The sequence below is a fragment of the Oncorhynchus mykiss genome, chromosome 21, assembly GCF_013265735.2.
Source record: "Oncorhynchus mykiss isolate Arlee chromosome 21, USDA_OmykA_1.1, whole genome shotgun sequence".
NCBI classification, from domain to species: Eukaryota; Metazoa; Chordata; class Actinopteri; order Salmoniformes; family Salmonidae; genus Oncorhynchus; species Oncorhynchus mykiss.
In genome coordinates this window covers 27,572,062-27,716,240 of record NC_048585.1, presented here as the reverse complement: position 1 = coordinate 27,716,240, position 144,179 = coordinate 27,572,062, and the positions used below count along the sequence as shown (strand labels likewise).

Below are 144,179 nucleotides of genomic sequence, written 5' to 3'. Positions count from 1 at the left end.
TGTGGTTATCATAACATGACAACATCCCTGTTTGTTCTCTCTCTGCTCTCATTAGACATTATATATCAACATCCCCTCTGGCTACATTTTATTCCCAGGGTCACTGGGCTTTCACTGCTGTTCTGCACATTGTGCTAGCTGGGCTATGTCTTAATGGGGCAGATTAGTGGGCTGTTGTAGGAATAGGTTAGAGTGTTTACAGATAAGTGCGTGTGAATACTGTATGTGGGTGTGTACCTGTGTGCGATTGTGTGCGTGTGGATAGAGCCAGGGGTAAGCATCCTGGGAACATGCTTAAGCGGGGGGGGGGGGGGTCAATGTCTGTATCATCGTACTTTCTTTTAAAGATTTCTGCGGGGGGAAATGTCTGTTTGTTTTTCGCCATTTCTTACTATTCTCTTTCAACCATAACTTTGAAATGTCTCACTTTTTATGCACTGTGCCTCAATAGCTGTATTCTGTATTTCCTGTTTTCTTTGAAAACTCTAAATTTTTGCCGTTGTATTTCTCGTTCGTTCCTTGGGGCATGCTGTTCTGAATCCAATAACTTCTGATGACAATCTGCTTGTATTGTATATCGTTGTTACCATTGTTTGGGATGTACTAACTATTGGGATTTTTTATTGCTTTAATGATGTACAATATTTTTTCATGTGAAAAGAAGAAAAAAGTCCAACCATTTTAGAATGGTATTGTATAATGTGTTGCCCCTGGAGACAACTCTGTAAATGTAAAATACCTTTCTTAAAACTACCTGCTTCTGGTTTTCTGAGAGATTATCTACACAAATTTAATTAAACCCTATCTGTGACCAATGGATCATCCCTCCTTTTCTTCCCCAAACTCTTTCTTTATGTAAGTTTTCCTTTTTCCTGGTCATTATTATATATTTTTTTCAACTTGGCTCTTTTGCACCAATCAAACGTATCTGTGTCTCATATCAATTATGTGGGCTGGGACCAGAGGTAATTTCCAGTGTCTCAACCTGGGTTCTTCATGTCTCATTTGATAGCTTGGTTCTTACACACCTCTGCACATTCTAATGAGAACCCTCGTTCAAATAATTACAGCAGTAATCCCGGAGGAGATGGGGTAATTTATTTGCGGATGGTTTTTCGCTTTACACCATTAATACAGTACCTTTCATATGGACTCCCATCTCCTCTCTCTCTTTATTTTCCTTCTATCCATCCCTCCCTCTCTCTCTTTGTCTATCTTTCCATGGTCTTACACTCCATCTCCATTGCCCCCTTCCGTTTCTCGCTCTCTCTCCATCTTTCTGTAGATTATTTAAATAATGATCTCTCTCTTTCTCTCTCTCTGGGTTCTGTCTTGCAACAGTGATGCCGTCTATCTCATGAATGACAAATGCCCTCTCCTTCTCCTTGTCATCCATTTCGTTTCCCGTTAGATGAGAACAAAGACAGTCCCCTGCGTGTAGCAGCATCCGTACATCATCCAAAAGCACTTTATTTGGTTGGGTTTGGTTTGGAAAGCAATCGGTATCATAAAGTCATACAGCAGAGATAAATCTGTATGCTAGAGGGAGAAAAAGCTGTAGACATGCCAGGGGAAGATTTTGGGAGAAAACCCTCAACAATATATATTTTTGGTAATACATCACTTTATATGTTTTAATTTATATGACATGATTTTGTAATAATTCTGTGTATCCCTACTTCACTCAGTGGTGCAGTAACATTATAGCGATCAATATGGACGGATTTATCAGTGATCACTAGCTAAATCTTCACAGGAGCCTACAGTAGGGCCATAGTTAGAGGGCAGAGGTTTAGGAAGCCCCGTAGGAAGTCATTGTAGGAGAACTTCCCTGTAGTGTTTTTGTCAAAGAAAGAGGTGAGGTGGAAGAATTCCTCCTCGGATAGGTTCATTCTGATAAGCACCTGTAGAAATACACAATCAGGATTATCTGCTGTGTGTGTGTCTGTGATTGTGTGACATGTTATTAGTCAACAGCTTTTTAAATAACAGTAGATTGTTGGACTATACCTTTCTGAATTCCTTCATGGAGATTTTGCCACTGCGGGTGTGGTCGAAGGTAACAAAGTTTTGCCTCATGGAGCGCCAGAACTCCTGGACCGGGTCATAGAGCCTCAGCATGGCTTCCACACACTGTCTACTGAAAACACCCACACTCATCTGGACCGCAAGGGAACCTCAACCAGACCGCATCAGGACCAGAGAATACAGAGCAGAGTTAACAAACACCCAAAGACCATTGCATGGAGGTAATCATTCCAATCATCCCTATTTTGTACACCTTACATGATGAGTTTAACTCAGCAAAGTAGCAGTCTTTATGAACTTGTTCTGAAGGACCGTTCCAGCATTAAGAACACAAGGGGTATTTGGTTGCCTGGCTACCCAGACTCCTTGCTCTGGCCAAACACTACACCACGCCCATGGACGTTAGTTTCCTCTCCGCAATGAGTCTGGATCTGAGTACCTCCCCGACTATTCACCGAATGCAAACACATTCTGGGCTTTCTGATTGGAACGCACATGGGTAGAGTTTGATTGGTTAGAGAAGATCCACAAACGACTTGAATGATGGCAGTCTCAGAGTAAAGTATGTGGCGGACGACAGAGCAGCAGCAGAATCATTCAGCAGAGTCGTCAGGCTAGGTCTCTGATTTATCACACAGATGGTTGGTTTGGTTAGTAGATAATGAGGGTTATAATTGTGAACCAAAGCCAGTACGAGAGGGGGTTTGGATGGTTTGCAGCTCGCAGGTTGCCAGACAAGCTCTCACTCTGGTGAGGCTTGGGGCCCTGCTTAATGCTAATGTTTAGTAGCCCATTGGGCGGGGATCTTCTCCAACCTGGCCACCCGCGTGTCATTTTTATAAGCTTTTATTAACATACCTCATTGTGCCAAAAGCACACAAATCACCAAACTTGACAAATATGGTTGTCAAGGAGACAGCAGAGAGCCCGAGGGTGGGAGAGGTCCCCACTGAGCGTACACAATCTGGAAACCCACCACCACCGCCCCCTCGTTTTACTTTACATAGCCACTCCCCGGACACCGTCCCCAGAAAAAGTGACAGTTAATGAGCCAACAACGAACCAGAGAGAGAGAAAAGAGTAGTATGACAAAAGAGGTATATAAAATATCTGTTTTCTCTCTCTCCCCAAATACTAATTTACCACAGTTCCTGCAGTAAAAACATGTATGTTCATACAGCACCGTGTTGACAGTAAGTTAAACTGGGGTGTACAATACCGGTGTAGTGGGGAGAGGTAGTTAAACAGGGGTGTACAATACCGGTGTAGTAGGGAGAGGTAGTTAAACAGGGGTGTACAATACCGGTGTAGTGGGGAGAGGTAGTTAAACAGGGGTGTACAATACCGGTGTAGTGGGGAGAGGTAGTTAAACAGGGGTGTACAATACCGGTGTAGTAGGGAGAGGTAGTTAAACAGGGGTGTACAATACCGGTGTAGTAGGGAGAGGTAGTTAAGCAGGGGTAAACAGTATCGGTGTAGTAGGGAGAGGTAGTTAAGCAGGGGTAAACAGTATCGGTGTAGTAGGGAGAGGTAGTTAAACAGGGGTGTACAGTACCGGTGTAGTGGGGAGAGGTAGTTAAACAGGGGTGTACAGTACCGGTGTAGTAGGGAGAGGTAGTTAAACAGGGGTGTACAGTACCGGTGTAGTAGGGAGAGGTAGTTAAACAGGGGTGTACAGTACCGGTGTAGTGGGGAGAGGTAGTTAAACAGGGGTGTACAGTACCGGTGTAGTGGGGAGAGGTAGTTAAACAGGGGTGTACAATACCGGTGTAGTAGGGAGAGGTAGTTAAACAGGGGTGTACAGTACCGGTGTAGTGGGGAGAGGTAGTTAAACAGGGGTGTACAGTACCGGTGTAGTAGGGAGAGGTAGTTAAACAGGGGTGTACAATACCGGTGTAGTAGGGAGAGGTGGTTAAACAGGGGTAAACAGTACCGGTGTAGTGGGGAGAGGTAGTTAAACAGGGATAAACAGTACCGGTGTAGTAGGGAGAGGTAGTTAAACAGGGGTGTACAGTACCGGTGTAGTAGGGAGAGGTAGTTAAACAGGGGTAAACAGTACCGGTGTAGTAGGGAGAGGTAGTTAAACAGGGGTGTACAGTACCGGTGTAGTGGGGAGAGGTAGTTAAACAGGGGTGTACAGTACCGGCGTAGTGGGGAGAGGTAGTTAAACAGGGGTGTACAATACCGGTGTAGTAGGGAGAGGTAGTTAAACAGGGGTGTACAGTACCGGTGTAGTGGGGAGAGGTAGTTAAACAGGGGTGTACAGTACCGGTGTAGTAGGGAGAGGTAGTTAAACAGGGGTGTACAATACCGGTGTAGTGGGGAGAGGTAGTTAAACAGGGGTGTACAATACCGGTGTAGTAGGGAGAGGTAGTTAAACAGGGGTGTACAATACCGGTGTAGTAGGGAGAGGTAGTTAAACAGGGGTAAACAGTACCGGTGTAGTGGGGAGAGGTAGTTAAACAGGGATAAACAGTACCGGTGTAGTAGGGAGAGGTAGTTAAACAGGGGTGTACAGTACCGGTGTAGTAGGGAGAGGTAGTTAAACAGGGGTAAACAGTACCGGTGTAGTGGGGAGAGGTAGTTAAACAGGGATAAACAGTACCGGTGTAGTAGGGAGAGGTAGTTAAACAGGGGTGTACAGTACCGGTGTAGTGGGGAGAGGTAGTTAAACAGGGGTGTACAATACCGGTGTAGTAGGGAGAGGTAGTTAAACAGGGGTGTACAGTACCGGTGTAGTGGGGAGAGGTAGTTAAACAGGGATAAACAGTACCGGTGTAGTAGGGAGAGGTAGTTAAACAGGGGTGTACAGTACCGGGGTAGTGGGGAGAGGTAGTTAAACAGGGGTGTACAATACCGGTGTAGTAGGGAGAGGTAGTTAAACAGGGGTGTACAATACCGGTGTAGTAGGGAGAGGTAGTTAAACGGGGGTGTACAGTACCGGTCTAGTAGGGAGAGGTAGTTAAACAGGGGTGTACAGTACCGGTGTAGTGGGGAGAGGTAGTTAAACAGGGGTAAACAGTACCGGTGTAGTAGGGAGAGGTAGTTAAACAGGGGTGTACAGTACCGGTGTAGTAGGGAGAGGTAGTTAAACAGGGGTGTACAGTACCGGTCTAGTAGGGAGAGGTAGTTAAACAGGGGTGTACAGTACCGGTGTAGTGGGGAGAGGTAGTTAAACAGGGGTGTACAGTACCGGTGTAGTAGGGAGAGGTAGTTAAACAGGGGTGTACAGTACCGGTGTAGTAGGGAGAGGTAGTTAAACAGGGGTGTACAGTACCGGTGTAGTAGGGAGAGGTAGTTAAACAGGGGTGTACAGTACCGGTGTAGTAGGGAGAGGTAGTTAAACAGGGGTGTACAGTACCGGTGTAGTAGGGAGAGGTAGTTTGGGCCGCTCAAAGGGCTGTCTGACCGCTGGCGGTTCGGCTACCTGCCTAGTGGACTATCAAATACAAAGATGGTGATAGATATGTAAACTGATAAGCATCATGTATTGAGAGATTCTGTACCTTTGAGCGTTGGAGGTTGCTGCCTGTAGTCTTTGGCCTCTGTAGAGCTAGTGGGGAAGATGACATATCTATGGGGCCAGGGGATGGTGGTGATGGTGACATCATATCTATGAGCCCAGGGGATGGTGGTGATGCGGATTTCAGGGGACAGATGACCTCTGGGTCTGTGGTCTTGTCCCTTATTTTAACAGCTCCCCTGGCGTGCTTCAGGAACTCCCTGTACTCCAGATCCCCCAGCACATTCACTGGCAGCTTCTCCCACACCCTCTCGAACTGTGGCGCGAGAAGAATTACACGTTTAGTACACACACACACACACATCATACCCCACATTTTCAAACTGATATTCACACATACACACACCCTCTCATTTACACACAAGCTTAATGAACTTCACGGATGGCTAACGTTCTCAATAAGTAGTCAATAATTATCAACACATACAAATTTGTTTTTGATTGCAATAATTAAAAACTAAGGAGAACTTGGCAAATGCATCAAAAGTGTAAAAAGCTCATTTACACACAGGCACGTATGCCTATTCCTGTTGTTTATGCATGACAACCCATTGATAGAGTAGAATTTAATTGTGCCAAGTTCTTTTTTTTTGTAAGAGCTTAAATAAATAAAACAATTAAGAAGCTATACTGTATGAGCCTACTGAGACCAAACCCTGTCAGTTTACCTGGTCACAGGTGAGCCTCATGAAATGGCGGTCCCACATCATTCTGAAGTCCTCTTTGGAGATGGTGTCGTGACCAGCTCCTTGGTGATGGAGTACAGGCGGGCGGAGACAACTTTCTCACTGACCCACTCTGTCTAACCAATCCTCAGGGGTCTGCACACACACACACACACACACACACATAAAAACAGATGCATAATGCACATGCTAAGGCCTACGTATAAACAGAGTACGGACCCCCCTCACACACACACACAGACCCAAACACACCACCAAAGGACCAAGCAGCGTGGAGAAGAGGACTGGACATGGGAACAGGCGGAGGCAGCAGGAGAAGGGAACCGGAGATACGAGGGAACACGGCTGGCAAGGAAGCCCGAGAGGCAACCCCCCAAAAATGTGGGAGGAGCACACGGGGAGGGGAGTATGGCAGAGTCAGGTTGGAGACCTGAGCCCATTCCCCGTGCTTACCGTGGCGATCATGGGACTGGTCAGGCCCCGGGCTATGGGGTGAAATTGGAGGTGAGCAAAGGAAGCGAAGCCGAGACTGTGAAGGAGTTGATGGGGAGATTGGAGGAGAGAGCAATGAGATAGCAGCTGTGTTGGTGCATGAGGCACGACATCTGCCCGACGGAGCGTGTCGGCGATTTGATGTCACCTGAGTCAGCTCTCCATACTCGTCCTGAGGTGCGTGCTAGCCATCTGGTGAAGACTGTGCCAGCCCCACGCACAGCCCAGCATTCTATGTTTTTCATTCTATGTTTTGTTCCGTGTGTTGTATTTCTATGTGTTTGGCCTGGTATGCTTCCCAATCAGAGGCAGCTGTCAATCGTTGATTGAGAACCATACTTAGGTAGCCTGTTCCCACCTGTGTTTGTGGGTAGTTGTTTTCTGTCTTTGTATTCTGTACCAGACAGAACTGTTTCGTTCATTCTCTTTTGTTGTTTTTTGTCATTCAGTGTTCAGTTTATTTAATTAAGATGAACACGTACCACTCTGCACCTTGGTCATCACCTTCACATAACAATTTGTGTGCTATTATTTTGTTAAAATAACATTGGCAAAAAATGAGATACAAGATTTTTCCAGGACGACGACGAAGATAGATTTATTATAACCCAGTCTGACCATTATTAAGGTGTGTTAGCTATATGAAGGAAGGGAGAAGTCTTTACAATGAGTGAGTTATTTATGTATGTAGGTGGTGGGTGAGCCGGTGTCTGTGTAGGGCACAGTTGTATCTCTGGAGCAGACTCTGTAGGTCCTCCACCCTGACTAGGCCCTCTCTCTTCTTATCCAGATGGTTCAGAGCACTGCTCAACCCCTCACAGTTACCCTGCCCTACACGCCTAGATGGTCAAATAAACAGCACACACAGAGTTATCATTGATCAGTTCTTTGGCCAAAGCTCAGACGGATGCTTAACTCTAGAAGCGTATTCCATTGAATTAAATTAGTAATTGCACTAATTAATTTAGTTAATCACTCTCCACTCACTCAACGTAGCCCCTGCAGGGAGACCATGTTTGGGGGTGGTGTCTGTATCCTTCCTCGCATGTCCCACCTCCTTTGGATCCACGCCCAGCTCTCTAGGAACGCAGCACAGGCGAGGTAGCCACGCCCTTTTCCATCATACCTGTCAGTGGAACAGTGTTTGGACAAATCACAGCTCCACATTGATATTGTTGAATGATTTACTGGCCCACAGTTCCTCTAACTCATCAGGACTGATGGGGAGGTCGTAGGTAAAGAAGAGACTCCTGAGGTCCTTCTTGAAGACCAAACCCTGACCATCTTCATCAAAGCGACAAATCACCCGGAGGAGGTAAGATTATCCATAATGGGGTTCCTCTCACATGTTGACAAACACACTATCCTCTTTGAGACTTGAGCTTCAGGGTAGAGGTACGAGTTAAACCAGATTGACCTTTGACATAGCAGTCCATCTTTGGCGGGGCGTTGGACACCAGGTGGTCATGCAGTTGGTCTGGCCTGTTTGAACCGCATCAAGAACACACACAGAAACATCTCCGCTACATTTACATATGAATCCCGTCTAACCTCACACACACACTTCCCACAAGACCCTACTCACCCATTGGCTGGCTTGAAATTCTGCCTGCGGATCTTGCCGCTGGATTGAATGAGGGTGAAGAACTCTGGGTAGTTGAGGTTGGCTCCAGGCTGCAGGCCCAGCAGCTGCAGCAGGCGCTGGTACTCCCTCTCCTTGGTGACCAGGCCCAGACTGTCATACAGCTCTCTGAAGTCATGCCTGTCCACCACGCTGTCACAGTTCTGATCCATCACACGGAACGCTGACAGGATGTCCTGATTGGACAGAGAAGATGATGATGGCATGGTGATTGGTTGTGTATATTGAGTACACTTAGGTTGGAGTCATTAAAACTAATATTTCAACCGCTCCACAAATTTCTTGTTAACAAACTATAGTTTTGGCAAGTCGGTTAGGACATCTACTTGGTGCATGACACAAGTAATTTTTCCAACAATTGTTTACAGACAGATTATTTAATGTATAATTCACTGTATCATTCACTCTTTACCTACACTAAGATGACTATGCCTTTAAACAGCTTGGAAAATTCCAGAAAATTATGTCATGGCTTTAGAAGTTTCTGATAGGCTAATTGACATCATCTGAGTCAAATGGAGGTGTACCTGTGGATGTATTTCAAGGCATACCTTCAAACTCAGTGCCTCTTTGCTTGACATCATGGGAAAATCTAAATAAATAATCCAAGACCTCTGAAAAACAATTGTAGACCTCCACAAATCTGGTTCATCCTTGGGAGCAATTTCCAAAGGCCTGAAGATACCATGTTCATCTGTACAAACAATAGTACGCAAGTAGAAACACCATGGGACCACGCAGCCATCATACCGCTCAGGAAGGAGATGCGTTCTGTCTCCTAGAGAAGAATGTACTTTGGTGCGAAAGGTGCAAATCAATCCCGGAACAACAGAAAAGGACCTTGTGAAGATGCTGGAGGAAACGGGTACAAAAGTATCTATATCCACAGTAAAACGAGTCCTATATCGACATAACCTGAAAGGCCGCTCAGCAAGGAAGAAGCCACTGCTCAAAATCCGCCATAAAAAGCCAGACTACGGTTTGCAACTGCACATGGGGACAAAGATCTTACTTTTTGGAGAAAAGTCCTCTGGTCTGATGAAACAAAAATAGAACTGTTTGGCCATAATGACCATCGTAATGTTTGGAGGAAAAAGGGGGAGGCTTGCAACCTGAAGAACACCATCCCAACCGTGAAGCACGGGGGTGGCAGCATAATGTTGTGGGGGTGCTTTGCTGCAGGAGGGACTGGTGCAAGTCACAAAATAGATGGCATCATGAGGTAGGAAAAGTATCTGGATATATTGAAGCAACATCTCAAGACATCTGTCAGGAAGTTAAAGCTTGGATGCAAATGGGTCTTCCGAATGGACAATGATCCCAAGCATACTTCCAAAGTTGTGTCAAAATTGCTTAAGGACAACAAAGTCAAGGTATTGGAGTGTCCATCACAAAGCCCTAACCTCAATCCTATAGAATATTTGTGGGCAGAACTGAAAAAGTGTGTGCGAGCAAGGAAGCCTACAAACCTGACTCAGTTACACCTGCTCTGTCAGGAGGAATGGGACAAAATTCACCCAACCTATTGTGGGCAGCTTGTGGAAGGCTACCTGAAAAGTTTGACCCAAGTTAAACAATTTAAAGGCAATGCTACCAAATACTAATTGAGTGTATGTAAACTTCTGACCCAATGGGAATGTGATGAAAGAAATAAAAGCTAAAATAAATAATTCTCCCCACTATTATTCTGACATTTCACATTCTTAAAATAAAGTGGTGACCCTAACTGACCTAAGACAGGTAATTTTTACTAGGTTTAAATGTCAGGAATTGTGAAAAACTGAGCTAAAATGTATTTGGCTGAGGTGTATGTAAACTTCTGACTTCATGTATATGTATTGAACATGTATATTATTTTGCTAAACATTTTCTTCTTTGGTATTGTATTATGCATTCTTCTTCAACTGACTTTGCAGCGCTGCAGATATAACATAGAAAGGAAAATCATCTGTGAGGGTTAGTAGCCCCACCCCTCGTCGTCTAGTATCCTGTCAGTACTAGGTGTTTGTGTGTGCAGTATAGAATGTGTATATTGATCAAAACAATTGATCCCAGAGGTAATGGAGTGTGGAGTTGTGCCGTGGGCGTGGGCGGTTCCTCTCCCCCTCCCCCGAGGCCTGGTCCCGCTCTCTGGCCTGGTTCTCTATTAAATAACACAATTAAACTGTGATTTGATTGGATGAAAGGGTTGGTGCAGTCAGACGTGATTTTCCTGTGATTTATATATATTTACACGCTATGAAGTTGGAATAATACTGTAATATTGTGAAAATTATGATAATGACCTTTAGTGTAAGGGCCTGTTTTGGTAAGATGGAGTTTTGGCCTGCCTGGTGATGGAGTTTGGCCTGCCTAGTAAATTAGTTAATAGGCCAATTAGAAATATAGTTTTCAGATTTCCCCTCCCCACTCCCAGACAATCATAGCAAAGTTTTTGCTTGAGAAATTGCTATTTGCTAAGAAACTGCACTGAAAAAAAGTATAAAGGCAGTTTTACTGAGTTACAGTTTAATACAAGGAAATCTGTCAATTTAAATCAATTCATTAGTGTCACGTGTGCTCACTCTCCGGCCTCGAGTTCACCAGGCTGCTCGTTATAGCGCACACCTGTCACCATCGTTACGCGCACCTGAATGTCGTCAGACTCACCTGGACTCCATCACTTCCCTGAATACCTTCCCAATATATGTCACTCCCTTTGGTTCCTTCCCCAGGTGTCATTGTTTCTGTTTCATGTCTGTGCATTGTTCGAGGTTCTTGTTTTGTGTTATGGTCTGTTTATTTTATTAAAACACTCACTCCAGGAACTTGCTTCCCGACTCTCAGCGCACATTGTTACATTTAGGCCCTAATCTATGAATTTCAGACACCTTTAAAAGATAAAAAGTAGCAGCGTGGATCAGAAAACCAGTCAGTTTCTTGTGTGACCACCATGTGTTTCATGCAGCGCGACACATCTCCTTTGCATAGAGTTGATTAGGCTGTTGATTGTGGCCTGTGGAATGCTGTCCCACTCCTCTTCAATGGCTGTGCGACGTTGCTGGATTTTGGTGGGTCCTGGAACATGCTGTCGCGTCGATCCAGAGCATCCCAAACATGATCAATGGGTGATATGTTTGGTGAGCATGCTGGCCAATCCATTTTCAGCTTCCAGGAATTGTGTACAGATCCTTGCGACATGGGTCATTATCATGCGGCTGATGAATGGCACAACAATGGGCCTCATGATCTCCTCACGGTATCTCTGTGCATTCAAATTGCCATTGATAAAATGCATTTCAGTTAGTTTGTTGTACGTAACTTATGCCTGTCCATACCATAACCCCACCGCCATCATGGGGCACTCTGTTCACAATGTTGACATTAGCAAACCTCTCGCCCGCATGATGCCATCTGCCCAGTGGCCATCAAAGGTGAGCATTTGCCCACTGAATTTGGTTACTGCAGTCAGGTCAAGACCCTGGTGAGGATGACAAGCATGCAGGTGAGCTTCCCTGACATGGTTTGTGCAGTTTGTGCAAAAATCCTTTGGTTGTGAAAACCCACAGTTTCATCAGCTGTCCGGGTGGCTGGTCTCAGATGATCCTGCAGGTGAAGAAGCCGGATGTGGAGGTCCTGGGCTGGCATGGTCACACGTGGTCTGCGGTTGTGAGGCCAGTTGAATATACTGCCAAATTCTCTAAAATCACATTAGTAGCGGCTTATGGTAGATAAATTAAGATCCAATTCTCTGGCAACATTTCTGGTGGACATTCCTCCAGTCAACATGACAAATGCACCCTCCCTCAAAACGTGTGATGTCTGTGGCATTGTGCTGTGTGACAAAACTGCACATTTTAGAGTGGCCTTTTATTGTCCCCAGAACAAGGTTTACCTGTGTAATGCTGTTTAATCAGCTTCTGATCAGCTTCTGTAATGCTGTTTAATCAGCTTCTATGCCACACCTGTCAGGTGGATGGATTATCATGGCAAAGGAGAAATGCTCACTAACAGGGACGTAAACAAATTTGTGCACTTTTTAGAGAAATGAGCTTTTTTGTGTGTATGGAACATTTCTGGGATCTTTTATTTCAGCTCATGGGACCAACACTTTACATGTTGCGATTTTATATTTTTGTTCAGTATATTTTTGTTTCTTTTTAACAATTTTAACTGAAAACAATCACAGTTAAGTACTTAATTGTTACCCAGAAATGATTTGATGTTGAGATAAAAAACAGCTGCATTGGATCTTTACATTTCCCACTTTAAAGGGGCGATCCGGAGTAGAAACAAAAGTTCCCTGCCACTGTTTCAGTCAAAAGCTGAGCGAAGGCGCTGAAGAAATGTAACCACTCTCAAATGTACAGACAAAGCTATGGATGCAAGGACTGACCCTAATGTACATGATGTAAAACTTAGAATTGTAACTATGTTTTGAAGCTATACAGTTTGTTTACATTTGCTATGTTTACTAACATTGGAGTAAAACAAGCTTAGATTTTGGGTTGTGATGGAATATGGCAGTTGACCTAAGCTCATGAGGCATTCATCTCTAAAAGTCTAAGCCGTTTTGGGGGTTACTCAAAATATGCAATTGTTTTAGGATGGTCATACCATGGATCCTTTAGCTATTTGATTTAGAATTTTAGGACCCCTTCAGGTATGAAAAAAAATGTACACAATTATTTTATGAAATATTAAGTTTGGCCTTTACTACTATACCCCATTAAAAACACAATAAATAACACATTCATAAATGGAAAAAAGAACAGTCAAATAAGAAATAAGGTTTTGAAGTGTCAGTCATATATCTTCGAGATATAAGAAAGTTTAGGACATTTTTGGACACATATTTAAACTCTTATTTTTGTTGGCACAAAACTACTTCCATACTTCTATTTGTTTGTATGGGTTACCTTCAGACAAGTCAAAACGGAGAACTCCTTCGTGTTCGTGAGAGTCTTCCCTTTCATGTAAAGTTGTCATAATAGATTTTTGGGATGTCTCATGGTCTGACAAACACCTCTGGAGCTTGGCCACCTTCCACCGTAGATGCGGAAGGCTGACATAGGCGGCTGCGGTGGATTGAGATCCAGCCCATGCGAAGAACCTGATATCTCTAGCTTAAATTTACGGATATTGATTGGGATTTTTTTATATTGTGTTACTTATATTAACGCACCCTTGAGTGTAATAAGTTATATTCTTCAATAATCAAGGGGTACATATCATTCATTTATAGGTTGGAAAATGGATGCATCAACAGCAGATTGCCCCTTTAATGTCATCCCTATCGTTAGTTTATTGATTTCCAAGAATTCAACTTGGCATGTCAAATGTTAATGTTCCCAGTTGCAAAAGGAAGAATGTCAGGCACAAAATTAATAACGGAGGCTATCCTCTTATATTTATTGATAAGGTTAAAGGATTCATTTCAGTTTTGTTGGCTTTTTGTGTAAAATATGCAATTGCATGTTATTTACTGGTTGTTGTAATGGAATCTCAGTGTCTGAAATTACATCAGCAAATTAGAATTTTGTTAGTTTCCACTCAGATAAGGCATTTGTGTTTTTTTCACACAGAAAAAGAACCCCTTGCAACTGCCAACGTCGGTAGGCCTTTAACTGCCTGACCCATTTTACATCTAAATAGGATCTGGGTACTTTTTTCTCTCCAAATCCTTTAAAACACAAATGTTGCACTTTGTAAACATGGCTAAGTTTAGGTCCTGATTCTGTTTAATGTAAAAAAAATAATATATATATATTAAATCAAATTAGAGTGGTGCCCTGCTGCTTCCATTCTGCTTCCAAAGCTCATAATTACCCCAAACAGTCAGCAATAAGAGGGATTCTGCTTCTCTCTCCTCTCCTCTACTAATGAGAGATGGAGAGCTTCTCTAAAACTCTATTTATAATCCCAATGAGCTCTCCAATGATGAATGTGCTAACAGAGACATCATTCTACAGGAGGCGGGGGGGGGGGGTAGCCTTTGATCGCCGTGGGTGGGGTGCTGGTTGGGGAGGGGCTGAGGATTTCTGAGGGGTTTTCAAGTGGAATGACCCTTTCTTTAACTCCCCTTGCTAGGACACAAATTTAGAGAACAGTCTAAGTCTCTTGACCATGGCAGGTTAAGAGTCACACTCGACTCGTACCACCATACCTAGCCAGGAAAGCCGAACAGGACATTTTTCCGTCTTTGAAACCAAGCGATAGGTTGAGCTTGCTTACTGTCACGACTTCCGTCGAAGTCAGTTCCTCTCCTTGTTCGGGCGGCGTTCGGCGGTCGAAGTCACCGGTCGTCCACCTTTCATTTTCCATTTGTTTTGTCTTGTTTTCCCACACACCTGGTTTACATTCCCTCATTACTTGATGTGTATATAACCCTCTGTTCCCCACCATGTCTGTGTGTGGAATTGTTTGTTGTAAAGTGTATGTGCACTTCAGACTGGTTTGTGACGGGTTATTTCAACCCATATTTTGTTGTTCTGGGTGCCGTTGGTTTTGCCTCATTAAACTGCTCCAGTTGTTACCCAGTTCTGCTGTCCTGCGCCTGACTTCCCTGCAGCCAGTTACACACCTCTTACAACTACATTTGGTCAAGGTGCATGTCTTATACAAAGGTGTCGGAAAATATACTGCACAGTGACTGTATGGTGATATAATCTTCATAAAAAGAAACTGTGGATCACATAAAGGACCACTAAGGTCAAGGCCCTGAGAGCTTGACAGTTGTCTACTTCTTATTTAGTTCCAAGCAGAGCTCAAGTACAGCAGGGGTCAAGTAGAGGTCCAGTATACATGACTGTCTTGACCTTCTGACCTTCTTTAGATCTCTCAACGACAGCATTCCGTCTGAGCTACTGGCCGTTGCCCGGATATGGTCGTCGAGGGTAACGTGTCTGTGGACCAGCCTCTCTTTGAGCGTCCTGAACATAATGTTCTCCACTGTGCGAACCCTTGGACTCCCCACAGTGGTGCTGGGGGAACGCACTGGCATGTTGTTCACCAAGGCATTCTGGGATTGGGAGTTCAGTCTGTTGGTGGCAGAAATGTAGTACATATTGCATTGGAACAAAAAACACTTCCTCTCTAACGCCTCTATTAGTTAACTTTACCCTTTGTTAGTATGGACCCCCTGTCTCTGTCTGATCACCTTTCTCTCCCTCTCTTTCTCTCCCTCTCTTTCTCTCCATCTGTCACTTTCTCCCTTCTATCTCTCTCTGCCTCTGTTCTCCGTACCTGTCAGAGCCCTTGTGGGGGTAGTGTATAGTTCCTGTCTGTGTCTCTCCTGTAGGCAGGCCCAGGGCCCTGAGGAACTGTCTGTACCTGATCCTGCATGACCCTGGGTCTAAACCGGCCTCACACAGCCAGGAGTACACAGGACACCAACACAACATAACACCTCTCGAGCCGGCTATGCTTTGAAAGAATAACAAGGTAATGAATTGTGTTTTTAAAAGGATGTTTCGATTTTTAATATGTCATCTTCAAAATGTATGGAATTTCAATTTTATATATATATTTTTAAATAAACCGATAGAGTTGTGGATCCATCAGTTCAAATTGTAATCAGTATTTTTTTTATGTTTTTATCATTTTTGGAGGACGTAAAGTCCTGTTGAAGTGTGTGTGTGAGAGGGGCAGGCCATAACATTGTATGATCCTTCTCAGGTCTTCATGGCGAACAGAGCCTGTCTGTCGAGGGTCACAGTCCCCTAAAACCTCCAGCATGGGACCTATCTGTTCACTCAGCTTATCAGGCAGCAAGCCCTTCACCTGCAGACATACACACATCAAAACACACCCCCAATACACACATCAACCCCCCCCCCCCAATACACACCATAATATGTAGTGTGTAGTGTGGTGTATATTACACACCATAATACACACCATAATATACACCACACTACACACCTCAACACAGCCCAATACACACCACAGTAGAGACCTCAATACACACAACACAACAGAGAGGAACTGTATATGTCTATGTTTCATTACTCAATATGCTAAAATGGGTGAAAACAGAGGGAAAAGAATTCTGTGCTATGTTGTGTTTTGCAGTTTTTTTTTTACGGTAGTCCATGTGTCTGCTGCCGTGGGTGCCTTTTCAATCCACTGTGGATACTGAGTCTCATTCAACTCCCTCTGCTCCTCCTTAGTCAACAGACACACACAAGAACATGTGCCAACACATCAACAAACACACACACACTGAACGTCCTGTACCTGAGCCACATCCTCCATGATCTCCTCCTTCCATCCTCCAGTAGGGGTGTGTAGTGTCTCCCTCCCCGGGGCAGAGTGCACCTTCCTGGGGTTGAGCAGCTTCAGGCTGGGCTGGGTGATGACCCCAGTGTGCTCTGGGTCCAGCAGGATCAGGAGCTCTCTGACCTGGGCTGGGCTCAGACGGGGCCTGGGGGCCCCTCAGGTTATATTGGGGGACTTCCAAAGCCTGACCAAGGTTTGCCGTGGTGATCCTCCCTATCCTACACGGTAAAGACATGAGCCCTTTTTGAGCTCTCTTCCTCATTTAGGATATAGGTGTAGGAGTTGCCTTTACATTTGTGCTTGAAGCCACAGTTTTGAATAGTGTAAAATAGTTAGGTAACATTAGTTGCTATTCGTTGGTGTTGAAAAGTGATCTTCATACATTAGCAGCCAGAGGCTTGTGTAAAAGTGTTGTTTTACCATTAGCCAGCCAGTCTGTTACCCTTGTGTCATTTTTAACAGTTTGCAGCTTTATATTGGTTGGTGAATCACACAGACACACTGTGCATCAGCGTACGTCCTCCCAGCCTAACACAACTTCTCCCCAGAGTCTGTCTAAAACACATGCAGGCTGGCTTCCAACCTGCCTGTCTGGAAAAGCAAATTATTGGCGGGCGGTGTGTGTTTGATCTAGTACCCACAGAATTGATTATTAAAACAGTTGATGGGGGAGGGATTTTGTTCTTTCTTTAGTGCCATAAAAGGAGGAGTTTCTGACGGATATGTTTTGATTTCATATCTGGGATAGGCTTCACACACGCTCAAACTTGGACACCAATGATTGTTTCCTGTATAGCTGTAGCCCATCAACATCAAACATCGCTGTGAATTAATCTAAGATATATTCTCCACTAAAGTTTAGTGTCACTATCACGTTTCATACGGCTGATGTGGACTGATTTGAACATCTCGAGATAGAACTTGAGGCATGATGATGTTGATGTCGGACATGGTTGTCAAGGGAACATATGGTGACTGAGTGAGTAACTAGTGGCCATATGTAACTCAGTTTCTGGACATCAATAGCGGCTGCTAATGGTCTGCCTATCTGTAATCTGCTGAAGTAATGTGTTTATCCAAATCTTTTACGCTGTGCTCCTGTCCCTTGTTTCCACTCCTTAGTGAGGACTTGTCTCTTACCCTGTCCAACTGTTTTGAAGGCTTTCTTCAGTATTATTTAGAACTATACTGAAAGCAGTGAAGGATTGGAACAAAGGAAGTGGAAGTGCATCCCTGCTAGACTCAGGCACCGCTCCTGGGGGATGGGGAGTGGAGTGGGAATTTGAAATACTCTCTCGTGGACAGACTACGTAAACACAATCGAGCATCTGACCAAATAATGTTCTGGGTTAACCGAGATTCAAATGTGAAAGTCACCAGCAGGGAATTGGTAACAGGCTCTGGAAGGCGCTGAGGCTCATGGGAAACAGGAAGCTGCTGAGCATGGCCCTCCGGTCTTCCTGTGACACCAGTCCAGAGTGGGTGACATCAAACGCTTGCAGTGCTCGTCACACTACGGTACAGCTCACACACAACAACCACACACACACACACTTTACGTTGGGGAGTAAACAGACACACAACACTAATGACAGGAAGTGACTCAACGCTGTGGTTGCCGTGGGGATCACCCCCATATGATGTGCAGTACTACACTGCTGCTGCCTTCCCACAAATTAGTCATGATTAACACACTAACTAAGGAGCAGATTTTTCTGGGCAAACATTTTAATGAGAAGTGTTCCCTCTGTCGCGACGCATACTAGCACGCCACTTAGAGCCAATTTCCCCTCTCTGTCTCATCTAAGAGGATAACGCACGGAACAGGGCCAGATGGTGACATACAAACAGAATCAATAAAACACACACAACTGCGCACACATACACAAGCAGGAGCGTACAAACACATGCATGCATGCACGCACACAAACGCACACACTGTCTTAGCTTAAACCAATCGGGATAGATGGTATCCTCCCAATCATATCATGTGATGCTTTCACTTTTCAACAGTGACCTTGATAAGATCTTTTAGCAGTTGGCCAAATGGTTAGCTAGTGGATAATCTCTGTTTGTTGGACAATTGTCTCCACTGAGTTGGCCACAATACATTATCATGGCGCCATCAAAGTTGACTATTCTACCTTTTTTTCAGGAAGAGCGTCTGCAGCTTGTCTTGGGTCAGGCCTTGGATCTCCTGTGTATCTCCTGTTGCATTCTGGGACGCTGCTCTGTTCCTTTGTTTTGTCATGTTTGGAGGACTAATTCCTTGCCAGCCCAACGCTGTAAAACACACAATGTTGTCAGTCATGTCCAAGACATATTGAAGTGTTCGGCTGTAGCTTAATGGTTGAAACTCTGTGTATATTTGTCTGCGGGTCTGTGTGTCTTAACAGCTATTTAAGTGCCTTATGAACTGATTGTAGTCATTTGAGTTATTATGCCCTCTTATCATACAATAAGACTCCTACGTTACCTAGCTTTGGAGGCTCCGGGACAAACTTCCTGTACTTGATAGATTCCAGGCCCAGCTTCTCCAGTAACACTTTGTAGGACATTGTTGCCATGTCGTTAGGGCTTTAGTGGGTCCACAGTCTGCAGTGGAGAGGAGATGAAATCATTGTCCGTTTTATTGGGAAAGTAAACTGAAGATCAGAATAGGAAATGAGAGATAGAGGGGCAACACTCACGTGAGATATGTGCTGAAAATAAACAGAGCGAGAGAGAGGGTGAGGAAAAGACGGAGATAGAGAGAGTGTGTGTGTGTGAGCGAGAGAGAGGGTGAGGAAAAGACGGAGATAGCGATAGTGTGAATGTGTGAGCGAGAGAGAGGGTGAGGAAAAGACGGAGATAGAGATAGTGTGTGTGTGTGTGTGTGTGTGTGTGAGCGAGAGAGAGAGAGAGAGGGTGAGGAAAAGACGGAGATAGAGATAGTGTGTGTGAGTGAGTGAGTGAGTGAGAGAGAGGGACAGAGAGAGGGTGAGGAAAAGATGGAGATAGAGATAGTGTGTGTGTGAGAGAGAGAGAGGGACAGAGAGAAAGCTGGAGGAATAATTTTTTTTTTAAAGGAGAGAGGGTGAGACAAAGTGAGAGAGAGCTTCCTGAGTACTGAAACCAATTAAAGCCATGTTAAATGAACCTGTCACACAGAATCCTCTAGAGCCACATCACTAAAAGCTGGGTGACGTTTCTGGAGTGGATTTGACTGCAGGGCCCAAAGTTTTTTAAAAGTCAATTAGCTCTCTCTCAATGAAAAGACAAAGGACTGACCACAAAGTTAGCATTAGTTATCATGTCCTATCCAAAAGATTACTTCTGACCGTAGGGAGTACAGGAAATAGTTGGATCCATCATCCATGATGGGTGTGTGTGCATGCTTGTATGTATTGGACCCTCTCTCCCACCTCTGGTAGTCTCTCTGTGTTAAGGGGAAGCAGTAGTTCTCCAGTATCCTGCGCAGCTCGTGTTGCTGGACATGTCCGTCTTGGGTTGTAGTCGAACAGACGAAAGGCCCGGATTACATTCTTCAGGTTGCTCCCAATCTGTAGAGTTTCAAAATCATAAAAACAACTGTTTGTGTGAACTCCTAAACTCTGTCAGCGGCTCTCTGACTTTCATCAGCACAAGCAGTGGTATTGACCCCTCTTATTCAGAAGATTTGATCTGCTGATGCAGAGCGGAGCAGAGTGTGCTCTGTTCCCCAAAGCACTGTGTTGGGGTGAGAGGGGAGGGTGTAAACACAAGTACTGCAGACTTCTGAGAGACAGTGAGGGAGCAGAGGGGAAGGGGAGGGATGTTAGAGGGATGAGGGCTGAGTCAGAGAGATTACAGAAGGTTTGGGTTTGGAGGCTAGATACAAACTGATTTAAGTCAGACTTATTTTGTGATTGTTAATGGGGGGTAGTTGGAGTGCTATTTTTGGGTAAATGGTTTCATGAGGGGTTTTGGCAGATAGCTGGGTTTGAGTTTGGGGTACTTCTAGAGGGGTTGAGGGGGTACATTTCTGTTTGTAGGTAGCTGTAGGTTACAGGTGGTAAGTGGTAACATTTGTGGGTTGTTATGCAGGTGATATATACATATATATTTTTTTTCTTTAAATTTAACCTTAACTAGGCAAGACAGTTAGGAACAAATTATTATTTACAATGACGGCCTAGGAACAGTCGGTTAACTGCCTTGTTCAGGGGCAGAATGACAGATTTTTAATAAGTACAGTATGCTGTACATATACTGTGTATATAGGATGACTAGCCATAAAGTATATGGTGTCGGGTTAGCTATGGGGAGTGTTCTTTAGAGCCACTGTGTGATCACTCCTTCCTCCATCTTTCCTCGTTCTCCTACACACCTCAGCCCGTAGCTCGGGGGCACCACGGCAACGATGGAGGAACAGGAACAGATAGATCCTAAATATACCCCCTTGACTCTTGGGTAATCAGAGTTTTTTTTCTGTCGCCCAAAGAGTTCTCTGTCTAATTGCACTCTGATTAGCAGCACTGCCAAACGTGTCCCTGAAAGACAAGCAGGGGAGCCTCCCTCTCCCCACTGGGCTATCACACTGACATTGTCTATACGGCAGTGACGGCAGCACATAATACTGTCCCTCCAAATGGAGAAGGTTAGACTGACAGAAAACAAGCTGATAGGACACCCTCAGGGTCGTATTCATTAGGCACCAAATGGAAGAAAATGGACTGAAATAAGGAGGGACTACGTGAGCTTGTCCAATAAAAAACACTTATTCGGTTTTAGTTACGAAACGTTTTTAAATGTTTTCTGTTGGATTCCCTAACAAACCCCAACCACCTTAACTGACCTATAACGATAGAATCATACAGTACTTTAGTGTCTCATCATTTTGTGGATCATAATGAACAATACTGATTCAAGACTCGATTCCAAAGTCGTTTGAGTCCGCCTTTTGATTCTCTATCCTCTGTTGTTAACTTCCGAAACAATCTCCCACTGTTTGTAGAATCTAATAACTTCGACAACTATGAAAGCTTTCAGACAAGCATACCAATTACCCCTTGCATTAGGACCAGCTTTCATTCTCTTCTGCTGGAGTCAGGGGAAAGGAAACGCTAGCTATACCGTCGTGTCGTGTTTAAAAAAAGATCAAATGAAAAGGAATTTAATAAAGACAGATATATATATATATATGATTCCCCCCTCCATCTCTCCATCCCTTCCCCCAAACAAAGTGGATTCTGTGCTAATTAGAAATGTGTTAAAATCACAAAGGAGAAAGAGAGAGGAGAGCTCACACTATTAATGAGCAGGGACACGGGGATATCATCATCCAATCTCCAGCGCTATCTCTCTATCGCTATCTCTCTATCTCCTCTCTCTGCACACATGGGCTACGGCTACTCCCCCTCTCCTCTCTCCTTTTATCTGTCTTTGTTTCTTCCGTTTCTATTCCCTCTCTCGCTTGCCCGCTCTCGCTAACTTTTTGCTTTCTTTCTCTGCTTTTCTCGGTCTCTCCTTCTCTTGCTCCGTCTCTGTGTCCCTTCCTCTCTCTTGTCTTTCTCGCCTCCCTTGCTTCCATCCCTTTCTTGCCCTCTCTCTCCCATCCCTCTACCTCCATATCTCTCCTCTGTCTAACTCTCCCTCCATCCCTTCACCCTCTTCCATCCAAACCTCTCCCTCTCTCCCATCCCTTCCTCCCTCTCTCCCTTGTCTCCCATCGCTGTCCCAGCCAGTGCCAGTTCTCCATTAGGCAGCTGTGTTCAGGTTGGCATGGCTCGGGGCCTGGCATGGTGCCACAGCGAGAGTGTCTTAGCGCCCCTCGCCACCCGCCCGCCCGGCCGGCCCTGAGCTCGTTAATTAATGAAAGCTCTGTTGTTTTTGTTTACCGGCCTGTTATATGTTAATCCACCAGGATATCTGTGTGTGTGTGTGTGTCCTTGTGAGCTGGTTAGAATGAGATGGATAACACAGCCACAGATCTAGTCACTGAAAGGGGCGTTTGGGGATGGGCTACTGACTGTGACTGGCTACATATCATCTCTCTCTCTCTCTTTCCTTGTCTCTGTTTCTCCCTCTCTTTCTCATTTTCTCACTCTTTTTTCCTCAATTCCCCGTTTCTTACTTTGTCTCACCTCTGGTTATAGTCTATATTTTATACATAAAAAGTGTGAACAAATATTCACACACTACTACTGTGAGTCACTCTGGATAAGAGCGTCTGCTAAATGACTAAAGTAAATGTATATTTCTCTATCTCAAACTGACAACGCCAGTGGAGCCACTGTAACTTGTCAATATTTACAGTGTCATAGGGTCAATTGTGTGGAGATGTGTGAGTCTAGGTCGGACTCTGAAGATGTCTTGTAAACAGTGTGTAGTGACAGGCCTAAATAGTGTTCCCTCTCCTCTTTCTGTCAACCAGAACTCCTCCACACGCAATCTAACCTTTCCTGTCACTATGAATTATGGGTAGGAGACAAGCAGAGGGATGCGGGTGGCTCTCTGAAGAGAGGGATGAAAGAGGAGACGGAGGGAGAGAGTCAGAAAGAAATGAAGGGAGATGGATCACAAATAGAAGTTAAGAGGAGAAATCAGAGTGACACAGAGGGGGGAAGAGAGAGAGAGGGAGAGAGAGAGAGAGAGAGAGAGAGGGGGGGGGATAAATAGAAGCAAAGAGAGAGAGTAGATCAGAGAGAAGAGTGCTGCTACCTTTATGTGTGTCTGTCAGTTAAGGGGGTAATTCTTCTCTGGTTAGAGCATGTCAGTAGAAGTGGGGGATAGAGGGGGATTTGGGAAGGTAGAGAAACTAAGACTCAAAGCATACACCTCTGCTCAAGGTGACATAGCTAAACCTCTTTTCGATGCATTTGAAGTTAAGCACGAGGAAAGTTGGACGTACAAAAGTATTATTGATTGAATTAGAGGAAGGGAATGTGTGAGAAGTTCTGGAACAGTGAAGGACAGAGAGAGCCCACTCAGATCGACAGCGAGGTAAGCACAGCGAGAGAACCCGATGATGCCCGAAAGAGAGTGTTCCTCATTCAAAGGTCCTTGGATGGTTCCTCCAGAGGTGAGCTAATTATCTCCCTCTGCACTTCTCCAAGGAGGTGGAGGTGGGAGATATCAGAGGAGGGAGGTAAGAGGGGGACTGCGGTCTACATGGAATATTGATAAGTTAGGCGCGTGTGCAGGGTAAACAGCTGTGAATGGTACTTCATCATATGTGTGTGTGTATCACTCATTACTAGCCACAGCTGTTCCTCTGAGACTCACCACGCTCTGCAGAGACGACTCATCAGAGAGTGACCAGACACACACACACACACACACACACACACACACACACACACACACACACACACGTGTGACTGACCTGAGCTGTGATGCACACTCTTAAAAACCTAAAAGGGTTCTTCGGCTGTCCCTTGACGAACCTTTGTTGGTTCCAGGTAGAACCCTTTTGATTCAGGACTCTCCAGAAATCTTTGATCGGGTTCAAGTCCGGGCTCTGGCTGGGCCACTCAAGGACATTCAGAGACTTGTAACGAAGCCACTCCTGCGTTGTCTTGGCTGTGTGCTTAGGGTCATTGTCCTGTTGGAAGGTGAACCTTCGCCCCAGTCTGAGGTCCTGAGTGCTCTAGAGCAGGTTTTCATCAAGAATCTGTCTGTACTTTGCTCCGTTCATCTTTACCTCGATCCTGACTAGTCTCCCTGTCCCTGCCGCTGAAAAACATCCCCACGGCATGATGCTACCACCACCATGATTTACCGAAGTGATAGTGCCAGGTTTCCTCCAGAAGTGACGCCTGGCAATCAGGCCAAAGAGTTCAATCTTGGTTTCATCAGACCAGAGAATCTTTAGATGCCTTTTGGCAAACTCCAAACGGGCTGTCATGTGCCTTTTACTGAGGAGTGGCTTTCGTCTGGCCACTCTACCATAAAGGCCTGATTGGTGAAGTTTTGCAGAGATGGTTTTCCTTCTGGAAGGTTCTACCATCTCCACAGAAGAACTTTAGAGCTCTGTCAGAGTGACCATCGGGTTCTTGGTCACCTCCCTGACCAAGGCCCTTCTGCCCCGATTGCTCGGTTTGGCTGGGCGGCCAGCTCTAGGAAGAGTCTTGGTGGTTCCAAACTTCTGTCATTTAATTGTGATGGAGGCCACTGTGTTCTTGGGGATCTTCAATGCTGCAGAGATGTTCTGGTACCCTTCCCCAGATATGTGAATGGCACGACAATGGCCCTCAGGATCTCATCACGGTATCTCTGTGCATTAAAATTGCCATCGACAAAATGTGTTTGTTCTTTGTAGCTTATGCCTGCTCATACCATAACCCCAACGCCATCATGGGACACTCTGTTCACAACATTGACATCAGCATGATGCCACGACACGATGCCATACGTACACGCCATACACGTGCCATACACGTGGTCTGCGGTTGTGAGGCCGGTTGGACGTACTGTCAAAATTGCTAAAACGACGTCACCCTGACATTCAATTTTCTGGCAACAGCTCTGATGGACATTCCTGCAGTCAGCATGCCAATTGCACGCTCACTCAACAGTTGTTGCATTGTGTTGTGTGACAAGACTGCACGTTTTAGAGTGGCCTTTTATTGCCCCCAGCACAAGGTCCACCTGTGTAATGATCATGCTGTTTAATTAGGAACATTTCGGGGATCTATTATTTCATCTCATGAAACATGGGACCAACACTTCACATGTTGCGTTTATATTTTTGTTCAGTGTAGTATGGCTCCTACATGCTGAACATTCTTCTGGATGCATTATTATATTGACATGACTGCCCCACAAAAACATCTAGATCTCAACTTCACAGATGAATCACTTCACCGCCCACATAGACATGTCATTTGGTCATGTTTGTCACCTCCCTTTAATATAGAACGGTGTCTATCTTCTCCAGGCTTGTGTTGAAACAACGAGAGAGACAGACAGACAGACAGACAGACAGACAGATAGATAGATGCAGGTGACAGTGTAATGGTGATCACGATCACATTCATCATAATCATGATAATAATGCTGACATTTAAATACGAACAGAAAGAAAAAAGTATATATTTTTCTCTAAAACTTTTTCAGACAATTCCAGACTTTAGCCCACAACAACCCAAGTGAAGAGTAATCAAGTCTCCATGGCGTCAGACGGTAAGAGCAGGGTTCTGCCTGTGTAGCGTCAGGTGGGTTGAGCTGTAATTCTGGGGCTGTGTGGTCGGGGAATAGGTGGTGTTCAGAACGGGTCACACCTGGGGAATCAGCACACTGCGTTTATCCTGACCCCAACAGTGGAACAGTATCTCTCTTAAGTAAGCCATAAAGCAGCACACACACACACACACACACACACACACACAGATAGCAAGGGAGATACGCACGCAAGCACACACACTCACACATACATGGATAGGTAGAGATACACACACACACACACACACACACACACACACCTATTTTGGTGGCTCATAATCAAAGTCTAGTCTCTGACGCCCTGCCCTACATCCTACCACGGTGTAATCCAGTGCTTCTGCTCCCTACAGAGCTCTATGGCATTGAGTCTTATTATAGATGCCACACTGTCTAATTATCACTGCCATCAGCAGGCACCGAGCGGAACGCCTAGCTAGAACCACAGGAGTACTGCACCGCTCTGCATGCTCTATATACCTGGGAATGGGGCTGGAAAGACTGCTGTGTAGGTAAAGTGTTCAGTGTGAAGGTCAGACCCAGGTCGTTATGTTGTAGTGAATGTGCGGAGGAGTAGAGATAGGGAGTATAGAGTGGCACTTTCACCTTTCAGACATGACAGACTCACTCTGTTTCTTTCTTTTCTCTCTCTGTCCACCATCCATCCGCCTCTTATCTTCCCCTCCGCTCCCCCTCTGTCCATCTCTTGTTTGTCTTTCTGCCAGTCTGTCTTATTTCTCTTTCTCTCCCTCTCTAGGACTTCCCTGTAGTTATTGGAGTAAGTGTTCTCTAACATGTGAGGCAACCACCGGCTGCTAAATAATTGATCATGATAAAAAATAAAAAATGAAGAGAAGGAAAACGCACCGAGCTCTCAATCTCTTCTCTGAAAGTGTTTGGGAAACAGATGAATGAGACAAAAAGGAAAGGAACGAGAACGAGGAGGGAGACAGAGGGAGAGAAAAAAGCCGCTTGTGGCATCTCCCTCCCTCAAGCACAAAGCGACTTCCACATCAAAATGTCAGCAGCACAACAGCTGCTGCTGCTGCAATATAGTCCTTTAAAGTAAACTTTCAACAACTCCCCTCGAAAAACACCGTCTTTTTAATGAATAAGGAACAGAAAGACTGAGAGAAGGGGAGGGAGGGAGGGAGGGAGGGACACAAAGTGCTGATATTATGGGTGGAAATCTGTGTGGGAAAGACAGGCAGTCAAACTGTCAGGCGTGAGCGCTGAGACGGAACAAAGAGGAACAGTGGAGACAATTACATTGGCGCTGTGGAGTGACGAGAGGCATCGCACAGCAACACACCACGGATGGAGGGAGAAGGGATACACCGTATACATGATAAACAACTCTGCTGTAGGTGTATATCACTTCCCATAACACCACTCTGGTACTGATCAATGATAAACAGGTGTGAATGAAGAACAAACAGTGGGAGGTATATGAACACAAAACGTAAACGCGCGAACAGCTACACTACGTCACTAAATATTGATCAATGTCCCCACTGCTTTCATAAACAATGCAAGGGAATGATCAATTAGATCAATGAGCAATGTGACCATTGCCATTACTACTATCAGTGATGCATCAAGAGAGTCAAATTTCCCTAAGTGGTCCTCGTGTACTGGACAAAAATATAAACGCAACATGCAACAATTTCATTGATTTTACTGAGTTACAGTTTATATGAGGAAATCAGTCAATTCAAATGAATTCATTATGGATTTCACATGACTGGGAATACAGATATGCATCTGCTGGTCACAGATACCTTTAAAAAATGGGCCTCACAATGGGCCTCGGGATCTCGTCACTGTGTTTTTGGGTGTTCAAATTGACATCGATAAAATGCAGTTGTGTTCGTTGTCCATAGCTTATGCCTGCCCATACCATAACCCCACCGTCACCATGGGGCACTCTGTTCACAACGTTGACATTATCAAACCGCTCGCCCACACAATCCCATACATGTCTGCGGTTCTGAGGCCGGTTGGACGTACTGCCAAATTCTCTAAAATTACGTTGAAGGCGGCTTATGGTAGAGAAATGTACTTTACATTCTCTGGAAACAGCTCTGGTGGACATTCCTGCATTGTGTTGTGTGACAAAACTGCACATTTTAGAGTGCCTTTTATTGTCCCCAGCACATGGTTCCCCTGTGTAATGATCATGCTGTTTAATCAGCTTCTTGATATGCCACACCTGTCAGGAGGATTGATCATCTTGGCAAAGGAGAAATGCTTACTAACAGGGATTTAAACAAATTTGTGCACAACATTTGAGAAAAATATTATTTTTATGCGTATGGAACATTTCTGGGATGTTTTATTTCAGCTCATGAAACATGGGAAACACTTTATATTTTTTTTCAGTGTAGTTCTGAAAACAGAAAAAGGCAGTGACACCCACACCAAACATCTCTGCACACACACTAAAAGTTATAAAGTAAGGCTTAGTAGGAAAAGTTTAAATAATTTCAGATACGGGAACGTGTCCCCTCTCCATGAGCTATAAAACCCTTTTTTTGACAGTACATGATAAGGGAGCACATCACCTGTCATTATCAAGACTAACCTCATGTCTTATACTGCCATCTAGTGGCCAATATAGTCAATGACAAGGCAGCGGTGGCGATGTGGAGCCCGGAGCTAGACAATCAGCATTACTTTGGCAGACTATGCAAGAGCAGAACATAGGACACCTGTTGGGTGTACTACAAAGCAGGTTCAATGAGTTAGCCTTCTAACTTTGATAAACAACCAGAAATAATTATGGATTTTCTGTTTCTTTAAAAAAGCTAAACTTAGATATGTGTTTTTGGTTGTTGAGCACCACAGGGGCTGTCTGTCTCATACCTTCCGCCTCCGGTGGAGCTGTGGGGACATGGGAGAGAGAAGGGTGGTAAAATCAAAGGTGTGATGCATACATTACTCGCTGGAGAGTTTCTGATGTGTGTGTGTGTGTGTGTGTGTGTGTGTGTGTGTGTGTGTGTGTGTGTGTGTGTGTGTGTGTGTGTGTGTGTGTGTGAGACAGGTGAAATAGTTCATGAGAGCAGGGTGTTTGTTCTGTTCCTGCATCACATGAGTATTGTTTACAGTGTCTTGCTCTTCCCAACGCAAACACATCATAAATCAACTCTAGGCTACTATTCTATTTGAATTGTGTGTTTAGATATCAGACACGCACCATGTAGAGGAGATGGTTGCCAACTTGTCTCAGTCAATCAAAGCAACAGCAATAGGAAACATTTTTCGTCGGGATGAGAACAGAATTTAAACATAAAAGGCTATTATTATTTTACTTCAAATTAACCTTTTCATAATTAGCATAAACTTTGAAGACGCCCCAAGGTTAATCACAACATTTACATATTTGCCTCCTGCTTAGATTATTAAAAGGGTAAATGTTTACTAAAATGTTTGTGTTGTTTTATGCAAATTATGTCACAAATGAATTTATGAATTTTCACTTAAATGGAAAGTACCGTTTGTAATTTAGACATATCTAAATTAGATTCTGTGATCTCTCCAATTGAAATGCTTGTTTCTTCTAAATGTTTTATTTGACTTTGCTTGATTAATTTAAAGCTGCAATTAAAAAAGCACAGATGAAAAGGGGCAGGAAGAAATGTAGCCTGCTACAATTAAATTAAAACTATTCCTCTGAAGTTAGTGCTCAAGTTTAGATTATGGCGAATTGTTGCAATATTATTTGTCCTTTTCATTGTATCATGTAGCATTAGGAAAACTAATGTGGTTGCTGATTGAATGTTATAGTTACCCTCTTTCTTTATGTCATGTAGCTCTGGATCGATTGAAATTGTTGCTCTCTGAGTCTGACCTGAGTTTTCCCTCGGTTTCTTTGGAGAGCTTCGTAGAAGCGCAGAGAACGCGTTGTGGTTGTCATAGAGATATATCGGCACCGTTCTATAGTTCCAGACTCCTCCCGCTATTGTTTATGGTTGGATAGAAGTTATGTCAGGAATTCCCATCATGCCTTTGCCTCTACTTCAAGCTAAATATTCTTCATCCAGATTAGTAGACCCTCACTCAACAGTAAACACCCCCCATCGAGTGATTAGTGATAAGGACTATGGTGATACTGTCGATGTCTAGGGTTGTTAGAACTAGTGTTAACTTATAGCTTACTGAAGTAATAATACAAATAATAATCATATATTCAACTTCTATAGCGCTTTTCATTAAAAACAATCATCTCAATGCGCTTGAAAAAGCAAAACGATCAATAGTCAAATATAACAGCTGCAGCATATGATAATAGTAGGTGTGGACTACGAGCTTCAACCAGAGGTGAGCGTTTTGAGTGTGCAACAGTTGAGAGGGAACCACATGGCTTGAGCAGAGGGAGGTTGTCAACGGAAGTACCAACATTTATACCTTGACTCAAAATTGCTAGCTAGTAATGCAAGTGCATTGAAGACATCACACGCAACACAAATGTCCTGAAGACATAACTTTATTAATAAACCAGCAAGCAAGCATGTAAAGTACGATGCATTATGCTCAGGTTAGGACAACCCTACAGGCATATAAAAACCAAACAAAAGTACACACCATTACCCTTGTAGAGATGGGCTGCAGCAGGATTGCCAACGGTTGTAAACAGAGAGAATGAGAGAAAAAGCTGACAAGAGAGTTTATTTCCCTTTTGGTTTATTGTCTATTCCACTTGCTTTGGCAATGTAAACACATGTATCTAAAGCCAATTGAATTGAATCGATAGAGAGATACAGACAGAGTGAGAGAAACAGAGAGAGAGAGAGAGAGAGAGAGATACAGAGAGAGAGAGAATGAAAGAGGGATGTCCTAAAGCACAGAACTGAGCCTGTGGGAGGGGTTGAGGTTGTTACATCCACATCAATGAAGACATTCACAAGTGTCCAGCAGAGCAGAGGGGATGGGGGTTGGGGGGTCTACTGGTCTCTCTGGGGGCATTTACAGCAGGGAGGAGGGGGAGGAGGAGGAGGAGAGAAAGAGATGCAAGCAATGGAAGAGAAAAGGGGCTACATGTACTTGGGGGAGAGCACACAGAGAATGCTGGTAACATGGAGGGATACTCTGTTGTTTCAGTGTGGTACAGTAACTCTATAGGTGGCTATGGGTCTGAGGACAGAGAAAGGCATCACTTTAGCAGCATAAACAAACAGAACTGATATAAAAGGCAGTTGTGATGTGCCATTTTTGTGATTTTGCTCACACACGAGCATGTACACACACGCACACACACACATTCCCCATTCACCTCGGCAAGAAAGGTTGATACAAAAAGTCTAGTGCTGATTAAGCTAATGCCCATTGAAAGCCTTTTTATAACAAACAAGCTATGTAATGTACTGAAAGTGAAAAACGTGTGCTAAAATTAAGGACTAGGTCAAATAGGAACTGACCTGGATACAGCTAAAACGGAACACTTGCTCTGTATCAAAGGGGCGTCATGGGGGGGGGGGGTCTCTATACTTGACTCTGGGCTGGACTTATGATTCCCCACCATAGCATTCATACAGCGTTATACAGTATATCTAAAACGTGATTGTTTGATTGATTCATTGATTGACTGATTTATTGAGTGATGAAGAGAGGCAGAGGAGTGTACGGTGTTTAGGCAGCAGGAGGAGGAGTGTAAGTCCGTGTTCGTGTCGTTGTGGTCAGTCGGTCCGGTCCTCACAGGCCGAAGTCAAAGGTCAGGTCAGACTTGCCCATCTTCTGTCTATACACCGTGTCAAACTTGTCGTTCATAGACACGGTGAAGATGTCCTGCCACAGTCCCACGCGACCTGACAGAAGAAAGAGTCACATGACCATACATCACTTCGGTTTTTAGCTATGAATGAGACGAATGACCAAGAGGAGTGGTCAGTAGTCGATATGAATGTTATCATTTTGAAATCTTCTTTATTGCATATTGATCAGCTCGTAGGCTATCTATGCTTCCTTATGACTCCCAACCGTGTACAGTGAGGTCCATAAATCACCCTCCATAGAGATGAGAAAAAAGACTGTATCAAATAAATAATACAAATACGGAACTATATTGTACGCATATTTTTGTGTGGGAAATGATATTATTTTACACTAATACAATTGCTCAGAGAAAGAGATTTTGTTCAACAAGTTATATTGAGCAAAATAGCCCCATAACGTCAAAAATACAACAGCATATTTTACTGCAGGTAATCAAATCAAATCAAAAAATAAAATGTCATTTGTCACACGCTTGGTAAACAACAGGTGTAGAATTGAAGTTAAATGCTTGCGGCCCTTCTCAACAATGCAGAGTGAAAATAGAAACAATAGTAGAAGATAATAACACATGGAATAGATAGATACACAATGAGTCACAATAACTTTGCTATATACACAGGGTACCAGTACCGGGTCGTGTGCTGGGGTTCGAGGTAATGGAGGTAGATATGTACATACAGTGTATTCAGGAAGTATTCAGACCCCTTCACTTTTACCACATTTAGTTACGTTACAGCCTTATTCTAAAAAATAAATTGTCCTCATCAATCCTCACACAATGCCCCATAATGACAAAACAAAAACATGTTTTTAGAAATTGACCTCAGCTGCATCCTGTTTCCATTGATCATCCTTGAGATGTTTCTACAACTTGATTGGTGTCCGGCTGTGGTAAATTCAATTGATTGCACATGATTTGTAAAGGCACACACCCGTCTATATAAGGTCCCACAGTTGACAGTACATGTCAGAGCAAAAACCAAGCCATGATGTCCGCAGAGCTCAGAGACAGGATTGTGTCGAGGCACAGATCTGGGGCATTGAAGGTCCCCAAGAACACATTGGCCTTCATCATTCTTAAATCGAAGAAGTTTGGAAAAACCAACTCTATCTAGAGCAGGCCGTCCAGCCAAACTGAGCAATCAGGGGAGACGGGCCTTCGTCAGGGAGGTGAAACAAGAACCCGATGGTCACTCTGACAGAGCTCTAGAGTTCCTCTGTAGAGATGGGAGAACCTTCAAGAAGGACAACCGTACTGAGCAAAGGGTCTGAATACGTATGTAATTGTGATATTTCAGTTTTCGCTTTGTCATTATGGGGTATTGTGTGTAGACTGATGAGGGGGAAAAAACGATTTAATACAGTTTAGAATAAGGCTGTAACGTAAGAAAATGTGGGAAAAGTCAAGGGGTCTGAATACTTTCTGAATGCTCTGTACGTAAGGGTCACTGAAGGGGTGCGACGTCATCAATGTACTTATTAATGAAGCCACTGATGTGATAAACTCCTCAATGTTATCGGATGAGTCCTGAAACATATTCCAGTCTGTGCTAGCGAAACAGTCCTGTAACTTAGCACCAGACCACTTCCGTATTGAGCATGTCACTGGTACTTCCTGTTGGGAGTTTCTGTTTGTAAGCAGGAATCAGGAAGATAGAGATTTGGTCAGATTTGCCAAAGGGAGGGCCTTGTATGTATTTCTGCGTGTGGAGTAAAGGTGATCAAGGGTTTTGTCGCCTCTAGTTGCACAGGTGACATTCTGGTAATAATGAGGTAAAACGGATTTCAGTTTCCCTGCATTCAAATCACAGGCCAGGAGAAGTGCGTCCCTCTGGAAGTTGTCATAGAGCTTGCATCGGTTTGTGGTGGTAAACAGACAGCGTCGAAAAAATATAGATGAAAACTCTCTTGGTAAATAGCACGGTCTGCGGCTAATGAGGTCTAACATTAGAGAATGCGCACCAGCAGCTGTTAACTAAGAGACACACCCCCCCCCTACTCTTAACCTAGGGTGCAGAATATCTAGAGCTGCCGACTCGCTGAAGCAGAAACCTTCATCCAAATCGAGGTCAGTGATCGCTGTTCTGAACACGTTTTCGGCCATAGGAAATGATGGCGGAGACATTATGCACAATACAAGTTACGATCAGCATAAGAAAACACAAAAATAGCAGAATTTGTCAGCTCGTAGAGCGGGCGCTATCTAACGCGGCGTCATCTCATATATCCAAGTATGCGGTTCTTTTCTGCTTTGGAATCTTATTTAGGCGCCAAACCCACCACTGGTGTGCGTAGTCAAAGAGCTCTATTTTCAAGTTATCCAACGGATGTAAATTCCGGGAGTTTGCTAAAATGGCATTGGTACTTGGATTGGAGCTGGTGCTATGGTCAGATTACATGAAAATAGAGCTCTTTGGCCACGCATACCAGTTTGGGGTCGAAATAAGGGTGTATAAGCAGAAAAGAACCCCATTCCTACTGTAAAATATGGTGGTGGATCTTTGTTGTTATGGGGCTATTTTGTTTCCACTGCTCCGAGGGCCTTTGTTAAGATCAACGGCATCATGAACTTTGCCAAGTACCAGGACATTTTAGCCAAAAACCTGGCTGCCTCTGCCAGGAGGCTGAAACTTGGACGCGAGTGGATCTTCTAGCAAAACAATAACACCAACGACACATCAAAATCCAAAAAGAAATGGTTGATTGACAGCAAAATCAAGATTTTTCAATGGCCATCTCAGTCTACGGATTTGAACCCCATTGAAAACCTGTGGTTTGAATTGAAGAGGGCCGTCCATAAGCACAGATGAAGGATATCAAGGATCTGGAAAGATTCTGTATGGAGGAATGGTCTAAGATCACTCCAAATGTGTCCTCCAATCTCATAAAACGTTTTAGAAAAAGGCTCAGGGCCGATAACCGCACAAGGTGAAGTATTGAAAGGTGTTGAAATCAGGGGTGCCAATCATTTTGACCCCTATCTTTTTGAGAGAAAAAAATATTACTTGTAAAACAAAATCTCCAATTTCTGGAGTACACCATATAAGTATTTGTATTATTTATTTGATACAGTCTTTTTTGCTCATCTGTCAAGAGTGCCAATCATTTTGGGCCTATGTACGTATGCCTATGTCTCAGACATGGACTCACCTGTCCTCCAGTAGTGTGTATAGGAATGTGTGTTTATGGCCCTATTAGCTCAGAGCTGTGTGTTAGACCAGCACCAGGTCAGAGGCTAGGGTCCATGCACTACAAGAAACAGAATATGGAGAAAACAAGACAAATCTGACAACAAATCATAAGAAAAAACAACATAACAAAAATCTACAATAATCAACATGAAAAATGGAATCATAATTATAATTAAAATGACATTCACAAATCATAATGCAAGAAAAAGTACAACAAATGTGAATGGATTTCCAAACTGAACAGTAAGGTTCAACTCCTTGTGCCAGAAATCACTGAGCTGTAATGACTATATTTAACCACAGGGTGGCATTGCAGAGCAAAAATAGGAGTGTATGGAAATGCCCTTAATGAATGGTCCAGTGAGATATCCCCTGTTCCTTTGAAGGTTGATGTTACTGCTGGGGTATGTACATCTGATTCATGATCTGTGGTTTGCGACAATAAAGCTCTAGTTACACTCTGCCCCTAACAGACCCAGGATTAGCCTTCCGCAAACCAGTGCTAACCTTCACCATTATGAGCCAAACAACTAAACTGGCACTGGATCATTGCTTAAAGATATAGACTACACACAAACGCATATTATGTAACTGTTCTACATAGCCTACATACAAATCTGGTCTAGGTTGACTCATCCTCAGCCAGCCGAGACATACACTCCCCCAGGGTTAGCACAGCTATAAAGCCATATGAACAAATTCGATTTGCTTTGAAGAGTGTGCATCCGTATGCATACAGCAGTGGACACATACCAGGTTTCTGTATTTTGATGTACGGCTGAGGCTCACACACTCCGTTCTGATATCCTCTTTCTTTGTCTCTCTCTCTCTCTGTCATTCCCTCTCTCCCTCTCTGTTCCCCCTCTTCTATCTGAGTAACACCATGTCATGCACTGCAAGCATGCTTGTGTCTAGGCTTGTGAGTGTCTAATAGTAGCCTAAACAATGTATATGATACGAGCAGCAAAGCCATGAATGGGGCTAGAGGGAGTCTGGTCACATCAGTTTAGCAAATACAGTACACAAAGTACTGTGTGTGTGTGTGTGTGCGTGTGCGTGTGTGTGTTTGCACGCGCGTGTGTGTGGGTGGGTGTCTGTGTGTGTCTGTGTAAAGGTTGGAGTTGACATACAGTACACATGTTAGGTTACTGTCCCTCTTGGCACACAGCCTTCACCCCTTCCATTCACTTTACGGCACAAAGCACGCAATGCTTCAGTAACCTTACAGATCTCTTTACTTATTCAACTCTGTCGTCGGGAGATATTCGGAAATCTCTTATTTAGTGACTGACTAACCCTCACTTCCGTTTCCTTTCCTCCTTATCCTCCTTCCTTCTATCCCTCTATCCCTCTCTTTCTCTTCCTCGCTCTCTACCTCTGTCCTTCCCTATCTCTCTCCCACTCCCCCATATGTCTTGCTCCCTCTTTCTCCCTCCCTCCCTTCCTTCTCTCCCTAACCCCTCTATTTCTCTACCTCCCTCTCTCCCTCATCCCTCCCCCCTCGCTCCCTCCTGCAGATGGAGAGGGTCTCACCCCTGCAGATGGAGAGGGCCTCTGAGTTGCAGCACTGCTCTATGAGCTGGTTGCAGCTCTCCACCATGGTCTCCAGCTGGGCCTTGTCACACGAGACACCCAGGAACCTCGCCAGCTTCCCCACCAACGTCCCCAGGTCCTGGAGAGAGAGAGGGGAGAGAGCAGAAGAGGAGAGAGGAGACGAGAGAGAGAGAGAGAGAGAGAGAGAAATTCAAATAAAATAGTAACTATATTTAGTCTCCTCCAAAATTATTGGCATTTTACATGCATGTTACCTCATGTTTACACCCCAGTGAAACAGGAAGCCATGGAAGGCCACAATACAGTTCCTTAAAGGGGTAATCAGCAGTTGCTACATCCATTCTTGGACTTCTGAATTCATTATACAGTGGGGCAAAAAAGTATTTAGTCAGCCACCAATTGTGCAAGTTCTCCCACTTAAAAAGATGAGAGGCCTGTAATTTTCATCATAGGTACACTTCAACTGTGACAGACAAAATGAAAGAAAAAAATCCAGAAAATCACATTGTAGGATTTTTAATGAATTTATTTGCAAATTATGGTGGAAAATAGGTATTTGGTCAATAACAAAAGTTTATTTCAATACTTTGTTATATACCCTTTGTTGGAAATGACAGAGGTCAAACGTTTTCTGAAAGTCTTCACAAGGTTTTCACACACTGTTGCTGGTATTTTGGCCCATTCCTCCATGCAGATCTCCTCTAGAGCAGTGATGTTTTGGGGCTGTTGCTGGGCAACACGGACTTTCAACTCCCTCCAAAGATTTTCTATGGGGTTGAGATCTGGAGACTGGCTAGGCCACTCCAGGACCCTGAAATGCTTCTTACGAAGACACTCCTTCGTTGCCCGGGCGGTGTGTTTGGGATCATTGTCATGCTGAAAGACCCAGCCATGTTTCATCTTCAATGCCCTTGCTGATGGAAGGAGGTTTTCACTCAAAATCTCACGATACATGGCCCCATTCATTCTTTCCTTTACACAGACCAGTCGTCCTGGTCCCTTTGCAGAAAAACAGCCCCAAAGCATGATGTTTCCACCCCCATGCTTCACAGTAGGTATGGTGTTCTTTGGATGCAACTCAGCATTCTTTGTCCTCAAAACACGACGAGTTGAGTTTTTACCAAAAAGTTATATTTTGGTTTCATCTGACCATATGACATTCTCCCAATCTTCTTCTGGATCATCCAAATGCTCTCTAGCAAACTTCAGACGGGCCTGGACATGTACTGGCTTAAGCAGGGGGACACATCTGGCACTGCAGGATTTGAGTCCCTGGCAGCGTAGTGTGTTACTGATGGTAGGCTTTGTTACTTTGGTCCCAGCTCTCTGCAGGTCATTCACTAGGTCCCCCCGTGTGGTTCTGGGATTTTTGCTCACCGTTCTTGTGATCATTTTGACCCCACGGGGTGAGATCTTGCGTGGAGCCCCAGATCGAGGGAGATTATCAGTGGTCTTGTATGTCTTCTATTTCCTAATAATTGCTCCCACAGTTGATTTCTTCAAACCAAGCTGCTTACCTATTGCAGATTCAGTCTTCCCAGCCTGGTGCAGGTCTACAATTTTGTTTCTGGTGTCCTTTGACAGCTCTTTGGTCTTGGCCATAGTGGAGTTTGTAGTGTGACTGTTTGAGGTTGTGGACAGGTCTCTTTTATACTTATAACAAGTTCAAACAGGTGCCATTAATACAGGTAACGAGTGGAGGACAGAGGAGCCTCTTAAAGAAGTTACAGATCTGTGAGAGCCAGAAATCTTGCTTGTTTGTAGGTGACCAAATACTTATTTTCCACCATAATTTGCAAATAAATTAATAAAAAATCCTACAATGTGATTTTCTGGATTTCTTTTTCTCATTTTGTCTGTCATAGTTGAAGTGTACCTATGATGAAAATGACAGGCCTCTCTCATCCTTTTAAGTGGGAGAACTTGCACAATTGGTGGCTGACTAAATACTTTTTTGCTCCAATGTATGTACCCATTGATTATTGAAGAATATAACTTAGAAATGCCTCATGGGCTTAGTTCAACTGCCGTATTCCATCAGACACCAATATATAAACTTGTTTTACTTTTTTTGTAAACAAATACATCTTTAACAAACACTATATTGCTCCAAAACATGATTAAAAATATAATTTTGATACCATGGACCATCAGTCCTTGCATCCATAGCCTTGTCTATGAATTTCAGAGTGGTGACATTTCTCCAGCCCCATCCCTCAGCTTTTTACCAAAATCAGGGGTGGGGAGACGGCTTTGTTATTGTTTCTACTGCTGATTGCGCTTTAAGCTGAGACTAAATTAAAAAAGTTGAATGTTAATGCAGATTAATAAAAATAAAATATATATTTAGGGGTGCCAATCATTTTGACGACTACGTATTTATTTGAGAAATTATTTCTCTGAGCAATATAAAATAATACATTTTTTTGGAGTACACCATATAGCTCAGTATTTGTATTTATTTTATACAGTCTTTTTTGCTCATCTTTATCAAGAGTGCCAATCATTTATGAGGTGACTGTACCAAATTATCTCTTCTTATCACTCCGAAATGACCTATGAGCTAGAATTTGATAGTGTCTTCTTAAAAGGCGGGTTGCAGTACATTCTATTCTACACACAACGCAGTCACACCACTGTCACACCACTGTGACAAGGGCTGTATTTATAGGGGGAGTGGGGTAAGTTGAGCCAAAGGGGTATGGTTTTCTTGTTTCTAGGAAACCATACGCAAAATGTATCATTTTACAAAATATGCTGAACAAAAATATAAGACATTATCTCTGGGATATGAGTTAACAGTGGTAAGAAGTACAACATGTTTGTTAGGTGATAAGTCTGTGTTAAAATATGCTGAACATAAATATAAGGCATTATCTCTGGGATATGAGTTAACAGTGGTAAGAAGTACAACATGTTTGTTAGGTGATAAGTCTGTGTTAAAATATGCTGAACAGAAATATAAGGCATTATCTCTGGGATATGAGTTAACAGTGGTAAGAAGTACAACATGTTTGTTAGGTGATAAGTCTGTGTTAAAATATGCTGAACCGAAATATAAGGCATTATCTCTGGGATATGAGTTAACAGTGGTAAGAAGTACAACATGTTTGTTAGGTGATAAGTCTGTGTTAAAATATGCTGAACAAAAATATAAGGCATTATCTCTGGGATATGAGTTAACAGTGGTAAGAAGTACAACATGTTTGTTAGGTGATAAGTCTGTGTTAAAATATGCTGAACAGAAATATAAGGCATTATCTCTGGGATATGAGTTAACAGTGGTAAGAAGTACAACATGTTTGTTAGGTGATAAGCCTGTGTTAAAATATGCTGAACAGAAATATAAGGCATTATCTCTGGGATATGAGTTAACAGTGGTAAGAAGTACAACATGTTTGTTAGGTGATAAGCCTGTGTTAAAATATGCTGAACAGAAATATAAGGCATTATCTCTGGGATATGAGTTAACAGTGGTAAGAAGTACAACATGTTTGTTAGGTGATAAGTCTGTGTTAAAATATGCTGAACAGAAATATAAGGCATTATCTCTGGGATATGAGTTAACAGTGGTAAGAAGTACAACATGTTTGTTAGGTGATAAGTCTGTGTTAAAATATGCTGAACAGAAATATAAGGCATTATCTCTGGGATATGAGTTAACAGTGGTAAGAAGTACAACATGTTTGTTAGGTGATAAGTCTGTGTTAAAATGTGCTGAACAGAAATATAAGGCATTATCTCTGGGATATGAGTTAACAGTGGTAAGAAGTACAACATGTTTGTTAGGTGTTAAGTCTGTGTTAAAATGTGCTGAACAGAAATATAAGGCATTATCTCTGGGATATGAGTTAACAGTGGTAAGAAGTACAACATGTTTGTTAGGTGATAAGTCTGTGTTAAAATATGCTGAACAGAAATATAAGGCATTATCTCTGGGATATGAGTTAACAGTGGTAAGAAGTACAACATGTTTGTTAGGTGATAAGTCTGTGTTAAAATATGCTGAACAGAAATATAAGGCATTATCGCTGGGATATGAGTTAACAGTGGTAAGAAGTACAACATGTTTGTTAGGTGATAAGTCTGTGCTAAAATATGCTGAACAGAAATATAAGGCATTATCTCTGGGATATGAGTTAACAGTGGTAAGAAGTACAACATGTTTGTTAGGTGATAAGTCTGTGTTAAAATATGCTGAACAGAAATATAAGGCATTATCTCTGGGATATGAGTTAACAGTGGTAAGAAGTACAACATGTTTGTTAGGTGATAAGTCTGTGTTAAAATGTGCTGAACAGAAATATAAGGCATTATCTCTGGGATATGAGTTAACAGTGGTAAGAAGTACAACGTGTTTGTTAGGTGATAAGTCTGTGTTAAAATATGCTGAACAGAAATATAAGGCATTATCTCTGGGATATGAGTTAACAGTGGTAAGAAGTACAACATGTTTGTTAGTGTCACACCCTGGTCAAAGTATTTTGTGTTTATCTTTATTTATTTGGTCAGGCCAGGGTGTGGCATGGGTTTTTGTATGTGGTGTGTATGTATGGGGATTGTAGCTAGTGGGGTGTTCTAGCTAAGTCTATGGCTGTCTGAAGTGGTTCTCAATCAGAGGCAGGTGTTTATCGTTGTCTCTGATTGGGAACCATATTTAGGCAGCCATATTCTTTGAGTTTGTCGTGGGTGATTGTCCTTAGTGTCCTGATGTCATTGTTCTGTGTTAGGTTACACAAGTATAGGCTGTTTCGGTTTTCGTTAAGTTTATTGTTTTGGTAGTGTTTGTGTTTAGTGTGTTACTTCATTAAACATGGATTGCAATAGACACGCCGCATTTTGGTCCGACTCTCCTTCTCATCAAGAAAACCGTTACAGTTAGGTGATAAGTCTGTGTTAAAATATGCTGAACAGAAATATAAGGCATTATCTCTGGGATATGAGTTAACAGTGGTAAGAAGTACAACCTGTTTGTTAGGTGATAAGTCTGTGTTAAAATATGCTGAACAGAAATATAAGGCATTATCTCTGGGATATGAGTTAACAGTGGTAAGAAGTACAACCTGTTTGTTAGGTGATAAGTCTGTGTTAAAATGTGCTTCAAATGATTCAAAGACTAAAAGTGATTATGTTGAATTTTGTTTGGAAAATAAATATAGACATGGTTATAAAACAGTAGTGGTAATATTTAATTCAGTACAGACATTTGTAGGCGTCTTAACATACCCTGTTCTGCTTGTCCATCTTACCCTGGGGTATGAGGTAAATTGAGCCAAGAGACCCTTTTTTGGACAAGCTATGTTTTCAAAACTAATGTTTACAAGTATTCTGATTATTTCCAGGGATACACAACCTCCTGAAATCTATGTAAAAAATATTTTGTTAGAACGAATACTATATTTCTCCCTTGACGGAGTGATGCTGAATGTAAAAAGCGGCTCAACTTACTCCACTCTCCCCTACATCTCAGACAGAGTGGGGGTTGAACTCTGACTCCGAACATCTGGTTATGTCATCTAGACACGTGTACGGATCCTTCTATGCGTTATCTAGCGGTTATACATTGGAGTTTCATTGCCTTGCTATAAAGAGACTGAATGTCTGTCTGCCTATGTGGACGGTTATAAACTTTGACCACAGTTCCCTTTTCTCTTTCTATAGAAATCCTTATATAACACACTTGCTCAGCAAATACCCTTGATACACATGTTACTGTTCATCTCAGTTGCGCACAAGCCATTTTTGGATCTGTGTTGAAACTGTCTACAGCAGAACAGCAATGATCAAACGCTCAAATACCTTTACAGAACTGATCATGTTCTTGCCTTAGTTACTGACTTGCATTTCTTAGACCAACTTTTGTCATCAGTGAACACAAAAGCCACTGTTAAGTTTTGTTCATGGAATGTAATCATTGTTTTCGTCAGAAGAGAAACGTGTGCAATTGTTTTTCACTGTTTCCGGCAGTCAGTAAATACTACTGCACAAAACGCTTCCGGCTGGTGTACCCCGGGTTTTGTTGTGTACCCGTGCTTTGTGGCAGCCGGTACTTTGTACTTGGTTGTATGTACTTTGTGCTGCCTCACTTGTTCTTTGGGCATTTGTTTTTGTGACCCGGTTGCGTCCTGTTATAATAATTGCCTGAGTAAAGTGCTTTGTCCACTCATCTCTGCTCTCCTGCGCCTGACTTCCATGCACCAGCTACACCCACCCATTGACAAAATCAGCCCATCAGTGTCATACCATGTACAATATAATAACAATGTATGGAAAGATCGAGGAAATGGGGACTGTCTAATTGTTACAATATTGTTGACATGCAGAGATGCAGAGCATGAAGTTGGGTTACCCATAAGTCATCATCTTCCACATTGTGAACTTTGAAAGAGCTTTGCTATGGTGATGATTGAGGCCTATACATTCATAGTTGTGTTCCTCCATTGTATTCACCATATTTGCATTTATTAATTACATTCTTTACCCTTTTTTTCCTCCCCAATTTTGTGATATCCAATAGGTAGTTAGTCTTGTCTCATCGCTGCAACTCTCCTACGGACTCGGGAGAGGCGAAGGTCAAGAGCTGCGCGTCCTCCGAAACACGACCCTGCCAAGCTGCACTGCTCGCATTACCCGGAAGCCAGCCGGACCAATGTGTCGGAGGAAACTTGCGGATAGTGTTTCTGCGCACCAATGGAAAGTCTATATAGCAACGAGCAAACTATCCTTTGTATTGAACACATGGAACTGCATTGTGATAATACCGATGAATATGCTTATTTCTTCTAGTTTTTATCAGGAATAATATTTGTGTATGAAATTGTTTGGTGTAATATGCATAAAAGGAGAGTAATAGCCCATAATTCTGCACCTTTGGATAGTTGTACTTCCTTTTTAGTGACTGCAAAGAAAACGTATTGATCTACTTGGATTTTTCTTAGACAGACTAACTTTCTGTTTTGTCTGCTGGGACTCAATAGATAAGTATGGTAGCGTTTATCTTTTTGCAAGCAGTCATGTTCTTTTTCAATCAATCTGGAATGTTGACGGTATAATGTCATTTTGATGGATGTATTTATGTTTTGAGGAGGCAACTACTTTTCCTAAAACGCATTCACTCTTTTGCAAAAGGCCACAGAGTTCTCTCTCTTTTGAACTCTATTTGGGAAGTCGACAACAATGTTCAAAAAAAAAATGCTTGCATGCGATTGAGAGAAACTGTAACCTGTTTGCTTTCTAAGAAAGGTAGGCTACATGAGCTACTTGCCCCCAACAGTGTCAATGCTGTAACTATGTTGTAACACTGATAGTCACTTTGAGTGATAATGAATAAGATCACGTCTTGGAAGGCTTGCTAGTGTATATACTAAATAAATGTTTGTGTTTGCAAATGATTCCTAATAAGAACACGCTGTGTGTTCTGGGCAGGTGTGTGTGTGTGTGTGTGTGTGTGTGTGTGTTTCAGTGCAATGCAGCCCTGCAGGGATCTTTGGAACAGCAAACACTATTGATTTGGCCCCCTTCTGCCCCAGTGAGAGTACAGTTACAGTTATGTTCCATAGACCGGAACTCTGGTTGCCACGTAGCTCTGAGGGTGGTACGATTATCATAGGGGTTAGGTGGTGTGGGTAAAGTTAGAGTGACATTGGTTTGGGATAGGATAGAGCAGGACCACCCAAAGCAGGGCCAAACTTGGTTCGTTATAGATGCTTCCAGAATGATCTTGTGGTGGGTTTTAGCGGCTGACTACTCACTGTACCTCTAGGATAGAGGCTGGGGGTTCTGGTAAGGTTTGGTGTTAGTTAGATATATGGTAGACAGTAGATATAGATGAGCGATGGAGGGAGAGAGCGAGAGCTAGGGAGGAAAGCGTTTGTTTTTTTACCTTGTACATGTCTTCATATTTCAGGAAGAGGACGTTTGAGTCCATGCGATGCTCCCAGAACTCCTGCACGTGCTCAAACCAGGAACCATATCCCACTATGAGACAGAGAGAAAAAAGAAGGGGAGAGAGATATATAGGTGGAGAGAGTTTAGTGAGTTTCCCCAGGTGACTAGGCTTTCTCTTCCCTCGTCACACAACCTGGCCTGATCAGTTACTTATTGCCTAAATAATCATTAAGAAAAGTAGTCCAGTGTAGACACCCCCTGCACACCTGGGGGGGGGGGGGGTTGAACCCTGAACTCTGACACTCACACTTGTCATTCATGAAACGTCTGCAGAACTCCTGGAAGGTTCCGCGGTAGCTCATGGTTCTGAGGGAGCGGTGGAACTGGTAGTAAGACACCACAAGATCTTTAGGGTTCCTCGCCATGTAGATCACCTACAGGAGAACCACATAGACAATTAGGATTGAACACATGGAAACATTATACAAACCAATTGAAGTGTACTCTAACCTTGGACTCTCCATTGTGCATGGCTGTAGGCAGGAAGCGGTAGGGCAGGTGGCTTTTGATCAGACGAGGAGACGTCAATTCCTGGGAAAACATAGAGGAAACGTCATCATAACATTGGGAACAGAGACGGTATAAAACAAGGAGCAGAAAAACACCTAATCCATTTCTTGCTTTGCATCACCACATGGTGCTACATGTGGTGTGCTGAGTGTTTTGGTTAACTGTACCTGTCTGTTTTACAAGGAAGTGATTCAGGATCAGGAAGTAATAATACTCAGTGCTGTAGGCCTACCTGTATAATGTCTAGGCCAGGCTGAGGGTACTCCAGAACAGTAGTAATACTCAGTGCTATAGGTCTACCTGTTTGATGTCTAGGCCAGGCTGAGGGTACTCCAGGACAGTAGTAATACTCAGTGCTGTAGGCCTACCTGTATAATGTCTAGGCCAGGCTGAGGGTACTCCAGAACAGTAGTAATACTCAGTGCTATAGGTCTACCTGTATGATGTCTAGGCCAGGCTGAGGGTACTTGTCACGTTCTGACCATCGTTCGTGTGTGTTTTCCTTGTTTTAGTGTTGGTCAGGACGTGAACTGGGTGGGCATTCTATGTTGGATGTCTTGTTTGTCTATTTCTATGTCCGGCCTGATATGGTTCTCAATCAGAGGCAGGTGTTAGTCATTGTCTCTGATTGGGAACCATATTTAGGTAGCCTGGGTTTCACTGTGTGTTTGTGGGTGATTGTCCTTAGTGTTAGTTTGCACCAGTTTAGGCTGTTTTCGGTTTTCATTACGTTTATTATTTTGCACTGTTTGTATTTGGATTCATGTTGCTATAGTCACAATAAACATGGATCGCAATCTACACGCCGCATTTTGGTCCGACTCTCCTTCACACCTAGAAGACCGTTACAGAATCACCCACCACCAACGTACCAAGCGGCGTGTCAACAGGCAGCAGCAGCAGCAAAAAGAGGAGTTACGTTGTAAGGATTTCTGGACATGGGAGGAAATCCTCGACGGGAGAGGACCCTGGGCTAAACCAGGGGAGTATAGCCGCACCAAGGTGCAGCCGAAGAAGGAACAGAGGCAGCAGGAGCAGCAGCAGCCGCAGTGGGAGAGAGCGTCATGGGAGGACGAATTAGACGGTAAAGGACCTTGGGCTCAGCCAGGAGAATATCGCCGTCCCAAGGAAGAACGGGAGGCGGCGAAAGCGGAGAGGCGCTGGTACGAGGAGGCAGCGCGGCGTCGTGGATGGAAGCCCGGGAGTCAGCCCCAAAAATTTCTTGGGGGGGGGCTAACAGGGAGTATGGCTACGCCAGGTAGGAGACCTGAGCCAACTTCCTGTGGTTACCGGGGGGCTAGAGAGACCGGGCAGGCACCGTGTTATGCTGTGGAGCGCACGGTGTCCCCAGTGCGGGTGCACAGCCCGGTGCGGTACATTCCAGCTCCGCGTATCGGCCGGGCTAGAGTGGGCATCGAGCCAAGTGCCATGAAGCCGGCTCTACGCATCTGGTCTCCAGTGCGTCTCCTTGGGCCGGCTTACATGGCACCAGCCTTGCGCACGGTGTCCCCGGTTCGCCTGCATAGCCCAGTGCGGGCTATTCCACCTCGCCGCACTGGCAGGGCGACCGGGACCATTCAACCGGGTAAGGTTGGGCAGGCTCGGTGCTCAAGAGCTCCAGTGCGCCTGCACGGCCCGGTCTATCCGTCACCACCTCCACACCCCAGCCCTCCGGTGGCAGCTCCCCGTACCAGGCTGTCTCTCCGGCCCATCCGTCCAGAGCCTTCCTCCTCTCCAGCGCTGCCGGAGCCTCCCGCCTGTCCGGCGCCTCTGCCGGAGCCTCCCGCCTGTCCGGCGCCTCTGCCGGAGCCTCCCGCCTGTCCGGCGCCTCTGCCGGAGCCTCCCGCCTGTCCGGCGCCTCTGCCGGAGCTTCCCGTCTGCCCGGCGCCTCTGCCGGAGCTTCCCGTCTGCCCGGCGCCATCGGAGCTTCCCGTCTGCCCAACGCCGCCAGTGCCGCCCGTCTGCCCAGCGCCGCCAGTGCCGCCCGTCTGCCCAGCGCCGCCAGTGCCGCCCGTCTGCCCAGCGCCGCCAGTGCCGCCCGTCTGCCCAGCGCTGCCAGCGCCGCCCGTCTGCCCAGCGCCGCCAGCGCCGCCCGTCTGCCAGGAGCCGCCAGTGCCGCCCGTCTGCCAGGGGCCGCCAGTGCCGCCAGTCAGCCAGGGGCCGCCAGTGCCGCCAGTCAGCCAGGGGCCTCCAGTGCCGCCAGTCAGCCAGGGGCCGCCAGTGCCGCCAGTCAGCCCAGCGCCAGCGCCGCCAGTCAACCAGGGGCCGCCAGAGCTGCCAGTCTGCAAGGAGCTACCAGTCTGCAAGGAGCCGCCAGAGCTGCCAGTTAGCATGGAGCAGCCAGGGTCGCCAGTCAGCATGGAGCAGCCAGGGCCGCCAGTCAGCATGGAGCAGCCAGGGCCGCCAGTCAGCATGGAGCAGCCAGGGCCGCCAGTCAGCATGGAGCAGCCAGGGCCGCCAGTCAGCATGGAGCAGCCAGTGCCGCCAGTCAGCATGGAGCAGCCAGATCTGCCAGTCGACCAGACTCTTCCAGATCTGCCAGTCGACCAGACTCTTCCAGATCTGCCAGTCGACCAGACTCTTCCAGATCTGCCAGTCGACCAGACTCTTCCAGATCTGCCAGTCGACCAGACTCTTCCAGATCTGCCAGTCGACCAGACTCTTCCAGATCTGCCAGTCGACCAGACTCTTCCAGATCTGCCAGTCAGCCAGACTCTTCCAGATCTGCCAGTCAGCCAGGATCTGCCAGAACTGCCAGCCAGCCAGGATCTGCCGGATCTAACTACCTGCCTGAGCTTCCTCTCAGTGCTATGCTACCCATCAGTCCCGAGCTACTTCTGTCCCGAGCTGCCCCTCTGTCTCGAGCTGACCCTCTGTCCCGAGCTGTCATTAAGAAGGGTCACCTATCTAGGGACGCTAAGGAGGTGGACTAAAACTGTTATGGAGTGGGGTCCACGTCCAGCGCCAGAGCCGCCACCGCGGACAGATGCCCACCCACACCCTCCCCCATAGGTTTAAGTTGTGCGTCCGGAGTCCGCACCTTGGAGGGGGGGTACTGTCACGTTCTGACCATCGTTCGTGTGTGTTTTCCTTGTTTTAGTGTTGGTCAGGACGTGAACTGGGTGGGCATTCTATGTTGGATGTCTTGTTTGTCTATTTCTATGTCCGGCCTGATATGGTTCTCAATCAGAGGCAGGTGTTAGTCATTGTCTCTGATTGGGAACCATATTTAGGTAGCCTGGGTTTCACTGTGTGTTTGTGGGTGATTGTCCTTAGTGTTAGTTTGCACCAGTTTAGGCTGTTTTCGGTTTTCATTACGTTTATTATTTTGCACTGTTTGTATTTGGATTCATGTTGCTATAGTCACAATAAACATGGATCGCAATCTACACGCCGCATTTTGGTCCGACTCTCCTTCACACCTAGAAGACCGTTACAGTACTCCAGAATAGTAGTAATACTCAGTGCTGTAGGCCTACCTGTATGATGTCTAGGCCAGGCTGAGGGTACTCCAGGACAGTAGTAATACTCAGTGCTGTAGACCTACCTGTATGATGTCTAGGCCAGGCTGAGGGTACTCCAGGACAGTAGTAATACTCAGTGCTGTAGGCCTACCTGTATAATGTCTAGGCCAGGCTGAGGGTACTCCAGAACAGTAGTAATACTCAGTGCTATAGGTCTACCTGTATGATGTCTAGGCCAGGCTGAGGGTACTCCAGAATAGTAGTAATACTCAGTGCTGTAGGCCTACCTGTATGATGTCTAGGCCAGGCTGAGGGTACTCCAGGACAGTAGTAATACTCAGTGCTGTAGGCCTACCTGTATGATGTCTAGGCCAGGCTGAGGGTACTCCAGGACAGTAGTAATACTCAGTGCTGTAGGCCTACCTGTATAATGTCTAGGCCAGGCTGAGGGTACTCCAGAACAGTAGTAATACTCAGTGCTGTAGACCTACCTGTATGATGTCTAGGCTGTGGGTACTCCAGGACAGTAGTAATACTCAGTGCTGTAGGCCTACCTGTATGATGTCTAGGCCAGGCTGAGGGTACTCCAGAACAGTAGTAATACTCAGTGCTGTAGGCCTACCTGTATAATGTCTAGGCCAGGCTGAGGGTACTCCAGAACAGTAGTAATACTCAGTGCTGTAGACCTACCTGTATGATGTCTAGGCTGAGGGTACTCCAGAACAGTAGTAATACTCAGTGCTGTAGGCCTACCTGTATAATGTCTAGGCCAGGCTGAGGGTACTCCAGAACAGGAAGCTGCTCATCGATGTTCATTAGACCAATCTCATCTGGTTCCGCTCCCTGACTCACCAGATACACAACTTCCTGAAGGAGACTGGTACCTGAGAGAGCGAGAGAGAGAGAGAGAGAGAGAGAGAGAGAGAGAGAGGGAGAGGGGGGGGGGGGGGGGGGTAGGAGAGAATAAGAGAATCAAGAGGAATAAGTAAATGGGTAGTCGTTTGTCTAAACGTAAAATTACACCAATGAGGGGAAAATTCACAGCCCAAAATACACCATTATAGTGCTATGTTTAGCAAACATTTACCAACCTCACACCGCAAAGGATCTTCACGGAACAAAAATATAAATGCAACATGCAACAATTTCAACCATTTTACTGAGCTATAGTTCTTATAAGGAAATTTGTTCATTGAAATAAAGGCCATAATCTATTTATTTCACATGACTGCGAATACAGATATGCATCTGTTGGTCACAGATACCTTATAAAAAGGTAGGGGCGTGGATCAGAAAACCAGTCAGTATCTGGTGTGACCACCATTTTCCTCATGCAGCGCGACACATCTCCATCCCATATAGTTGATCGGGCTGTGGATTGTGGCCTGTGGAATGTTGTCCCACTCCTCTTCAATGGCTGTGTGAAGCTGCTGGATATTGGCGGGAACTGGAACACGCTGTCATACACGTCGATCTAGAGCATCCCAAACATGCTCAATGGGTAACATGTCTGGTGAGTATGGAGGCCATTGACGAACTGGGACATTTACAGCTTCCAGGAATTGTGTACATATCTTTGCGACATGGGCCATGAATTATCATGCTGAAACATGAGGTGATGGGGACGGATGAATGTCACAACCCCACCGACGCCATGGGGCACTCTGTTCACAATCAGCAAACCTCTTGCCCACACGACGCTATATGTGGTCTGCTGTTGTGCGGCCGGTTTGACGTACTGCCAAATTCTCTAAAACTATGTTGTAGGCAGCTTATTGTAGAGAAATTAACATTAAATTCAGTGGCAACAGCTCTGGTGGACATTCCTGCAGTCAGCATGCCAATTGCACGCTCCCTCAGAAGTTGAGACATCTGTTGCATTGTGCTGTGTGACAAAACTGCACATTTTTGAGTGGCCCTTTATTGTCCCCAGGACAAGGTGCTCCTGTATAACGATCATGCTGTTTAATCAGCTTATTGATATGCCACACCTGTCAGGCGGATGGATTATCTTGGCAAAGGAGAAATGCTCACTATAGGGATGTAAACAAATTGCTCCACAAAATTTGAGAGAAATGTGCTTTTTGTGTGTATGGAACATTTCGGGGATATTTTATTTCAGCTCATGAAACATGGGACCAACACTAAACATGTTGTGTTTATATTTTTGTGCAGTATAGTTTTATACCGAATTCTGCAATGCTAGTTTGGCTATTTTAGCTAGCTAACCTTAGCTAGGTAGGTAGCTAACCTAGCACCAAAGCTAGCACAGTATCTGGATCTTCCCCTTTTCATTTTCCACTGCAGTTTCAGGTGAGCAGCACTCAGTGAGTCCGTGTTAAACCTTGTGAAAAAGTAGCTAGATCTCCTAATGGAAGTACCAATGCCAAAGACAAGAAAAGGGCATACCATTTTTTTTGCAGAGAATTGTAAAAGAATGAATGGCTACATAGCTAGCTAGCTTACTACACTACAATTCATAATGGACTGGTAATATGTAGTCCGTTAGCTAGCTACACATATTTTGCCAGACAGTAAATAAATTATTTAGCTAATAAATCAGAATCTAATTCATGTTAATAAGTTATCCCCATCATTGTTCAGGTCAGCCATTTTTGTCATATAATGGTATTTGGTCAAATTATTATTGCACGGTTCAAAGACAGGCAATAGAGAGTGAGAGAGAGAGCACCACCCATGTTGTGGCAGGGAGAGGATGAACAGGTCATCAGGTGAGTACTTGGAATTTGTGTTATAAGGCAGTCTGGTCAAGCACTTTGACCAGCAATTTACATTGCACACAGATAGGAACTATCAGTTCAACTACTCATCTTTGCTGACTAAGTCCGACGGCTAAAACAAAACAGTTGTTGCCTAGATTCTGATTTCATATTGTTATCATGGCAGGGGACAGAGACAGTCAGTGGAGAGAGCGAGAGAGAGAGAGAGCATTGCCCATGTTGAGGCAGGGAGAGGACGAATAGGTCATCAGGTGAGAATTTGGAGTGTAGTGGTGAAGAAACAATGGTGAACACACAAATTAAATATTTAAATGTAGTCCTATAAGACATGCTTTGTAGATGTATTATTGTTTAAGTTTATTCATATTTCGGCAATAGAAAGGCCCAACTATTTTGGCAATAGAAAGTAAGACACTGTTTGTCATGTTTGATGAAGGGGACTGAGCCACAATTCAGGGACCAGTTGAGCACAGATGACAGGGGCAGAGCCAGCGAACAAATAGAAGTTATCGACATCAGCACCAGCACAAAGTCAAACCAACCACATCCCAAGTTTATTGTAATCCAGAAGTGAGTTGACATAGTTTTGTCATTTCAAGCTAAGTGGTTTCAAGATTCCCCCTGGCTGCATTACAGTGCCTCTTTAAAGTTATTTTTTTAATAAGAGGTCATGCTTTGGCAAAAACTCAGACCCTGCCTTTTATTGTCCCCAGCACAAGGTGCACCTGTATAATGATCATGCTGTTTAATCAGCTTCTTGATATGCCACACATGTCAGGTGGATGGATTACCTTGGCAAAGAAGAAATGCTCACTAACAGGGATGTAAACAAATTGGAGCAAGAAATTTGATAGAAATATGCTTTTTGTGTGTATGGAACTTTTCTGGGATATTTTATTTCACCTCATGAAACATGGGACCAACACTTAACATGTTGTGTTTATATTTTTGTGCAGTATAGTTTTACACTGAATGCTGCAATGCTAGTTTTGCAATTTTAGCTAACCTTAGCTAGCACCAGGCTTTAGAAATTGGAAGAAGACTATTGAGAAGTTTTCAGCTCATGCTAAAAGAGTTCACAAAAATCAAACCCTGTGGACTCACAGTTATCTACTGCTTTAGCCAGACAAGAAGAGGAAGCAGGACATTGTCTACTGAAAATTGTAGGTTCAGTGACGTTCTTCGCAAGACAGGGTGAGGCCTTAAGAGGTCATGAGGAAGAACATGAAAATCTTTAGGAACTTTTAAAAGGCAGAAGACGACAATGTCCTTCAGAGCTGGTTAAAGAGGCACAACCATGATTACACTAGCCCTAAGATACAGAATGATATTCTTAACTTAATGAGAAATTACATAATTTGAATAGCCAAAATCATCTGATCTCTCCCCTTCCCCCCAACAACACAAAGTTAAGCCCCCCAGTATTGACTGTCCACTTGGGCAGTGCAATAAGCATTTTTCTATGGCTGGCCATGCTTTCCACCTGGCTACCCCTACCCCGGTCAACTGCCCGGCACCCCCCATAGCAACTCGCCCAAGCATCCTCCATTTCTCCTTCACCCAAATTCAGATAACTGATGTTCTGAAAGAGCTGCAAAATCTGGACCTCTACAAATTAGCCGGGCTAGACAATCTCGACCCCTCTTTCTAAAAATATCTGCCGAAATCGTTACAATACCTGTTACTAGCCTGTTCAACCACTCTTTCGTATCGTCTGAGATTCCCAAAGATTAGAAAGCTGTCGCGATCATCCCCCTCTTCAAAGGGGAAGACACTCTAGACCCAAACTGCTACAGACCTATATCTATCCTACCCTGCCTTTCTAAGGTCTTCGAAAGCCAAGTTAACAAACAGATTACCGACCATTTTGAATCCCACTGCACCTTCTCCGCTAAGCAATCTGGTTTCAGAGCTGGTCATGGGTGCACCTCAGCCACACTCAAGGTCCTAAACAATAACTGCCATCGATAAGAGACATTACTGTGCAGCCATATTCATCGACTTACTACTTCTCTGATAGAGTTCAGTGTGTCAAATCGGAGGGCCTGTTGTCTGGACCTCTGGCAGTCTCTATTGGGGATGCCACAGGGTTCAATTCTCGGGCCGACTCTCTTCTCTGTATACATCAATGATGTTGCTCTTGCTGCTGGTGATTCTCGGATCCACCTCTACGCAGACGACACCATTCTGTATACTTTTGGCCCTTCTTTGGACACTGTGTTAACTAACCTCCAGACGAGCTTCAATGCCATTACAACTCTCCTTCCGTTGCCTCCAACTGCTCTTTAATTCAAGCAAAACTAAATGCATGCTCTTCAACTGATCGCTGCCTGCACCTGCCCGCCCGTCCAGCATCACTACTCTGGACAGTTCTGACTTACAATATTTGGACAACTACAAATACCTAGGTGTCTGGTTAGACTGTAAACTCTCCTTCCAGACTCACATTAAGCATCTCCAATCCAAAATTAAATCTAGAATTGGCTTCCTATTTTGCAGAAAGCCTCCTTCACTCTTGCTGCCAAACATACCCTCGTAAAACTGACTATCCTACTGATACTCGACTTCGGCGATGTCATTTACAAAATAACCACCAACACTACTCAACAAATGGATGCAGTCTATCACAGTGCCATCCATTTTGTCACCAAAGCCTCATATACTACCCACCATTGCGACCTGTACGCTCTCGTTGGCTGGCCCTCGCTTGGCCCTCGCACTGGTCACCATAGCAGCACCCACCCGTAGCACTCGCTCCAGCAGGTATATTTCACTAGTCACCCCCAAAGCCAATTCCTCCTTTGGTTGCCTTTCCTTCCAGTTCTCTGCTGCCAATGACTGGAACGAACGGCAAAAATCACTGAAGCTGGAGACTCATATCTCCCTCACTAGCTTTAAGCACCAGCTGTCAGAGCAGCTCACATATCACTGCACCTGTACATAGCCCACCTGTAAATAGCCCATCCAACTACAGTGCCTTGCGAAAGTATTCGGCCCCCTTGAACTTTGCAACCTTTTGCCACATTTCAGGCTTCAAACATAAAGATATAAAACTGTATTTTTTTGTGAAGAATCAACAACAAGTGGGACACAATCATGAAGTGGAACGACATTTATTGGATATTTCAAACTTTTTTAACAAATCAAAAACTGAAAAATTGGACTACTATGCACGGAATTACAGATACACTTATCCTTAATGCAACCGCTGTGTCAGATTTCAAAAAAACTTTACGGAAAAAGTACACCATGCTATAATCTGAGTACGGCGCTCAGAGACCAAAACAACCTAAACAATATCCGCCATGTTGTGTAGTCAAGAGAAGTCAGAAATATAATTATAAATATTCACTTACCTTTGATGATCTTCATCAGAATGCACTCCCAGGAATCCCAGTTCCACAATAAATGTTTGTTTGACCCAAGTTAAACAATTTAAAGGCAATGCTACCAAATACTAATTGAATGTATGTAAACTTCTGACCCACTGAGAATGTGATGAAAGAAATGAAAGCTAAAATAAATCATTCTCTCTACTATTATTCTGACATTTCACATTCTTAAAATAAAGTGGTGATCCTAAATGACCTAAAACAGGGATTTTTACTAGGATTAAATGTCAGGAATTGTGGAAAACTGAGTTTAAATGTATTTGGCTAAGGTGTATGTAAACTTCCAACTTCAACTGTATCGGTAGGAGATACTCAATGTTATTTTTGGTGCGTTTGAACATTTACAAGCGAATGTGAACGAGAGACATTGTACAAATGAACAAAGTTTTGATGCATGTTTGTCTGATCTGAAGCAGCATGTATACTGTCTGGGGTCGCCTGCTCTACTCAGGGAATAAGAGGGGGGAAGCAGACAGCAAAAGACAGCAGTGGCAGCTGTCCAGATAACTCACCCAAAGGGCTTTAACTTCTCAAATACGGCAGAAGGCTTACACAGTATGATGCCCCATCACCTTATTAATTCATTAACTTAATTAGATAACTAGCCAGGTAAACTTAAGAGGTCGCTTTAACACAGAATTCTTACTTTTTCACAGCAGGAAGAAAAGATAAAACACGTAAGATATCTCTTGCTGTGTTTTATATATTCACAAATCTAAAATGCTTCTCTTTGTAATTTCTGCTCGGAGTCAGACAAATGTTGTGCTTCAGTTACACTTCTCCGCGAGGATCAGAATTCATAAATGGGCATTCTATCACTCGACAGCGCTCTGCCTGAGGTGTAGCTTTTTTCTCAGGTACTTTTCTCTTCACCTTTCTCAGGTAAAACTCAATATGAACTTTAATCAAAACATTAGGAAGTGTAGATGGCTACATTATATCTATGATAAACATTAGAAATGATGGCCATGCATCGTTTTTGCAAAAAATATCTTGCTTTTTCATTGTAAACTCATTTACTTGTGTGGCTGCCAGCCAAATAGTGGCGCACTTCTGCAGTTATCTGATGAATATTAAGCTATTTTCTGTTGAATGTACTGCGCTAATGTATTTTCTGTGAAGGAAAACGTCCCTGGTCCTTGATCACTCTGTTGAAGCAAAAAAAAACCACTGTTGACTTTGAATATAAAACGCGACCCCTGTCAATTCACAGCTGGACTTACCTGCTCCTGCTTTCTCCCATTGTGCTATTTACAAACAAACACATGACTGGCTCAACCATTCTGGGGAACTATGAGAAGCTTCATAATGTAAAATAATGTGACGGGTGAAATGAAGAACGTGATCTGCTTTATCTCCTAATGATTTGCAGAAGTTAGATAGCAGGTGTTTACTTAAAAAGTTGCTACAAATGGTATTGACTATATTGAAAAGCAACCCAGTTTCTATTTCCAAATACCCCGGTATACAGTATATACGGTATACTGCCCAAGCCTACTGTCCACCTGTGTACAATGTCTTTACCAACTACATATTTTACCAGGACTTGGATTTCACCGAAAGCATTGGGGAATTGTGCATCTCCCGCTCTTCTCTTTGATGGGCCTGAGCATATTGCAACATGGACATGATTGAGGAAGATTCGTGGCTAGGTGCGCTTGCACGTGGAAGGACTGTACTCTCCCTCAATAGCTCCTGTATGCTGCCTCTATCTAGTCTTAACTTTCCGATAGTTCACGTTTGTTATTATAATTTAATTAAGCCAATGTGCTTTCATCAATTGAAAGCCCTTCATCTATTTTATGATTATTTGTAAGATTTCTTGTTTGCATAAAATAGACGCAGACCAGTCTTTAAATAATAGGTAATAGAATTTATTCTCGGAGCGCGCTGCCACTCAAACACATGCATCAGTTTATATACAGATCATGACGTCATTTCACTGCTTTAACAGAACCCCCTCCTCTTGACCGGGACAAAGTAAGGTGAAAAGTTCATTCTAACTTACTAACACACTCCCAGATAACTTTTGACCCCTCAACATTATCGACCACCACTGAACTGACAGTTTTAATTAACAGAAACCCTAGGAATGCACTCACTGCCTTATCTAAGAACCCCAGAGCTAAGTTTCAGGTAGGGTCAACCATAGGCTAACGACCTTATGTGTTTACAGTCCACAACCCATTTGTTCCTGCCCAGTTGGAATGGTGTTCATTAACATTTTATTACTCCTTTCTCCTGTCACACAATTTCTTCTTATGAACTCATATTGCCTATTAAACATAATATAACAGAGTATAAGTTTACTTACAGTTCCATTTAAAATGATTTGTTCAGTCATATTAATCATAATTTCCTAACAACGTTCCACTCTCCAAACCCTATAAATGGCATGTTATTTATTTATCTATATTTTTATTGAACCTTTATTTAACTAGGAAAGTCAGATAAGAACAAATTCCTATTTACAATGATGGCCTACCCAGGACAAACCAGGACAACTCTGCCAGTTGTGCGCCGCCCTATGGGACTCCCAATCATGGACGGAAATGATACAGCCTGGAATTGAACCAGGGACTGTAGTGACGCCTCTTGCACTGAGATGCAGTGCCTTAGACTAATGCGTCACTCTGGATCGAAATGTACAGAATGGTTACCTGGAGGAAAATGGGGTAGGGTCATGCTTTTTAATTTCAGTCAAAGGGAGGGTTTAGTCCAAGGGTGGGTCATGTAATTTGTAACTGATGAAATTTCAATATTTCTGTGTTTTAGAATTAGTTACATGTTGGGCTATGTATCGATGTGTGCCCAATGCTGCCCTTCATCTCTGATTCTCCACTGGGCAGGCAACATCATATTTAGTGTGGTCTCAATAAAATGATCCATAGCCTATAGGCTATGAAGTGCATGCTCTGAGAAGCACAGAGCATAGTTATATTTCTAAGATACACTATATATTCAAAAGTATGTGGACACCCCTTCAAATTAGTGGATTCGGCTATTTCAGCCACAAGCGTTGCTGACAGGTGTATAAAACTGAGCAAACAGCCATGCAATCTCCATAGACAAACACTGGCAGTAGAATGGCCTTACTGAAGAGCTCAGTGACTTTCAAAGTGGCACCATAGGATGCCACCTTTCCAACAAGTCAGTTCATCAAATTTCTGCCCTGCCAGACCTGCCCTGGTCAACTGTGAGTGCTGCTATTGTGAAGTAGAAAAGTAGAAAGGCACAACAACGGCTCAGCCGTGAAGTGGTAGGCCACACAAGTTCACAGAACAGGACCGCTGAGTGCTGAAGCGTGTAAAACTCGTCTGTCCTCGGTTGCTACACTCACTATCGAGTTCCAAACCGCCTCCTTCCCAGAAGAATGGAGACTGTTGTAGCAGCAAAGGGGGGACCAACTCCATATTAATGCCCATGATTTTGGAATGAGATGGTCGATAAGCAGGTGATCACATACTTTCGGGCCTGCAGAATATGTAAAATGGCGTAGAATTGCATGAAATGTTTATAAAAGGTTATTTTTATGCGATGAAAGATTCATGCAATGCTTTTACTATAAAGGAGATCTCTCCGTCCCTACTCTTGTCCACGGTGGTCTGCGAACCCAAAACCTTCTGGCCTGCAGCCCTGTGTTGCCATTTTATGCATACAAGACAGTTTCTAAAACTGCATATCTGTCCAAGAAGTGAGGGTAAACGGTAGACATGTTCTCATGTTTTGACCCCTTTTTCATGGTATCCAATTGTTGTAGTAGCTACTATCTTGTCTCATCACTACAACTCCCGTACGGGCTCGGGAGAGACAAAGGTTGAAAGTCGTGCGTCCTCCGATACACAACCCAACCAAGTGCTTCTTAACACAGCGCACATCCAACCCGGAAGCCAGCCGCACCAATGCGCCGGAGGAAACACCGTGCACCTGGACACCTTGGTTAGTGCACACTGCACCCAGCCCGCCACAGGAGTCACTGGTGCAGGATGAGACAAGGACACCCCTACCAATCAAGCCCTCCCTAACCCGGGCGACGCTAGGCCGTCGCCCCACAGACCTCCCGGTCGCGGCCGGTTACGACAGAGCCTGGGCACGAACCCAGACTCTGATGGCACAGCTGGCACTGCAGTACAGCGCCCTTAACCACTGCGCCACCCGGGAGGCCCTATCCACTTTGTTTTGATTCTTATTTTGGGTACAGTGGAGGGTCCGTTTTTTTCCCAAGCATTCAGGGAGGGTTTAGGTCATATATTTAGCTGGAGGGAGGGCCAGACATTTGTGTTTCAGAGGATTGATTCTATCCATGTAACCCTTATTATAAATAACATTCACTGCCTTACAGTGCTACTATTGTGGGGAACAACATCACTGATCACTGACTGACAGCCTGCATCTGTTTCTAGGCCTGGGAGCATAGCAACCCAGACTGCTCCCACCTCTCTTCTTCTCTCCTTCTCTCTCCTGCAATTATAATTTACTCCTGAGGATGCAGATATAGGCACTGCTGGAATCCTGTGTGGACAGATAAGTTAAAGGAACTATTGCTCTATATGTCTCTGAAAGATTTTACTCCCACAATGAACTCGAGGGAATACGGATATTTACGTCCACCTAGTCACGTGACCTGGAGTACCCACCCGCGCCGCGAGTTCTGCTCCAGCACAGGTTGTCAACACACAAGTGCGTCACACTCAAGCACCGCGTAGCCCGGTCCGCACCAACACAGCAATGCGCAAAGCAAGCTGGTTGAGACAGGAAGAGACGGATGTAAACAGTAACCCGAGGCCTAAAAATTCAATACATTGTCTGTGTATCCTCGGATAACAGACAACAGCGAATTGATGCGAAGTGCGCAGGCGTTAAACGTAACTCGAAGGTACCCATGATAAGTTATTTAGCCTGCTGCAGGCTATGTTTGGAGAGAGGTAAACATTTACGACTTTCCTAATAGGCCAGTGAAACTCAGCACACAATGCAATAATAAACTCACAAGGACTCAACTGGAGACATTTGCGTTTATTACACACGACACAATAAGACGAAAGAAATGTTAAGCAACAGTAGACCTACACCTAAGACCCTGCATTTTCAAGCCTACAGCATGCTGCATCTAGTGAGTGCACTAACGTATTGCATAGCATCAACACATGCCAATATTGTTTACCTGACTTGGGATACGTGACAATCCATATGTCGCTACTTCTGAGGGAGAAGTTGGCGATCTCCTCCATCTTTCCTCTGCAGAAGGGTGGAAGTCGCACTCCATCAAACTCGAAGTATTTGCTCTCAAACTCAATCGGGGTGCTTGGCGTGTCTGCCTCGCTCTCGGCCATCCTCAAAACGGGCACTAAACGAAAATATATTTGCAATCAATGAGAGCTATAATATCTCGAGTGAGAGTCGAGATATATGGTTGTGATAGTCCGCGAGCGAAGTACGCATTGACCTTCAGCCAATCACGTCGTAGCAAAGTGATGTAATGCGATGCGCTCATGTGAGGCGCGCGCCTCCTCTTCAGCATCAGCACCAGTTCGCTCTTGCGGAGCACGCGCGTGCTCACTAGTCTCTGTAGCCGGAAGAGGAATGCTTTCATGCATAGGCTACATGAAGAATTGAAGATGATGCCAATAGGCCTGCTGTCGTTCTTGGAATTAAAAATAAACAGATTAGGTTTTCCAATTATAGGTGAATTGCATTCTTTATTCGCCTATGGAATGGTCCATGTTTAATCCGAGTAGACTGCTGTATTCCAAGCCATCCGCGCATCAGTCTCCTGAATTTTGCTGCGTGAATACACAACACTTTACGGTATCGCGAGTTTTCGGGTAGAAAAGCTGAGTGGGATGCACAGATAGAGACAATAGCTACAAATCATACCAAGCAAACAGTTTGAAGCACACTTATTCAAACATGACTTTGATATCACGAGTAAAGGCTGCATAGGCTGCAGTAGCCTACCGGGGATGCTGTTTACCAAATGGTAAATTGTGAAAGCAAGATGGCTTTGAAGTCAACGGTCGGCCATATTGGAACTCCTCAAAAAGAGCAGTCCTCGTAGGAATTAATGGAATTCTACAGTTATTTCAATGAAATGTTTCAAGGACGACATTGCATGCATTTAAGTAATTTGTTGTTGAGTGGGGACAGTAAAATATTAATTTTCTAAACATTATACTTTAAGGAAACGTTGTATATATACAGTACCAGTCAAAAGTTTGGACACACCTACTCATGCAAGGGTTTTTATTTATTTGTACTATTTTCTACATTGTAGAATAATAGTGAAGACATCAAAACTATTAAATTACACATATGGAATCATGTAGTAACCAAAAAAGTGTTTAACAAATCAAAATATATTTTATATTTGAGATTCTTCAAAGTAGCCACCCTTTGCCTTGATGACAGCTTTGCACACTTGGCATTCTCTCAACCAGCTTCAAACGGAATGCTTTTCCAACAGTCTTGAAAGAGTTCCCACATATACTGAGCACTTGTTGGCTGCTTTTCCTTCACTCTGCATTCCAACTCATCCCAAACCATCTCAGTTGGGTTGAGGTTGTGGGATTGTGGAGGCCAGGTTGAGACCAGGTCTGAAGCAGCACTCCATCACTCTCCTTCTTGGTCAATTAGCCCTTACACAGCCTGGATGTGTGTTGGGTAATTGTCCTGTTGTTGAAAAATGTTGAAAAATAAATGATAGTCCCACTAAGTGCAAACCAGATGGGATGGTGAACACAGACAGTGTCACAAGCAAAGAACCCCCACACCATCACACCTCCTTCTCCATGCTTCACGGTGGGAGCCACACATGCAGAGATCATCCATTCACCTACTCTGCGTCTCACAAGGACACGGCAGTTGGAACCAAAAATCTCAAATTTGGACTCATCAGACCAAAGGACAGATTTCCAAAGGTCTAATGTCCATTGCTTGTGTTTCTAGGCCAAGCAAGTCTCTTCTTACTATTGTCCTTTAGTAGTGGTTTCTATGCAGCAATTCGACCATGAAGGCCTAATCACACAGTCTCCTCTGAACAGTTGATGTTGAGATGTGTCTGTTACTTGAACTCTGTGAAGCATTTATTTGGGCTGCAATTTCTGAGAATGGTAACTCTAATTAACTTTTTCCTCTGCAGCAGAGGTAACTCTGGGTCTTCCTTTCCTGTGGAGGTCCTCATGACAGCCAGTTTCATCATAGCGCTTGAGGGTTTTTGCAACTACACTTGAAGAAACTTTCAAAGTTCTTGAAATGTTCTGCATTGACTGACCGTCATGCCTTAAAGTAATGATGGACTGTCGTTTCTCTTTGCTTCTTTTAACTATTCTTGCCAAAATATGGACTCTGTGTTTTACCAAATAGTGCTATCTTCTGTATACCACCCCTACCTTGTCACAACTAATTGGCTCAAACACATTTAGAACAAGGCACACCGACCTCATGAAACTGGTTGAGAGAATGCCAAGAGTGTGCAAAGCTGTCATCAAGGCAAAGGGAGGCTACTTTGAAGAATCTCAAATATAAAGATAATCCAAGATAATCCATCCACCTGACAGGTGTTGCATATCAAGAAGCTGATTAAACAGCATGCTCGTTACACAGGTGCACCTTGTGCTGGTGACAATAAAAGGCCACACTAAAATGTGAAGATTTGTCAAACAACATAATGCCACAGATATCTCAAGTGTTGAGGGAGTGTGCAATTGGTACTGCAGGAAGGTCCACTAGAGCTGTTGCCAGATAATGAATGTTCATCTCTCTACTATAAGCCACCTCCAACATCGTTTTCGAGAATTTGGCAGTAGGTTCCAACCAGCCTCACAACTGCAAACCTTGTGTAACCATGCCAACCCAGGACCTCCACATCTGGCTTCTTCACTTGCTGGATCGTCTGAGACCAGCCACCTGGTCAGCTGATGAAATTGAAAACTATTACTGTCTGTAATAAAGCCCTTTGTGGGGAAAATCTCATTCTGATTGGCTAGGCCTGGCTCCCCAGTTGGTGGGCCTATGCTTTCCCAGGCCCACCCATGGCTGTGGGTCTAATTTATTTATTTCAATTGACGGATTTCCTTATGTGAACTGTAACTCAGTAAAATCATTGAAATTGTTGCATGTTGCGTATATATTTTTGTTCAGTGAATATTTTTGCATGTTTAGCTCACATAATATAATTTAAAAGTATGCATTAAGGTGTCTGTAATAAAAGAAATGCGGCAAAAATATATGTAAATGTATATATTTCTTTCAGATACAAACATACACATACGAACAACAACTTACAGACGCACGCAAACAACGACTACATCTCCTCTGCCCAGACCCGAAATGCTCACACCCCCATCCCTAGTGTCTGCATTATTGTTTGCGACATGGCCTTTGTACCAATTTGTTTTTCTCTGTTGCCCATGCTATTCCAATATTTCCATAATAAATCATTTGATTTTTCCATTGTGTTAATGGTCGCGGATTGATCGATTTCCAAGTTTTTAGTATACTTTTTCTCAAGATGAGTGATGAAGAAGAGAATCGTCCAGCCGATTGGGTATCTCACTACACCCCATATGCCATGACTTGAAATATGCAGACAGATGGATTAAAAGTAAATTAACATTGTAATACGTCTGACAGCCAACTTTCTAGCTCCGCCCATAACTTTTGGACTTTACAGCATACAGCAGAAAACTATAGATATACTAGTGGCACACATCTGACAAAATGTTTACCATCCACCTCTACCAATACAACAAGACAATAGCATAGGACAGGCTATAACGTTCTCTCACTTCACACCTTCACTTCCACTGAGCTAAACAGGGAAGGGGAGTTAAGTTAGTGAAAAGAAGTATGAATGTTGGTAATGAAGGATTTCCTGCTTTTGAAATGTGGCCTTATTTTTACACTGTTGCCACATTAAATATATTTTTATTTTAGTCAAGAAGATAAGATGAGCCAGACCAACCAACCACCCCTTTTGAGGTGGATCAGAGGTAGCAATCTCCTCTTTACCAGGTGGATGTTCCACAAGACTAAGAGATGATACAGGACTGTTTTTCAATTTCATTGACATTGCTGTGACCAACTGCTACATCATGTAGGAGGAACTCTGCCTATAAACAATATATTAGTTGGGGCTTTCCCTGTGCAATATGCATGAAGGTCAGTAGATGGAACCTAGTCCCACTAATGAGGGTGGGATCACTGGGGTGACCCTCAGTGACATTAGGAAGGGCTTTCACCTGTGGCATAACGTTTGAGGGACAGACATGAGAATTCTGTGTGATTGGGCTTTTTGTCCTGTTGAAAAACGGATGTGGACAGTAGTCCAAAAAAAGTACACAGAACTAAAAAATGAATGCATCATGCAACAATTTCAAGTATTTTACAGTTCATATAAGGAAATCAGTAAAAAAATGTAGTAAGCCCTAATCTGTGGATTTCACATGACTCGGAATACAGATATGCATCTGTTGGTCACAGATACCTTCAAATGAAAAGGTAGGGGCATGGATCAGAAAACCAGTCAGTATCTTGTGTGACCACCATCTGCCTCATGCAACGTGACACATCTCCTTTGAGTAGTGTTGATTATGGTCTGTCGAATGTTGTCCCACTCCTCTTCAATGGCTGTGCGAAGTTGCTGGATAATGGGTGACATGCCTGGTGAATATGCAGACCATGGAAGAACGGGGACATTTTCAGCTTCCAGGAATTGCCTACAGATCCTTGCGACGTGGGGCCGTGTATTATCATGCTGAAACATGAGGTGTTTGCGGCAGATGAATGGCACGACAATGGGCCTCAGGTTCTCATCACGGTATCTCTGTGCATTCACAATTCCCATTGATAAAATGCAATTGTGTTTGTTGTGATGGGGGTCACCTTGGGGTCATGATAGGGGCTGCACCAAATGATTGATGTATTATAATTATTGATTATGCTTATGTTGTATTAATAGAAGGGGAAGGGCTATAAGACCCCTCCTCCACTACATTTATAGGGTCCTGGACCACAGATTAGCAATATATGCATTATAAGGTTTAATACTGTTCCACAGTATATTCTAGTCTCTGCCTTTGATAAGAAACAGTCTGAGAGATGTGTGAGCCATTGCAGTCAAAACAGGGTGTCTGTGGCTAAAATAGACACATAGACACAGACCCCTGCAGGGGAGTAAATAGATAAGAGACAAGTCAGACACACCACTGTAAGCCACACAGGAATGGAAAATTACCGCTGAGCCCTTAGAAAACACGGGACTATTGTTCTCTCCTACAAGTTCAAATCCCCAAGGTACTAATATGTCATACTGCCCCTGAACATTGTTCCTAGGCCGTCATTGAAAATAAGAATTTGTTCTTAACTGACTTGCCTAGTTAAAAAAAGTTTGTATAACTGTGTATGCGTGGGCTTGGTCTCATGGGTAGAACGTGTAGGCAGTTACATCACTAGGGGTTGACTGCAAGCAGATTTTTCAGAACTTACTCTGAAACATTAATGCTGTGTTTCTGTTGTCAACTTCTGTCTGCACTTGCATTAATAAACGTTTGATTGATTTACTTAAAGAAGAAATTGTCTCATTGCTGATTTCACCAATAAGCCAATGATTAACAAGGAACAAGGAACCTACCCCAACAGTTGTCCTTAGCTTATACCATAACCCCACTCTGTTCACATATATGGATTCGACCAGAGAGGAAGAGTCGAAGCAAGAGGGATTTGCATTGTCCCCCCCCTTTTAAAAAGTTTTCTTGCACTAGCTCTATGCACACTCACTGGACTCTACCCAGACACACACACACACTACACTGACACTCCAACACACACATACTCACACACACACATACACACATACACACAAAACAAACACATTCATATTGACTCCACACACACACACACACTCACACATAGACACACGTTCACACTCTTTCACACTCTTCACATACGCTGCTGCTACTCTGTTAATTATCTATCCCGACTGCCTGGTCACTTTTACCCCTACTTACATGTACACATTACCTCTTACCTCAACTACCTCAACTACCTCGTACCCCTGCACATTGGCTCGCTAACAGTTGGTACTCCTTGTATATTGCCTCATTATTGTTATTTTTTCGTGTACACTATTTCCCTTTTTTTATTTAGGAAATGTGTCTTACTTTTTAACTCTTGCTGGGAAAGGGCTCGTAAATTAGCATTTCATGGCAAAGTCCTTATACATGTTGTGTTCAGTGCGTGTGACAAATAACATTTGATTTGATAACTAGGCCCCAAATCTTTGTATACGTTTTTTTCGCTCACCAAGCCAGGAGTTTTTGCATGGAGGTCAATGAGAGCGTTGAATTTGGTCAACAACCAAAAATTACAGATAATTTTCTGTGTGAGGCTTATTTGTAGTGATGGAAAACAGAGGCTTTCTTACGCTTTGAACACACAGACAGAGATTTTGCGCAAGATTGCACGCAGCATCATCTGGATATGTGTGCAACAAAAGTTCAACGTTCTCCTTCTGTTACCATTTCTGTCAAACCGTCTACGCATACACACCAAACGCACTGCAACTGCCTCTGCAACGATATGCACACATATCCACATATCCATATGATGCTGTGTACCATTTTGTATTTTGCACAAGGACGCTGTAGGTGTTTTTGAAGCGTGAAAGTCACTGAGCTCTTCAGTAAGGCCATTCTACTTCCAATGTCTGTCTATGGAGGTTGCATGGATGTGTGCTCGATTTTGTACACCTGTCAGCCACAAGTGTGGCTGAAATAGCCAAAACCACACATTTGAAGGTGTGTCCACATACACATACATGTATGTGTGTATATGTATATATATATATATATATATATATATAGATGCACATTCATTTCCAATGGAAGATGTGTTTGCCTTGCAGCATTGCGTTACAGCGTTCTGTGTGGTGCATATGTTGGATTTGTCGAATGCATGCATCAAACGGTATGTGTAGATGGCTTGACAGAAATAGTAGCAGAAGGTGAATGTTGAACTTTTGTTGCACACATATCCATACGATTCTGTGTACCATTTTGCGCCTGACACTGTAGATGTGATTGAGGTGTTTGTTAGATGCTTAACGATTTCGAGGCATGCCTTGGGGCTCCTGTATCAAAGGTAACGTCACTACTTGTTTGATCGAATATGAGTTTCGTAATGATTACGTTGTTACGAGTATACTGATATAAATAGGCTACGTAACATCCCGGCAACTTTGCGAAAAAATACTTTATGTCGAAGTTGTGCCTGTTGTTCACACGCTTATCTGCTCTCTCATTAGCAAGAATGGTCCGACCTGATCTTGCCCCGCTTAATTCCCCTACCTGAAAACACGCGATACCGTAAAGTGTTGTGTATTCACGCACAAAATTCAGGAGGAACCTGAAGCGCGGGTGACTTGACTTGGTTTTGCGAGTCTCGGCTCAATTGACCGCATATGATGATATGGCCACTCAAATCGGTTAATAAGGTTCGACATGTCACAGTAATAGCAGTAATAGCAGTAATATACAGATTAGCAGTAATACAGATTAGCAGTAATAGCAGTAATATACAGATTAGAATACAATATACATTAATTGACTGCATCTCTCTCTCATTTATTTCCAATTCAGAGTGTGAGGCGTGGCTCCTCCTAAAATAAGACTGCCTCTTTATAAAGATTGGCCAGACCTGCCCTGTTCTAGAACCGGGTAGTTCAGCGCTCCGGCGATTCTCAATAGATGCATGTCCGTCTCTTCGTACATTGCACAAGAAGAGTAGTCCTCTATTCCAATATCTTTCGGAACTGTTGTTGACATTAAACAGTGAAAAAAGTTAACATTTTGGAGTGATCATAAGGAGCTTATTTACCCAAACTTGTAGGTCCTCGTTAAAATTAAAGACTGTCCATCACGGATGTTCGACCTAACGAAGGAATGGAATCTGTCATTCGCCGGCTGCGGGTTCCTGGGGATTTATCACATCGGAGTGGCCAGCTGCCTGTCGGAACAAGCGCCCTACCTTATCAAAGGTGCCACCAAGATTTACGGGGCTTCAGCCGGTTCCCTCTCTGCCTCGATGCTCGCCAGCCAGGCATCCATAGGTAGGCTACAGTACCCTACTGTACGCTGGCCCTTGATTTGACCAGTTCCTGTCATCAGTTGATTGCCTGGAGGGGGACTTTTACGCACAAGGAGTAGTCCTCCCTTTCATGTGTTTAGGGCAACTTCAGATTCGCAGTCAAATTAATTTTCAAGAACAATAATTGATGGTCTTAACACATGGGGTGAAATGACTAACAATGCTGGAAGCTTTGCTCCTATGTAATAGATAGGTGATTATACATACTGGTGTTATAGGTTGAATTTAGAATTTTAAAATAGGCTACAGTTTTCTCATGTTATAAACTGCAAATGATTTATAATTGAGCCAAAATACCTGCCTGAAATATGGTAGTCTACCACTCATTGATCATATCACCACTGATAAATGGTCAGTTAAAGGACTATTAACCTATTGGTCCTCTGGATCAGAGGCCTTCCAATGGTAGTGATGGATCTCGCTGACTAGGGGCACACACACAATCGCGATTAAGAGTAAATATAACCTTGCATCACATAGAACTGACTTAGAGAGTAGTTCTTAGCTGAGTGTCTGTGCGATACCTGGCCTTTTCCACTTTCTCTTTATTTTGAACCCAATAACCTTATAGTCAAGAGAAACCTGCCAGGTTTCTTGGAATCAGTCCATACCTGTCCCAGTTGTATCATGTTTAAATGAGAGAGAGTGTTAAAAGAGGGTGAGAGATTGAAAGAAAGTGTGGAAGAGTAATAGAGGGAGGCATTTCGCTACACCTGCAATAACATCTGCTAAACACGTGTACGCGACCAATGAAAAAATAAATATGTATTTGACTTATAGAGTGAACAGTCAATATAGGAGTCATGAACCTCTTACCGCGGTGTGCTTCAACAGGGGTCCGCACAGAGCGTTTCTTGGTAGTCTTAAACAAATCTACTTTGAGACAAGAGTATACACCTCACACACGGTTATGGGCTTAAATTGAAGAATACACCTGTACCATGTATGATATAGAGATGAAATGTATTCCATTTTGAGCATGCATTGAGTTTATATACAGCATATCACAGGAGACTGAAATATAACAAAACGCCTGGTTTGTTCATTGAGCTGTATACTGAGGTGACTATTCAAAGATGCTCAGCTGGTCAATATCCCTTTCCAGTGATTCTGCAACATCTTGTCAACATGCGTCGGGATAACATTATACAGATATCTTATACCAATCTGACTGTATGTGCTTTTGTCCATACCAAAGCGTCAAAAACCTCTCCAAAATGTAAAATTGTGTAAAATCTTTCTGCAGCAATTTTATGGAGAAAAATTACATTCTTTGATGTACACAATACTTTTTTCATGTGTTCATGAATGTTTGTGTTTAGGCCCAGTGGCCAAAAAACTCCAAATACATTTACGGTTTTAGATAAAATATCTTACAGATATCTTCGAGGCCCTTTCTCTCTCTCTCTCATCATGTTACAAGCTAACAGGCACAGACCATAAAAGCCTCAAGCTCACTCAACTACACCTCCCCTTTTCCAGTTATGACCAGATAAGGATGTGGCTCCACTGAACTGACCAATCAGAGGTGAGGAGACTTGACAGGCAATGCACTATTGTGACCCCATCAACACCAACTTTTATATCACCGACAACAAGTACATCACCCCATGTAGTAGGGAGGGGTTAATTGCACAGGTCATGACAGTTGAGCTGTGTTGAACATGTAGCTCAGGGGTGTCAAAGTCAAATGGACGGAGGGCCAAATAAAAAAATCAGCTACAAGACGAGGGCCGGACTGTTCGAATGTTCATTGAAAAATTTTTAAATGACGCATATAGTCTAGTGAACCTAATTGAACCTACTGAAAACCTAACAAATATATTACAATATGATCAGATAAATAAAGCAATATTTTCTTATGGCTCTGTCAGTAATCTTTAATTTTCAACAGACACAAAAGACAAATTTCCTTTATATAAATATCCCCATAACATGAACATTAAATGAAAGAAACCGGTATTCAAGGCACCATCAGTAGACTATATTTTCTATTTTAGCAAAAGTGGGCTAAATTTACTTCAAAGAAAAAACAATAATAGCAATTTTCTATCATCCACTCAACTGAAATATTTTAAAAATATAATTGGATTGAAATACAAAAAATAAAGTGCAAAAATCTATTAATCAAAAACAACACTTTGTTTAAGGAGAAGTAACATGCAGTGAAAACAAATATTAAATTTTAACTTTTAAACTTGAACTGAGTAAAAACTCTAAATATGTGATTGCACAGTAATGTTCACTTGTTTGAGGTTGAGGGTGATACTTGGTGGTGTCCCATCTTTTCCACAAGTTCATCAATGTTCGGGGTAAGGCTCTGAGCTGAAGAAATCCTCAGAATTGAGTGGAGGTGTTCAGCAGTAAGTCGACTTCTGTGTGATGTTTTGTTCAGGTTCATCAAAGAAAACAGTTGTTCACACAGGTATGTGCTGCCAAACATAGACAACGTTTGAGCAGCCTGGATGCGCAGCTGGGGCATTGTGCCGGGGAGGAAACGGGCGAACTCCGCAGCACCCACTGCCGCATATTTTGCCCTCAGTGCATCATTGCATTGGAGGTCAATCAACTCCATTTGGAGGTTTGGTGGTGAGCTTTCCACGTCAACAGCAAATGGGTTACCGAGCAGTTCCAACCTGCTTTTTTGTGCTTCAAAGTCAGCAAATCGGCGTCGAAAGTCAGCGGCAAGCATACCTATTTTATCAGCCAACTGTGTGCTCGGGAACGCACTGGTAGAGAGCTTCTCTTTCATGGTCTGGCAGCTGGGAAAGTGGCTCAAATTTTCTTTCCGCATCTGCGTCTCCCACAGAGTCAGTTTGGTTTTAAATGCCTTCACTGTACTGTACATATCAGAGATGACACGATCCCGACCCTGCAGCTGCAAGTTTATTGCATTCAGATGACTCGTAATGTCACACAGAAAAGCCATTTCACACAGAAACATTTCGTCTCGGAGTTGTGTTGTGTCTTTCCCTTTGCTGTCCAAGAACAGACAAATCTCCTCACGAAGCTCGAAACATCTTTGAAGCACCTTTCCCTGGCTTAGCCATCGCACCTCTGTGTGATAAGGCAAATCACCATGCTCCGTTTCTAACTCCGTCAGAAATGCCTTGAACTGGCGGTGATTCAAACCTTTGGCTCTGATAAAGTTAACTGTGCGCGTGATGATGCTCATTACATGCTCCATTTTCAAGGCTTTACCGCACAACGCTTCCTGGTGTATGATACAATGATAAGCTGTCAGCTCACCTGTCGCGTTTTCCTCTTGCATCTTTTCCCGTATCTTCGCCACCAGTCCGCTCCTGTGTCCACACATCGCAGGTGCTCCGTCGGTTGTCAAACCCACGAGTTTTTCCCAAGGCAGCTCCATCTCATTTACACATCTTGACACCTCTTCATACAAATCATGCCCCGTAGTTGTGCCATGCATAGGACGTAAAGCCAAAAACTCCTCTGTCACGCTTAGGTTGGAGTCCACTCCGCGGATGAAAATTGACAACTGGGCAATGTCAGAAATGTCGGTGCTCTCATCCACAGCCAAGGAATATGCAATAAAATCTTTTCCCTTTTTCACAAGCTGCTCTTTTAGATTGATGGACAACTGGTCTACTCTCTCGGCAATGGTGTTTCTGCTCAGACTCACATTTAAAAAGAGTTGCCTTTTTTCTGGGCAAACTTCGTCACAAACTTTAATCATGCAGTTTTTGATGAAATCCCCCTCCGTAAATGGCCGGGCTGATTTAGCGATCTCTTCTGCCAAAATAAAACTGGCCTTTTGTAGCCTTTGTTCCATGTCCATATTCTTGTTTTTGTCCGCGTGTTTCGTTTCATAATGTCGTCTCAGATTATACTCTTTCAGTACCGCCACACTTTCTCCACACAGAAGACACACAGGTTTTCCAGCTACCTTCGTGAACATATACTCCGACTCCCACCTTGTTTGAAACCCCCGGTTCTCAGTATCCACCTTCCGTTTTGCCATTTTTGATGGGTATCTGAAAGTTAATTTTACTGTGATGCTGATGACTGCTGTGCCAATAAATATTGAAATGAAGCAGCCTACTGCTCGGTGCGTCACCTTTGCATTGTGGGAAATGTAGTATTGGTGCGTGTAAAAGATCTGCGGGCTGCCGGCTTGCTGCGGGCCGGTTCTAATAATAAATCAAGATCATCCCAGGGGCCGTAAAAAACCTTCTTGCGGGCCGGATGTGGCCCGCGGGCCTTGACTCTGACATATGTGATGTAGCTGTACCGAACCCAGGCCCACAGCCCATTTGAATTGTTTCAGCTTTACTCGATGGCGATGTTATACAGGCACTACAAATTCAGAGCAAAGGACAGGCAAGGGAAATACAGGTAGCCTGCCTTCATCTCACAGTAAAGGAGATGTACAGATACCAAAATATGTTTTTATGTGCATGCAAAGGGGAGCTCTGGTCAGGGACTCAGCTGCGGTGACTAGTAGTATTTATTTTTGTGTAATCCGGGGAGAGGTTGAATCTCAGAGATTCCTGATAGGTGAAATACAATAGTGTACATGTCTAGTATTTTTGGTCTTGGATTTAAAAAAGCCCTGGATAGCCTAAAGACACTATAAACAGGGGCCCTTGTTGGGATCACAATTGCTTGGCAGCATGTTCAGGATTTATTCATAAAGTGAGTCAGCAGGTTATAACAATTGAATAAATTAGATATTCAAAATAGTGCTTGCATAGACTATAAAGCGCTAATTCAGCCAGCCAAAAGTAACTGTGGTAGGTGAGAATGGAGGAGAGTGACTGGTGTGGATCAATTCATTCATCCTGCTTCTAGCTCCTAAGCAATTTTGCAAGTATTTTGTTTTTTTGCGTGTTATTTCTTAAATTATTAGCCCATAACATTTTTTGTGTTATTACAATACATACAGCCAAAAATAACTTTTGGATATCAGAGAGGCGATAACTTACCAGCATTACGACCAGAAATAAAATAAAATGTTAGTTGTCACATGTGCCGAATACAACCTTACCGTCAAATGCTTACTTACAAGCCCTTAATCAACAGTGCACTTCAAGAAATAGAGTTAAGAAAATATTTACTAAATAAACTAAAGTAAAAAATAAAATAAGAAGTAACACAATAAAATAACAATTCCGAGGCTATATACAGGGGGTACCGGTCAATGTGTGGGGGTTCAGCAATGTGCGCGGGTACCGGTTAGTCGAGGTAATTTGTACATGTAGGTAGGGGTACAACTTTCCCAAAATACGACTTTCTCAAAGTACGACTTTCCTAAATTGCATCCTTTGTTCGTACCTCCCAGGACAATTGAACTTATTCCAGAGGCTGTCCCAGGACTCCGCCAGCGGAGAAGAGAAGTGTATTTCTAGTCTGACTCAAGAGGCATGCACACCATCCACTGCCTCCGAGTATATTACTCGCCAATGTTCAGTCCCTGGACAATAAAGTAGATGAGCTCAGGGCGAGGATCTCCTTCAAGAGAGACATCAGAGACTGCAACATACTCTGTTTCACGGAATCATGGCTCTCTCTGGATATACTGTCCCCGTCCATACAGCCAGCTGGGTTCTCAGTACATCGCGCAGACAGGAATAAAGAACTCTCTGGGAGAAAGATAGGCGGTGGTGTATGTTTCATGATTAACTACTGATGTTGTGATTGTGATAACGTACAGAAACTCAAGTCCTTTTGTTCACCCGACCTAGAATACCTCACAATCAAATGTAGACCGTATTAGAGAATTCTCTTCGGTTATAGTCATAGCCGTGTATATTTCCCCTCAAGCCGATACCACGAAGGCCCTCAAGGAACTACACTGGACTTTGTGCAAAATAGAAACCACATATACTGAGGCCACATTTATTGTAGCTGGGGATTTTAACAATGCAACTTTGAGGACAACGCTACCGAAGTTCCAACACATTGCGTGTAGTAAGTGCTCTTCAAAAACTCTCAACCATTGTTACTCTCCCTCCCTCCATTCGGCAAATCAGATCCATTCTGCTCCTCCCTTCCTATAGGCAGACACTCAAACAGGAAGTACCCGTGCTAAGGTCTATTCAATGCTGGTCTGACCAATCGGAATCCATGCTTCAAGAGTGTTTTGATCACGAGAACTGGGATATGTTCCGGGTTGCCTCTGAGAATTACATTGACTTATCAATGGTCACAGTGGCTGAGTTCATCAGGAAGTGTATAGGAGATGTTGTTCCCACTTATTAAAGCCTACCCAAACCAAAAACCGTGGATAGATGGCAGCATTTGCAAAACTGGAGTGGCCATCACAAAGCAATAGAAGATTTGTGGGCAGAACTGAAAAGCATGTGCGAGCAAGGAGGCCTACAACCCTGAATCAGTTACACCTGCTCTGTCAGGAGGAATGGACCAAAATTCACCCAACTTATTGTGGGAAGCTTGTGGAAGGCTACCCGAAACATTTGACCCAAGTTAAACAATTTAAAGGCAATGCTACCAAATACTAATTGAGTGTTTGTAAACTTCACTGGGAATGTGATGAAAGAGAATCAGAAATAAATCATTCTCTCTACTACTTTTCTGACATTTGACATTCTTAAAATAAAGTGGTGATCCTAACTAACCTAAGACAGGGAATGTTTACTAGAATTAAATGTCAGGAATTGTGAAATACTGAGTTTAAATGTATTTGGCTAAGGTGTATGTAAATTTCCGCCTTCAACTGTAAAAGGAGTACCGGTACCGAATCAATGTGCTGGGGTACGAGGTAGTTGAGGTGATTTATGTACATGTAGGTAGGGGTAAAAGTGACTAGGCAATCAGAATAGATAATAAACAGTGTAGCAGCGTGTGAAAGTGTGTCTATGTGTGAGTGTTAGAGCATATGTAGTGTGTTTGTGTGTTTGTGTGTGTGTCACTGTAGTATGTGTGAGTGTGTGGGTGAGTCCAGTGAGTGTGCATAGAGCCACTGCAAGAGAGTCAGTGCAAAGAAGGGGGCCATTTGATAAACTATTACACTACTTCATTAGTTTCTTATCACTAATAGATTTTCTTTACTAGAACTCTGTCTGTGAGCATAAAAGTAGTAAGATACATTCCATCCAAGTGTAGATAAGACAAACACACATAACTAGCTCAGGACAGGTGCAGGGCAGTAAATAAGTAAAACTGGTGGAGAAATGTTTTTTTTGTGAGCTACAGATGACTGTCTAGTGCCCTTGAGAATCAATTTTCCTTTGAATAAAAACTATTAACCAATTCCTCCAAATGGAAGACCCTAACACAACTAACAGACTGTCTCTCCGTCCCTCCCCTACTCTAGCTAAGTGCTGTGAGGATGTGATCGAAACGGTCATGGATGCCCGGAAGCGTAACCTGGGTCCCCTCCACCCCTCCTTCAACCCGCTCAAGATCATCAGGTCGGGCCTGGAGCGCGACCTGCCCGCCAACGCTCACACACTCGCCTCCGGGAGGCTGTGTGTGTCACTCACTCGCGTGTCTGATGGACAAAACGTCATCGTGTCCGAGTTCAAGTCCAAGGAGGAGCTCATCCAGGTCAGTGTCCTCATTCAACCCACCTGGGCTGCTATTCACAAAACATATCCGAGTAGGAGTACTGATCTAGGATCGGTTTTGCCACTTAAATCATAATGGATTGGAGTTGGGACCTGATCGTAGATCAGCATTCCTACTATGAACAGTTGTGAATATGGGCCCTGAACACCCCTGAGCACTTGAGAGTTTTTCCACATCCCATACATATCCCAGAAATATTTGTCCTTTCAGCTACTGGCTCTGCCATTGACTGTTTACATTAGTTGTATGGGTTGGACTGTGTAACATCTCTCTCTGGTGTGTCTACAGGCGCTGCTGTGTAGCTGTTTCATCCCCATATACTGTGGCCTGATCCCCCCATCCTTCCAAGGAGTGGTAAGTGCCCAAGGCCCTAATGTCTCAACTGCTTTCTTACGTTTCCTTGAACACGGTTTCCTTAATTTCCAAGAAAAATCAGCAAATGTTGGACTGAGGTTATTATGGTCTTTAAGATGCCTTTATTGCTCAGGTCATAGTCATAAGGAGGCTATAGGTTCAAGTGTTGCACAATGATTCTGTTCGTGTGTATTTCTGTCTGTCTGTCTGTCGGTCTGTGTATACACTCTGGTACTTGTCCATTTGTCAATCTACCTTACCCTAGTAGCTAATCAACCCGTGGACCATTTTCCAGGTCAGTGATGTATTTTATGTATATATATATATATATATATACATATATACACACTACATGACCAAAAGTACGTGGACACCTGCTCGTCATGGGCTTTCATTTGGAGTTGTCACCCCCCTGCTGCTATAACAGCCTCCACTTTTTTGGGAAGGCTTTCAACCGATGTTGGAACATTGCTGAGGGGACTTGCTTCCACTGATGTTGGGCGGTTAGGCCTGGCTCGCAGTCGGCATTCCAATTCATCCCAAAGGTGTTTGATAGAGTTAAGGTCAGGGCTCTGTGCAGGCAAGTCAAGTTCTTCCACACCGATCTCGACAAACCATTTCCCTATGGACCTCACTTTGTAAACGGGGGCATTGTCATGCTGAAACAGGAATTAAGATTTCCCTTCACTGGAACTAAGGTGCCTAGCCCAAACCATAAAAACAGCCTCAGACCATTATTCATCCTCCACCAAACTTTACAGTTGGCACTATACATTGAGGCAGGTAGTGTTCTCCTGGCATCTGCCAAAGACAGATTCGTCCTTCGGACTGCCAGATGGTGAAGCGTGATTTCCACTGCTCCAGAATCCAATGGCGGTGAGCTTTACAGCACTCCAACCAACGCTTGGCGTTGCGCAAGGTGAACTTAGGCTTGTGTGCGGATGCTCGGCCATGGAGCTTTTTATGAAGCTCCAGATGAACAGTTTTTGTGCCGACTTTGCTTCCAGAGGCAGTTTGGAACTCAGTGGTGTGTTTTGCAACCAAGGACAGACAATTTCTATGCACTACGTGCTTCAGCACTCGGCGGTCCCGTTCTGTGAGCTTGTGTGGCCTACCACTTCGCGGCTGAGCCGTTGGTTGCTCCTAGAATTTTCCACTTCCCAATAACAGCACATATAGTGTATTTCCGTTTGAGGATTATTTAGAGCCTGGAATAAACGAAAAAGGGCCAACTATAATTAACTTGTAAAAAGATGTTGCTTCTATGTGGTAAATGGCATGTGTGTTTATAGATTGTGTATAGGCTTGTCTCCCATATGAATATTCTCTTTGTGCCAGACTGGGTTGAAATTACTTCTGTTTCTTTTTTTCTTTTTTTTTCTGTATTTATTTATCTGTATATGTATGTATGTATGTATGTATGTATGTATGTATGTATGTATGTATGTATGTATGTATGTATGCATGTGTATATGTATGTGTATATGTATGTATGTATGCATGTGTATATGTATGTATGTATGTATGTATGTATGTATGTATGTATGTATGTATGCATGTGTATATGTATGTGTATATGTATGTATGTATGCATGTGTATATGTATGTGTATATGTATGTATGTATGCATGTGTATATGTATGTATGTATGTATGTATGTATGTATGTATGTATGTATGTATGTATGTATGTATGTATGCATGTATGCATGTGTATATGTATGTATGTATGCATGTGTATATGTATGTATGTATGTATGTATGTATGTATGTATGCATGTGTATATGTATGTATGTATGTATGTATGTATGTATGTATGTATGTATGCATGTATGCATGTGTATATGTATGTATGTATGCATGTGTATATGTATGTATGTATGCATGTGTATATGTATGTATGCATGTGTATATGTATGCATGTATGCATGTGTATATGTATGTATGTATGCATGTGTATATGTATGTATGCATGTGTATATGTATGTATGTATGCATGTGTATATGTATGCATGTATGCATGTGTATATGTATGTATGTATGCATGTGTATATGTATGTATGTATGCATGTGTATATGTATGTATGTATGCATGTGTATATGTATGTATGTATGCATGTGTATATGTATGTATGTATGCATGTGTATATGTATGCATGTATGCATGTGTATATGTATGTATGTATGCATGTGTATATGTATGTATGCATGTGTATATGTATGCATGTATGCATGTGTATATGTATGCATGTATGCATGTGTATATGTATGTATGTATGCATGTGTATATGTATGTATGTATGCATGTGTATATGTACAGTGTGTATGTACAGTATGTATGTATGTATATTATTTTACTGCTCTAGGGATGTAATTATTGCTTGGATAACCTTATTTACTATTATGTTTTGATTTTTACCGTACATTTCTTTTTCACTCTTTATGCGATACCCAATGCAGAGAACACAGGAAGAAGGGTTATCATTTAATTACCATAGTGAATTTTTGTAATGTTTGTTTATGTGTCAATTAATCCCATAAGGGATGGGTTGCCAATTGGCGATTTGACACAAAATAACATTTCAGTAATTCATTCATACAGTTGACCGGTCAGCTCTAGCAGGGCAGAAATTTGATGAACTGACTTGTTGGAAAGGTGGCGTCCTATGACGGTGCCATATTGAAAGTCACTGAGCTCGTCAGTAAGGCCATTCTAATTCCAATGTTTGTCTATGGAGATTGCATGGCGGTGTGCTCGATTTTATACACTTGTCACCAAGTAGCTGAAATAGCCAAATCCACAAATTCTAATGGGTGTCCACATACTTTTGTATATATAGTGTACTTCCAGACTGGCTTCTGGCCTCAGCAGATTTGGACCAGGAAGTCCAGGGTGGCTCCATTCTAAACTGAGTCACTAGGACATAGGAGCGCAGTCCTACAAAACATCAACTACCATATAGCACTGACCTATTTAGGTATTCTCTCTCTCGTACCATTCTGGCTCAGGGCCAAGTCTACACTGTGACTGAACACATTAACACACAGACCTGTCTAATATGCTGACCACACCGCCTGCGTTGCATGGGCTGCAAAATAAATGTACACATGCATGTTATTCAATCATTTCATCTAAACTGCTCGCACGCGTCAATGAGCGTCTGCGTAGCCAGGTTGGTTACCAACCGCCATGTAAAGCCCACAGAAGAAGACTGAAGGAGGAGAGATTACTAGAAACTAACTAGGCCTTCCCTTTTATCTGTGGATTAATGGTGGGAGTAGAGAACACACGATTATGTGGGACTCAAAATGGGTCCAAATTCTACAATGATCCAGAAAAATAGATCTAGGTGCATTTCAGGTAAACTAACAACTCAATGTTTTTGCCAACCTCACTGCCAAATTGAGTCTTAATCTGGTTTTGAAACTGATATCCTTTTTTCCCTCAGATGTTCTAAGCGTTTTACACTAGAAACATTTCAATTCATTCACAAATCTGTACTTGAAATGGAGCTGCATCGTGCAATTACATAAGACTGGCAAAGTTGATTAATTCTCCAAATAGTACTGTCGGTCTGTTTGGTCATGATTTGACAGTGAGGAGAAGCTGGTTTAGGGGAAATCTTCTGCTGACACGCCACACCTAATATGCCCTCAAGGAAAATTTTTCCTTGAATATGTCGTATCGTATACATTCGATTTCATTGACAACCGAGTTGGGTTAAGTGACATGTTATTTTTAGCAGAAGATAGGCGGAGGCAGTCAACCAATATTTATAATGTATTTTCCAAATACTATTATTTACTTCCTCTCTCCTCAAGATACCTAGGGGTATCTGTCAGTGCTTTAATGGCCTATGAGCTTGATCCATTTCTGTATCGAGCACAGGGCAATTGAAAGAGAGTGACCCGGCTCTACATATTTTACTAGTTTGTGACTCACTAACACACCTCCCCCGGTTAGAGGGAATAAAACAGCCCAGAGTCAACACACACAGGAACTTTAATCATACACAGGAGAAGATGTACATGGGTATGGTTCTGTAATGGACAGAAATCGAGAGGGAGTAAATATGCTATACAGGAGAAATATACTGTCCTGAATAGATATTTTCAGAGCACGATATAATGGGGTATGGGATTAAACAACAAGGACTGTACCTAACAATGACCTAATAACCATGTATTACATAGTAACACCAGATGAATGACTAGCGTGGCAATAGCACAGTAAAACCAATGACAAGGACTGTATGTTATACAAATAGTTGCACAGCAACACACAAGAGCAAGGACTCGTCATTGCATACAATATCAGTAGTAACATAATAATAACAGGAATGAGAACTACATGGAATACTGCTACTCTAGTACATACTACAATGATAACAGCAACATCAATTTACTTTGTAGTCACAAATCGTATGCACATCTGTTCACCCACACTCACAGACTGGAATAACGCAGTTTAGGTACAGGGCAATATTTACTCCCTTGGAGAGCGTGAGTAAGGCTGGCTAGCCAATCAGGGCCTGGAGAGACTGCAGGGCTAGAACGTGCAAAGATTTGAGACACATGGCTATTGTCTGATTGGCTGAAGCCATGAACTGGAGGAGATATTGATATCTCAGGTGAGGGGGACGAAGGGTGAGGATGGGTGAAATTCAGACAGCGCGGCTCCAGAAAGCAAATAAACAAATGCTTACACAAAACAGTGAAATAGCGCCCTTGGTAGGGGGATTCTTTAACAGCTATATTGATGTGTCTTGCCTCTTAGAGAAGATTTATCTGGCATTCATTCTAAGTTGGTAGCCTTTATACTGTACAAGAGATGTAGAACAGTCATCTCTGTCAGCCCTGAGACACCTTGACCACAGTATGCCCGGGGTCTTGTTCTGTGGAGAGGCTGTGGTCCTGATGTAAGTTGTGCATGGTTCCAAAAACACCCAAGTATTCTCACTTTCGCTCTCCCTCCTCCCTCTCTCCCCCCTCTTCTCTCTCAGCGTTATGTGGATGGGGGGATCAGTGACAACCTTCCTCAGTCAGAGCTGAAGAACACCATCACCATCTCTCCGTTCTCAGGCGAAAGCGACATCTGTCCCCGGGACACCTCCTTCAACTTCCACGAGCTTCGTTTCACCAACACCTCCATCCGGTTGAACCTGAGCAACATGTACCACCTCAGCAAGGCCCTGTTCCCCCCAGAACCCAAGGTACACACTTAGCACCCTTTCTTCTATCTAGAACCTAAACGGGTTCTTTGGCTGTCCACATAGGACTCTTTGAAGAAACCTTTTTAGTTCCAAGTAGAACCATTTTGGGTTCCATGTAGAACCCTTTCCACAGAGGGTTCGACCTGGAACCAAAAAGGGTTCTCCTATGAGGACAGCCGAAAAACTCTTTTGCAACCCATTTTTTTAAGAGTGTAGGACGCCCGCTATGACTGCTTACCAATGTGTTATTTATGTGTTATGAATGTGTTATGAAGTCCTTATGTAGGCCCTGTTGCCGAAGGTAGGATGGAGGATCAGGATGCTCCTTAGTCCCATTCATTAGATGGGTTGTTTATGACTACTTGTAAATGCCTTATGTATGGGTTATGAATGTGTTATGAAATGTTTGGGTTACGGTGTGTAACTCCGGGTTCCCTGAAAGAGTCGAGGGAGGCATCTCACTATGGGACACACCCTCTTCTGCGGGTCATTGGTTAAAGTTTTATTCAATCACGCCTAACAGGCCAATCAGAGCTTTGTGGGTGTATGCATTGCATGTCTATATAACACACTGCACTGCTCTGGTTTCCTCATTCTCAGAACTACCTATTAGACAAGTGCAATCTGGTGTGATGTCTCCCTCATCTCCTACACTGAACTGGGGTTACATACTGTAATCCAACGTTTTCTTTCACTCGACTCGGTTCGACATCTCACAATGGCATACTTGCAAAATGCACCGATTGCCAATAGTCAGTATCCTGAGAAGCCCGTTTTGGAACATGGTAATGTACCTGATCCATCCTACTCAGCTCCAGCACCAAGGATTGTGTGCACCAGGGAAGGCGCAGTAACGTCCAGGTGATAGAACCTCACCAAGTTGTGAGGGGAAGCTCAACTATCCGCCACACAAATCACCAAGACGGAGATGCCTCTGAACAGTGGCAATTCCTATAGTGGAATGTGCCCGAACACCCAGGGGAGACTGCAATCCCTGACAACTGTATGCCTTGGTGATAGTCTCCACTACCCACTGGGAGAGGCGTTGTTTGGGCAAAGCCCTTCCCAGAGCAGGATTGCTGAAGCAAACAAACAGTTAGTCACAACTCCGGAATGGCCTAGTACTGTCTATGTAGATGCGCAGTGTGCGCACCGGACACAACTTGTTAAGGCACTGCTGCTCTGGAAAAGAGAACAGCGGAGGGTGGAGGGGAAAGAGGTCAGTGGCTTGACAATAATAAGTCATGGGAATGACCTTAGGAATGAATGCAGCGTGAGGCTGTATCATAACCTTGGAGTAGTCAGGGGCAAACTGAGTGCATGAAGGATGAACCGAGAGCGGATGAAGGTCTCTAACGCCTTGCCCTTGTCGAAAAATTCCTGTAGGAAGGAGAGAACGGCAGGGAAGGAACACTGAAAGGACACCAACTCTTGTCTCGAACACAACCTCTCAAATACCCTCCACCTCTTGTAGAAGGAGCTGTGGTGCTCTGAATTGTGGCAACCACGCTCGGAGGCAAGCCCGCCGAGTCTAAGTTGGACCTCTCACAGGTCAGGCTCAGAGATCCATCAGCTCGGGATGAGGGTGGAATATTTTGCCTTGCTCTTGGGATAGCAGATCCCTGAGCTGTGGGAGGCGCCATGGTTGCCCGTACAGGAGAGGTACAATCTCCGTCAGCCATGGCTTCCCGGGCAATGCGGAGCTATCAGGATGAGGGATAGACTGTTTGCTCTCACTCTGTTCAGAGTAGGGGGGGTCAGGCCCACTGGAGGGAAGGCGTACAGAAGCACGTCTGGCCACTTGTGGGCCAGCGCGTTCACGCCTAGAAGAGCATTGTGATCTCTCATCACGAAGAACACACGACAGGGAACATTGTCCTGCACTGCGAACAGATCGATGGCAACCCTGCCTTAACGCCCCGACACCTCCTTGATGACTTCAGGATGATGTCACCACTCCCCTGGTAGGCGGTTCCCCCACGACAGTAAATCTGCACTTCAGCTTAGTCTACATGGCATGTGTTGCTCCGAGAGACAACAGATGGTCGGTGCTCCAGAGCAAGACCTCTTTCGCTAGAGAGTGAAGTTGATAGGAGCATGTTACTTCTTGTCGGTTGATATATGCCAATGTAGACGTATTGTCTGAGCTGATCAGGACATGTTGGCCCTGTAAGAATGGACTGAAGTGCGTGAGGCCTGGTAACACAGCATAGAGCTTGAAAACATTGATATGGGCTGTACTCATAGAGTCTGACCATATGCCGTTCACCGTACGCCCTTCGTGGACTGCCCCCATCCCTGTAGTGATGCCTCCTTTGTCACTTCTTTACGGTGAAGACTCTCCCAGTAGGGCAGCCCCGCGTCAAGAGGGATGGATCTTTCCAGTATTGAAGTGCCGATATACACTTTGCAGAGAGAAGCACGCACCTGTGCTGGTGGAGAGACGGGTCCAAGTGGAGTGAGGTCACCCATTGCTTGAAGTCTCATGAGGAGGAGACCAAGCGGAACATCCACAATCATGGAGGCCATGAGCCCAAGAAGCTTCAGACACATCCATTACGTGACTGATGTTGCTGGGCAAAACACAGTGGCGAAAAGCCGTCGCTGTCTCCACGGTGAGGGCTGCTCAACAGGCTACAGAGTCCAGAGACAATCCCTAAAATATTTTCTGCTGGTTCGATAAGGCGTAAGCTTTTGGCACAATTTATCCTGAAGCCTAGAGCGAGCAGGTGTGACAATAGCTGGGCTATGTGCTCCGTTGCCTGCACCCGAGTGTCCACGCAGATCAACACGTCAGATCAACCATCGAAATCTGTAGACTTTCAGATACTTGTTGAGGTGCTGCAAATCCAGGATCCCCTTTTTTTTTGGGGGGGGGGGGGGGGGGGGGGGCGGGGGGGGACCAAGAAATAATGTCTGAATAAGCCCTGGTGAGCTTCCTCCCTCAGCACCACGCGTGTGGCTCCCTTGGCCAACAGAGACTGTTTCTCATCTCTAAGGATTCGGGCCGCTGTACTATTCCCATGAAAAGCGGGGGGGGGGGCCCTGCGAATTGTAGTCTGTACCCCTGGTCTACAGTGCATGGGACCCAAGGGTAGACTGCACTCGTGCCCCACTGCTCTCTGTGAGATGTAAGGGAACCCGCCTGACCCTTGGTGGGGATGAGGAGCCCTGTGGCAGTCACCCCACTTGGGGCAACTCCACATGTGGGCAACCTGTCTTGTGGAAGAGACAATGACACCCTCAAGAAGTTGGTTGTTTTGCATGGGAACATTCTGAACCATCACCCTCAGCCTGTGGGCCTGGATGTGATGGGAGCTCTTTATTTGAGAACTATACTTGGGGAAGAGTAGTGTTGACCCGCCCCAACGAGGGCTTATGGATCTTGATGGGAGCTCCTGTGCAACACCTTTACCATGTGTAAATGAGCTTGTGTGACCTCACACAGGACTCTGAGGAGACTCTGGTCGCCAAGGTCAAAGGAACTCTGCTGGATCTTCGAGCCCCGCACCTAGCACTAGGTGTGCCACTTCTTCCCCTTCCCTCCAGGTGAAGCCGAGGTAGTCTCCGCTGCTCGTTGCTTGGAGTGACATCTGTGCTCTGAGGCACCGTGTTGCTGGTGAGCGTGCTGCTGGTGAGTGGACTGTGTCTGTCTGAAGAAACAGCACCGCTCGTGCTAGTCAAACAAACCAGAATTGCGGTTTAGCCCAGAGGTTGCTAGTGTCGTGGAGAATCGTTTCAAAATATAACACTTACAACAACTTGTGAATTCAATATAGGCTTTTAATACAAACATATCAGTAGCCTAGATGTTCCGTAGAACACACACTTTCCCAGAGCACTGGCTCTGTATTTATACACACACAGCATATGAGTCCATTCCATATGTTTATGAAGTTACTTCCCTCAGGTCATCTGCCACCATTATCTTTCAGTTCAGGCTTCCTGCTTGTTCATGCCCAATAACGCCTATATCCGCTCTTGATTAGATTATGATTAGATTATAATGGTGGCAGGACCCTTTCGTGTCCTATGAATGATATATGTACTATGTCTATAGTCCATCTGTTGGTCATTTGGCTGACACCCTCCTTTGTGTGTCCCTCTGACCTCGGTATGTCCAGCTGTCCTATGCACTCATGGCCTTGCTTTGGTTTCCTGTCCTCTACAATAGACAATGCACTTTACCCTAAGCATTTATGCATTTAATGGCTTTGGCCATTATGTCTGTTATTTCTTGGTTTCCTGTTTTTACCAGAATGGCAAATGCACTCTAAGTGTGTCCTCTTCCTCTTGTGGTCTAATGTGCACCTTTGCTCTACAGTATTATGTTTGTCCCTATATGTACCGTTTGCGCCCACACTAGCTAAAACACCAGTGGTGCCGTTAGCCCACTAACAAGCCAAGACACTCGAAAATTCAGCTAGCTAACTGCGAACAGTGGGAACTGATGGAGAGCTAGAAGTAGAAACATTTGTGGGAACCTGCTATTAGTGGGATGTTAAAGCAGTACAGCTAGCTAGCTAACAAAGCCAATTGTTTGTAAGCCAGGCAACATGTGTACTGTAGCTAGCAGATGACAAAAAGCTCTGCTGACAAGCTAACTGAGGTAACTTCAATTGGTAAAGTGAAGCTGAAGTTAGCAGAATTTCTGAAAATAGAAAATAAGGAACTCGATGCTCCGTGGTGGGGTGGTAACCCACACCGAAAACTGAAAGAAAACCTTATTTAGGTACCCTTGAAATAGTAGTTTTCCATGGTTCTAAACATTCTATTTACTTTTCTATAGGAGAGTCTAGTGGTCTGGTATGGGTGACTGGACACCTTATAACTTGACCCCTGACCTCCCACTATCATATTTCCTAATTATATAACCCCAACTTCCTCCTACCCTCACTCCCCATACAGTACTTCCTATCTAAACATTAACCTGCCCTGTCCCTCCCCAACTCCACAGTGATCAGTACTGGCAGGACATTATTGGCTTCTGTTATTGTTGATACATTCCCTGCGTTCCTCATTCTCCTTCACTGTCTGGAAAATGACATGGGAGTCAACTTTTAGCGCGAGGTGAACTTATCCCTCTTTGAGGTTGATCTGTGTCTCTTAGTTTAGTTTATGTTAGTTTATGTGTTATTATTGTTGCTGAAATCCAAGATCTGCCACCATCTTTTGCCTTCATGGAATGTTGTGTTTTCTGGAATTGTAGGATTATGTAATCCCTGTGGCCACAAATCCCACTGACAGAGTCATGTGCAGGGACCCTACTTAGAACAAGGAACTGTGTTTTTTTTTGACTCAGGCGCCTTTACATTTGACATGACCTTTACATGACATGCACACACATTCACACAAACTAAACCCTTAATTTTCCTTCACATGTACTAGTGTTTAACCAACTCTGACTAACTTCACACACACAGGCTGTGTACGAATGCCCATACTTTAATCAAATAAAATGTAATTTGTCACATACACATGGTTAGCAGATGTTAATGCGAGTGTAGCGAAGTGCTTGTGCTTCTAGTTCCGACAGTGCGGTAATATCGAACAAGTAATCTAACAATTCCTCAACAACTACCTAATATACAGGGATCTAAAGGGATGGAATAAGAATATGTACATATAAATATATGGATGAGCGATGGCCGAGCGGCATAGGCAAGATGCAATAGATGGTATAAGATACTGGATATACATATGAGATGAGTAATGTTAGATATGTAAACATTATTAAAGTGGCATTGTTTAAAGTGACTAGTGATCCCATTTATTAAAGTGGTCAATGATTTGAGTCTCTATGCAGGCAGCATCCTCTCTGAGTTAGTGATTGCTATTTAGCAGTCTGATGACCTTGAGATAGAAGCTGTTTTTCAGTCTCTCGGTCCCAGTTATGATGCACATGTACTGACCTCACCTTCTGGATGGTAGTGGGGTGAACAGGCAGTGGCTCGGGTGGTTGTTGTCCTTGATGATCTTTTTGGCCTTCCTGTGACATCGGGTGCTGTAGATGTCCTGGAGGGCAGGCGGTTTGCCCCCGGTGATGCGCTGTGCAGACCGCACCACCCTCTGGAGAGCCTTGCAGTTGAGGGCGGTGCAGTTGCCTTTCCGGGCAGTGATACAGCCTGACAGGATGTTCTCAATTATGCATCTGTAAAAGTTTGTCCGGGTTATAGGTGACAAGCCAAATTTCTTCAACCTCCGAGTGCCCTCACCTCCTCCCTGTAGGCTGTCTTGTCGTTATTGGTAATCAAGCCCACTATTGTTGTGTCGTCTGCAAACTTGATGATTGAGTTGGAGGTGTGAATGGCCATGCAGTCATGGGTGAAAAGGGAGTACAGGAGGGGGCTGAGCAGGCACCCTTGTGGGGCCCCAGTGTGAGGGTCAGTGAAGTGGAGATGTTGTTTCCTACCTTCACCACCTGGCATCGTCTGTGGACCTGCTGGGGCGGTATGCAAACTGAAGTGGGTCTAGGGTGGCAGGTAAGGTGGAGGTGATATGATCCTTGACTAGTCTCTCAAAGCACTTCATGATGACAGAAGGGAGTGCTACGGGGTGGTAGTCATCTAGTTCAGTTATCTTTGATATCTTGGCTACAGGAACAATCGTGGCCATCTTGAAGCATGTGGGAACTGCAGACTGAGATAGGGAGCGATTGAATATGTCCATAAACACACCAGCCAGCTGGTCTGCGCATGCTCTGAGTAAGCGGCTATGGATGCTTTGCGGGCCAGCAGCCTTGCAAGGGTTAACATGAATTTTGGCCCATTGCTCCTGACAGAGCTGGTGTAATTGAGTAAGGTTTGTAGGCCTCCTTGCTCACACACACCTTTTCAGTTCTGCCCACAAATTGTCTATAGGCTTGAGGTCAGGGCTTTGTGATGGCCACTCCAATACCTTGACTTTGTTGTCCTTAAGCCATTTTGCCACAACTTTGGAAGTATGCTTGGGGTCATTGTCCATTTGGAAGACCCATTTGCGACCAAACTTTAACCTCCTGATTGATGTCTTGAGATGTTGCTTCAATATATCCACAGAATTTTCCTACCTCATGATGCCATCTATTTTGTGAATTACACCAGTCCCTTCTGCAGCAAAGCACCCTCACAACATGATGCTGCCACCCTCGTGCTTCACGGTTGGGATAGTGTTCTTCGGCTTGCAAGCCGCCCCCTTTTTCCTCCAAACATAACAATGGTCATTATTGCCAAACAGTTCTATTTTTGTTTCATCAGACCAGAGGACATTTCTCCAAAAAGTATCAGCAATAACATGATTGCTAATCAGTAAGTGAAATTGTAATAGTTATAACACATGACATGATGAATGTGTCTGAGCCGTTGCCCTGTATTTTGTGTGGTTATATATCGGTTGTTATATGATTAACAAAATCTCGGCCTTATGGGTATCCTCTGTCTCTTTTACATGAGCAGTATATTTATTCAATCTATCTCTTGCATATGATCCCCTACCTCAATAGGTACGATCTATGTGTTTTCTTTGACAGGTCATGGCAGAGATATGTCAGAGTGGCTACAAGGACACCCTTCGCTTTCTTGAGGAGAACCGTGAGTATTACCATGTTGCCTTTGACAGTAATAGTGGGCTGTGCTAAGATCATAAGCTACTGTGACATATACGCAGTGAGCATCAATGATGTCAATTGTACAGGGTTCAAAATGAAGTGTAAAGTAAACCAGCACTAATTTCCATTTCCATTATGGTAAACCAACACTTATTTATGGTGTAATATTTGTATAGACGGATTGGCTGAAAACATCAGTAAAAGGTGCGCGCATCGATGGTGCGAGAAGCCGTGCTTTGTTATGATTCTGAACAGTCAGATAGCTAGCAACAATGACAAGAAGCTGTCGTGTGGGGACTCGTAGGTGGCTTGTTTCATCTAGTTTAATCTTGATTACCATTTCTTGTTTTTAGGTGTTTTAACTGATTTCATGTCAATGCTACTATGGCTAGCTAGCTAACCAACAACTGTAACAATGTATTTGAGAGACAACAGATGCTCATTGTGCAAATGTATTTATGGTTTCAATAAACATTGAGACAAAAACAATCTAAGCCAACCCTGTCTGTTTTGCCCCATAGTTGCCACGCACCGTTTTTTGTGCTAAACAAACAACTAATCTATGTTGTATTACAAAGATTATTAATGTATCGTTTATGTTGTCAGATCTGCTAAAGCTGGAGTGTCCGACTGCCGGCCCCAACCTATCAGAAGCCACCTGCTGCTGCAAGCCCGTCGCCATGGAAACCACTAAGAACGGGATGTTCTGGCGGCTACGCCTCCTGAGGAAGCAACACTGGTGTTTGGATGAGCATATTGTTGACAACCTGCCAACCCAAATCAAGAAAGGTAGATAGGAGGTCATCCTAGACCAGGGATGGGCAACTTGCGTCCCGCGCCATTTTGTAGGCCTACGTATCAATTTCCCCCCCAAAATGTTTATATATATACCGTTCAAAAGTTTGGGGTCACTTAGAAATGTCCTTGTTTTTGAAAGAAAAGAAACAGATAATTTTTTTAAATGGAATATCTACATAGGCATACAGAAGCCCATTATCAGCAACCATCACTCCTGTGTTCCAATGGCACGTTGTGTTAGCTAATCCAAGTTTATCATTTTGAAAGGCTAATTGATCATTAGAAAACCCTTTTGCAATTATGTTAGTTAATTAGTTACTATTTAATTCAGGCGGATGAATTACCTGATGCATGACAAAAAGTCACCACCAGGCTGATGGATACATGAAATGGCGGTACAATTTAATAAATGCAGACATGGTGTGCGCTACGTCATCATGACCAGTCTTTTAGCCGCAAAAAGTCAGTTTAATGGAAACACATCTCTGGTGGGAAAATGCGCATATTGTTTTATGCAGATTTTAGAAGATTCACATGAAAATCTGTCACAGATTGGATGGAAACTTAGCTACTGGCAGTCACTCAATTAGCCCATGTCAGCAATTCTTGGGGGGGGATTGATAAATTCTAGTTTAGCCAGCTATCTAAACTTGCAGTAATCATGATCATCGTCGAATTACCGATCAGGGAGCCCCCATTGATTTTGTTAGTCACTCAGATATAAAAACTTTAAAAACTGCAAAATCTTCTCTCCGCCCCATGGAAAAATGTGTAGAATTGTAGCAAACGTGGTTTAAAACTGCAACATTTTCTCTACGCCCCATGGCAGAATGTGTAGATTTGCAGGAACTTAGCTCTTAAAATGCTATTTTCCCCCTCCTCTGTCAAGAGGGGGGATGCTTAAATGTTTCACTTGCAAGGTGGGAGCCCCCCCCCCAATTAAAAAAAAACTTACGGCCACCTAAAGGCTAGGGCTGTCTCTGACTGCATGTGTGGGCATGGATGTATGTATGCAGACCTGCGAGTTCCGATTTTTTTGTGGCCACCACGGCCCCACCCCCATCAAAGTTGCCCATCCCTGACCTAGACTTTCCAATATTTTCTGCTCAAAGCTGTTAAAAGCTGTTGTTACCTAGTTATAACATTGTGTTGTCACTATGCTATTGTCAGTGACATGTGATTGATTATGTGTCACTGAAAGTGATCTGAGGCTGTGCCCGTATCAGCGAAGTGTGACATATTGTGTCTCTATGACTGTAGTGTTCTGTGAGGCGTGCCAGCAGAAGCCTGGTCTGTATGCTCAGGTGTCTGAGATGCTGCTGGTCAGAGTGGCCTCCTACATGCTCCTGCCCTGCACACTACCTGTGGTATCAGCCTACTCAGTGGGCAAGAGGTAAGACGACATTGTATACCACTACTAGTGCTACCTACCACAAACTAACAAGCCCTCAATGGCAACAGTAACGCAAACAAATCATCTTCTAAAAAGCCCAGTAATAGCCTTTAGCATAACTAGCCTTTAGCATAACTAGCCTTTAGCATACAGCAGCCTCATTAGCCCACCACAACAACCAAATAACTACCCTCTGTTCTATTGGCGAACGTGCAATCACTGGAAAATAAACTGAATGAGCTCTGTTGGAGACTATCCTATCAACGTGATCTGAAGAACTGTAATATCCTATATCTCTCAGTTGTGGCCGAACAAGGACATGGTAAATTAAATCTAGCTGGACAGAACGGTGGCATCGGAGACGCTCAGAGTTCACCCTCGCCCTCCATTTGGCAATTCTCACCATAACTCTATCCTCCTGTTTCGTGCTTACAAGCAAAAACTCAAACAGGAAGTACCAGTGAAGCGCAAAATATTGAAGTGGTCCAATGAGGCGGATGCTACGCTGCAGCACTTTTTCGCTAGCACAGACTGGAATATGTTCCAGGACTGTGGAGCAGGTCGAGAGCTTCAAGTGCCTCAGTGTCCACATCACTAAGGAATTATCATGGTCCACATCACACCAACAGAGTCGCGAAGAGGACACGACAATGCCTCTTCCCCCTCAGGAGGCTGAAAAGATTTGTCATGGGCACTCAGATCCTCTAAAAATGTTAAAGCTGCACCTTGGAGAGCATCTTGACTGGTTGCATCACTGCTTGGTGTGGTAGCTGCTTAACATCCGACCGCAAGGTGTTACAGAGGGTAGTGCGTAAGTCCCAGTACACCACTGGGGCCAAGCATCCTGCCATCCAGGACCTCTATACCAGGCAGTCAGAGGAAGGCCCTAAAAATGGTGGTACCGATGCACCATGTCTGGAACCAACAGGACCCTGGACAGCTTCCACCCCTAAGCTATAAGACTGCTAAATAGTTAGTTTAATAATTAATCAATAGCTACCTGGAATATCTTCCTTGACCCTTTTCGTACTAATCCCTTTTGATTTATCACATATGCTGCTGTTACCGTTTAATCTATCCCGTTGTCTAGTAATTCTATCCCTACCTATATGTACATATCTACCTCAATTACCTCGTACCCCTGCACATCAACTTGGTACTGGTTCCCTGTGTATATAGTGTATATAGCCAAGTTGTCGTTACTCATTGTGCATTTGAAATCGATTTTCTGAGGAGGTCACATACACATGGTTTGCAGATGTTAATGCGATTGTAGCGAAATGTTGTTGTTATTTTTATATTATTTGTCTTTTTTATCTCTGCATTGTTGGAAGCATGTGACAAATACAATTTAATAGGTTGAGGTTTCTTACTAAACCCAATCAATTTGAACGCACTGCACAGGGCCGCCACCTAGTGGACATTGTCACAAAATAGGCAAGTCAATCCACCACGGGAATTGTTGAGAACTGCACCCCCTACTGCTACATGACAGTACTTTGACTCTCTGTTGTCCCTCTCCTGTACTCCAGGATTGTGGAGTGGATCCCAGAGGTGCCTGCAGACATGCGTTGGTTAGCTGGGGTGGCTGGGGATGTGGCTGGGAGCTTGTACAGACAGGCCTGGAGAGGAGCGCCAGCAGACCTAACCAGGTGAGAGACATGGAGTTACTACTACTGGGTTATATTATGGATGGATGGATGGAGTCTACTTGTAGATTTGCATGTCTGTCATAAAGTATGAATAAAGTCTAATGGCCTTGTGTGTTTTTATTTTTTGCAGTGATGGTTCCCTGAGGAATTGCATGAGCCTGCCCCCACCCATGGAAAGTGACGGACAAAGGGAGAGAGAATGTCACCTGTCCGGGTTCGCTCGCTCTGCTCTCAACTTCCAAAGCCAATACTGGAACATCCCCGCAGCCGCCTCTTCCCACTGTTCCACCAGCCCCCACACGCCAAGCCCCTCCCCACGACAGATCTGCTTCAGTGTTCATTTTGGCACTCTTTTTTAGATTCATTCTCGTCTGTCATTTTGACTAAAATATCATAAAATCTTAGTCACATTTTTGTGATTTGAATAATGAGTTAGTCATTGTTAAAATGACGAAAAGAGAGACGTTTTAGTCAACTAAATGCCCTTTAATTTTAGTTATATTTTAGTCCACATCACATTTGTATTGCCTCATTAGCCAAAAACCACGTTTCCATCCAGAGTTTTTATGGGAGTAGTCATATCAAAGATGTTTATAACTAACCCAAGATGGACCATAACTACTGAGATGTTAGGCTATTCAATAAATAAATGTTCAATCCGACATCTACAAGCAGGACTGCATGATTCCAGATACAGTATTTTGATGTGCAAACGAATCCAGCGATTGTCATGAATTGTGAGTTGACGATAGGGTATTGTTGTTATATTTTACTGTTAAAATAGGGCTCCAGAATTTTCTGTTTTTTGTTTGTTCAATAGGGATGAATTTGCCTAAATCTTTATGTGCACTAATATCATAGGCTAAATTATTTTGGGATTTATACACCGCATGATACAGTGAAAACTCAAACACATTAGCTAGATCACTAACACTAAATATAATACCCGCTGCTAGTAGTCATGTATTAATTTAAAAGTAACGTTGTTTGTTTTTTTTTACAGTATGTTGCACTGCTAACCTACAGACCAACAATGCTTCAATGCGCAATTGCGCATTTCGTGGACTTCGTATCTGAAAGCCATGTCTAATATTTTGATTGTAAAATAGTTGCTATTGAGACAATATTAAGAGATGACAAATATGAAGTATACCCACAGAAAGCTGAGAACAACATTTGCTTCTAAATCTATGAATTTCCCGCAATTGGATTTTCAAATGTTATAGTGAAATGTTATACAATCAAGAAGCTTTTTTTCACACTCCCGGAGTGCACATCGTGGCTTGTTCATCACAGCAGCAGGCTTCAGCAGAACAGGTCAAGTGGCTGGGCAGACACTTTAATTACAGGAATCATGAGGATAATGCACTTCACTGTTTGCCCAAATCATGGTTTTAACCACTCAAAAAATAGGACGTTTTTAAAACTTTTGAGTGAAGTGACCATGTAATGAATGTTCAGCTCGCACGCCACCAATTACAGATTTAAGTCGCACAGCCAAGTCAAAGAGTTGCAAAATGCCATTAAATGGTTGCAATCGAGAGCCTTGACCCTTGAAATACTGTAGCTATATTGTAATCAAAGTTGTGTCATAAGTAGTGGTCTGATACTGTAGGTTGCAAGAAAACTACAAGGTAGAATTATCAATCGGTTATTAGCCTATCTGAGCGTCAGAGGAGACTGGTGGCGGGAGGAGCTATAGGAGGACGGGCCTTTTTGTCATGGCTGGAATGGAGTTAATGGAACATATCAAACATATGGAGACCACATGTGCCAGCTCAAGTTCCCTCCCACGGGGCCTGTCTGTAGTGCATAGGAACTGAAAAGTGGTTTAGGATTGGCAAGATGGTCATGTGATCGAATAGCTTTGGAATCCAGAACTGTTGCTATAGACACACTAATGACTCAATCATGCCTTTTGATCACTCCACCATCCATATTTCATTCTATTGTACCACATTGGAAAACTATTTACCAGCTCACCACCAAAGTTAATTCTTTTTTTGGATTTACACATTTTATAAATCACTTTGTCTAGTTTTACCAGATAACGTGCTGTCACTACCCAAGTACAGTACCTACCTACCTGTGTTCAGTCAAATGTAGCATGCATTCCTCATTCCAGGCGGACTGTTGATATGACTTGAGGTTGACTTTTTGCCTGCACCACAGACTCCGCTAATACAGAAGCTGTGCTGTGCTGTGTTATTTATTTTGTATTAGACAGGACCCTTGCACTAAACAGTGAACTACTGTGATGAGCTGTGATGTCAAGACATTTGAAATCACAATATTCTTGAAAGTTCCCTTCAGAACTTCTTAATGCTGACATTTGCTTTTGCACAATAACTTTAGGTGCATAGGATTCACAATGTTAATGGCATAATCAAATGTCATATTTAAGTTATCACACTGCCCCATTTATAGTAGGGTACATACTGTACTTATATTTGTAATGTGTGTAACACTGTGAAAACCTCTGCCTACTTGTGCCTAGGATGGCAGGTAGCCTAGTGGTTAGAGCATTGGGCCAATAAAGGAAAGGTTGCTGGTTCAAATACTTGAGCAACCAAAGTGAAAAACCTGTTGAGCAAGGCACTTAAGCCTAATTTACTCCAGGAGGTGCCATACTACTATGACTAACCCTGTAAAACTGCACCTGTATGTGATAATAAACCATTTAAAAATATATACTTTATTGTTGTTATTTCATTAAGGCCCTTATCTTAATAACATAAAACAAAACACATTTTTTATGATGTGACCTTCTGTGTTTAAATATACTGTAACTGTTAAAATCCTATTGTGGTGCCTCATCATTATGGAAACTGTATAATAAGTAGGGGAGAGTGGGATAAGTTGAGCCAAAGTGGTAAATTGATCTTTGTTTATACACAGAATGAATCATTTGACCAAATATTTCAGAAGAGTCCACCATTTCATGGAGTCTGAAGGAAGAAACCATGTGGAAAAAGTGGTAAGCTAGTTAGATAAAAAAAATATGATTTTCACCAAATCAAATTAATTTGTGTTCGAGATTTCGTGATGCTTGTATCTAAACCATGGGTGTCAAACTCTGGCCCGTGGGCCAAATTTGGCCCGCGGGGTAATTATATTTGGCCCGCGAGACAATACCAAATTACTACTAGAGCTGGCCCGCCGGTATTATACAGCGTGGCACCACTAATACTACGAATCCCATAATGCTCTGCTGTTTTCGCGCGCCAATCAGGACAGGACCCAGAAACGCTCTCTCCTCTGTGACAGTAGTCATAGCAACATAGACGCTACAACTGTCAGCGAGCTAACCCTTCCCAAAAATGGCGAAAAGAAAGGCAGAAAACAGGAGCTTTCTGGACAAGTGGGAGGCAGAATATCTGTTTACATATGTAAAAGACAAACCTGTTTGTCTTGTTTGTGGAGTCAACGTGGCTGTAAGTAAGTACAACATTAGACGACACTATGAAACGAAACACCATGACAAATACAAGGACCTGGACATGACTCAAAGGAGCCAGAAAGTAGAGGAGATGAAAAGAAGTTTGGTTTCACAACAGAATATGTTTAAAAAAGCCACATCACAAAGCGAGGCTGCTGTAAAGGCTAGTTATATAGTGGCAGCAGAGATCGCAAAATCAGCCCGGCCCTTTAATGAGGGAGAGTTCATGAAAAAGTGCATGATGAAGGTTTGTGACCTCGTATGCCCAGAGAAAAAAACAAGCATTTTCAAACGTGAGCCTGAGCAGGAACACAGTAGCTGATCGCACATGTGATCTTGCCACCAATCTGTATGACCAGCTGATGGAAAAGGGAAAAGATTTTGTTGCGTTCTCCCTCGCTGTGGATGAGAGCTGCGACGCATCTGATACTGCTCAGCTGTCAGTCTTCATCCGTGGAGTGGACTCAAATCTGTGTGTTACGGAGGAGCTATTAGGATTCAAATCAATGCATGGCACAACCACAGGAAAGGAAATCTTTGAGGAGTTTTCCAAATGTGTAACTGAAATAAAGCTGCCGTGGGATAAACTCGTTGGATTAACGACAGATGGTGCGCCAGCGATGTGCGGTAAAAAGAGTGGACTGGTGGGCATGGTTCGGGAGAAGATGCGGGAAGAGAACTGTGCAGGTGAGCTAACTGTTTACCACTGCATCATACATCAGGAAGCACTGTGTGCCAAAGCCCTAAAGATGGAACATGTTATGACCACAGTAACACAGGTAGTTAACTTTATAAGAGCCAAAGGTCTAAATCACCGCCAGTTTAAATATTTTCTGGAGGAGTGTGGTTCGGAATATGCAGACGTGCCGTATCACACAGAGGTGAGATGGCTAAGCAGAGGAAAAGTACTGAACAGATGTTTCGAGCTGCGTGAGGAAATATGTCAATTCCTGGAAACCAAAGGGAAGGATACAGCAGAGCTCCGGGAGCAAAAGTTCCTGTGTGAGCTGGCCTTTCTCTGTGACATCTCGAGCCATCTCGATGCGCTGAACCTGCAGCTTCAGGGGCGGGGGCGCAACATCACAGACATGTACGCTGCAGTGAGGGCCTTCAAAACTAAACTGTGCCTGTGGGAGAATCAGATGCTGCAAGGAAACCCTTGCCATTTTCCCTGCTGCCAATCCATAAAAGCGCAGATCTCTACCGCCGTGTTCCCATGCGCACAGTTTGCTGAAAAACTCAGTGTTCTCGCCGCTGAGTTTAGCCGGCGATTTGCCGACTTCGATGCCCAGAAATGCAAGTTTGAACTGCTTAGTAATCCCTTCGCAGTTGATGTGGAAAATGCACCAACCAACATCCAAATGGAGCTGATTGAACTCCAGTGCAACGACACGCTGAAGTCAAAGTATGATGCTGTGGGCGCCGCACAGTTTCCACGGTTCATCCCTGACACAATGCCTCAGCTCCGCACCCAAGCTGCTCAGATGCTCTCCATGTTCGGCAGCACTTATCTATGCGAGCAACTTTTCTCCTCGATGAAGATGACCAAAACAACTCACAGGAGACGTCTGACTGATGAACATCTTCGCTCGATACTGAGGATTTCTTCAGCTCAGAGCTTGAGCCCAGACATTGATGAACTAGCATCCAAGAAGAGATGCCAGGTATCTGGCTTGGGCACATCAGATTAGACCAGTGTGCAATAATTAACGTTTTCTTGATGCACTTTTTCTTGCTACAAGGCATGGGCTTGAATGGTTGATTGATTTATTATCATTTTATTTGTAAAATTATTAGCCAGTGGAAAAGTTTATTTTGGTATTTAAATCAGAAGGCTGCAAATAGAAAAGAGGCATACACATAAAATAGCCAACCGAATCGTTTCTAGTCATCTCTCCTCCTTCCAGGCTTTTTCATTTTTGAACTTATATGGTGATCACATATAAACTTTTATTGTAGTACCACGACAACCGGCAACAAAGTTTGTCTTTCAATCACCCACGTGGGTATAACCAATGAGGAGATGGGTACCTGCTTCTATAAACCAATGAGGAGATGACTTTCAGCGCGATCGGCTACTGACCATTGCAAAACAGTGTGTTTTAATCAGTTATTTGGTGACTTCAATATTTTTAGTATAGTTTTATCTAAAAAGGATAACTTTTTAATTGTTAACTATTTTTATTTTTATGAAATTTACTGAGTAGGATGGTCCTCTCCTCCCTCTGAGGATCCTCCACTGATACACCTAAGACCCTGCATTCTCAAGTCTACAGCATGCTGCATCTCAGGGTAGTGAGGGTACTGCACTAATATATTGCATAGCATCAACACATGCTAATATTGTTAACCTGACTTGGGATATGTGACAATCCATATGTCGCTACATCTGAGGGAGAAGTAGGCCTATTTGGTCACAAACTCTATCGGGGTGGTTTGCATGTCTGCCTCGCTCTCGGCCATCCTCAAAACGGGCACCAAAAGAAAATGTCTTTGTAATCAATTCAAAGGCTATAATTAGATTTGATTTTAGAGCGATTGTATGGCTTGGCTAGGATGTGATAGTGCACGAGCGAAGAACGCCTTGACCTTCAGGCTTCAGCCAATCACATCGTTGCAAATTGATGTAATTGGATGCACTCATGTGATGCGTGCACCCCCTCCTCAGCATCAGCACCAGTTCGCTGTGGCGGGGTAGTCTCTGTAGCTAGTCTCTGTAGCTAGTCTCTCACTAGTCTCTGTAGCCGGAAGAGGAATGCCTTCAAGCATACATGAAGCATTCAAGATGATACAGGTAGGCCTGTTGTTCTTGGAAGATCAAATCAACAGATTAGGTTTTTCAATATACGTGAATGGTATCATGAGCCAATGGAATGCTCCGGTTGTTAGCCTGAATGGCTCAAATCTGTTAATAATGAAGTTCGACTTGTCACACAAATAGCAGGCAGGTGAAATAAATATAGATTTGAACAGAATATATTGGAATAGAATAGACACGAATAGAATGCATCACTCTCATGTGTTACCGATGCATAATGTGGGGGCGTGGCTCCACCTAAAATAAGACTCAGCCTCCTTATTCCGATTGGCCAGACCAGCCCTGTTCTAGAACCGGGAAGTTATGGAAAGTCAGCGCTCCGGCGATTCTCAATACATCTCTTTGTATTGTCTCTTTGCACGTTACACAAGAGGAGTAGACTGAGTAGTGTGTGCTAGTTTGAGCCGTCCTCTTTCGGAACTGTTGTTGACATTCAGTAATGAAGGGAACTTGTCAATGACTCCAAGGGTAAACATTTTGGAGTGATTATTACAAGCGCATTACCAAAACTTCTAGGTCCTCGCCAAGGACTGTCCACCCGGTATGTTCGACCTAACGAAGGAATGGAATCTGTCGTTCGCCGGCTGCGGGTTCCTGGGGATTTATCACATCGGAGTGGCCAGCTGCCTGTTGGAACAAGCGCCCTACCTTATCAAAGGTGCCACCAAGATTTACGGGGCTTCGGCCGGTGCCCTAACCGCCTCGGTGCTCGCCAGCCAGGCATCCATAGGTAGGTATACTATACCCTACACTGGCCACTTGAGTTCACCACAGCCTGTCATCAGTGGAATGCCTGGATGGGGACTTTCACGCAAAAGAGGCAGACTGGTAGCCTAGGCCTCTCCTTCATGTGTTTAGGCAACTTTAGATTAGCAACTAAATTACATTTAAATAACAATCACTTGTGGCCTTGATACATGGGGTAAAAATATTTAAACAATGCTTAAAACTTTGCTCTTATGTAATAGATAGGTGGTTATACTGGGGCTCCTTTGTAGCTCAGTATAGAGCATGGCGCTTGTAATGCCAGGGTAGTGGGTTCAATTCCCAGGTCAACACGGACATAAAATGTATTCACACACGACTGTAAGTCTCTTTGGATAAAAGCATCTGCTAAATGACATGTATTATGTAATAAACTACAAATGATGCATAATTACATAATTACATGGTCAGAGACAAATGCCTGCCTGTGTATAAGTACGGTAGCCTACCATTGTTAAATGCCATCTGAGTCAGTTATAGGACCTTTGGTCTTTTGGTCCTCTGGATCAGAGGCCTCCCAATGGTACTGATTGATCTTGCTGACTAAGGGAAACCCCAATCACGATTAAGAGCAAATAGGCCCCTGTGTGACATAGAACGTGACATGGAAAGCACTTAGGTGAGTCTCTGTGTGATACCATGCCTCTTTCACTTTCTTTTATACCTGATAACCTTATGGTGAAGAGACAAAGGACTGGGGGACTGTAAGTGTTCCAATTGTGTCTTGTCTAAATGAGAGAGAGAGAGAGAGAGAGAGAGAGAGAGAGACAGAGAGAGAGAGAGAGAGAGAGAGAATGCTATTTGGCCCTAAACAGAGAGTACACAGTGGCAGAATACCTGACCACTGTGACTGACCCAAACTTAAGGAAAGCTTTGACTATGTACAGACTCATTGAGCATTACCTTGCTATTGAGAAAGGCCATCGTAGGCAGACATGGCTCTCACACTGCCCACAAAATGAGGTGGAAACTGAGCTGCACTTCCTAACCTCCTGCCCAATGTATGACCACATTAGAGACACATATTTCCCTCAGATTACACAGACCCACAATTATTTTGAAAACAAACCCGATTTTGATAAACTCCCATATCTACTGGGTGAAATCCCACAGTGTGCCATCACAGCAGCAAGATTTGTGACCTGTTGCCACAAGAAAAGGGTAACCAGTGAAGAACAAACACCATTGTAAATACAACCCATATTTATGCTTATTTATTTTCCCTTATGTACTTTAACCATTTGTACATTGTTACAAAACTGTATATATACATAATATGACATTTGTAATGTCTTTATTGTTTTGAAACTTCTGTATGTGTAATGTTTACTGTTAATTTTTATTGTTTATTTCACTTTTGTATATTATCTACCTCACTTACTTTAGCAATGTTAACACATGTTTCCCATGTCAATAAAGCCCCTTGAATTGAGAGAGAGAGAGACTTACTGAGTGAACAGTCAACAAAGGGGTCATTAAGAGTCAAAGGAAAGCACTGGATTGTTGTGAAAATTGCCAGATGAAAGATATAGGTTACCGTTCATGACCTCAGTTTTTATAGGGTTACATGTTTCACTGTCACGCAGTGACTCCCAGGTGTTCCGCTGATAAGACTACCTCGGTATGTTTCTAATCACCTGATCTTCTTTACTAGAACTCTGTCTGTGAGCATAAAACACTTCAGATCCATTCCATCCAAGTGTAGATCAGATGAACACAATAAATAAGGGAAACCAGTGGATATTTTTTTTTTTGTTGTGAGCTTCGGATCACTGTTTAAATCAAATCAAATCAAATGTATTTATATAGCCCTTCGTACATCAGCTGATATCTCAAAGTGCTGTACAGAAACCCAGCCTAAAACCCCAAACAGAAAGCAATGCAGGTGTAGAAGCACGGTGGCTAGGAAAAACTCCCTAGAAAGGCCAAAACCTAGGAAGAAACCTAGAGAGGAACCAGGCTATGTGGGGTGGCCAGTCCTCTTCTGTCTGTGCCGGGTGGAGATTATAACAGAACATGGCCAAGATGTTCAAATTATCATAAATGACCAGCATGGTCCAATAATAATAAGGCAGAACAGTTGAAACTGGAGCAGCAGCACTGCCAGGTGGACTGGGGACAGCAAGGAGTCATCATGTCAGGTAGTCCTGAGGCATGGTCCTAGGGCTCAGGTCCTCCGAGAGAGAGAGAGAAAGAGAGAATTAGAGAGAGCACACTTAAATTCACACAGGACACCGAATAGGACAGGAGAAGTACTCCAGATATAACAAACTGACCCTAGCCCCCCGACACATAAACTACTGCAGCATAAATACTGGAGGCTGAGACAGGAGGGGTCAGGAGACACTGTGGCCCCATCCGAGGACACCCCCGGACAGGGCCAAACAGGAAGGATATAAGCTCAGGTGACGCACCCCTCCCAGGGACGGTATGAAAGAGCCCCAGTAAGCCAGTGACTCAGCCCCTGTAATAGGGTTAGAGGCAGAGAATCCCAGTGGAAAGAGGGGAATCGGCCAGGCAGAGACAGCAAGGGCGGTTCGTTGCTCCAGAGCCTTTCCGTTCACCTTCCCACTCCTGGGCCAGACTACACTCAATCATATGACCCACTGAAGAGATGAGTCTTCAGTAAAGACTTAAAGGTTGAGACCGAGTTTGCGTCTCTTACATGGGTAGGCAGACCGTTCCATAAAAATTGAGCTCTATAGGAGAAAGCCCTGCCTCCAGCTGTTTGCTTAGAAATTCTAGGGACAATTAGGAGGCCTGCGTCTTGTGACCGTAGCATTAGTTCCGTTGAGAATCAATCTTCCTTTGAATAGAAAACATTGTCCAATTCCTCCCAATGGAAGGCCCTAACACAACTGACAGACTGTCCCTCCTTGCCTCCCTTCCTCTAGCTAAGTGCTGTGAGGATGTGATCGAGACTGCCAAGGAGGCCCGGAAACATAACCTGGGTCCCCTCCACCCTTCCTTCAACCTGGTCAAGGTCATCAGGTCGGGCCTGGAGCGCGACCTGCCCGCCGATGCACACACACTCGCCTCCGGGAGGCTGTGTGTGTCACTCACTCGCGTGTCTGATGGACAAAACGTCATCGTGTCCGAGTTCAAGTCCAAGGAGGAGCTCATCCAGGTCAGTGTCCTCACTCAACCCACCTGGGCTGCTATTCACAAAACATATCCGAGTAGGAGTACTGATCTAGGATCGGTTTTGCCACTTGAGACCTGATCGCAGATCAGTACTCCAACAATGAAACACATTGTGAATATGGGCCTGATGGGAGTTTTTCCATATCCCACATTTATCCCATACATATCCCAGACATATTTGTCCTTTCAGCTCCTGGCCTTGCCATTGACTGTTTACATTAGTTGTATGAAGTGTAAACTGGGTTGGACTGTGTAACATCTCTCTCTGGTGTGTCTACAGGCGCTGCTGTGTAGCTGTTTCATCCCCATATACTGTGGCCTGATCCCCCCATCCTTCCAAGGAGTGGTAAGTGCCCAAGGCCCTAATGCCTCAACTGCTTTCTTACATTTCCTTGAACACGGTTTCCTTATTTTCTAAGAAAAATCAGCAAATGTTGGACTGAGTTTATGGTCTTTAAGATGCCTTTATTGCTCAGGTCATAGTCATAAGGAGTCTGTCTGTCTGTCTGTCTGTCTGTCTGTCTTTGCGTACACATTCTTGTACTTTTTTATTTGTCGATCTACCTTACCCTAGTAGCTAATCAGCCCGAGAACCATTTCCCTTGGCAGGCCAGTGGTGTTTTATATACTTCCCGACTGGCTTCTGGCCTCAGCAGATTGGGACCAGAGTCCAGGGTGGCTCCATTCTAAACTGAGTCACTAGGACATAGGAGCACAGTCCTCCAAAACATCAACTACCATATAGCACTGACCAATTTATGCAGCTTTTTCTCTAGTATATTTCACTGCTATCTGCTCTTGTTATTCTTGAGGGCATATAGCTGCTATCTGGGCATGTCTCTGGCTCAGTGCCAAAGTATACATCCATAGAACATAGGCAGAACACACTAGATTGTCCAATAAATATAGGCTATAGTTAGTGTGTCCTATAGTCGGGTGAGTCAGGTTCACAGATAGCTATTTAGATATCCTGTTTAAACTCCTCCACCCCTGTCCAGTCAATTCAATTCAATTCAATTCAATTCAAGGGCTTTATTGGCATGGGAAACATGTGTTAACATTGCCAAAGCAAGTGAGGTAGACAACATACAAAGTGAAAATATAAAGTGAAAAACAACAAAAATTAACAGTAAACATTACACATACAGAGGTTTCAAAACAGTAAAGACATTACAAATGTCATATTATATATATATATACAGTGTTTTAACAATGTACAAATGGTTAAAGGACACAAGATAAAATAAATAAGCATAAATATGGGTTGTATTTACAATGGTGTGTGTTCTTCACTGGTTGCCCTTTTCTCGTGGCAACAGGTCACAAATCTTGCTGCTGTGATGGCACACTGTGGAATTTCACCCAGTAGATATGGGAGTTTTTCAAATTTGGATTTGTTTTCGAATTCTTTGTGGATCTGTGTAATCTGAGGGAAATATGTCTCTCTAATATGGTCATACATTGGGCAGGAGGTTAGGAAGTGCAGCTCAGTTTCCACCTCATTTTGTGGGCAGTGAGCACATAGCCTGTCTTCTCTTGAGAGCCATGTCTGCCTACGGCGGCCTTTCTCAATAGCAAGGCTATGCTCACTGAGTCTGTACATAGTCAAAGCTTTCCTTAATTTTGGGTCAGTCACAGTGGTCAGGTATTCTGCCGCTGTGTACTCTCTGTTTAGGGCCAAATAGCATTCTAGTTTGCTCTGTTTTTTTGTTAATTCTTTCCAATGTGTCAAGTAATTATCTTTTTTTTTTCTCATGATTTGGTTGGGTCTAATTGTGCTGTTGTCCTGGGGCTCTGTAGGGTGTGTTTGTGTTTGTGAACAGAGCCCCAGGACCAGCTTGCTTAGGGGACTCTTCTCCAGGTTCATCTCTCTGTAGGTGATGGCTTTGTTATGGAAGGTTTGTGAATCACTTCCTTTTAGGTGGTTGTAGAATTTAACGGCTCTTTTCTGGATTTTGATAATTAGCGGGTATCGGCCTAATTCTGCTCTGCATGCATTATTTGGTGTTCTACGTTGTACACGGAGGATATTTTTGCAGAATTCTGCGTGCAGAGTCTCAATTTGGTGTTTGTCCCATTTTGTGAAGTCTTGGTTGGTGAGCGGACCCCAGACCTCACAACCATAAAGGGCAATGGGCTCTATGACTGATTCAAGTATTTTTAGCCAAATCCTAATTGGTATGTTGAAATTTATGTTTCTTTTGATGGCATAGAATGCCCTTCTTGCCTTGTCTCTCAGATCGTTCACAGCTTTGTGGAAGTTACCTGTGGCGCTGATGTTTAGGCCAAGGTATGTATAGTTTTTTGTGTGCTCTAGGGCAACAGTGTCTAGATTGAATTTGTATTTGTGGTCCTGGTGACTGGACCTTTTTTGGAACACCATTATTTTGGTCTTACTGAGATTTACTGTCAGGGCCCAGGTCTGACAGAATCTGTGCATAAGATCTAGGTGCTGCTGTAGGCCCTCCTTGGTTGGTGACAGAAGCACCAGATCATCGGCAAACAGCAGACATTTGACTTCGGATTCTAGCAGGGGGAGGCCGGGTGCTGCAGACTTTTCTAGTGCCCGCGCCAATTCGTTGATATATATGTTGAAGAGGGTGGGGCTTAAACTGCATCCCTGTCTAACCCCACGACCCTGTGTGAAGAAATGTGTGTGTTTTTTGCCAATTTTAACCGCACACTTGTTGTTTGTGTACATGGATTTTATAATGTCGTATGTTTTACCCCCAACACCACTTTCCATCAGTTTGTATAGCAGACCCTCATGCCAGATTGAGTCGAAGGCTTTTTTGAAATCAACAAAGCATGAGAAGACTTTGCCTTTGTTTTGGTTTGTTTGGTTGTCAATTAGGGTGTGCAGGGTGAATACATGGTCTGTTGTACGGTAATTTGGTAAAAAGCCAATTTGACATTTGCTCAGTACATTGTTTTCATTGAGGAAATGTACGAGTCTGCTGTTAATAATAATGCAGAGGATTTTCCCAAGGTTACTGTTGACACATATTCCACGGTAGTTATTGGGGTCAAATTTGTCTCCACTTTTGTGGATTGGGGTGATCAGTCCTTGGTTCCAAATATTGGGGAAGATGCCAGAGCTAAGTATGATGTTAAAGAGTTTTAGTATAGCCAATTGGAATTTGTTGTCTGTATATTTGATCATTTCATTGAGGATACCATCAACACCACAGGCCTTTTTGGGTTGGAGGGTTTTTATTTTGTCCTGTAACTCATTCAATGTAATTGGATAATCCAGTGGGTTCTGGTAGTCTTTAATAGATGATTCTAAGATCTGTATTTGATCATGTATATGTTTTTGCTCTTTATTCTTTGTTATAGAGCCAAAAAGATTGGAGAAGTGGTTTACCCATACATCTCCATTTTGGATAGATAATTCTTCTTGTTGTTGTTTGTTTAGTGTTTTCCAATTTTCCCAGAAGTGGTTAGAGTCTATGGATTCTTCAATTGCATTGAGCTGATTTCTGACATTCTGTTCCTTCTTTTTCCGTAGTGTATTTCTGTATTGTTTTAGTGATTCACCATAGTGAAGGCGTAGACTCAGGTTTTCCGGGTCTCTATGTTTTTGGTTGGACAGGTTTCTCAATTTCTTTCTTAGATTTTTGCATTCTTCATCAAACCATTTGTCATTATTGTTAATTTTCTTCGGTTTTCTATTTGAGATTTTTAGATTTGATAGGGAAGCTGAGAGTCTCTCTCTCTCTCTGGTTGTCTGCTGTACATTGTGTACCATTCTGTCTCTGGGGAAGAACGGGCTCAGAGCCGAGTTTACATTGTGACTTAACACATTAACACTCATACCTGTCGTATGCCCCATCTCTCTATATAGACGTATGTCCCATCTCTCTATATAGATGAATGCCTTATCTCTCTATATAGATGTATGTCCCATGTCTCTATATAGATGTATGTCCCATGTCTCTATATAGATGTATGTCCCATCTCTCTCTCTCTCTATATAGATGTATGTCCCATCTCTCTATATAGATGTATGTCCCATCTCTCTATATAGATGTATGTCCCATCTCTCTATATAGATGTATGCCCCATCTCTCTCTCTCTCTATATACAGTGCCTTGCGAAAGTATTCGGCCCCCTTGAACTTTGCGACCTTTTGCCACATTTCAGGCTTCAAACATAAAGATATAAAACTGTATTTTTTTTTGAAGAATCAACAACAAGTGGGACACAATCATGAAGTGTAACGACATTTATTGGATATTTCAAACTTTTTTAACAAATCAAAAACTGAAAAATTGGGCGTGCAAAATTATTCAGCCCCTTTAAGTTAATAGTTTGTAGCGCGACCTTTTGCCACATTTCAGGCTTCAAACATAAAGATATAAAACTGTATTTTTTTTTGAAGAATCAACAACAAGTGGGACACAATCATGAAGTGTAACGACATTTATTGGATATTTCAAACTTTTTTAACAAATCAAAAACTGAAAAATTGGGCGTGCAAAATTATTCAGCCCCTTTAAGTTAATAGTTTGTAGCGCCGCCTTTTGCTGCGATTACAGCTGTAAGTCGCTTGGGGTATGTCTCTATCAGTTTTGCACATCGAGAGACTGACATTTTTTCCCATTCCTCCTTGCAAAACAGCTCGAGCTCAGTGAGGTTGGCTGGAGAGCATTTGTGAACAGCAGTTTTCAGTTCTTTCCACAGATTCTCGATTGGATTCAGGTCTGGACTTTGACTTGGCCATTCTAACACCTGGATATGTTTATTTTTGAACCATTCCATTGTAGATTTTGCTTTATGTTTTGGATCATTGTCTTGTTGGAAGACAAATCTCCGTCCCAGTCTCAGGTCTTTTGCAGACTCCATCAGGTCCATTCTTCCAGAATGGTCCTGTATTTGGCTCCATCCATCTTCCCATCAATTTTAACCATCTTCCCTGTCCCTGCTGAAGAAAAGCAGGCCCAAACCATGATGCTGCCACCACCATGTTTGACAGTGGGGATGGTGTGTTCAGCTGTGTTGCTTTTACGCCAAACATAACGTTTTGCATTGTTGCCAAAAAGTTCAATTTTGGTTTCATCTGACCAGAGCACCTTCTTCCACATGTTTGGTGTCTCTCCCAGGTGGCTTGTGGCAAACTTTAAACAACACTTTTTATGGATATCTTTAAGAAATGGCTTTCTTCTTGCCACTCTTCCATAAAGGCCAGATTTGTGCAATATACGACAGATTGTTGTCCTATGGACAGAGTCTCCCACCTCAGCTGTAGATCTCTGCAGTTCATCCAGAGTGATCATGGGCCTCTTGGCTGCATCTCTGATCAGTCTTCTCCTTGTATGAGCTGAAAGTTTAGAGGGACGGCCAGGTCTTTGTAGATTTGCAGTGGTCTGATACTCATCCCATTTCAATATTATCGCTTGCAGTGCTCCTTGGGATGTTTAAAGCTTGGGAAATCTTTTTGTTTCCAAATCCGGCTTTAAACTTCTTCACAACAGTATCTCGGACCTGCCTGGTGTGTTCCTTGTTCTTCATGATGCTCTCTGCGCTTTTAATGGACCTCTGAGACTATCACAGTGCAGGTGCATTTATACGGAGACTTGATTACATGATGGCCCATCTCTCTATATATATGTATGTCCCATGTCTCTATATAGATGTATGTCCCATCTCTCTATATAGATGTATGTCCCATCTCTCTATATAGATGTATGTCCCATCTCTCTATATAGATGTATGCCCCATCTCTCTATATAGATGTATGTCCCATCTCTCTATATAGATGTATGCCCCATCTCTCTATATAGATGTATGTCCCATCTCTCTATGTAGATGTATGTCCCATCTCTCTATATAGATGTATGCCCCATCTCTCTATATAGATGTATGTCCCATCTCTCTATATAGATGTATGTCCCATCTCTCTATATAGATGTATGTCCCATCTCTCTATGTAGATGTATGTCCCATCTCTCTATATAGATGTATGTCCCATCTCTCTATATAGATGTATGTCCCATCTCTCTATGTAGATGTATGTCCCATCTCTCTATATAGATGTATGTCCCATCTCTCTATATAGATGTATGTCCCATCTCTCTATGTAGATGTATGTCCCATCTCTCTATATAGATGTATGTCCCATCTCTCTATATAGATGTATGTCCTATACTAGGCCTATTGAGACACGTAGGTCATGAACAGTCATGAATGGGACATTGTCTTTCAGTCATGAATGAATTTTGAAAAGCATATCTGAGTGCATGAGTTTGCACTTTTTGCCAGTTGACTGAGCATGTACTTTTTCAGAATACTGTACATACTATTTATTTAAACGTTTCTTGTGAAGGTGATGCGGTTTCATTTGAACTAGATTTCATCACTGGACTACATTCTCGTAACAGTTGGTTTTGACACTCTGATAAAGGAAAGATAGTACATTCTTTGCCCTCAGCCCTGAACTCATTGCCAACCTCTCTGCCAAATTGAGTCTTGATCATGTGTCACGATTGTTTAGAGATGGATTGGACCAAGGTGCAGCGTGGTAAGCGTACATGTTAATTTATTTAAATGACACCGAAAAAACAACAAAATACAAAAACGAACGTAACTCTACATGCCATGCAGAAAGCAACTACACACAAACAAGATCCCACAATCTAAGGTGGGAAAAAGGGCTGCCTAAGTATGATCCCCAATCAGAGACAATGATAAACAGCTGCCTCTGATTGGGAACCATACTAGGCCAACAAGGAAATAGAAACATAAATTTGCCCACCCAAGTCACACCCTGACCTAATCAAATAGAGAATAAAAAAGGCTCTCTAAGGTCAGCTGTGGAACTGGCACATCATGCTTTGGAACTGGCACTGATATCCTTTTTCCCCCTCAGATGTTCTAAGCCTTTTACACTGGAAAAGGATGAATTCATTTTGAAATGTTAGAGGGTAGCATCTGAACTTGAAATAGAGCTGCATCGGGTAATTACATAAGACTAGTGTAAAAATGTATTAATTCTCCAAATAGTGATGTCAGATTGTTTGGTCATGAGTTGGCATTGTGGAGAAGCTGGCTAAGGGGAAATCTTGTACTGACATGCCTAATATGCCCTCAAGAGGGGAATGTTTCCCTGAATAGGTCGTATCGTATCATATTAGATTTCAGTGATAACCGAGTTGGGTTATAAGTGACATATTTTTTAGCAGAAGATAAGCGGAGGAAGTCAACAACAAATATTTTAAGTATATAAATAGAGATGTAAGAACAGTCATCTCTGTCAGCCCTGAGACATCTTGACCACAGTATGCCCGGGGTCTTGTTCTGTGGAGAGGCTGTGGTCCTGATGTAAGTTGTGCATGGTTCCAAAAACACCCAAGTATTCTCACTTTCGCTCTCCCTCCTCCCTCTCTCCCCCCTCTTCTCTCTCCAGCGTTATGTGGATGGGGGGATCAGTGACAACCTTCCTCAGTCAGAGCTGAAGAACACCATCACCATCTCTCCGTTCTCAGGCGAAAGCGACATCTGTCCCCGGGACACCTCCTTCAACATCCACGAGCTTCGTTTCACCAACACCTCCATCCAGATTAACCTGGGCAATATGTACCGCCTCAGCAAAGCCCTGTTTCCCCCAGAACCCAAGGTAGGGCGACCGCTATGACTGCTTACCAATGCGTTATGAGTAACGGATGTGAAACGGCTAGCTTAGTTAGCGGTGGGCGCTAAATAGCGTTTCAATCGGTGACGTCACTTGCTCTGAGACCTTGAAGTAGTAGTTCCCCTTGCTCTGCAAGGGCCGCGGCTTTTGTGGAGCGATGGGTAACGATGCTTCGTGGGTGACTGTTGTTGATGTGTGCAGAGGGTCCCTGGTTCGCGCCCGGGTATGGGCGAGGGGACGGTCTAAAGTTATACTGTTACATATACATAGCCCCGGGAAGACGTTTGAAGTCCTTTATTTAGGCCCTGTCCCCGAAGGTAGGATGGAGGATCAGGATGCCCTTTAGTCCCATTCATCAGATGGGTTGTTCATGACTACTTGTAAATAAATGCCTTATGTATTGGTTATGTGTTGTGAAATCCTTATTTAGGTACCCTTGAAACATTCTATACATTTCTGTAGGAGAGTGTAGTAGTCTGGTATGGGAGACTGGACCCCTGACCTCCCACTGTCCTATTCCCTGATTGTAAACTCCAACTCCCCCATTTCACCCCCTACCCTATCTCCTCTTTGGACTCTGCCTCCTTCCCTTACCCCCCATACTTCCTATCTGAACTTTGCCCTCCCCTGTCCCTCCCTAACTCCACAGTGATCAATGCTGGCATGACATTATTGGCTTTTGTCCTTGTTGAATTGCATTTCCTGTATTGCACATTCTTCTTCACTGTCTGGATAATAACATGGGAGTCAACTTTTAGCGTAAGGTGAACTTTGCCCTCTTTGAGGTTGATCTGTGTCTCTTGGTTCAGTTTTCGCTGTGTTGTCATTGTTGCTGCAATCCAAGATCTGACACTGTCTTTTCCCTCCATGTGTGTCTGGAATGTTGTGTTTTCTGGAATTTGAGGATTATGCCGAATCCCACAGACAGAGCCATGTGCAGAGGCCCTACTTAGAAAAGGAAGTGTGTGTTTCTCTTGACTCTGCCCACCTTTGACATAGTGTTTAAACATGACATGCACAGACACACACAAAGAACACTCCACCCTACCTTTTCCCTTACGTGTCATAGTGTGTAACCCACCCTGACTAAATTCACACATACTGTAGGTCGTGACACTGTGACGTTAGCTATCCACATACCTCTCTCCCTGTTGCTTTGTTGTTGTAGGAACACAGAATAAGGAGTAGCCAGAGAACAGAGAGAACTCTGCCACGTTGACCTTTAACCCTTAGTCAAACACTTCCTGGATTGTTGTCCATCCACAAATACAGGAGCCTGTTGCACAGGAGGGTTCTGGCTGATATAAGTCATTCCCCTCTGTTTTATGTGGTTATATACAGCTGTACTTGTGTAATACGGTTGTTAACTGTCAGCAATAACATGATTGCTAATCGGTCAGTGGTAGTGATAGTTATAAGTAATCACATAATGTGAGATCATGCTCTGTATCGTGTGTGGGTGGGTATATCTAAGTCCTGATGATCCTGTGATATGATTATTTATTCAATCTATCTCTTGCATATGATCCCCTACCTCAATAGGTATGATCTATGTGTTTTCTTTGACAGGTCATGGCAGAGATATGTCAGAGTGGCTACAAGGACACCCTTCGCTTTCTTGAGGAGAACCGTGAGTATTACTATGTTGCCTTTGACAGTAATAGTGGGCTGTGCTAAGATCATAAGCTACTGTGATATACAGTACATGCAGTGAGCATCAATGATGTACAAGGGTTCAACATGAAGTATGGAGTAAACCTGCACTTATTTATGGGGTAATATTTTATTGTTGTGTCGCAAAGATGATGAATTATATTGTTTATGATGTCAGATCTGCTGAAGCTGGAGTGTCCGACTGCCGGCCCCAACCCATCAGAAGCCATACACACCTGCTGCTGCAAGCCCATCGCCATGGAAACCACTAAGGACTGGATGCTCCGGCGGCTCCGCCTCCTGAGGAAGCGGCACTGGTGGCTGGACGAGCAGATTGTTGACAACCTGCCTACCCAAATCAAAAAAGGTAGATGGGAAGTTAACCTAGACTCGGATCTTTTCTGCTCCAAGCTGTTAGAAACTGTTGTTATCTAGTTAACATTGTGTTGTCACCGCTCTGTTGTCAGTGACTTGTGGCTGTTGTGTGTCTCTGAAAGTGATCTGAGGCTGTGCCCGTATCAGCAAAGTGTGACATATTGTGTCTCTATGACTGTAGTGTTCTGTGAGGCGTGCCAGCAGAAGCCTGGTCTGTATGCTCAGGTGTCTGAGATGCTGCCGGTCAGAGTGGCCTCCTACATGCTCCTGCCCTGCACACTACCTGTGGTATCAGCCTACTCAGTGGGCAAGAGGTAAGACGACATCCAACACCACCAGTGCTACCTACCACTAACAACCCCTCAATGAACTCAACGCGGTCACAGTAGCTCAAACAGCAACCAAGGATGACAACACTAATGCAAACAAATCAGCTACTAAACCCTGAACTAGCCTTTAGCATAACTAGCCTTTAACATACAGCAGCCAATACCTTCAAATTAGCCCTGACAGCAACCACTGACAACAAAGTAGTCTTTAAAGCAGTCATTAGCCCACCACATCAACAAAAATAGCACTGTGAATGTAAACAAACTAGGAACACAAACAGGTTTCCTACTAAACACAATCCATTTGAATGTGCTGCACACGCCACCTAGTGGGCAAGTCAATCCACCACAGGAATACTTGAGAACTGGCCCCCACAGTGGTACATTACAGTACATCGACTTGCTGTGTTGTCCCTCTCCTGTGCTCCAGGATTGTGGAGTGGATCCCAGAGGTGCCTGCAGACATGCGTTGGTTAGCTGGGGTGGCTGGGGATGTGGCTGGGAGCTTGTACAGACAGGCCTGGAGAGGAGCGCCAGTAGACATAACCAGGTGAGAGACATGGAGTTACTACTACTGGGTTATATTATGTATGGATGGATGGAGTCTACTTGTAGATTTGCATGTCTGTCATAAAGTATGAATAAAGTCTAATGGCCTTGTGTGTTTTTATTTTTGCAGTGATGGTTCCCTGAGGAATTGCATGAGCCTGCCCCCACCCATGGAAAGTGACGGACAAAGGGAGAGAAACGGTCACCTCGCCGGGTTCGCTCTCTCTGCTCTTGACCTCCAAAGTCAATACTGGAACATCCCCACCGTCCCCTCTCCCCGCCGCCCCACCAGCCCCCTCATGCCCAGCCCCTCCCCACGACAGATCTGCTTCTTTGTTGGCTCGCAGGACGAGACTGACTGACAGTCCCATCCACCAATGAGAGGACACTGTGACTATGAAAAAAATATATGATAGGACAGTCCAGCTCAAGATCCCTCCCACAGGGCCTGTCTATAGGCTATAGGAACTGTGAAGGGTGGTTTGGGATGGACAAAATATGGTAATGTGATCGAATAGCTTTGGAATCCAGAACTGTTGCTATAGACACACTAATGACTCAATCATGCCTTTTGATCACTCCACCATCCATATTTCATTCTATTGTACCACATTGGAAAACAATTTACCAGCTCACCACCAAAGACCTCTGCAAGTGAATTCTTTTTTGGAATTACACATTTTATAACTAACAATGTCTAGTTTTTCCAGATAACTTGTTGTCACTACAACTCTACCTACCTACCTACCTACCTAGAGGAGGCTGGTGGAAGGAGCTATAGAATGACCTGCTCATTGTATTGGCTGGAACGAAATCAAACACATCAAACATATGGAAACCATGTTTCACTTCGTTCCATTAATTCCATTCCAGCCAATATAATGAGCCTGTCGTCATATGGCTCCTCCCACCAGCCTCCTTTGCTACCTACCTACAGACAGTACACAAGAGGTTGGGAGCGCCTTAATTGGGGGGACGGACTCGTGGTAATGGCTGGAGCGGAATTAGTGGAATGGTATGAAATACATCACATGGTTTCCATGTATTTGGTGCCATTCCATTATTATGAGCTGTCCTTCCCTCAGCAGCCTCCTTTGCAACAGTACCCACCTACCTGTGTTCAGTTAAATGTAGAATTCATTCCTAACGGACTGTTGACTTGAGTTGACGTTGACTTCCTTGACTATGAGCTGTGTGTTTTCCTGACTACTATTAGACAGGACCCTTGAACTATTATGAGGACCCTTGAACTATTTTGATGAGCTGTTAAGTCAAGAAAATTGAGTTACAAAACCATGGTGCATCTGCAAAAATCATTCTGAGGACTAAGATGTCCAGTTTTTGGGAAAATTTCTTATTTTAAATACATTTGACATTTTTGCCAGATTTTTAAATTTTTTTACAGCAAATTCTCTTTACGAAAACCCATTCGGGTTAAATTCTCGGGTCATTTTATTTTTTTAAAAATCTTTAGAAATACAAATGTATATAAATAAAACACAAATACAAATACATAAATACATACAATACATATGTTGTTTGTCCATACATCATACAAATTGTATACTAGTTAAGGTTTACATTAAACTATACTATTTATAATTAAAGTTCAAGTAATAGACACATCTCAACATCAACTGTTCAGAGGAGAATGCATGAGTCAGGCCTTCATGGTCGAATTGCGGAAAAGAAACCACTACTAAAGGACACCAATAAGAAGAAACTTGCTTGGGCCAAGAAACACGAGCAATGGACATTAGACCGGTGTAAATCTGTCCTTCGATCGGATGAGTCCAAATTTGAGATTTTTGGTTCCAACTGCTGTGTCTTTATGAAACGCAGAGTGGCTGAACAGATGATCGCTACATGTGGGGTTCCCACCATGAAGCATGGAGGAGGAGGTGTGATGGTGCATTGCTGGTGACACTGTCAGTGTTTTATTTAGAATTCAAGGCACACTTAACCAGCAATGCTACCACAGCATTTTGCAGCGATACGCCATCCCATCTGGTTTGCTCTTAGTGGGACTATCATTTGTTTTTCAACAGGACAATGACCCAAAACACACCTCCAGGCTGTGTAAGGGCTATTTGACCAGTAAGGAGAGTGATGGAGTGGTGCATCAGATGAACTGGCCTCCACAATCACACGACCTCAACTCAAATTAGATAGTTTGGGATGAGATGGACTGCAGATTGAAGGAAAAGCAGCCAAGTGCTCAGCATATGTGGGACCTCCTTCAAGACTGTTGGAAAAGCATTCCAGGTGACTACCTCATGAGGCTGGTTGAGAGAATGCCTAGAGTTTGCAAAGCTGTCATCAAGGCAAAGGTTGGCTACTTTGAAGAATCTAAAATATTTAATATATTTTGATTTGTTTAACACTTTTTTGCTTACCACATGATTCCATGTCTTATTTCATAGTTTAGATGGCTTCACTATTATTCTACAATGTATAAAATAGTAGAAATTAAGAAAAAAACCTTATGAGTAGGTGTGTCCAAACTTTTGACTGGTACTGTATGTGTAACACTGAAAACCTTGGACTACTTGTTCCTTTACTGTTGTTATGTGGTGGAAAATTGTCTTAGAAATATGACATTTACAAGAACTTGTGAATTCAATAAGGGCCTTTAATACAAGGGTATCAGAGGCCGTGCTGGTCCGCGGAACAACAAGATTGGTGCGTTGGAATGGACAACTCCCTATTACATCACAAAATTCAGGCTTCATCTGATTTATCTCTACAGAAACTACATCGAGATCAAAGACCCCCCCCCCACACACACACACACACAAAATGCAATTTAAATAATTGAACAGACGTAGGTTAATTAGTTGTTTAATAAACAAAAAAGAATGGACATTTCGGTTATTTGCTCAGCACTAACGAAAACGTTTACCATTTAAGAACCAAACAGAGCCAATGAAACAAAAAGGGAGGCCCCTACTTAAATTTGTCTAATAACAAACTCGTGTTTATGTTGTAAAATATTTTTAGTTTGGAGTAAACGTTTTGCAACACTCTAAACGTTTTGCAAAATAATCAGAGTACTGAACACACCCCAGTTGGTACTGTCTGGTCCTGTTGTTGTTCATTCCATAGAGATAGATAGAGGACTCTAGTGCCCAAACGGCTATGTCAGCATGGGCAGCGGCATCGAGGACTTCCACCATTCCTTAACCCTATGGATTAAGAGATGATCACATAATTCCCTCCAGGTCACCAGGAGGGATAAACCAATGAATTATACTTGTGAGGAAACATTCCATAACTGCAGGTGGAAGTGAATCGTCAACCTTGGCTTTATAAAGCAACCTGTTCAAACAACATACTCTAGGTGGCAGTGTATGCTTTCCAACTCATAGAAGTAGTAGAAGGAAATGGACTATCACTGCAGTGGTGTAAAGTACTTAGGTAAAAATACTTTAAAGTACTACTTAAAGCAAGGGCAGATTTAGGTAGGCTAGTGTCGTGGAAATTTCCTCTATTTACCAAATCATGGGAGCAAACCACACACAAGTCAGAGTTAGTTATCAAAGTCCATCTTTCCTGCTTGTTCACGCCCAATAACGCCCATATCCGCTTTCAGTTAGATTATAATGGTGGCAAGACCCTTGCTTTGTCCTAAAAATAATATACGTCCCTCTATTCTATAGGCCTATGCTTTTGCCCTGTATTTAGCTCAATGTGTTCTTTCGTATGCGTGTTCTTATCTAGAATCAGCAGACTATGTGTCTCCTCTATCTTTAGTGTGTCCAGTTGTCCTAGGCGCTCATGGCCTTACTCTGGCCTCCTGTCCTATAGAATAGACAATGCATTTTACCAGAATAGCAAATGCACTCTAAGTGTATCCTTCTCTTGTGTTAGAGTATTATGTTCCTCCCTATATGTACATCTTTCTCCCACAAAAGACAGAGAGAAGAGAGAAAGAGAGAGAGAGTTAGAGAGAGCATACTTAAATGACCAAAATGACAAAATCACTTCAAGATTTTATAAATCACCAGCCGTGAAGATTTGAACACGAGTAGCATACAAACTTTAACACACATAGATCTCAATCACCACTTAATCTACATTAGAGAGAGGGGAATTTCCTCAACCTGTGGAATCCATGCAATAGTAATCATAATACATCTCAATGACAGAAGAAAACTATACTGAACAAAAATATAAACTCAACATGCAACAATTTCAAAGATTTTACTGTGTCAACGTTCATATAAGGAAATCAATCAACTGAAATACATTCATTAATCAATGGATTTCACATGACTGGGAACTCAGATATGCATCTGTTGTTCAGATACCGTCAAAAGAAAAAGGTTTGTGAATGGTCCAGAAAACCAGTCAGTATCTGGTGTGACCACAATTTGCCTCATGCAGCGCGACACATCTCCATCGCATAGAGTTGATCAGGCTATTGATTGTGGCTTGTGGAATGTTGTCCCATTCCTCTTCAATGGCTGTGCGAAGTTGCTTGATATTGGCGGGACCTGGAACACGCTGTTGTACACGTTGGTCCAGAGCATCCCAAACATGCTCAATGGGTGACATAAAAAATAACATGGCTAGAAACATTGAACATAAAATGGCTATATATAGGGAGTACCAGTACTGAGTTGATGTGCAGGGGTAAGAGGTGATTGATCTAGCTATGTACTGTACATATACAGTTGAAATTGGAAGTTTACATATACCTTAGCCAAATACATTTAAACTCAGTTTTTCACAATTCTAGTAAAAATGTAATTTAATCCTAGTAAAAATTCCCTGTCATAGGTCAGTTAGGATCACCACTTTATTTTAAGAATGTGAAATGTCAGAATAAAAGTAGAGAGAATGATTTATTTCAGCTTTCATTTCTTTCATCACATTCCCAGTGGGTCAGAAGTTTACATACACTCAATTAGTATTTGGTAGCATTGCCTTTAAATTGTTTAACTTGGGTCAAATGTTTCAGGTAGCCTTCCACAAGCTTCCCACAATAAGTTTGGTGAATTTTGGCCCATTCCTCCTGGTAGAGCTGGTGTAACTGAGTCAGGTTTGTAGGCTTCCTTGCACGCACATGCTTTTTCAGTTCTGCCCACAAATGTTCTATAGGATTGAGGTCAGGGCTTTGTGATGGCCACTCCAGTACCTTGACTTTGTTGTCCTTAAGCCATTTTGCCACAACTTTGGAAATATGCTTGGGGTCATTGTCCATTTGGAAGACCCATTTGCGACCAAGCTTAAACTTCCTGACTGATGTCTTGAGATGTTGCTTCAATATATCCACTTAATGTTCCTTCCTCATGATGCCATCTATTTAGTGAAGTGTACCAGTCCCTCCTGCAGTAAAGCACCACCACAACACGATGCTGCCACCCCCTTGCTTCACAGTGGAGACAGTGTTCTTCGGTTTGCAAGCCTCTCCCTTTTTCCCCCAAACATAACAATGGTCATTATGGCCAAACAGTTCTATTTTTGTTTCATCAGATCAGAGGACATTTCTTCAAAAAGTATGATCTTTGTCCCCATGTGCAGTTGCAAACCATAGTCTGGCTTTTTTATGCCGGTTTTGGAGCGGTGGCTTCTTCCTTGATGAGTGGCCTTTCAGGTTATGTCGATATAGGACTCGTTTTACTGTGGATATAGATACTTTTGTATGTTTCTTCCAGCATCTTCACAAGGTCCTTTGCTGCTGTTCTGGGATTGATTTGCACTTTTCGCACCAAAGTACGTTCATCTCTCTCTGAGCGGTATGATGGCTGAGTGATCTCATGCTGTTTATACTTGCGTACTATTGTTTCCAGTGGGTCAGAAGTTTACATACACTAAGTTTGTTTGCCTTTAAACAGCTTGGAAATTCCTGAAAATTATGTGATGGCTTTAGAAGATTCTGATTGGCTAATTGACATCATTTGAGTCAATTGGAGGTGTGCCTGTGGATGTATTTCAAGGCCTACCTTCAAACTCAGTGCCTCTTTGCTTGAGATCATGGAAAAATCTAAAGAAATCAGCCAAGACCACAGAAAGTCTGGTTCATCCTTGGGAGCAATGTCTAAACAACTGAAGATACCACTTTCATCTGTACAAACAATAGTATGCAAGTATAAACACCATGGGACCGCGCAGCCGTCATACCGCTCAGGAAGGAGACGCGTTCTGTCTCCTAGAGATGAACGTACTTTGGTGCGAAAAGTGCAAATCGATAAAACCACCATAAAAAATTCAGACTATGGTTTGCAACCGCACATGGGTACAAAGTTTGTACTTTTTGGAGAATTGTCCACTGTTTGGCCATTACCATGAATTAGATATGACATACAATCATTCTCACAAAATCCCTTTGTCTGCATTTCTTGCAGGGTGTACACAGAGATGGGACAAGTTCTAAACAATCCCCATCACCCACGGTTTAAGTTCCCAGAGACGAAGAGGAGGCTGATATTCTGTAGACCTTTTCCCACATCAGAGACTACAGGCAGGTGAGCACACACACTTTCAACAAGTACCAAAAACACTATTCCATAATTGAATCACACTCACGCCCTATGAGAATCTACCCAACATATCCAGCCATGCATTCTTATTTCATAACTGATAGTGTTCACTTCTACATTTAATTTCAGTAGATGGGGCCTTTTTGCTGTGCTTTCTGAGTCTGTTGCCTTTGGTTGACAACGCAGTGTCGTCTTAGTAAGATCCCTTCTACACAACCCATATTTGTCTGACTGCCTCTAGCTGTGACAACCACAGACGGCACAGATACGTATATAAGTCAGGTAGCACCTTAGTAAGAAGTGGGCACCTTTAGTAAGAAGTGCACTTATTGATGAAGCCCGTGACTGTTGTGGTAAACGCCTCAATGTTATTGAATGAATCCCGGAACATATCTGTGCTAGCAAAACAGTCTTGTAGCCTTGCGTCAGCTTCGTCCGACCACTTCTGTATTGAGCGCATCACTGGTAATTCCTTTTGAGCTTTTGCTTGTGAACAGGAAGCATGAGAATACCTCTGCATCTTAGCTGGAACATTTGAAGAGTGAAAACTGCTGCCTTGCTAACCACATTTCCCCCTTCCTATCGACATGCTCCACTCACACGGCTGCATATAGATCCTCCCTGTTGTAGCTCATCTCTTACAATGGGTGAGGATGTGGGGGGATGGGGCTCACAAGGCTTAAGTGGGTTTAGGGGGGGACAGAATTTGATTGTCAAATGCTGCAACACATAACTGCCACCTATGAAGCGTTGACTTCCAGAATAAGAGTGCTGATCTAGGATCTGTTTTGCCTTCTATAGGAGAGGAACCTGATCCAAGATCAGCACTCCTATTCTGAGACGCTTTGTGAATACAGGCCTGGAGCTTTATGCTTATACAACGCTGGTCTCATCTCTGTTCTACACAGGCCTTTCTCTGTGGACCACTTTGATGACTACCAGAAGCACTTCACTGTCGTGAGCTTTGCAGAGGGGGTCCAGCTCAAACAGGTAATGATGACAAAGCAAACCCCCGCATTCATCAAAAGCAGACTAAGTCAACCGACTGAAACGGACAAACGCATGCACACACACTCAGAAAAGTAAACAAACACTCGTCAAAGAGAACGCACACACACAGCTGCAACAAACACCACCTGCATTAATTCCCTTAATCTGATACTCTGTGTGCCCCAGGTTCACTACAATGAATTCATACCCATGTTTGAAAAGCAGTACCATGGAAAGGGAAACATACACTGGTAAACATACACTGTTAATGTTGAGGTAAACATACACTGTTAATGTTTGACTTGTCTATCTGTGTGTGTGAGTTAAGCCAGTTGGACGCTACACGATTTATAAAATCCTAACTTCGCCTCTCACATTAAATGACCGTCTTTCCTGTATTTTTCTGGTGTTGCCAACATAGTGGTGCGCACATTAAACGATGTGACACAGACAGGGGTCAAACACTACAAGATTCTTCACTTGGTCATGAGGATTGTCAATAACAAGCTGTCTCGCAAAAACAATGATGTTGTAGCTACGTTAAATCACGAGCTGTGGTTCAAAGCAGCCTCATAAACGTTTTCAGTCAGAAATTCACGCTTGCCATACAGAGTTCAAATGTCTAGCCAACATTTTGAATTGAATAACATTGGCTTGTGAACTTCAGACCTGTAACGATTTGACACTTTGGTTAAAAGCAAGTACAAACGCATACTAGAAGTACTCATGGCTCGTGCCCCAGAGTCTACACATTTTGGGTGATGTGAAACAACGTCATCTCACTGGCTTCACTCTGGTGAGCTCTCATTTGCTATTGCTGATCATCGTTCTCAAAAATTGTCATTGCACATCTCACACTGCAAGAGCTTTGCAGATTTTGTGCCGATAAAATCAAAAATGTTTGAAAATATCGGGACGTCTGGGACTGCTCAAAGACTAGATCGGTAACCCTTAGATTGCGCCTTTGACTCGCTCACATGTAACGAGCATCGGTGACCGCCCTGAGTAGGCAATATGGGCATATTGTCTTGTATCTCAACGTGTCTATGGCAGATGAATCGTGGACAAAATCCTATAGTGTACACCTGGCTTAATCTGTTACATAATTAGTGTTAAGATTAGTTACTTCGGAAAGTAATATATTACCCGTTACATTTGTCAAAGTAACATGTTACTTTGCGATATTACTTTGTGTTTAAAGTAACAAGTTATATTACTCTGCATTCATGAAAAATATCTGTATCTCACCCTTTTGTTTGACTGTCAGAGAGAAGGGCTACTTACTCAAATCTAATTCTATTTGTCACATGCTTCGTAGAAAATGTGTAGACTAACAGTGAAATTCTTAGTTATTCTTACTTTTCCAATAACGCAGTTAAAGATAAGATAAAATTAAAAATATATAAATAGTGACACAAGGAAGAAATAGACGGTGAATAACGAATAAAAATAATGAGTTAAAATAACATGGCTATAAACAGGGAGTACCAGTTTTTTAAAAACATTTATTTCACCTTTATTTAAAGAGGTAGACAAGTTGAGAAGAAGTTCTCATTTACAACTGCGACCTGTCCAAGATAAACAACACAAACAACAGAGTTACACATGGAATAAACAAACATACAGTCAATAACACAACAGTAAAGTCTATACAGTGGGGCAAAAAAGTATTTAGTCATCCACCAATTGTGCAAGTTCTCCCACTTAAAAAGATGAGAGAGGCCGGTAATTTTCATCATAGGTACACTTCAACTATGACAGACAAAATGAGAAAAAAAAATCCAGAAAATCACATTGTAGGATTTTTAATGAATTTATTTGCAGATTATGGTGGAAAATAAGTATTTGGTCAATAACAAAAGTTTATCTCAATACTTTGTTATATACCCTTTGTTGGCAATGACAGAGGTAGTTTGATTTGATTTGATTTGAAACGTTTTCTGTAAGTCTTCACAAGGTTTTCACACACACTTGCTGGTATTTTGGCCCATTCCTCCATGCAGATCTCCTCCAGAGCAGTGATGTTTTGGGGCTGTTGCTGGGCAACTCGGACTTTCAACTCCCTCCAAAGATTTTCTATGGGGTTGAGATCTGGAGACTGGCTAGGCCACTCCAGGACCTTGAAATGCTTCTTACGAAGCCAGTCCTTCGTTGCTCAGGCAGTGTGTTTGGGATCATTGTCATGCTGAAAGACCCAGCCACGTTTCATCTTCAATGCCCTTGCTGATGAAAGGAGGTTTTCACTCAAAATCTCACGATACATGGCCCCATTCATTCTTTCCTTTACACGGATCAGTCGTCCTGGTCCCTTTGCAGAAAAACAGCCCCAAAGCATGATGTTTCCACCCCCATGCTTCACAGTAGGTATGGTGTTCTTTGGATGCAACTCAGCATTCTTTGTCCTCCAAACACAACGAGTTGAGTTTTTACCAAAAAGTTATATTTGGATTTCATCTGACCATATGACATTCTTATGACGGGCCTGGACATGTACTGGCTTAAGCAGGGGGACACGTCTGGCACTGTAGGATTTGAGTCTATTTTAGGGACGTAAGGCAATAAATAGGCCATAGTGGGGAAATGATTACAATTTAGCAATTAAACACTGGATTGATAGATGTGCAGAAGATGAATGTGCAAGTAGAGATACTGGGGTGCAAAGGAGCAAAAAAAAACAAAAAAACAATATGGGGATGAGGTTGTTGGAGGGGCTATTTACAGATGGGCTATGTACAGGGCCAATGATCTGTAAGCTGCTCTGAGAACTCATGTTAGTGAGGGAGATATGAGTCTCCAGCTTCAGTGATTTTTGCAATTCGTTCCAGTCAGTGGCAGCAGAAAACTGGAAGGAAAGGCAGCCAAAGGAGGAATTGTCTTTGGGAGTGACCAGTGAAATATACCTGCTGGAGCACGTGCTATGGGTGGGTGCTGTTATGGTGACCAGTGAGCTGAGATAAGGTAGGGCTTTACCTAGCAGATACTTATAGATGACCTGGAGGCAGTGGGTCTGGTGATGAATATGAAGCGAGGTCCAGCCAATGAGAGCATACAGGTTGCAGTGGTGGGAAGTATATGGGCTTCGGTGACAAAACGGATGGCACTGATAGACTGCATCGAATTTGTTGAGTAGCGTGTTGGAGGCTATTTTGTAAATGACATCGCCGAAGTCAAGGATCGGTAGAATAGTCAGATTTAAGAGGGTATGTTTGGCAGCATTAATGTTTGGCAGCATGCTTTGTTTGCGAAATATGAAGCCGATTCTAGATTTAATTTTGGATTGGAGATGCTTAATGTGATTCTGGAAGGAGAGTTCACAGTCTAACCAGACACCTAGGTATTTGCAGTTGTCCACATATTCTAAGTCAGAACCGTCCAGAGTTGTGATGCTGGGCGGGCAGTTGCGGTGCAGCGATTGGTTGAAGAGCATGCATTTAGTTTTACTTGCATTTAAGTGCAATTGGAGGCCACGGAAGGAGAGTTGTATCGCATTGAAACTCTTCTGGAAGAGCCAGAAGAGCCAGAAGTATACAGAATGGTGTTGTCTGCGTAGAGGTGGATCAGAGAACCACCAGCAGCAACATCATTGATGTATGCAGAGAAAATAGTCGGCCCGAGAATTGAACCCTGTGGCACCCCCATAGAGACTGCCAGAGTTCCGGACAACAGGCCCTCCGATTTGACACATTGAACGCTGTCTGAGAAGTAGTTGGTGAACCAGGCGAGGCAGTCATTTGAGAAACCAATGCTGTTGAGTCTGCCGATAAGAATGTGGTGATTGACAGAGTCAAAATCCTTGGCCAGGTCGAGGAAGACGGCTTCACAGTACTGTCTTTTATCGATGATAGTTATGCTATCGTTTAGGACCTTGAGCGTGGCTGAGGTGCACCCATGACCAGCTCGGAAACCATATTGCATATCGGAGAAGGTACGGTCGGATTCGAAATGTTCGGTGATCTGTTTGTTAACTGGCCTTTCGAAGACCTTAGAAAGGCAGGGTAGGATAGATACAGGTCTATAAGAGTTTGGGTCTAGAGTGTCTCCCCCTTTGAAGAGGGGGATGACCACGGCAGCTTTCCAATCTTTGGGGATCTCAGACGATATGAAAGAGGTTGAACGAGCTAGTAATAGGGGTTGCAACAATTGTGGCGGCTAATTTTAGAAAAAGAGGGCTCAGATTGTCTAGCCCAGCTGATTTGTAGGGGTCCAGATTTTGCAGCACTTTCAGAACATCAGCTGTCTGGATTTGGGCGAAGGAGAAATGGGGAGGCTTGGCAAGTTGCTATGGGGGTTGCAGAGATTTTGAACGGGGTAGGGGTAGCCATGTGTAAAGCATGGCCAGCCATAGAAAAATGCTTATTGAAATTCTCGATTATTGTAGATCTATCAGTGGTGACAGTGTTTCCTAGCCTCAGTGCAGTGGGCAGCTGGGAGGAGATGCTCTTATTCTCCATGGATTTTACAGTGTCCCAGAACTTTTTGGAGTTTGTGCTACAGGATGCACATTTCTGTTAGGAAAGCAAAGGCTAGCTTTTTCAAACTGCCTGTGTATATTGGTTCCTAACTTCCCTGAAAAGTTGCATATTGTGGGGGCTATTCGATGCTAATGCAGTTTGCCACAGGGTGTTTTTGTGCTAGTCAAGGGCAGTCAGGTCTGGAGTGAACCAAAAACCATATCTGTTCTTAGTTCTAAATTTGTTGAATGGGGCATGCTTATTTAAGATGGTGAGGAAAGCACTTTTAAAGAATAACCAGGTCAAAATCCTTCCAGGATACCCGGGCCAGATCGATTAGAAAGGCCTGCTTGCTGAAGTGTTTTTAGGATAATTTGACAGTTATGAGGGGTGGTCGTTTGACCGCAGACCCATTACGGACGCAGGCAATGAGGCAGTGATCGCTGAGATCCTGGTTGAAGACAACAGAGGTGTATTTAGAGGGCAGGTTGGTCAGGATGATATCTATGAGGGTGCCCATGTTTCTGGATTTAGGGTTGTACCTGGTAGGTTCCATGATAATTTGTGAGATTGAGGGCATCTAGCTTAGATTGTAGGATGGCCGGAGTGCTAAGCATATCCCAGTTTAGGTCACCTAACAGTACAAACTCTGAAGATAAATGGGGGGGAAATTATTTCACATATGGTGTTCAGGGCACAGCTGGGGGTTGAGGGGGTCTATAACAAGCGACAACAGTGAGAGACTTATTCATGGAAAGGTGGATTTTTAAAAGTAGAAGCTGTTTGGGCACAAACCTGGATAGCATGACAGAACTCTGCAGGCTGTCTCTGCAGTAGATTGCAACCCCTTTGGCAGTTCTATGTTGGCGGAAAATGTTGTAGTTGGGGAAGGGAATTTCAGAACTTTTGGTGACTTTCCTAAGCCAGCATTCAGACACGCCTAGGACATCAGGGTTGGCGGAGTGTGTTTTTCCCCCCACTGCTTTAGCACACTTAGGGAGGATGCTTCTGTTAACATGCATGAAACCAAGGCTTACGGTTACAGAAGTCAACAAATGATAGGCCTGGGGAATAGGAGTGGAATTGGGGGCTACAGGGTCTGGGTTAACCTCTACATCACCAGAGGAACAGAGGAGGAGTAGGTTAAAGGTACGGCTAAAGGCTATAAGAACTGGTCGTCTAGTGCATTGGGGACAGAGAATAAATGGAGCAGATTTCTTGCCGTGGTAGAATAGATTCAAAGCATAATGTACTGACGTTTATGGTAGGATGTGAGTACAGTGGAGGTAAACCTATGCGTTGATTGATGAAGAGAGGTTTCGTCTCTGGTGGCATCAGTTAACCTAGGTGAGGTCTCCCCATGTGTGTGAGGTGGGACGAAAGAGCTATCTAAGTCATTTTGAGTGGGACTGAGGGCTCTACAGTGAAACAAAACAATAAAACCTTGCCAAGACAGCAGTAGACAAGGCATATTGACATTAGAGAGAGGCATAAAGCAATCACAGGTGTTGATCAGGAGAGCTAAGACAACAATGGGTAAATGGCGATGAATGTGCAGAGCGGGTCAGTTAGGTACATACAGGACCTGAGTTCGAGGCTGGGGCCGACAGGTAAACAAAAGGAGGTACCGTGTTATTGAAACGGCTATGGGGGCATCAGCTGTGTAGCCGAGTTGTGACGTGCAGGGGTACGAGGTAACTGAGCTAGCTATGTTTATATAGGTAGACATAAAGTGACTAAGCAACAGAATAGATGATAGACAGTAGCAGTAGTGTATACAGTGAGTGTGTGGCATCAGTATGCAGTACTGCTAACTCAGGTTTGATGATCACTAGTTTCCCCTTTCATCTGTGGTGTTGCTTTCCTGTGCTAGTCTAAAAAGTGCTGCGCTATACATGGGCTGCTTAATTAGCCATATTTACTGATTGTAAATAATTGCTTTAGTGTGATTAAGTTTAAGTGAAATTAGGCTTTGTGATGTATAAAGTCATAGTATGGGAAGAGAAAAGGGTTTCTGCATATTAGTGAGTATGTTTGGGGAAGTGTATGTGTACAGTAAGTCAGTATTTTTCAGTGCGAATCCAACATGTTTTAACAGGGCCCATTCCAGCAGGTCTATTAGACAAGTAACTCTTTAATCACATTATAGCAGGGTGTGTAAAGCCATGACACATACGTTTTCCCAGCAGCAGAATATGATTGATAATGTCAAAAGCTGCACTGAAGTCTAACAAAACTGGGGGGTTCACTTTCCCAGTGGATGCCATCTATCTCCCTAGGTGGGTGTGTGTGTTAGGTATTTGTTATTTCAGTGAGCATGGTAGTACCGCACCTATCGTTGGCTTTGACCTCAATGTTCGTCCTTCAGAGATGAAACATTTCCAAAGTAGAGAACAGTTGAAGTGTGTGTCACTTCAATTAAAGGGATAGTTTGGGATTTTGGCAATGAAGCCAAAAGCTACTATCGCAGAGTCGGATGAACTCATGGATACCATTTTTATGTCTCTGTGTCCAGTACCAAGGAAGTTTTGCGAGCCAATGCTAACTAGCATTAGCGCAATGGCTGGAAGTCTATGGGAACAGCTAGCATGCTACAAATTAATCTGACTCTTGGGAAGCAGTTAAAAGGCTCCGTTGCCAAAATCCCGAAGTATCCCTTTAATGGTGGCACTATAATAGGAGTCTCACTCACTGACTCACTCATCAGACTCCCTCATCAGAGTCTTGAAGCTGTTTATATATATCCTGGCTGGTGACTAAAGCGACAGAAATAGTTCCACTCTAACAGAGGCCAATGTGTTGTTCGTTCCCTGTATTCTAGGACTAGGTGCATTGTCCGGTGGGTGTCCGGTGGGTGTGTGTGTGTGTGTGGAGCTGAAAAGTGAGAAAGGGTGTGTGCTATTCTGGGAGGCACCAGCTGTAGAGGGAAAGCTATTAGGTCAGTTCCATCCTTGTGAGCCTCCCCTCTCCTCACCCCTTCCTCACCTCGCACCCCTCACTCTAACCCCCCACTGATGGGAAAGACATCCAGGAAAGCATCCATAAATATGAAATTAAGTCTTACTGACAAACATACTTAAGATACAGCCTGTACCAGTAAACAACAGATTAACAACAGACGTTTAGGTTCGGCTTACAGTAAGCAATCCTGCAATGATGCTATGTACTCCGTCAGGTGAGAATGTTCATTTGTAGTCGATCCGGTCTCTTTGGAAGGGGTGAGGAAAGGGGAGAGTCTCTTCATCGGCTCCAGGGTCCCAGGCCTCCTCTTTCTCCCCTATCTTTTATCCCTGTCCATTCATCCTTCCTCCCCGTCTCCCTCTTTCATACCTCAGACTCCTCACACCTGTCTGTCATCCTAACTCTCCCACACTAATCTTTCTCCCAGTCACACTCAATTGCACATGGACAAGTGTCTTCCAACTTCTATTCACTGCGTATTATCCTGTTATTACCTATAGGATCATGTATGCCATATTTGACACTGATGGATTAAGGTTGGGGTACTGAAGTCTTACAAGTAATTCAAACCCATTCATAAATTGTATTGGCTAATACAGCACAGATTGTCTTGTGTCTGTATTTAGAAATCTATACATGACTGTAAGGGGTGCGTAACTGGTGGCAGGGAAGTCAGACGCAGGAGAGCAGAACTTGGTAATAGCCGGAGCAGTTTAATATCAAAACCAACGGCATAAAGAATAAACCAACATGGGTATAAAACCTGACGCGCACCAGTCAACATGTGCACAAGCACTTACAAACAAACAATACCTCACAAAGACATGGGGGGAACAAACGGTTAAATACACAACACGTAATGAGGGAATAAAAACCAGGCGTGTGTGAAAACAAGACAAAAAAAATGGATCGGCAATGACCCTTGAGTGCAGGAGACTAAAAGTGTACTAGTGTTTCTTGTGTAATGACATACACATTGATAACGGAATGTAGGCCTGTAGAGACTAGCTAAACTGGGCTGAGGTGGGACAGGGAGTGTCAGAAAGCCCAGTGAAGGAGCCTCACAAAGGGATTTGATGGGCTTTACAGCTGGCCTTGGCCATCTGTCCTCCAGGGTCTAGTCTGGAATTCAGCACATTGCAGCCCTTGGATAATGACAATACAATACTGTTAAGTAATTTTGTAATCAATGTTCATAGATTCCAATTTATGTTTATCTGTCTGATACCCAGAGGTTGTAAAGTTCTGGTCTTAAATAAAACAGACAGAATTCCCAACTCACAATTGATCAGATCCAAATGTATTTGCGCGAGCTCTCAAGTTTTCACAAATACATTCCCTTTATACCATCGTAACCTACGCACATACATACACACCAACATAGGGATTTTCTTATGAGTCTCACCACAGTTTATAACCCCTCAGCTGACAGTTCCAGGCTCCCCCAGACACTAGAACTCTGGAGGAGGTCTCCCTGTCCCCTCTTATCTCCACAGATTTACATCCAGATCGGTTCCAACATAGGTTAACGCTCCTCTAAGTTCTCTTTATGCCCCCGCATACATTCCTTTCTTCCTAGGTACTGTCGTGGAAAATCGGATCAAATATTACGCATACCAGAACTTGTGAAATCAATTAGGCTTTTAATACAAGAGTATAGCAAGCCGGGATGGTCCGTGGAACACACACCGCTTCCCAGAGTCTCGGCTCCCGTATTTACACACATATAGCATATGGGTCCATCTCATATGCAAATAAACATACTTCCCCTATCCTTCTGCCACCATTATCTTTTAGTTCAGGCTTCTTGCTTGTTCACGCCCAATAACGCCCATATCTGCTTTTAGTTAGATTATAATGGTGGCAGGACCCTTGCTTTGTCCTAAAAATAACATGCGTCCCTTTATTCTATAGGCCTATTCTTTGGCCCTGCATTTAGCTTATGGTTCTTTTGTGTGTGTGCTCTTGTCAGCCGACAATGTGTCTCCTCTTACTTTAGTGTATCCAGTTCTCCTAGGTGTAGTGTTTCTTTTGTATGTGGATCAATAGACTATGTGTCTCCTCTTACTTTAGCGTATCCAGTTCTCCTAGGTGCCTGTGTGTCTCATTTACTCCCACAGTATATGCCATATAACCCCTTCCTAATGAACAAACATTATTTAACACTACAAGAAAGACAGGGTAGAATTACTGCCAGTTATAGTGCCATACACCTCATTTAGTCATTATTGATAAAAAAATCCCATAACAAATACTGATGTATACTAATCATGACACAGGCCAGTGCTGACGCATGCCCTTGTTGACATATGATGACCATGTAGGAAACTGATAACATAAACCCATAGGCTAACACTTATGCTAATTCCTATTAATAGGTAAACATTGTGGCTAACACCTTCTGTTCTCTGGTCATGTGACCAAGGGGGTTTCTCCAGACGAAGGAGAGAGGAAGCTAAATGTCCTCCATAGCAGAGTACACAGTGAATTCTTCCTTCTTCCCACTCTATGTCGCTGATGAGTTTTTCCTCTCTCCACTGTGTAGTGATTTTCCTCATCACTATTTTAATAGTTCTTCAAAGTAAATAAGGTATACATTTATGACTGCTGAATACCAACTATCAGATCACGTACTGTATTTTCAGGCCTGCGAAGCAACTGCTTTCTGTCCCTCTGGATGGTGTGTTCTCTGTGTCTGCTCCACACAAACCGAACAAGTTTGAAACTACAACTCCCTACTACATCGCACGGGTCAGGCTTCATCTGATTTATCTCTACATAAACTGCACATCGAGATCACAAAAAAATACAAATATAATTCAAGTAATTGAACAGATGTCGGTTAATTAGTTGTTTGAAAACCAAAACATAACCAAAATTGTCACGACTTCCACCGAAGTCGGTTCCTCTCCTTGTTCGGGCGGCGCTCGGCGTCACCGGTGGTCTAGCCATCGTCATCCACTTTTTATTTTCCATTTGTTTTGTCTTGTTTTCCTACACACCTGGTTTTCATTTCCCTCAGTTAGTGTTGTGTATTTAACCCTCTGTTCCCCCCATGTCTTTGTGTGGAATTGTTTGCAAGTACTTCTGCACATTGGTTACGGGTGCGCGTCAGATTTTGTACCCATGATGGTTGTTTTCTTTATGCCGTTGGTTTTGTATTAAACTGCTCCGGCTATTACCTAGTTCTGCTCTCCTGCGTCTGACTTCACTACCACCAGTTACGCACCTCTTACAAAAATATTGGTTATTTGCTCAGCATTATTGAAAAAATGTACTGTTTAAAAATGAAACGGGAAGGGACTTACTTAAATTTGTCCAATAGAAACTTAAGTTTATGTTGCAAAATGTTTTCTGTCACTGTTCATTCCATAAAGAGAGATAGAGGACTATAGTACCCAAAAGCCTGTACCAGCATGGGCAACGCCATTGAGGACTTTCACCATTCCTTAATATGGGTTAAGGGATGACGACATAATTCCATCCAGGTCACCAGGAGGGACCAGCCAATTAATTATACTTAGCTTTATAGGTTACCTGTTCAAACAACACAGTCTAGGTGGCAGTGTGCACCCAGTTGGTTTGCCAAGTCATAGAAGTAGTAGTATAACAAAAATGGAGATGGCCACCAAGTCCTAAATCTGCCTATTTGAGGCCATCTCCAATGTGATTTTAAACCTAATGCCAATCCCTAACCTTAAATGAAGACCAAAAAGCACATTTTGTTTTCATAAATGTTAATGGTCTACTGAATTTTGGCTTTGTGGCTGTGCTAGTGGAAACCCCTGTCCGTGCTCTGAGGCCATAATAGGACAGATGCAACGATGAGATGTCCATGGTTTGTTCTAAAAATCTCCCATAATGAACCGCACGTGTCGTGGAAATATTGAATAAAATATTTCTCAGGCACCGGAACTTGTAATTTCAAATATACTTTTTTTTAACAAAAGTAACAGAAGCCGAACAATTGTTGGGAAAATGACGTGTCATGCACAAAGTAGATGTCCTAACCGACTTGCCAAAACTATAGTTTGTTAGCAAGAAATTCGTGGAGGGGTTAAAAATGACTCCAACCTAAGTGAATGTGAACTTCCGACTTCAACTGTGTATATTATTATTGATTTACTTTTTTTTGACAACTGTCAAAACTTAACATGTATAAATTGCAATTCAAATCTGTGGTCAGGTAGCTAGAAGGGTGTCTTTGGTTGCAAAATGTACCATTATTTTCCAGTCCATTATAAATGTTGTGCTATAGGTGATATAGTCCTCTAATGCTCTTACTTTTAATAGTTAGGTATTTTTTTTGCAATTACATTTACTTTTGATGCTTAAGTATATTTTAAACCAAATACTTTTAGACTGTTACTCCAGTAGTAAAATAATATATAAGACTGTGCCAGCAGTGTGTGTGTGGCGTCAGTATGCATGTGCGTGCATGTTATGTGTGTGTTGGGATGTTAGTGTACAGTGCCTTCAGAAAGTATTCACGCCAATTGACTTTTTTTCACATTTTGTTGTTAAACCCTGAATTTAAAATGTATTAAATTGAGATTTTAATCCATTTTAATCCCACTTTGTAACAACAAAATGTAGAACAAGTAAAGCGGTGTGAATACTCAATGAAGGTATTGTATAGTCCACACCTCTTGTTTTTATGCCCTGGGCCATTCAAGTCTATTGTTGGTACTCCAGATGTTCTTGTCGAGCCAAGGGGGCCTTGTACAATGTCATCTGCCTGTAAGCCTTCAAGAGAGCAGTGATATATTGTATGTTCAACACTACTGGGTTTTAAACATACTATTTGGCCATAGCACTCAGACTACAATACCTACATTAAGTTGCTGAACTAATAATGTTTACCACACAGACACCATTGGGGGAGGTTCTTTGTCTGTGGAAGGGTATGTCCCCAGGTGGTGAATACATGGAGATGCCATTGAAGTGGGCCATCAATGACAAAAAGCTTTCCCCCTTGTGACAGAAAAAATATGTATTTACCTCATTTGTTGGATATTTAACAATTATTTACTTAACTAACAGTAAGATATTTCTGTCCTACTAATGATGTGTTAAAGAGATGGTTCCCACTCTAGCTTCCTGCAGTTAGTCTGGACATATGGTCAATGAAATGGGTTTTGCTAGAGATAGCTTGAGCTGACAATGACTAGGCAATACAAACCTAAAAGCTGACATTCCATAGACAAGATGTGGTGTGTGTGACCCGAGATAGAGCCTGGAAGAGTTTAGAACAATGCCTCATTGTCTCATCTTCTTGGCATCTGGGAAACTAAGCTGGGTTGGAAGTTCAACAACATCCTGTGCCGATAACCAGGAGATGGATCAAGGTGGCTTATTTGAAGGACAGAAATGACTGACTAAGCATTTTTTAGGGCCTATATAAGATCTCTGTTTTTTCATTACCAGTTAAGCACTCGGAAACACACTGCAGTGTGGGGTCGACGGTTTCATTATTGCAATAATTAATCAATGTTAAATAATGATGATTGCTTGAATAATTGTCCAAGTCTCTCTAAGGAATGACATTTACACGACACTCCTCCCCCAGGCCTACATTCACACATAAACTCAACAAAAAAAGAAACGTCCCTTTTTCAGGACCCTGTCTTTCAAAGATAACAGGGGGAGCGGGATCGATTTGGAGGTGGAGGGTCCGTCATGGTCTGGGGCGGTGTGTCAAAGGATCATCGGACTGAGCTTGTTATCATTGCAGACAATCTCAAAGCTATGTGTTACAGGGAAGACATCCTCCTCCCTAATGTGGTACCCTTACTGCAGGCTCATCCTGACATGACCCTCCAGCATGACAAGGCCACCAGCCATACTGCTCGTTCTGTGCGTGATTTCCTGCAAGACAGGAATGTCAGTGTTCTGCCATGGCCAGCGAAGAGCCCGGATCTCCATCCCATTGAGCACTCCTGGGACCTGTTGGATTGGAGGGTGAGGGCTTGGGCCATTCCCCCCAGAAATGCCCGGGAACTTGTAGGCGCCTTGGTGGAAGAGTGGGGTAACATCTCACAGCAAGAACTTGCAAATATGCTGCAGTCCATGAGGAGGAGATGCACTGCAGTACTTAGTATCTGGTGTGGCCACCAGCTGCATTGACTGTTACGTTTGATTTTAACCCCCCCCCACCCCCCTTTTTGTTCAGGGACACGTTGTTCCATTTCTGTCAGTCACATGTCTGTGGAACATGTTTGGTTTATGTCTCAATTGTTGAATCTTGTTACGTTCATATAAATATTTACACATGTTAAGTTTGCTGAAAATAAATGCAGTTGACAGTGCGGACGTTTCCTTTTTTGCTGTGTTTACATGCCTTCAAAGCATGGCCAACAATGATCCATGTAATCTATAGGCTAGGTGTGATGAACTGGTCAGTGCGTCTCTTTCTTTCTCACATGCATTTTCCCCCTATGTCCCCATAACCTCTTTTTTCAGTGTCTGTCTCTTAACTAAGTTTCCCTCCTCTCTTCCAGAGGAAGTGACACGGGACTATGCTTATGGCAAGAGCAACCCTCTGGTGAAGAGATGTCGATTGTTGCTATGGATACCAGCTGACTTGGAAGGGGTCAGCACTCAGCACTCAGACCCCTGAACCCTCTGATCTCTACTACGAAGTAGGGAAACCTGAAACATGTTTCATGTGTCAATACAGTCAGCCAATTAGGTATTTAGGCATTGTTTAGGCATTGTTTCAGGCTTTTACTCTGAAAAATGAGGTAGATACAGTACGTTCAATGAGTGGACAGTGAACATTTCCAGACATGAGCCAAGCGCGTGATCGGAACCGCGCCATTCTTGTTTCTCCTTTTCTATTGGCGAAGCTTTTGTCCGGTTGAAAAATTATTGATTATTTATGTCAAAAACAACCCGAGGATTGATTTTAAACATTGTTTGACATGTTTCTACAAACTTATTGTACCTTTTTTTTTAAACTTTCCATCTGGATGTTGTGAGCGCGCATTGTGCCTTTGGATTACTGATCTAAACGCACCAACAAAACTGAGGTTTTTGGATGTAAAGAGGAACATTATCGAACAAAACTAACATTTATAGTCTACCATGGAGACCTGGAAGTGCCACCAGATGAAGATCATCAAAGATAAGTGATTCATTTGAAAGCTATTTCTGACTTTTGTGACACCTCTCCTTGGTTGGAAAATGGCCTACAAACCTGACTGTTTCATCAGCTCTGTCTGGAGGAATGGGCCAAAATTTACCCAACTTATTGTGGGAAACCTGTGGAAGGCTACCTGAAATTGTCACGCCCTGACCTTAGAGATACCTTTTTATGTCTCTAATTTGGTTCTTCAGGGCGTGAGTTGGGGTGGGCATTCTATGTTTTGTGTTCTATGTTTTCTATTTCTGTGTGTTTGGCCGGGTGTGGTTCTCAATCAGAGGCAGCTGTCTATCGTTGTCTCGGATTGAGAACCATGCTTAGGTAGCCTTTTCCCACCTGTGTGGTGTGGGTAGTTGCTTTCTGTTTTTGTGTCTGCACCAGACAGAACTGTATCGGTTGTTCTCTTTGTTGTTTTGCTATTCAGTGTTCAGTTCAACTAATAAAAGATGAACACGTATCACGCTGCACCTTGGTCCTCACCTTCTTTCACCAACAGTCGTTACAGAAATGTTTGACCCAAGTTAAACAATTTAAAGGCAATGCTACTAATTGAGTGTATGTACACTTCTGACCCACTGGGAATGTGATGAAGGAAATGAAAGCTGAAATAAATCACTCTATACTATTATTCTGACATTTCACATTCTTAAAATAAAGTGGTGATCCTAACTGACCTAAGACAGGGAATTTTTACTAGGATTAAATGTCAGGATTTGTGATAAATTGAGTTTAAATGTATTTGGTTAAGATGTACAGTATGTAAACTTCCGACTTCGACTGTATAATACATAGCCGACAGTATCTGCTGTGTCAACAGTTTTCATTGTGTAGAGACAAGTGTCTGGCCCCATATAGAACAGAAACATTAACTCATGCTCTGGAATGCTCTTTAGGTTTTATCACCCAAAAGACATCATAAATCTCCTGTCAGTATTATCTCCCAGAGGCCCATCCTCAGTAGGACACACACACAATAGTTATAAGAATACTATTTTCTGTTGCATTAAACCAACCATTTGATGCAATTAAAGTATTATTACATAGTTTTGCAATTTTCCACCGTAAGGGTAATAGGGTAATGAACCATAACTTCTCCCTTCAGGGGATCTGACCTGACCTCCTTACCTCAACCCTCCTTTGTCTATTCCACAGATGTCCATCAACTTCCCCTATAGCAATCCTGTGACTTCCTTCCGTCCACCCAACACATTCCAGCCATCTGTCTTTCTACAGAGAACCATTAACTTTTGACTTGAATACCCATTCTCTTTCACTCCTTTATATACTATGCTTCTGATCTGTCATGTCTTTAGTTTCTCACTGTTCAAAGTTTACCCCTAGTCCAACAATTTAATTCCATTCTTTTACTTTTAGATTTGTTGTGTATTGTTGTATATTGTTCGATAGTACGGCACTGTTGGAGCTAGAAACACAAACATTTTGCTACACCCACAATAACATCTGCTAAACATGTGTACGTGACAAAATGCTCAAGTCATTTCAAGTCCATTTTTTATTTCATTACCATTAATTAGCTGTGACATATCATGCTCACAAGACCCCTTTAACGGTGTACACAGATGGGGCACGTTCTAAATAATCTCCATCCTCTACGGTTCATGTTCACAGAGACTGAAGAGGAGGCGGATGTTCTTTGAACCTTCTCCCACATCAGAGATTACAGGTGAACACACACGCACACACACTTTCAACAAGTACCCCAAAACACTATTCCATCATTTAATCACACTGACTCCTGTCATGGAAATTCATACCGAGAGAGACTTTGTCATTTCTTCAAACAATCATCTTTATTTAATATCGATTCATTATTGCAAAAAATGAAACTAGTCAACCCATCACTCTTGACTGTTGGACCAAGCAGCCTAACCTTTACAGAAAATGTTGTTCTTTATATAGTAGACACATGGTAAAAATGGTTAGTCATGGCTGGTTCCACCCTTCACATGCAGATCGGGGGGGCACCATAAGCCACTTTGGGTTAATCCTGTGGTCATCTGCCTCTGGTGTTGTTTCCCAGATGCAAGAATGATTAAACACAATAATGGTTTTGTTATATTCCTCCAGGCTCTCTCTATCTTGGTTACACCCACCACATCTACCAGCTGTAGGTTTTTAGGCTCCTCTCAGTTCACACAGACAAAAATGAGAACTACGTAAATACCCTCAAATATTGCATTAATCAACCATTCGTTGCATAAACAGTATTATAACATAATCGTAATCGTTTCCCACCATACTCCCTATGAGGATCTACCCAACATATCAAGGCATGTCAAACTCCATAGTGCATTGGGACAGAGATGGATGCTCTCTGTCCCAATGACACACACCACAGAACACTTTAACCAAAACCTCCAGGCTGTTTGGGCGGTGAGATAAGCCTCCAGGGATCTGGCCTGAATCTTATCTGTCTTTAGGGCACCACTAATGAGAGTACGAGTGATTTATTGATAACCTTCCCATCTAGGATCAGCTCTCTCAATCCTAGCCTCGATGTGAAAAATACCAAACTAATAATAATCCTAAACTGACTATCCCCCCTGCTCAAACCCGGGGTCTGTATGTCTCTCCACACGAAGTTAAGCGAGGTGTGTCCTCACGTTATGACCATTCAGTTTCCCTGTGAGATGGTTGTCACAGTGAAGGACAACCTCTCCTAGTGTCGCATTGGGCACGGGGGTCCAGGGGGGCGAGTGGCCACCAGAGACATTTCACCTGCAGACCAAGGTAACACACACACCATGGTCATGTGAAAAACAATTATGGAAAAGCATCCCAATTTAACCACTGCACAGCTTGATCTCTCATGTGTTTCCAAGATGGCGGAGCAGAAAGACGTGCTTGCTTTCATCCAATGTAAATATTGTATTTTTCGGGTCATGTTTATATCCATTTCATTATCTCAATCTCTTTTTTCCCATTTTTGGATTAAATATACCTTCCTGCAACCCGCTTCACCCATTGTGGTACGGATCTGTAATTTTTGTTAGACCTTATAACTGGAACCTCCATCAGAAGCTAGACAGCTAATTAGCTACTAGCTTTATAGTCATTGTTAGCCACTGCTAGCGGTCTTTACCTTTAGCTCGAACTCCAGCCAGGATTGCCTGGATAATACCTGCCAGTCTGCACAGCACAAAATCAGCCCTGAGAATATCGGACTGCTTTTTTCCCCCACTACATGACCGGATTCCTGCCGTAAGCTCTGGACCATCACACCGGATCTTCGCAGCTAGCTAGTTGCTACCGAGTGGTTACTGTGGCTAACACCCTTATCCAGAAGCATGCACCAGCTAGCCTCGAGCTAGGCCCATTTCCCTGCTAGCAAACGAAGTACACCAACTACAATACCCCTCTTGCCAATTGGCCTGGACGCTTTGTCGACACGGAGCCCCGCCGATCCATCACGACTGGTCTGCTGACATAATTCGTCTGATGTGCGCTCAACCAGCCTACGCATCGTGGATGCTGGTGTTGATCCATCTGCTAGCCCCGGATTGCTAGCTTCCTGAACGCCATGTCTACCGCTCGCCTTACGTAGTAATCGACTACTGAATGGCTCCCTGTTTCATCTTTGCTGCTCATTGGACCCTATGATCACTCGGCTACACAGCTGATGCCTGCTCTGCCCATTCATCGCCATTTACCCGTTGTTGTTGACCTAGCTGTTTACCAGTTGTCTCACCTGTTGTCTTAGCTCTCCCAATCAACACCTGTGATTGCTTTATGCCTTTCTCTAATGTCAATATGCCTTGTATACTGTTGTTTAGGGCAGCTCTCGTTCTTTTATTTTACTGCGGTGCCCCTAGACCTGCTCAACATGCCTCCGATAGCCCCCTTGTCCCACCCCACACAAATGCGGAGACCGCACCTAGCTTAACTGGTGCCTCCAGAGATGAAACCTCTCTCATTGACACTCAATGCCTAGGTTTACACCCACCGTACTCGCACCCTACCATACCCTTGTCTTTACACTATGCCCTGAATCTATTCTACCATGCCCAGAAATCTGCTTCTTTAATTCTATGTTCCCAAAGCACTAGATTACCAGTTCTTATAGCATTTAGCCATACCCTCATCCTACTCCTCCTCTGTTCCTCTGGTGATGTAGAGATTAACCCAGGCCCTGTGTGTCAACAGGCGCTCTCATTTGTTGACTTCTGTAACCGTAAAAGCCTTGGGTTGATGCATGTTAACATCAGAAGTTTGCTTTATTGACTGCTTTAGCACACTCTGCCAACCCTGATGTCCTAGCCGTATCTGAATCCTGGCTTAGGAAATGTCCATCCCCAATTACAAAATTTACCGTCAAGACAGAACTGCGAAAGGGCCCTGGACACCATATGTGAATTGATTGCCCCCCATCTATCGTTAGAGTTCGTACTGCTAGGTGACCTAAATTGGGATATGCTTAACACCCAGCACATTCTTCCACTGCAAATCTACCATTCCAGTGTTTTACTTGCTATATTGTATTTACTTTGCTACCATGGCCTTTTTTTGCCTTTACCTCCCTTATCTCACCTCATTTGCTCACATCATAGACTTGTTTCTACTGTATTATTGACTGTATAATTGTTTTACTCCATGTGTAACTCTGTGTCGTATGTGTCGAACTGCTTTGCTTTATCTTGGCCACGTCGCAATTGTAAATGAGAACTTGTTCTCAACTTGCCTACCTGGTTAAATAAAGGTGAAATAAAAATAAATAAATCAAATCCAGGATCTCAGCGATCACTGCCTCATTGCCTGTGTCCGTTATGGGTCTGCTGTCAAACGATCACCCCTCATCACTGTCAAGCGCTCCCTAAAACACTTCTGCGAGCAGGCCTTTCTAATCTAACTGGCCTGGGTATCCTGGAAGGATATTGACCTCATCCCATCAGTAGAGGATGCCTGGTTGTTCTTTAAAAGTGCTTTCCTCACCATCTTAAATAAGCATGCCCCATTCACAAAATGTAGAACTAAGAACAGATATAGTAAAACTAAGTGCATGCTCTTCAACCAATCGCTATCCGCACCCGCCTGCCCGACTCGCATTACAACTCTGGACGGTTCTGACTTAGAATTTGTGGACAACTATAAATACCTAGGTGTCTGGCTAGACTGTAAACTCTCCTTCCAGACTCACATCAAGCATCTTCAATCCAAAATTAAATATAGAATTGGCTTCCTATTTCGCAACAAAGCCTCCTTCACTCATGCTGCCAAACATACCCTCGTAAAACTGACCATCCTACTGATCCTTGACTTTGTCGATGTCATTTACAAAATAGCATCCAACACGCTACTCAGCAAATTGGTTGCAGTCTATCACAGTGCCATCCATTTTGTCACCAAAGCCCCATATACTACCCACCACTGCGACCTGTATGCTCTCGTTGGCTGGTCCTCGCTACGTATTCGTCGCCAAACCCACTGGCTCCAGGTCATCTATAAGTCTTTGCTTGTTAAAGCTCCGCCTTATCTCAGCTCACTGATCACCATAGCAACTCCCACCTGTAGCACGCGCTCCAGCAGGTATATTTCACTGGTCATCCCCAAAGCCAAGACCTCCTTTGGCCGCCTTTCCTTCCAGTTCTCTGCTGCCAATGACTGGAACGAATTGCAAAAATCACTGAAGTTGGAGACTTATATCTCCCTCACTAACTTTAAGTGTCAGCTGCCAGAGCAGCTTACCGATCGCTGCAGCTGTAAACAGCCCACCTGTAAATAGCCCATCCAACCAACTACCTACCTCATCCCCATATTTGTTTTTGTTTTTCTGCTCTTTTGCACACAAGTATTTTTACTTGCACATCCTCATCTGCACACATATCACTCCAGTGTAAATTGCTCAATTGTAATTTGTTCGCCAATATTGGCCTATTTATTGCCTTACCTCCTTACTTCATTTGCACACACTGTATACAGATCTTTCTATTGTGTTATTGACTGTACACTTGTTAATCCCATGTGTAACTCTGTGTTGTTGTTTTTGTCGCACTACTTTGCTTTATCTTGGCCAGGTGGCAGTTGTAAATGAGAACTTGTTCTCAACTGGCCCACCTGGTTAAATAGGAGAAATACAGTGCATCCAGAAAGTATTCATACCCCTCGAGTTATACCACATTCTGTTGTTACAGCCTGAATTCAAAATGGATTGAATATACATGTATACTGTCTCACCCATCTACACACAATACCCCATAATGACATTTTTAGAAATGTTTGCAAATGTATTGAAAATAAAATATAGAAATATCACATTTACATAAGTATTCACACCCCTGAGTCAATACTTTGTAGAAACACGTTTTGCCAGCGGTTACAACTTTCTGGGTAAGTCCCTATCTGGATTGTGCAACATTTGCCCATTATTATTTTCAATTTTCTTCAAGCTCTGTCAAATTGGTTGCTGATGATTGCTAGACAACCATTTTCAGGTCTTGCCATAGATTTTCTCGTAGATTTAAGTCAAAACTATGACTAGGCCACTCAGGAACATTCATTGTCTCTTTTTGGTAAGCAAGTTCAGTTTAGATTTGGCCTTCTGTTTTTAGGTTATTGTCCTCCTGAAAAGTGAATTAATCTCCCAGTGTCTGGTGGAAAGCAGACTAAGTAAGATTTTCTTCTAGGATTTTGCCTGTGCTTAAGTCTATTCCATTTAGTTTTTATCCTGACAAACTCCCCAGTCCTTAATGATTACAAGCATAGCCATAACATGATGCAGCCACTGCTATGCTTGGAAATATGGAGAGTGTGCCACGGCTGGCTGAAGGACTGGACCAAGGTGCAGCATGGTAAGCGTACATTTTCTCTTTATTAAAAAATGACGCCGACAAAACAAAGAACAAAAACCAAACCGTGAAGCTTTGGGCTATGTGCCCTGAACAAAGACAAAGTTAACCTGCCACAAAACAGGCGGGGGAAAAGGGTACCTAAGTATGGCTCTCAATCAGAGACAGCAATAGACAGCTGCCTCTGATTGAGAACCACACCCGGCCAAACACATATAGAAATAGAAAGTCATAGAACATAGAACAGACTGCCCACTCAAATCAGACCCTGACCAAACCAAAATAGAGACATAAAACGCTCTCTATTTCCACATAACCTTTCATGGTTCCCCCTTATAGGGAATAAACCAACCTCTCTCCAAATTGATACTGCTACTACATGTAAATCAAACTGTGATTTTTCCATTTTGTTTTTTAACTCACTGGCTTCTAGAACTCTCGTCTTACAAAAACTCACTAGTTGCTAGAACTCTCGTCTTACAAAAACTCACTAGTTGCTAGAACTCTCGTCTTACAAAAACTCACTAGTTGCTAGAACTCTCGTCTTACAAAAACTCACTAGTTGCTAGAACTCTTGTCTTCTGCCTGCTCCATTTTACCGCGCAGATCTTTCTTTTTTTTTGTTTTCTAGTTTTATCCGCTGCTGATAAAATGCTGTGATTAGGATGCCTGTATTGTGGTTTGGACCGTTCCCTGATCTCAGTGTTCCACATTACAATTCCATCCATACACTCTTGGCTGGTTTTAAAATTTCCATCTACTGGAAAATGTGTACCAATTTTTTCCAATTTAGTAAATTTCCCCAAACATTTATTTGGTTCTTAGTTTTGATCATATGCTTTTTTGTGCCTCTAAGGCTATGGTAACATTTTCCTTTTCTACTCCTCCCTCCCCAGGAGTATCCTAGCCTCTAGAAACCATTTCAGTTCTTATTAGCACGGCATCACCACACAATGGCGTTAAGTAATAACAGTGTAGCCTATTAGTAATTTAGTCACCTTTTCTCCTTGAACCACCTTCTCTCTTTCCTGCTACTGTTACTACAGACTATGGTTGTCCAAACATTCATACACCCACACACACCTCTGGCTTCATGGCCATTGTGGCTGGGACTTTTGTCTCTCACAGATCTTGCAAGGGAATTCCCCCACTCCCATCCTCTACCTCTGTCCCTCTATCCCTTATCTCCACCTCTCCCTCTCATATTTCTCTGCCTACCCCCTCCCTTTGTTTATTTCTCTCTCTACCCCCTTCTCACGTTTTACCTCCCCCCCTTCTCTCCTCTCTCTCAGAGAGAGTTGTTCAAGGCATTTGCAGAGCTCTTCCAGGCAGCCTCGTCCCGGGCCGCCCCCCTGCAGTTTGTGTGCCTACCCCTCCTCCCAGGCCATCTACGCTGTAGATCCAATGCTCAAGTGGGGCACTGGGGACAGAGGTGAGGCCTGGGTGTATTACTGCATATGTTCGCGTGTACGTTTTGTGTACCTCCCCGTGTGTGTATGTGTGAGAGCTCTACGTTCCTCACACATTCACAAGATGGGCTAACTGTATACACTGTGAGAACAGGAGGAGAGCTAGTCTGGCCTTGAACTGGCTACAGTCTCAGAAACAATAGATAGGCTAACTGTTATTGTCCACGTTCCCATCCCACTCATGGTTTACACACAGATTTGTGCCTACGCTCGATTGATGAATGAGGCCTTGTAAGTAAGCATTTCACGGTGAGGTCGGTGCATGTGACTTAATCTATTTGATTTAATCTATTGTTTCTGAGGTCAGGCCAGCTCTCTAGCTGAGGTCAGGCCAGCTCTCTAGCTGAGGTCATGCCAGCTCTCTAGCTGAGGCTAGTTCAAGGTCAGACCAGCTGTCCTCCTGTTCCCACAGCGTATACATGGCAACTGTGATAGATGGTACTGCCGTTGTAAGGAAAGGAGGGGGATCAGCGGAGGACCAGCAGCAGATTAATAAAACAGTAACACATGTGTATGCATTAGGTTGTTACTCTGTATTTTGTCCCTATATTTACAGACCTAAAACTCATGTATCTGGTCTCAACTGGTCTTGTTGAGAATAATACATTTTTTCAAGGTGTGGAAAATGCTGGATAACAGGATAAAGCAAACACGTTTTTATATTTTAAAAGGTTTAATAGACTCACACGTGCATGTGGGGAGACACACGTCCCTTTGATGGTCTGTACCAATCTACTGAAGGACAAACCACTCATTATATACTCATCTTATCTCTGTTCGCTCTCCAATTGCTTCGTCCCTGGTCAAAACATCTCCACCCTCTGGGTCAGAGTAAACTATTATTTGAATGTGTCTATAGCTGATTACAGCTATCGGCCTTAGCTTCAAAAAGGTCACCTAGGATACCAAGTTCTATTTTATGATGACGACTCCTAATCTCAGGAGGGGGAGCAGCGGAGGACCAGCAGCAGCTGTATAACATTTTGTGGACATAAAACATTTATGACCCAACAGGCTAGGAGGGTGAGAGTGCTGTTGGTTAGTTGTCTTCTGTTATTTCAAATGTGGTCCTGTGTGGCTCAGTTGGTAGAGCATGACGCT

General features: G+C 43.3%; 3 protein-coding genes across 3 annotated transcripts; 2 read left to right on the top strand and 1 right to left on the bottom strand.

Moving 5' to 3' along the window:
- Positions 1–30,280: 30,280 nt before the first annotated feature.
- LOC110500177 (sulfotransferase 4A1) lies at positions 30,281–59,865 on the bottom strand. Its single transcript, XM_036957529.1, has 7 exons — positions 59,546–59,865; positions 49,002–49,132; positions 44,725–44,805; positions 44,522–44,648; positions 44,210–44,304; positions 36,307–36,445; positions 30,281–31,614 (listed from the first exon to the last, which is right to left on the bottom strand). The coding sequence occupies exons 1-7, from the start codon at positions 59,712–59,714 to the stop codon at positions 31,502–31,504; spliced, it is 855 nt and encodes a 284-aa protein (XP_036813424.1). The 5' UTR covers positions 59,715–59,865; the 3' UTR covers positions 30,281–31,501.
- Positions 59,866–67,054: 7,189 nt separating this feature from the next.
- LOC110500176 (patatin-like phospholipase domain-containing protein 2) lies at positions 67,055–94,742 on the top strand. The gene is made up of 9 exons (XM_021577378.2): positions 67,055–67,486; positions 74,822–75,054; positions 75,364–75,429; positions 80,433–80,642; positions 88,150–88,210; positions 88,834–89,016; positions 90,286–90,418; positions 91,951–92,070; positions 92,201–94,742. Exons 1-9 carry the CDS (start codon positions 67,300–67,302, stop codon positions 92,427–92,429), a joined length of 1,422 nt encoding a protein of 473 aa, XP_021433053.2. The 5' UTR covers positions 67,055–67,299; the 3' UTR covers positions 92,430–94,742.
- Positions 94,743–98,330: 3,588 nt separating this feature from the next.
- Positions 98,331–114,482, top strand: LOC110500175 (patatin-like phospholipase domain-containing protein 2). Its single transcript, XM_021577377.2, has 9 exons — positions 98,331–99,057; positions 101,987–102,219; positions 102,517–102,582; positions 109,645–109,854; positions 111,439–111,499; positions 111,701–111,889; positions 112,079–112,211; positions 112,657–112,776; positions 112,906–114,482. The coding sequence occupies exons 1-9, from the start codon at positions 98,871–98,873 to the stop codon at positions 113,135–113,137; spliced, it is 1,431 nt and encodes a 476-aa protein (XP_021433052.1). The 5' UTR covers positions 98,331–98,870; the 3' UTR covers positions 113,138–114,482.
- The last annotated feature ends 29,697 nt before the right edge of the window (positions 114,483–144,179 follow it).

Excerpts from the sequence above, each read along its gene's own strand:
- LOC110500177 (XM_036957529.1), bottom strand. The coding sequence starts at position 59,714 with ATGGCCGAGAGCGAGGCAGACACGCCAAGCACCCCGATTGAGTTTGAG. Across the intron at positions 44,649-44,724 it reads TGCACAATGGAGAGTCCAAG|GTGATCTACATGGCGAGGAA; the intron begins GTTAGAGTACAC and ends GTTCTCCTGTAG. Across the intron at positions 36,446-44,209 it reads AATATGAAGACATGTACAAG|GACCTGGGGACGTTGGTGGG; the intron begins GTAAAAAAACAA and ends CTCTCTCTCCAG.
- LOC110500176 (XM_021577378.2), top strand. The coding sequence starts at position 67,300 with ATGTTCGACCTAACGAAGGAATGGAATCTGTCATTCGCCGGCTGCGGG. Across the intron at positions 75,430-80,432 it reads CCCCATCCTTCCAAGGAGTG|CGTTATGTGGATGGGGGGAT; the intron begins GTAAGTGCCCAA and ends CTTCTCTCTCAG. Across the intron at positions 90,419-91,950 it reads GCCTACTCAGTGGGCAAGAG|GATTGTGGAGTGGATCCCAG; the intron begins GTAAGACGACAT and ends CCTGTACTCCAG.
- LOC110500175 (XM_021577377.2), top strand. The coding sequence starts at position 98,871 with ATGTTCGACCTAACGAAGGAATGGAATCTGTCGTTCGCCGGCTGCGGG. Across the intron at positions 102,583-109,644 it reads CCCCATCCTTCCAAGGAGTG|CGTTATGTGGATGGGGGGAT; the intron begins GTAAGTGCCCAA and ends TTCTCTCTCCAG. Across the intron at positions 109,855-111,438 it reads TGTTTCCCCCAGAACCCAAG|GTCATGGCAGAGATATGTCA; the intron begins GTAGGGCGACCG and ends TTTCTTTGACAG.